Consider the following 144,179-nt stretch of genomic DNA (forward strand, 5'->3'; position numbering starts at 1 on the left):
CTTTTGCATTCCTTGCTCACCTGGCTTTTCTTGTCCCCTTAGATATCGGAGAGCGGTCTGGAAGTGCAGAGTTCGCAATGGAGTGAGGAAAGCTGCACTGGATGGTGAGTTCAGTGCGGCGCTACAAGGTGTGTGGCGGCGCGTGTGCGATGACTTCTTCTTCAAGATCGATGGCGCGATGGATCAAGAATTCAGGTAAGGTTTCAAGTTTAAATCTCTTCTCCTTCTTTCTTTTCGTTTCCAGGTGGTCCAGGACTGAAGCGGGCGAGGCTGAAGACTGGAAGCTGCTGAAGGCACGGTGAGCGTTACGCTGCTGAATGCAGAATAACGCGAAGCACGTGCGGCTGTCCGGGCGTGGTTTAAATAGCCTTGGAAGAAGTCCCAGGTAAGTATTCTTCCACAGCCCCCACCCGAGTAGAAAGCAGTCCCTTAGGTAAAATAGTCCCTCCAAAGCCCCATTTGGCGTGTGGCTTCGTGCAGCATGGTCTGCACCAGGTAAGTATGCAGCATGGTCTGCATTAGGTAGGTTTTCTGTAATGAGCCTGGCGCCCATGGCGCCAGGACTGACTTTATCCTTATGAGCCTGGCGCCATAGGCGCCAGGACTGCACCCAAACAGCCCCTAACTGGGGTCTTTGGGCATGCTCCAAATGGCATGATGCCTGCTTCCGGGGTTGCTGGGCCTGGTCTGGCTTCCCAGGGGCAGGCATCATGACAGCACTCCCCCTCAAGGCCCCTCCTAAAGTCGTTCTTCCCCTTGGTCTTGGTTTGTTAGGAAATTCTCGGTGAAACTTCTTCACTAATTGAGGTGCATGCACGTGGTCACTAGGTTCCCAAGACCTTTCCTGAGGACCGTAGCCTTTCCAGTCGATTAGATAAAAGATTTTTGATCTCACTCTTTTTGAGTCCAAGATGCTCTTAACCTCAAATTCGGGCTTTCCGTCTATGAGGATGGGATCGGGTGGTTTGGTTAGTCTTGTTCCTGGTTGTATTGGCTTCAAAAGGGACACGTGAAAAACGGGATGAATCCGCATATGAGCAGGTAGGTCCAACTTGACAGCCACCGGGTTAATGATGGCCTTGATGGAGTAAGGTCCTAAATACCTAGGGTTAAAGGTCCGTGTTCCCTTGAGTGGGATGTGCTTAGTGGTCAACCATACTTGGTCCCCTATCTGGTATTGCGGTGCTTCACTCCTGTGCAGATCCGCATCTTTCTTGTATTTTTCCTTAGCCTTTCGCAAATGTGCAGTTGCTTCTTTAAAGGCTTGTGTAATAACAGCGTGAAGATGGTCCACCGCAGGCATCTCCAAGTGTTGGGGCGAATCAAGGTCCGAGGCTCGAGGATGGTGTCCATAGATGGTAAAAAAAGGACTTTGTCCAGTTCCCGAGTGTACGGAATTATTGTACGCCTACTCGGCAATCCAAAGAATGTCTTTCCAAGTACCCTCAGACTGATGTAGCATACAACGCAAGTACTGCTCAAGAGTCTGGTTGATCCTCTCTGTTTGACCGTCGGTCTGAGGGTGGTGACTGGTGGAAAGCCTAACATCTATCTGCGCCAGTTGGCAACATTTTCTCCAAAAATGCAAAATGAATTGACTGCCCCGGTCCGAAATCAACACGGATGGAAAGCCGTGTAGGCGAACAATGTTTTCAAGGAACTCTTTGGCTAGGACTAAAGCTGAAGGTATCCCTTTTAAAGGAATAAAGTGGGCCATTTTGGAAAAAAGGTTCACAATAACTAAAATGGTGTTAAAGCCATTGCACGGGGGTAGATCTGTGATAAAGTCTAACGACAAGGTATGCCAAGGAGTTGGTGGGATGTCCAAAGGTTGTAATAGTCCAGCGGGTCTTTTCTTTTGACTTTTATTTTGAGCGCAAATGCCACAAGACATGACAAACAATTTAATGTCTTTGCGCAAGGTGGGCCACCAGAATTGTTTCTTAATTTTGGCTTCAGTTTTTGCAATACCAGGATGTCCTTCCAGTAAGGTATCATGATACCGGGAAATGACAAGTTCCTGTAGTTCCTTTTGTGGCAGAAATAGCCGGCCTTGGTAATAAGGTAAATCATCGGTGACAGAATACTCTGGACCTTTCTTGGCCCAGTCCTGTAAGGCAACTGAATCAAAGAGCTGGTGGATCTTTTCTTGAATGTCCTCCAGTGTATGTATGGACGTCAGGCCAAGGATTCTCTGTTCGGGAATTATGGGTACAGGTTCTAAGGCTATTTATGTTTCTCCCATTCCAATTCGGGACAAGGCGTCTGCTTTACCATTTTTACAACCTGGTTGTCAGGAATCGGCCCGGGAGCCGCAGGAGTCATAGGCGGGCTCTACCCCCGCAGTCTCGCAGTGAACGGGATCAAGATACATTGCTTCAGCGGTCGTTATCCATGAGGTTACCTCGCATTAAAGGTTTGATCCACGGCCACAAGAACCGATTACGATCTCGTCCTTCAGGGTTTTTGCGTTGGCGGTTACCGTGGAGATTAGGGCAGCCACGTCGACTCGCACCACGGCGGCCGCACGTACAGGTCATGTGATCACGATCTCATAAAACTCTAGCCTGCAGTTAACTCGTTGCTTCTGATTTTGAATTCGGAGTCTGCTACGTGCTTGTGAAAATTCTTGTCTTCCTGCCTTTGTACCTTTGTCTTCCTGTCTAGCCCTGTTACCTCTTGTTGGAACCTTTCCCCACGCCTTCTGCGTACCCGCTCCTGTCTTCTGTCTAAGCCCACCACGGAAATCCCCGTTTTGCCTCACTGCTATTTGTTACCGGACCGGACTTCGCCCAGGATTGCCTCTGTTTCATGATTTTCTCTTCGGAACTTTTGGTTATTTTCGACTTGGATTGTCTAACGGATTGCCTCTGCCTATCGATTTGATCAACCTGAACATTATCTCCCGCTGTGGATCCACCTGACCATTGCTCCTTAATTTCCAGACTGCCGGTACACCACTCCTCTCCATTCCCCGGTACGGACTAGAGACTGCCGTGGTACCATTAGGGGTGGAGGTAGGAGCGTCCTCGTTTCGTCTGGGATTGTACTGCCGACCCTTAGGCGTACGCGTGCCGGCGGGAATAGTTCCAAATCCCTGTACCTTGGCGGTCTTACTGGAGCATTGGTTGCCCATGGAATTCCTATCAACAACCCCATGGTAAGAGTGTCTGTCCTACTTTCATGTTTCTGTTCTTGGTGTCCCGGGTATAAGTATTAAGGATTGTTTTCTCTTATTTTTTGTGATAGCTATTTCTGTTCCTTCTGACATCTGCATAAAATGGCTGTCCTATAATCAACTGGTATACTGTCAGACATAAGGGAATCGACTGGTATACTGTCAGACGCGAGGGAATCTGCTGCCACGCGCCACCCGGGATCCATTCTTCCAAACAATAGATCCCTGGTGCTGGTATATTGTATATCCAGACACAGGGTTACATTGTAGGGTAGAATTCTTCGTCTACACTACGAGGGCAACGTAAGAAGGCGATCCTGACATAATCAGAAGCCTCACAAACACCCTCATGGACCCAAACGATGCTCTGACCCAGATCATGCAAATGGTTTCGATTTACGGGCGGATATGACTGCAGCTCATGCCGCTACCCAACAGCGCATCAATGAGATTCAGGCAGGAATGGTTACTACCGCCCCTCCTGTAGTCGACCCCACGGCCCCCTCAGGTTCAAGAATGGCTGGGTCTGGACAGGAATCAGGTCCTGTGATTATGACAGCTCAATTTCCTCTAGCTCAACCAGAAAGGTTCACTGGAGACCCTTGTACTTATCGTACCTTTCTGAATCAGTGTCGGCTGCATTTTTTATGTAGACCTACCTTGTTTCCTGATTCCAAAACCAAGGCGGCTTTTCTCTTGTCTCATCTTGGAGGGACTGCAGCGTCATGGGCTAACCCTTTACTCGAGCAGGGTAGTCCATTGTTGTTCGACTGTGATGCGTTGATTGCCGCAATGAGTCGGGTATTTGATACTCGATACAAGACCCAAGCAACGGATATTGAGCTGTTGAAGCTACACCAGGGCGAAACCCCGTTGTTGGCATACTTGGCCCGGTTTAATCAACTTGTGGCTGAAACGGGGTGGCCTGAGGATAAGAAGGCCTCTATGTTCTATCATGGATTATCCGACTCCTTAAAAGATACCTTGTCCACGGTACCTATTGTACCTACAAACTTTCCGGAACTCCTGGATATGGTTCTTCAGATTGACGCAAGGAGGGCCGAAAGGAAAGGAGAGAAAAGGACTTCTACACCCTTGGCTATGTTACCTCCAGTTCCGGTTCAGGGGGGACCGGAACCAATGCAGATTGGGGCTATCCGGGGTCCTTTAACTCCTGAAGAAAGAGAGGCCCGAAAGAAGAACAATCTTTGCTTCTATTGTGGTTCCTCTGAACATCTGTTAAAAAACTGCACTAAGAAGCCCAAGCGTCAGGGAAACGCCAAAGCCCGGCAGTAGAGGGAGTCACTCTGCCGAGCTCGCCGTTCCTTGACTCCATGACTAAGAGACCTTTCCTTGTTCCGATCCGTTGCGCTCTTGACTCGGACCAAGAATGGTTCATTAATGCGGTGTTGGATTCTGGAGCCACCAGTAATTATGTTGATGAGGCCTTTGCTACGAAACTAGGCATTCCAGTAGTTACCAAGTCCCAACCAGAAATGGTTAATACTGTGGATGGTTCGGTACTGCGTTCTGGCTTAGTTACGAAACAAACGGTGGATTTGGTGCTAACCACCTGCCAAGGTCATGAAGAGACTATTAGTTTCGATCTGATCGCTGCACCACAATATCGACTGATCTTGGGTCTACCTTGGCTGAGGCGTCACAATCCGGTGGTAGATTGGAACTCCGGGGAGTTGGAATTTGTGTCCGACTATTGTGAATCCTCATGTTTTTTATCAAATACCGAGTCTAAGAATCCATGCCGACCATTGATGCATGGCATTTCTACTATTGGAGCCATTGTTACTACAACATTACCCGAAGAATATGCTGCCTTTGGGGATGTATTTGATGCGAAAGGAGCAGAAAACCTCCCTCCTCATAGGCCATACGATTGTCCCATCGATCTGATTCCTGGGGCCAAAATACCTGTAGGTCGTATTTACTCATTGACGCAAAAGGAGGAAGGCATTCTAAAGGAATATATCGATAAATCCCTGAAAATTGGATTTATCCGTCACTCACGTTCACCGGCTGCTTCTCCAATGTTTTTTGTACCAAAAAAGGAAGGGGATCTTAGGCCCTGTATAGACTATCGTGCTCTTAACGCCATTACCATCAGAAATCAATATCCGATTCCCCTAATATCTGTCCTTCTTGATCAACTTGGCTCTTCTAAGATTTTCACCAAACTCGACCTACGAGGGGCTTACAATTTAGTCAGAATAAGGGAAGGAGACGAATGGAAAACGGCTTTTAAGACCAAGTATGGTCTTTTTGAATATTGTGTGATGCCCTTTGGGTTGTGTAATGCCCCGGCTACATTTCAACATTTTGTTAACGATATATTCAGAGATATGACTGATCGATTTCTTGTTCTGTATCTTGATGATATTCTCATATATTCAGACTCTTATGAAAACCATGTACAACATGTTAGTCAAGTCTTACAACGCTTAAGGGAGCATTCCCTATTTGCTAAACGAGAAAAATGCATATTCCATGTGAAATCTGTGGAATTCCTTGGGTATGATATAACAGACCAGGGAATACAGATGAGTAGAAACAAGGTAAAAGCAGTTCTGGATTGGCCGGTTCCAAAAGATCTAAAAACGTTACAATCGTTCTTGGGTTTTGCCAATTTTTACCGGCGCTTTGTCCGATCATTCTCCGAAATCGTCGTTCCATTGACGTCCTTGACTAGCAACAAGAAGGTTTTCGCTTGGAATCAAAACGCCCAAGGCGCGTTTGAATCCCTCAAGTTAGCTTTCACTACGGCCCCAGTGCTCCAGCATCCTAATCCACTTCAGCAGTTTGTGGTTGAGGCGGATGCTTCTGATATGGCAGTAGGAGCCGTTCTATCACAAGCGTGTCATGACTCTACGGCCTTACATCCTGTTGCTTACCACTCCAGGAAACTCTCTGTTCATGAACGGAATTATACTATCACTGAGCGAGAACTCTTGGCCGTAAAAGACGCGTTCACTGTCTGGAGGCATCATTTGCTTGGTACCCAGCTTCCTGTCCAGGTGTACACTGATCATCGCAATTTAGTTGCCATTCGCTCTGTGAAATGTACCACGGCCAGACTAGCCCGTTGGCATGAGTTCTTTTCTGCTTTTAATTTCACGATTACTTATCGCCCGGGTTCTTGTAACACCAAGGCAGACGCCCTATCACGTATTCCGGGAATCGATGTATCAAAACCGATTCCTACTCCAGTATTACTCCCTAGTCAGGTGGTTTGTGGTTGTACGGTTGATCCTACTTTAAGAGCTCTCCTGGAGAACTGGGTTAAGCAACATCCACTGGTCATTAGGGATGAGAATATCAGCGTCATGAATATGCTACCCTATCTACATGAAAAATTGTATCTTCCCACCGACGCAACTCGTTCCATGGCTTTGAATTGGTGCCATGATTCTAAATTTTCTGCTCATCCGGGAATTAGAAAAACCGTGGAATTACTAGAGAGATGGGCATGGTGGCCCACCATGAGGTCGGATACTGCCCAGTACATCAAGACCTGCGCTGTCTGTGCTCAGGGCAAATCATCTCACGTAAAACCCATGGGATTATTGCAGCCTTTGCCCGTTCCCAGGTTACCATGGACTATGATATCTATGGACTTCATTGTAGAGTTGCCTCCAATCAATGGCCAAAATACCATCTGGGTTGTTGTCGATTATTTGACGAAGTCTGCCTTGTTTATACCCTGTTCGGGTTTGCCTTCTGCCCCAGTTTTAGCTGACTTGTTTATTACCCATGTGTTTCGCCGTTTTGGTCTTCCTAGTATCATTGTCACGGATCGGGGGTCGCAATTTACTTCACGTTTCTGGAGGGCTATCACTACGTCTTTGGGCATAGAAGGCAGGTATTCCAGTGCATATCACCCTCAGACTGACGGGCAAACAGAGAGAGCCAATGCAACTTTGGAACAATACCTCCGTTGTCTTCTGCTCCATTATCAGGGTTCTTGGACATCTTGTTTGGCCATGGCCGAATTCGCATATAACAATTCTTTGCATACTACCACAGGGGTTACTCCGTTTTTTGCTCTTTATGGGCATCATCCACGTACCTTGCCATTGCCTTTATCTACCGGATCCAGTAACCCGGCTGCTAATTCCTGTGTCCGATCGCTTGCGGTTCTGCATACCCAAGTGAGACAACATCTGTTGGAGGCTCAAAGGCTTAGCAAACAACATGCGGATGTTCATCGATCGGCCTCTCCTGCTTACTCCCCAGGTATGCAGGTCTGGTTATCCACACGGAATTTGCGCTTACCTGGTCGTAGTTCTCTCATGCCTCGGTTCTCAGGCCCTTTCGTGGTATCTGGAGTAATAAACCCGGTGGCTGTCCGTTTACAGCTTCCCCCCACTTGGAAGATCCATCCTGTCTTCCACGTTTCGCTCCTGAAACCTGTTCAAGAGGGTTCAAGGTTAATAGCCCCGAAGCGTCCTCTGCCTGCTATTGGTTCAGACGAGTACGAGGTTCAGCAGATTATGGACTCCAAGGTTCGTCGAGGTGTCCGTCTCTTCCTTATCGATTGGAAGGGTTATGGTCCGGAAGATCGGACTTGGGAACCTTTGGAGAATATACACGCTCCGGACTGTTTGCAGGATTTTTGGGATTCCCGTAGAGGGAGGCGTTCTTTGAGGTGGGGTACTGTCAGGAATCGGCCCGGGAGCCGCAGGAGTCATAGGCGGGCTCTACCCCCGCAGTCTCGCAGTGAACGGGATCAAGATACATTGCTTCAGCGGTCGTTATCCATGAGGTTACCTCGCATTAAAGGTTTGATCCACGGCCACAAGAACCGATTACGATCTCGTCCTTCAGGGTTTTTGCGTTGGCGGTTACCGTGGAGATTAGGGCAGCCACGTCGACTCGCACCACGGCGGCCGCACGTACAGGTCATGTGATCACGATCTCATAAAACTCTAGCCTGCAGTTAACTCGTTGCTTCTGATTTTGAATTCGGAGTCTGCTACGTGCTTGTGAAAATTCTTGTCTTCCTGCCTTTGTACCTTTGTCTTCCTGTCTAGCCCTGTTACCTCTTGTTGGAACCTTTCCCCACGCCTTCTGCGTACCCGCTCCTGTCTTCTGTCTAAGCCCACCACGGAAATCCCCGTTTTGCCTCACTGCTATTTGTTACCGGACCGGACTTCGCCCAGGATTGCCTCTGTTTCATGATTTTCTCTTCGGAACTTTTGGTTATTTTCGACTTGGATTGTCTAACGGATTGCCTCTGCCTATCGATTTGATCAACCTGAACATTATCTCCCGCTGTGGATCCACCTGACCAGTGCTCCTTAATTTCCAGACTGCCGGTACACCACTCCTCTCCTTTCCCTGGTACGGACTAGAGACTGCCGTGGTACCATTAGGGGTGGAGGTAGGAGCGTCCTCGTTTCGTCGGGGATTGTACTGCCGACCCTTAGGCGTACGCGTGCCGGCGGGAATAGTTCAAAATCCCTGTACCTTGGCGGTCTTACTGGAGCATTCGTTGCCCATGGAATTCCTATCAACAACCCCATGGTAAGAGTGTCTGTCCTACTTTCATGTTTCTGTTCTTGGTGTCCCGGGTATAAGTATTAAGGATTGTTTTCTCTTATTTTTTGTGATAGCTATTTCTGTTCCTTCTGACATCTGCATAAAATGGATGTCCTATAATCAACTGGTATACTGTCAGACATAAGGGAATCGACTGGTATACTGTCAGACGCGAGGGAATCTGCTGCCACGCGCCACCCGGGATCCATTCTTCCAAACAATAGATCCCTGGTGCTGGTATATTGTATATCCAGACACAGGGTTACATTGTAGGGTAGAATTCTTCGTCTACACTACGAGGGCAACGTAAGAAGGCGATCCTGACACTGGTCGATAGGTTATTACAAAATCAAACTCAGCGAAGAACAATGCCCAACAGAGTTGGCGCGAAGATTGGGCCTTAGCTGTCTTTAGGTATTGCAAGTTTCGGTGATCGGTGATGACTGTAATGGTATGTCTGGCACCCAGCAGATAGTGCCGCCAAGCCTTGAAGGCGGACTTGATGGCTAACAGCTCCTTGTCGGTAATGGCATAGTTTAATTTGGGAGCCGAAAACTTTCTTGACCAAAATGCCACTGGGTGAAGCTGGCTAGTTTCGGGATCCTTTTGGGCGAGCACTGCTCCCATGGCTGAACTGGACGCATCCGTTTCCACTACGTATGGAAGCTCAGGGCGCGGGTGTCTTAATACAGGGGCAGATGTGAATTTTGCTTTTAACTCTTGGAAGGCGTTCTCGGCTTCTTCTGTCCACATAAAACGTTTATTCTTTCGCAATAGCGTTGTAATGGGATGTACAATGTGTGAGAAGTCCGGGATAAACCTGCGGTAGAAATTGGCAAAGCCAAGCATGCTTTGGACGCCTTTGACTGAGGTTGGCGAAGGCCAATTAAGAATTGCGTCCACCTTACGTGTATCCATCCTGATTCCTCTCGGGGTCAGAATAAATCCAAGGAATTCCACTTCCGTAGTGTGAAAGACGCACTTTTCCAGTTTAGCATATAATTTATGCTGGCGTAACTTCTCTAGGACTGCTCGGACGTGCTTTACATGATCAGATTCTGATAAGGAGTATACTAAGATATCGTCGATGTAAACGACCACACAAACATCGATAAGCTCTCGGAGGACAACATTCATGAAGAATTGGAAGGCTGCTGGTGCATTGCATAGCCCGAAAGGCATCACCTGGTACTCAAATAATCCGTACTTGGTGCGAAAAGCAGTCTTCCATTCATCGCCCTCTTTGACACGTACCAGATGATATGCCCCCCGAAGGTCTAGTTTAGTGTATATACAAGCGTCCTTCACCTGGTCTAGTAGTTCAGGGATTAAAGGCAATGGGTATCGATTCTTGATGGTTATCTGATTCAGAGCGCGGTAGTCTATACATGTTCTAAGGTCGCCTTCCTTTTCTGGTACGAAGAACAAAGCTGAAGATGCAGGGGACTTGGACGGGCGAATGAAACCATTAGCAAGGTACTGGTCAAGGTACTGGTGCAAGTGGAGATTTTCGGGTTCCGTAAGGGCATAGATTCTGCTGCAAGGTGGTTGTGCTCCCGGTACAAGATCTATTTGACAATCATACGATCTGTGAGGTGGTAAAGTGTTTGCCTGTTCCTTTTGGAAGACATCCTGAAAGTCTTGGTATTCAGCAGGTAATTGCATGGCAGCTGGGATTACTGGTGCCAGGACTGAGTTTAGCGTTTTCTTTGGGTAGCAGGTGTGAGCACATTCTGGGAAGGTTAGTCTCTTCTCTCGCCAATCAATACAGGGATTATGTTTTTCCAGCCAAGGTATTCCCAGTATCAGTTGGAACTGTGGAGCCTTGATCAAATCAAACACCATAACCTCTCGGTGCCCATCTTGACCCAGCAATGTCATCTCTGCAGTGGAATGAGTTACGGGCCCAGAGACAATTTCCGTTCCATCCACTGTGGTGACGACATCAGCAGTGGTCTTTCGGGTGACAGATAGATTCATCCTGGAAGCCAATTCACAGTCCAAATAGTTTCCTATGGCTCCACTATCAACGTATGCCTTAACCGCGTGCATGCGTGATGGCTGCTCTGGATCTACAAGGACCATGGGTATGGTGAAATGCGAGGTCAGAGTGTCCTTCTTTAAGCTCGGCAAGCGGACCTCTACACTTGCCGGGCTTGGTCGTTTCCCGAGTCAGGTTCCAAATGGTTTTTGTCTGCTGCTCCTATAGTTTTCTTGGGTGGTTTTACAGGGCAGTTCCGAAGAAAATGACCAGTAGTTCCGCAATAGAGACATAATTGCAGTTGCCGTCTTCTTTCTCTTTCCTTCTGCGTTAGGGGTCCTCCAACCCCCCGAGTTGCATAGGTTCTGGGGCATCTACTCCCTTGGAGCTTACGTGGGTTTTAATCAACACCCTATTCTCAAACTTGGTTCGGTCAGCTTTTCTGGTTTGAAGTCAGTGATCTAACTGGACCACTAAATCTATATATTCAGCACAGTCTTGAGGCGGGTTCACGATTTGGGCCAAAACATCTTTGAGTTCTCCTCGAAGCCCTCGATAGAATGATGTGATTCGCTTGGCTTCAGGCCATTCGGTTTCCACTACTAATCTGTTAAAGGTTGCAATGTAAGATAAAAGATCCTGATTACCTTGCCGTAAGGATAAAAGTTTGTTATCCAAAGCCTGTCCTTGGGAGTGTCGGGCGAATAGTCTTTCCATGCTTGTTCGAAAACCCTGGAAATCTCGAAGAATCGGGTCATCCTGATTGACTAGTGGAATGGACCAATCCGCCGCACTGCTGCTGAGATATGACAGCACAAAGGCCACCTTGGCCTGATCGTTCGGGAAGGCTCCAGGTCTACATAAAAAGTGCAAGCGGCATGGATTCATGAATATAGCAAACCTTTTTGGGTCTCCGGCAAAGCGGTCAGGCGGAGCCAAGGGAACGGCTCCAGGTAGATTTATCTGCACCGGGTTACTCAGTGGTACAGGAGCTGGATTTGCCCCGAGTCCTGGTAGAGGTGTTTGTCCAGCCTGGCTTTGCAATAATTGTCTGGCCAAATCATTGGTTCGTTCTTTTGATACTATCAGTTCTCTCCTGAGGGCATTAGTTTCTTGGCGGGCGGAATGCACTTCGGCCCTTAATTCCCCTAATAATTGGGCCAACTGATCCGTTTCCGAGATCTCCATGACGCCCAGGTGGGTATTTGTGGGTAGGCTTTGCGTTCTGTTACGCTCACCTGATTCCCACGGGGGCGTCGATCTGGACTGGCCTGGTGCCACGTAGAGCCGAGATGACTGACTGGACAGACCCACTTAACTTCGTTTGTTGGCTTGTATGAATATCTTTCTGCAAAGGAGAAAGGGGATTAACCTCCCGTAATTTGAGCGTTAACCCACCTTCCACTCCCTTTGTCTGCCCACTGACCACTCCTGATGTTCCCTCTTAATCTCACTTGATGGTTTGGAAAGATGAGCTCTCCATCCTGCATCGAGCGCAGGGGCGCGTAGACGACCAGTTACTTCACTGGCGTGGAGGAATTGGTGAGTTCCAGTATTGACTCTAGAATCCAATAGTTTGTAAGAGTTCAAATGTCTGATCTTCACTCTTTCCGATTCCTTGTAGGTTGCCGGTTTAACCACCACGAAGAGTCCAAATGGCAGTTGGTGAGAGTCAGGTAAGTCTATAGTGGTTTTCCCCTTAGGAGCCGGGGTACGGCGATGATGCAGAGTTAACTGCGCCGAGATGAGGTGAGTACCCCCCTGCGGTAAATCAGGTAAGTCTTTGGGGGGTAACTTGTAATGTCCAGTGGTTTCCCCTTAGGGGCCAGGGTGCGGCGGTGATGCAGAGTTAACTGCGCCGACCCGAGATGAGGTGAGTACCCCCCTGTGGTAATCCGGTAAGTCTTTGGGGGTAGCTTGTATTGCCCTTTTGCATTCCTTGCTCACCTGGCTTTTCTTGTCCCCTTAGATATCGGAGAGCGGTCTGGAAGTGCAGAGTTCGCGATCGAGTGAGGAAAGCTGCACTGGATGGTGAGTTCAGCGCGGCGCTGCGAGGTGCGTGGCGGCGCGCGTGCGATGACTTCTTCTTCAAGATCGACAGCGCGATGGATCAAGAATTCAGGTAAGGTTTCAAGTTTAAATCTCTTCTCCTTCTTTCTTTTCGTTTCCAGGTGGTCCAGGACTGAAGCGGGCGTGGCTGACGACTGGAAGCTGCTGAAAGCACGGTGAGCGTTACGCTGCTGAATGCAGAATAACGCGAAGCACGTGCAGCTGTCCGGGCATGGTTTAAATAGCCTTGGAAGAAGTCCCAGGTAAGTATTCTTCCACAGCCGCCACCCGAGTAGAAAGTAGTCCCTTAGGTAAAATAGTCCCTCCTAAGCCCCATTTGGCTTGTGGTTTCGTGCAGCATGGTGTGCACAAGGTAAGTATGCAGCATGATCTGCATTAGGTAGGTTTTCTGTAATGAGCCTGGCACCCATGGCGCCAGGACTGACTTTATCCTTATGAGCCTGGCGCCATAGGCACCAGGACTGCACCCAAACAGCCCCTAACTGGGGTTTTTGGGCATGCTCCAAATGGCATGATGCCTGCTTCCGGGGTTGCTGGGCCTGGTCTGGCTTCCCGGGGGCAGGCATCATGACAGCTGGACTGGGTCTTAGTGATTAGGCTCAACAGATAGCTTGGGGCGCTCTTGGTTAGACATTTGTGCGTCTGGGATAGGATTTTCAATGTAATGCGCTCCCATATCGGACGCCAGTGGATTTTGCGTTTGGCTGCTGAGATATGATCCCTTCTTGGAATGTTGAGGGCTGCTCTTATTGCATTATTTTCAATAGTTTGGAATTTTCTAATATTTTTGGTATTGGATACTGCAAATAGTGAATTACAATTGTCAATCCTGGATAGTATTAGCGCTTGGGCTAATGTGATGCAGTTATCCTTAGTCAGAAATTGCCTACTGGCATTAATCAGTTTGGCTGTGTAGGCTGCTGCCGATGCAATGGCATTGACCTGCCTGGTGATGGTGAGAGAGGAGTCTAGGTAAACTAGTATTTTAACCTCTTTGGAGGTGGGGATAGTGTTGCTGTCGATAATGAAGTCTTTGTATTCGTTAGAGAGGTTATTGATCTGAGGTTAGTTGCCAATGAACAGTATCTCAGTTTTGTCGTTGTTTAGGCACAATTCATTATGCGCCAACCAGGCCTCTATGATTAGGTAGATTTAATTTAGGTTGTTTGAGTCATGTGTATGATTGCCTGTGATAGACAGGAGTATCTGCATATCATCAACATAGGTATTGTAGGTGACTCTCATTTTGTCTAATAGGTCAAACAAAGGTTTGGTAAAGGCGTTGTAGCGGGTGGGAGGGACGCAGGACCCTTGGGGAACTCCGCTAGTGACTGGAGCCGGGTGAGCCGTAGCTGATGTGGAGAACACCCTCATGGTACGGTGGGACAGGAAAGATTGGACCCATTTTATGGCTTGGTCTGAGAAATGGGCGTCTGTGGCTAGGTGTCTGCACAGTATTGTATGGTTGACCAGGTCAAAGGCAGCAGACAGGTCTAGTAGTAGAAGTGCTGCCATGCTACCTTTGTCTTGTTTTTGTCCATTAGGATTTTTAAGTCCAGAAGTGCAGTTTCCGGTCCATTGCCAGGACAGAAGCGGGATTGTCTGAGGCCTAGGAGCTTGTGTGTTTCCAGCAATTGTTGTATTTGTAAGTGAAATGTACATACTGTATCCCTGGAGTGGAGCACACTATCCCCTGGTCAGTGAAAGATATGGTCATATTGAGCTTGCTCATCATATCCCTTCCCATTATGTTAACTTTTGTCTTGCCGGAGTTTAATAGTGACATGGAAAGGTCATGTTCTCCCATAGTGATAAGCAAGTTGTCAGTGAAAGGAACCAAATGTGTAGCCCCAGAAACACCCTAGGCATTCATAGCAATGCATGACATTGGCTGTTTCCCCTCACTAACACAGGACCTAGTCGCCCCCGTATCTACAAGGAAGAAAAATGTTTTGTTGTCCAACCCGTGGTTTCTCTTGGTGGTTCGGTGTAACAGATAGAATTGAACACATCAACTCAGTCTGTGGGCTGTCCTATTGTGAGTATAGGTTCACCCCAGTCCCAGTGAAAGGGTTCTCTCCCACTGCTGTCACACTCCCTATTCTGGGTTTACGTGTGTGTCGTCCTGCACTCACGTTCCATGTTACCATGGTGTTCTGTTGTACCAGTGCTTGCAGTTGCATCTGTGTTTGCTATGTTTGCGTAGGGACTTGTGCTTGTACCGGTGGTTGTTGTACTTGCATTGGTGCTTGTTGTGCAGGTTGTATTTGTGGCGCATTTGCCTGATACTGTGAGTGATCTTGGGCATAATATTCAGGTGGCTCTGCACTTTATGGTGGGGGATATGCTGTCCTTCCTCTTGGATTCTGCCAATTCTGTTGCATCCTTCTCCTGCTTCTGCATACTCGAGAGATGTGCCCTGTTTTTCCACATGTCCAACACTGTTGAGGTGGTCCTCCGAATCCAGGCTGTCCACCATTAAACTCTCCTTGTTGTGGAGCTTAAAATCCAACACCTCCGCCTCTGGGTGCACCCCCTCTCCCTCGTGGCCAATAATTGTATTCTCCCCTTCCTGTGACATTCACCCCAGCTATTGGTTGCACCTGCTGTGTGTCTTGTGTAACCACTCCCTCTCAACTCGTCAACACGGTTCTTTTCACTGAAAATTTTGACTAACTTTCTGAACTAACTTGGCTTCCTCCAACTCTCTTTCCTCAAGTTTCTTTCTGGCTTTCTCCTGCAAAATTCGACAATGGTGAACTATAGTTAACTGGATCTCCGGCTATGGTTTCACTTCCATTCCCACACATATTTTCTATTGTCTTTTCGCTGGCTCGGGTACTCCTGACACAACATGTGATCAAAAATAAATACTGTTTTATCTCACAGTTTGCTCGTCTCAAAGCTCCATCTCTCTTGAATATAAGCAACTGGGTCTTTGTCATCACACATTTTGCGTGTCATAATTGCACTCATGTCTGATGTATTGGGATATTGCACTCTGAGTGCTCCCTACACGTCTGCTCTACAGCTATTAAACAGTGCTCCGTCATGAGCTGTGCTCTGAGCTGCCAGCCCGGGATACCCTGCCTGTTTCCAAATGTTCCAAATGCTTTCAGCTCTCTCCCCAATAGTGGCAGCAAGCAGGATTTTTATGTAAACCACTGCTAATGTCATCCCTGCCGTCATTATCTCTAACTCATAGATCCATATACCCGCTCCCAATGTCAAAGTTGCCAATTTACACCTCAAATGATCTTTGTTGATTTGCGGCCATGTTATAGATTGTGGTCATCCTCATCCATCCACCTTTTGCAACTATGGTAACTGCGTACCCTCCATAGTTTGTTCACCCGCAGTCGGTCCCTGTTGCTTTGGTATGCACCTGTGGCATCAGCTTTCTTCCGTCCTGGTAATGTCCTTAACCTACTCACATATGGGTTAGTCTCGTCCAAACTACGCGATCACCCCTTTGGACATTTGGGGTATGGCATAGGTTCTGGCTTTTTCCTTTCTGGTTCTTCCAAATCAGACCAGGCTATCTCTTTCCCTGGGCATAAGCTTCTGGAGATGACATGTGCAGCCCCTTCCCCATCCTCATTTTGACTTTCCTGTTTTTTCTCATCTGAAAACCTTGTGTTCCCACTTCCACCACTTTCTTCGTCTTGTCTGTCCTCAAAATCTATTTTCCTCAAGGAGAGCGTCCTATCTAGTCTACTCATTCCTTCCTCCAGTTCACTCTCTTCCCCCTTTTCAGGGACGGTGCTATACCTTTCTTCACACTGTGAGTCTTGTCTATCTTGCTCCAATACAAATTACCAATCCTTCTTCGTATAGCCTCTGCCTCATCTTCATCTGGAAGGGTACAATTTTTAATGATATCCTCCATTTCCCTAGTATGTCTCTCTAAGCTCCTCTCTCTTTTCCTTTGCTCCCGGTCCGGTCCTGATCTCTCTTTTTCTCTTGGAGCATGCACCCTCAAAGGATCTCATTAATCCCCTTTTGCCATTTTTCTCTGCTCAATCTCAGCTCTCTTTCTATTTCTTTGTCTTTTTCTTCCTCAATTTTTCCTTTGTTTCCCGCTTTCTTCCTTCGTTTCCTCATTCTTTCCATTTCTCCCTTTTGCCACCTTATTCTTTCCCTTTCCTCTCTCTCGCTCCTTTTCTTGCTTTTGTTTTCTTATTCTGTCTCTTCCTTGTCTTTCTTTTGCGTCTTCTCCTTCTCTCTGCCTGCTTCACATTTCCTTTCATGTTCTTCCTTGTTCTTCCTCTTCCTCAATTATTCTGGCCCATTTGCTTTCTTCCTCCTCCTGCTTCCTTTTCTGTCATTCCTTTTCTTCCTGTTTTCTTTCATCTTCCTCTCCATTTACCTGGCTTTCGCTAACTTCCCTTTCTCTATCTTTAGCATCGTTCATATTTCTGCTGTCCGATCTAAGCAATATCTGTCCTGTCACCCACTTGTTTGGAGTGATCGCTGTCTCTTCCTTATTGCTCTACCTGCCTTGTTGTCTTTGGATCTCTCTGTTAGCGTCGCCTGCAGCGCTCATTATACTCACTGCGCATAGATGCTGACTTTTGTTAATTTAACTTGGCTCCATTTGTAGCATCTTCACTGCTGTAAGTGGGGGCGCATATACAGGATTAGTGTATTCTGCTTCTGCATTCAATTCTTTCAATGGGTAGAATCCCTGCCCTTCGTCTGGCGGATCGATGCTCTAGGGAGGAGGAGGAGGAGCCAAGGTCACTGTGCCCCCTTCATGCTGAGTAAGCATCCACTCCCTCGCAGGTGGACCTTCCACCTTGTCCTCAAACATCTTCCATACTTCTAAAAGTGCCAATCTTTTTTGTAATTCTCTCCCTTTGTGTACGGCATGTACATATGTCGTTATGTGTTGCAGCACTGATTTCAAAAGGACCCCTCATGGGGCCAGGTCATAAACATTTTGCCCGCTGTGCCAAGAATCCACTCAGAGTAGTACTTACATATTTTAGTTTTCTACCTCGGCAGTGACTTACATAAATGCATAAGGGGAGTGTCTCCTCCCATGATGGCACGTCACGCTCTTGACTGCCGATACTTATTTTAATAAACCTTCAAACTTGCTATCTAGTCACTCATCCTTCACAATCTCCTGTCAACAATACTTCCCTCTATTTTCAACACTTTCTACACCTCTTTCTAAGCCTCTCGGCTACAACAACCTTTTGGACAAGCACCACAAGACCGCCCACGCTCAGGACCACACCCTTTGGGTCCAAACTACAATTCCATGTGGTCTACAATGTAAACCAATATACACAAAGCCTTGTTTTTCACTGTCACGCCTCAGCACCGTTCCACACTAAGACCCCGTGCTTATACTTACCCCAGGTCCGACAGCGGAAAGGGACATTTGGCAAGACTATTGCGCTTCGCCGTTCCGTTCGGTATTCTGTGGCGCCATTCTTAATGAAGTGGAGAATGCCCTGGAGGCTTACGACTACCGCATCAGCCAGACGGTCTTCGAACTACGGCTCCCATGAAACCTAGGGAATCCGTAGTCCATGACATCACGATTGCCTCCCTCATTCTGCTCCACCTCCTCATTGATTTAAGCGGCTGTAACCCGGAGGACGCTGCTTCTGTTTGAAAGTTACAGCCGGCGTTGAAGTTCCGTCTTATCGCCTTGTTCCTGAAGCTTATTTGTATCGTTGTATGTTCCTTCATACCACGCTCCGTGTATCGAACCCTTTTCTGAAACCAAGGACTGCTTGCCTGCTGATTCTGTTCACTTATTGCTCGCCCGTGTACCGACTTGAGGATTGCTGTAAGGACTGCCTGCCTGCTGATTCTGTTCACTTATTGCTCGCCCGTGTACCGACTTGAGGATTGTTGTAAGGACTGCCTACCTGGTTCCACCCTTTAAGTGCACCTTGGGACGCCTTGCAGTTGTGCACCCACCCGGATCTAGTGCGTCCCTCGTTCCGCCCGGGAAAAGCTACCCAACTAACATTTCCCCGTTTATTATTTTACACTGTCGTTGTGTTCTGCATCCTGGAGTATAAGGGAACTTCGACTTCCTAGGGTAAGACCTTCAGTGCCCTTAATTTTGTTCTCCTTGTTATCTACACCTCTTAGGTTGTTTTCTAAATCCTTGTCTAGAACTCCAGGGGGGACCAGGGCGTTGTGGGTTCAGGACACAGGGACGGGGTTGTTCCGGTATTATTCTGTCTTATCTCCGCTTAGTGGTACTACTGTTATTTCAAGTGATTAATCGTGTGTTGTTTCTTGCAGCTGGGTCCGTGGCGGCGTGTTTCTCCCCGCTCTTTCGGGTGATCGGTCCCTCTGTCTGGTACAATAATCAGCAGTGGGTCATATCATCAGGAAGGTCGTTTTTTCCCTCATAGAGAGGAGGCTCGGGTGGAGGCTCCAACCCGAGCTCTTCAATCAAAGCACCGTCTCACCGGTTTGGCCTCCTGTCTTGTCCACTCCCGTTCGGTGAGTAACAGAAACAGAAGCCATGGAAGAGACGGACCCTTTGGTTGCTCTGGTCCGTTTGGTATCCGACTTACGGTCGGACATGACGGCAGCACATGATGCCTTGCACCACCGAATTGATGGTTTACAACACTTCCCCCCTCCACATACACTGGGGATAGACACGTCTGGTGCCACTGCTTCTGGTTCCGGTGTCTCTTCGGCTTCCACGACGGGATTCACGGCAGCCCCTGTTCTCATGGCTACACAGTTTCCATTGGCCCCGCCGGAACGCTTCACTGGCAATCCAAAGCATTATCGGACGTTCATTAATCAATGCAAACTGCACTTCCTTTGCCGCCCTGCAGCCTTTCCCAATCCGACCACGAAGGCGGCTTTTGTCCTCTCGCATCTAGGAGGGACGGCTGCAGCCTGGGCCAATCCGTTACTCGAGTCAAATAGCTTTGTCTTGTATGACTGTGATGCTCTCATCACTGCTATGAATAGGGTTTTCGATACCCGTTATAAATCCCAAGCTACAGACTTAGAGTTCCTGAACTTACGTCAGGGTACTTCTTCTCTGTTCACTTATCTTACCAGGTTCAATCAACTCGCAGCCGAGACTGACTGGCCCGAGGAGAAGAAGTCAGCAGTGTTCTATAAAGGGCTGTCTGAAGAGCTGAAGGACACCCTAGCCACAGTACCAGTAGTCCCTATCGTATTCGGTGAACTTCTGGACTTGGTACTACAGATTGACGCCAGAAAAACTGAACGGAAAGGAGAACGTAAGTCTACCACACCAATGCCCCCTCCCTTGGATTCTGTTAGTCTTCCTTCCTCTGTTCCGGAACCCATGCAGGTGGGGGCCGTCCGAGGTCCTTTAACACCTGCACAAAGGGAGCACCGGCGATCACATAATTTATGTATGTATTGTGGATCGGCCGAACACTTGCTAAGCGATTGTCCAAAAAGACCCAACAAAAAGGCGGGAAACGCCAGAACCCGGCGATAGATGGAGTCCCTACGCCGGGGGTACACTCTTTGGACTCTCACGAGGTCGCTTTTGCCCCAGTCAATCTGCCGGTAGTCTTTACCATGACTCCTGGCGCTTCATTCACATCCCTCGCCATTATTGATTCCGGGGCCACCGGTAATTATATGGACTACGATTATGCTGTAAAAAACAACGTACCAGTTCTGCCCAAAACTCAACCCGAAACAGTACATGCAGTTGACGGTACGTCCTTGATTTCCGGTCTGGTTACCCAGAACACGTCCCTGCTCCGGATGCAGACAGAAGAAGGACATGTGGAGACCTTATCGTTTGATTTGATCAAAGCTCCTCAGTTTCGGGTCATATTGGGAATCCCTTGGTTACGACACCATAACCCCGCTATCGACTGGGCAAACAGGGTGGTTCAGTTTCCTTCCTCCGTGTGCAATGAAAAATGTTTTCAGAACACCAGTGTGTATCCAGAATCATCCTCTCAGGCGTTGGTAGCGTCCATGTCAGTCATCGGGGCCGTTTCTACCTCTACGCACATTCCTTCGGAATACCTCTCCTTTCGGGATGTGTTTGATAAAGGGGGGCGGATCGTTTACCACCTCACAGACCGTATGACTGCCCTATTGATCTGGTTCCGGGATCTAAAATCCCGGTTGGGAGAGTATATTCTCTTACCATACCCGAGGACAAGGTACTAAAGGAATACATCGACAAATCTTTGGTTACAGGGTTTATTAGACCCTCTAAGTCTCCGGCAGCGTCTCCCCTCTTTTTTGTCCCTAAGAAAGAGGGAGACCTTCGTCCTTGTGTTGATTATAGAGCATTGAATGCTATTACAATAAAAAATCAGTACCCCCTTCCACTGATTTCGGTCCTTTTGGATCAACTTGGTTCTTCTGTTATCTTTACCAAATTGGATCTCCAGGGCGCCTATAATCTCGTCAGAATGCGTGAAGGGGACGAGTGGAAAACGGCGTTTAAAACCCGGTATGGACTGTTCGAGTATCTAGTGATGCCCTTCGGACTCTGTAATGCTCCGGCCACTTTTCAGGCCTTTATGAATGACATCTTTCATGACTGTCTGGACCAGTTTGTTGTTGTTTACCTGGACGACATCCTAATATACTCATCCTCTAGCGAGCAACACACTGAACATGTACGCCTTGTATTACAACGACTTAGGGAAAACAACCTTTTCGTCAAGGCGGAGAAGTGTGTATTCAGCTCTACTGAGGTCGAATTTCTCGGTTATGACCTAACCAATCAGGGCATCAGAATGAGTCGTTCCAAAGTTAAGGCGGTACTTGAATGGCCTGTCCCTGCCTCAACCAAAGCCTTGCAGTCCTTTCTAGGGTTTGCAAATTTCTACAGGCGTTTTATCCACTCGTTTTCGTCCATCTCAGCTCCTCTCACTGCTCTGACAAGCTCTAAGAAAACATTTTGATGGAACGAGGAAGCACAGAACGCCTTTGAGGCTTTGAAAGCTGCGTTCTCCACCGCTCCAGTGTTACAACATTCCAATCCTCACTTACCCTTTCTAGTGGAGGCGGATGCTTCTGGTTCCGCCATTGGGGCGATACTGTCTCAGCGTTGTCCTGACTTAGGGGAGGTCCATCCAGTCGCATATTATTCCAGAAAACTGACCCAATATGAACGCAACTACCCCATCACTGAAAGAGAACTCTTGGCCATTAAGGATGCCTTCTCGGAATGGAGGCACCATTTACTGGGTGCACGTCATTTGGTCACAGTCTTCTCTGACCATCGAAGTCTCCTGGCGTTTAAATCAATGAAATGCCTCACCGCTCGGCAGGCCCGCTGGCATCTCTTCTTTTCCCAGTTCAACTTCACCATCACCTTCCGACCGGCCCGGCTCAATACATGTGCCGACGCATTGTCGCGTCTGGATCACAACCCGGGCAGTTCTGCATCAGACCGTTCTCTATTGTTACCTTGTAGAGTGGTTTGTGGCTGCACACCCCAGCCTTCACTTCGTTCCCTGGTCTCGGAATGGGTTTCCTCACATGCAGAGGAATGCTTGGCCCTCAATCTCGATGTTGTACAGGGATTGCCATACATTCAGGGTCGCTTATACTTGCCACCTGGTGAAGCACGTCTCCGCGCCCTGGAATGGTCTCATGACTCATTGATAGCGGCCCACCCGGGTCAACAAAAAACTCTGGACTCTTTGCGTCGTTGGGCATGGTGGCCCTCTATGTCCAGGGATGTGGTTGACTATCTGGCCGCTTGTTCTCTGTGCGCCCAATGCAAAATCTCACGGTCCAAACCAGTGGGTTTATTGCAACCGCTTCCGGTGCCGCACAAGCCGTGGTATATGATCTCCATGGACTTCATAGTGGAATTACCTCCGGTGGACGGATTTGATACAGTCTGGGTCGTTATTGACTATTTCACCAAAATGGCACTCTTTATTCCTTGTAAGGGTCTGCCTTCAGCTCCAGCGTTGGCATCTTTGTTCCTCAAGAATATCTTCCGATTCTTTGGCCTACCATCCATCTTGGTGTCGGATCGCGGCCCACAGTTTACCTCGCGTTTTTGGAGAGCCTTAACTGCTTCTTTACACATTGACGATCGGTACAGCACTGCCTATCACCCCCAGACAGATGGGCAGACTGAGAGAGCCAACGCTACTTTAGAACAGTTCCTCCGTTGTCTGTGCCTACGCTTTCAGTCTTCCTGGTTATCAATGTTGTTGCCCGCTGAATTTGCCTATAATAACTCTTTGCACTCGGCTTCTGGGGTGTCACCTTTCTACGCCATGTATGGGCAGCATCCGCGATCTTTGCCTTTGGACCCTTCTGTTCCCTTGGACAATCCAGCAGCCCAGGCGTGCGTTCGGGATATCAAGTCCATCCACACGGCAGTTCGTTTGCATCTCCTTGCTGCCCAGAATAGGGCCAAGAAATATGCTGACCGGCATCGGAGTCCTGCCCCCACATACAAAGTGGGCATGAAGGTCTGGTTGTCGACACGCAACCTGAAAATCCCTGGTAAACGCATGCTTTTGCCCAAATATGTGGGTCCCTATTCTATCATTGATATGATTAGTCCTGTGGCAGTACGGCTTTCTCTACCCGCCTCATGGAAATTACATCCGGTTTTTCATGTATGCCTTCTGAAGCCCTGTCCTCCTGCTACTCGCTTGCCACTCCGTCCTTCTCCCGTCCGGGTACAGGGCGAGGTTGAATACGAAGTGGCGGATATCTTGGACTTTCGGCTACGCAGGGGTCGCCCGTTCTACCTAGTTGACTGGAAGGGCTACGGTCCTGAAGACAGGTCTTGGGAACCGCTGCATAATATACACTGTCCTAAGCTCCTGCGCTCCTTCCATGCGCGCAGGGGGTTGGTGCCGCCTTTGGGGGTGGATGCTGTCACGCCTCGGCACCGTTCCACACTAAGACCCCGTGCTTTATACTTACCCCAGGTCCGACAGCGGAAAGGGACATTTGGCAAGACTATTGCGCTTCGCCGTTCCGTTCGGTATTCTGTGGCGCCATTCTTAATGAAGTGGAGAATGCCCTGGAGGCTTACGACTACCGCATCAGCCAGACGGTCTTCGAACTACGGCTCCCATGAAACCTAGGGAATCCGTAGTCGATGACATCACGATTGCCTCCCTCATTCTGCTCCACCTCCTCATTGATTTAAGCGGCTGTAACCCGGAGGACGCTGCTTCTGTTTGAAAGTTACAGCCGGCGTTGAAGTTCCGTCTTATCGCCTTGTTCCTGAAGCTTATTTGTATCGTTGTATGTTCCTTCATACCACGCTCCGTGTATCGAACCCTTTTCTGAAACCAAGGACTGCTTGCCTGCTGATTCTGTTCACTTATTGCTCGCCCGTGTACCGACTTGAGGATTGCTGTAAGGACTGCCTGCCTGCTGATTCTGTTCACTTATTGCTCGCCCGTGTACCGACTTGAGGATTGTTGTAAGGACTGCCTACCTGGTTCCACCCTTTAAGTGCACCTTGGGACGCCTTGCAGTTGTGCACCCACCCGGATCTAGTGCGTCCCTCGTTCCGCCCGGGAAAAGCTACCCAACTAACATTTCCCCGTTTATTATTTTACACTGTCGTTGTGTTCTGCATCCTGGAGTATAAGGGAACTTCGACTTCCTAGGGTAAGACCTTCAGTGCCCTTAATTTTGTTCTCCCTGTTATCTACACCTCTTAGGTTGTTTTCTAAATCCTTGTCTAGAACTCCAGGGGGGACCAGGGCGTTGTGGGTTCAGGACACAGGGACGGGGTTGTTCCGGTATTATTCTGTCTTATCTCCGCTTAGTGGTACTACTGTTATTTCAAGTGATTAATCGTGTGTTGTTTCTTGCAGCTGGGTCCGTGGCGGCGTGTTTCTCCCCGCTCTTTCGGGTGATCGGTCCCTCTGTCTGGTACAATAATCAGCAGTGGGTCATATCATCAGGAAGGTCGATTTTTCCCTTATAGAGAGGAGGCTCGGGTGGAGGCTCCAACCCGAGCTCTTCAATCAAAGCACCGTCTCACCGGTTTGGCCTCCTGTCTTGTCCACTCCCGTTCGGTGAGTAACATTCACAACTTAAACCACTTCCCACCCTCCTGCTGGCGCGAGTACTCACTACACATATGGGTGCTTCCTCAAAATAACACAACAAGACAACAACCCCAAACCTACGACCGTCTTCCTGCGCTTTCTGACCAGGTATCCTTATCTCTCAATATTTACCCCGGAAGGGGACAGGAAGCACTTTTCCTTGACCTTGTCCCGGGAAATCTGTTTATTCTTCAATATCTTATTACCTCGCCATGAGGCTTAGTGCGTCACCTTCCATGACCTTGTTATAGGTATCTTCTCATAAATAAATCCTTAATCACTTCACAATTCCCCAATATATACAGACAAATCCCTCCCACTTTTGTTTGCCAATTCGATGCTCTATACTTAAATCCGTAGATCGCTCCGAGGCCTTCGGTATTGATCTTCCCTCAACCGGCCACTCGCCTTTTTGTTCTCAGCAGCGCCCTACGTGATTCATGGCAGGATTTTCTTGAAGGGGCCACCTGTCGACCATCTCAGTTTGGCTATGAACAGAACTGGACTGGGAACCAAATGTGGCCATGGAAAATGTTTTCAAAGTGGGCCCATATTTCACCAAAGGAGCCAGCACAGCGCGTGAGCCCAACCCTACTATGATGGGATTGGGAGTAGCCCCCAAGAAAATGTTGAATAGAATTAGTTAAAATTAGTGCATTTAAAGCATATTTTAAACCTATATGGATTAAAAAGTAATGTTTTAAGTAAGAGATATGACCCCAATATGGGGCACAAGGCTACAGACTTGGCCTCCAGGCCTGAGCAAAGGACTCATGATGGGACCTCCACAACCAGCTGCAATCCTAGAGACATAGGCTCCTGGAAGCTTCAAATGGACCCCTGACAACAGCCTCCTGCAGATCCCACACAAGAATCTACATAAAAACTACAAATCAAAGGAGGCAGGTGATTTGCAGTACTGGCCCTGGTCTGTGTAAGGTGCTCCTTATAACAATCCACTGCAAAGGCAGCCATCACCCCCTTAGAAAAAAGTAAACATTTATAGCTTTTGATCCTCCATTGCACCATGCCTCCTATAGAAAAGTGTTTTGAGACGATTCACCTTGGCAATGAAGCAGGGAGCTTTCAATGAGCTCCTCTGAAACTACTAGACTACTTCAACAGCAACCACTAGTGACTTTATTTGCATACTTCATACAAGATTATCCCAGAAAAATATATGGACACAAACTAAACACTGTCATAATGTCATCTTACATTTCCCATAGATACCAGTATCATTTCGATGTGTGAATAGGCAATTTTGTGTTTTTTGAAAGATTCACCCAGAAGTGCACGGATCCAAAAAAAGCACAGCAATGTTCAGGCCCCTGGCGGCCAAACACACCTGAAGCGTGAAGACAGAACACTGCCCGCACTGGGGAGGAAGTCTAGACCTTTAAACAAATGGCGTTCAGACGGCCAAGATCCAAGAGCCTCCATTTGTTTTTTATAAGCACTGGCTGGATGCGTGTGGGAAATCCAGTGTCCTAATAGTGTATGTGTTGTCTCAGTCTATATACCGTCACCCTGAACGTGTCGTAGACTGATGGACAATAAAGCAGAAGTGTAATTTGCCATCCAGGAGTCCCGCTTCCGTTATTTCACTGGCGACAAGGATAACGGTCAAAGGTAGAGGATCCTGTTGTGAGGGCTGCTGAAGGGGGTGCAGCAGACCAGAGACACGGCCGCAAGTTTTCTCCACACCCAGAAGGCAAAAGTAGTGCCAGCCAGCCAGAGACTTTTTGCTATCTGTCAGAAAATCCTATCTTGCTGACTGCGCATGCGTCCGTACTTACATGATAGGATTTTTTGACAGCAGGAATGTGGTGTGCCTGTCTTTCTGGGGTCCCCGGGGTATAATTTCTGTAACTTGATGTGAGCCAGGCTCACTGAAGTAACAGAACAAGGTGAAGCCGCATTACGAGCGACTCAAAAACAGATGCATAAAGCACGAACCCTGCAGACGAAATGCAGCAGACACTGTATTTATAAGCTCCCAGGATTCTAATAAGCACTAAATGTACAGAACATATGAAAGAATCCATCCCAAATATATGTTTACGTGTATGTGAACTAAGTGCATTATTAATGTGATAATAATGCAATTAGTTCACATACACGTACATGTTCGTGAAAAGTCTGGCTGAAAAAAAATGATATTACACCGGTGTTGTATGCTATCCTGCATCCCATGCTAGCTTGTGGGAGGCAGTGTTCGGCAATCTTCGGAGCCACGCTCGCTTGGATGCCCCGCCCACCCACAGATGGCTACAGCCACAACCAGTGTAAACATGAAAAATGAGAAAATACAGCCTGATAGCCCACCCTCCAACAGCTCCGTTCCTGGGATTGGCCGGTGATGTCTTTGTAGCTCCGCCCCTGCCCATTCCTGTCTTCTGTGGGGATGCAGAATATCATAAAAAAGGCAAGCACGCAACGAAATGTTAGCTGATAACAGTTCAAAGGATCAGAAACATGGGACGCATTTTGTTTCTTCACAGTGTCACAGCACCTCTGAGACACACATTCGGCGTAATAAATTATGTGCCTGGCCTCATTCACACCACCAGCGTAGGAGCAGGAGCTCCCAGGACCTGCCCGCCCCCCCCCTCCAGGAGCATCGGGCACCCGGCGAGCACTCTGCACTATTGCCCACATCCTTGCCAGTAACAAGGTAAGCGCTAAACTCGGAGCGCATTTCCCGCAATTTCTTTTTAAAAATGCATCCGCGATCTGTGCAAAACTGAAGAAAGGATAGGCTTCCTTGCAGCCCACATCCACAGATTGTGAATTTATTTATTGGATGCAGCACTGAAATCGCCATTGAAGCACACAAGGCCCTCACCCCTCCAAAATGGCCGCCTGCTTCTGTATTGCCTGCATCAACATCTACTGAGGCTCCAGCCTCCAACACTGATAGGCTGCCGTGCCTATCTACTCCCCCATTGGTCGCCGGCAGGCGAAGCCGGCCCACATTGTCCAAGGCCCACTGTAGCAAGGCCATCACCTGTTAGGTGCCTGTTTGTGTCTGCCGTCTGCCATAACCCCTGCCTGTCATACACCAGGTAACTTTTGAACCTAAATACACTAACACTGCGTCGCATCACCTACCTACAGGTCACTATTGTCTTCTACCACGCTTGCCAATGGTACAGCAGCAAACGGCATACAGAGTGCAAAAACTTTGCTCACCGCTGGATTGTTTATCAAAGCTGCCACTAGAATGCCTACCGACCAAACTGTACTCAGACTGATTAATGGTCACATCAGTGATTTGTACTTTTGAATTTGCCTGACTGCTTTCACTATTGTACCTGCATCTAGACTGCCGCCAACCACAGGTAGAGAATTCCAGACTTAGCCTGCCAATCCTGGAGCCCTCTGCTGTATCCACTCTAGTCACTACAAATTTTGTCTTTCTGATAGTCAATGCAACTCAGTGCGATATATCTCGCTGCTGCCGACGTGACTTTGAATCTAGGTGAACCTTTGCCCCCCTTAGTCAATGCAACCTAATGGGCTTCATTACAACCCTGGCATTGGACCATGGTGCTATTAGCACCATGGTCCATGCCGGATTCCGCCCTGGTGGATGGCGGATTTACCGCCCCATTCCAAGGTTGGCGGGGCGGTAAATCTCCATTCACCATGGTCCGTTGCCCATTCCCATTTTTGGCCCATAGGGCTCAATGGGAATGGGGAAGGCGCTAATTACGGCACCGTAAATTACGGTGCCGTAATTAGCACCAAGGTCCCTTAGCGGGTTGGACTTTAACGCCTGCAAAAAGCAGGCGTTAAAGTGTGAATCGGGCGTTAAGGGTTTAACGGCGCCAAAGCCTTTTACGGCGCCGTTAACCCCTTAACGCCAGGGTTGTAATGAGGCCCAATGTGTATTAGCTGCCTATTTTGACTTTTGAATCTAGGTGTACCTCTGCCCCCAAAGTGATTCATCTCACCCTTGTGACTCGAAAGTCCACTGCCCAGCTCCTAGGAACCTAACAACCTAGGAACCAGCTGACACTGCTCACACCTCCTCCCACCAAAATGTACCTACCGGGTATATATTCAGTACTGATAAGAGTCATCCTCGACCTTTTGCCCGCATCTAGTCATCTCAGCCCCCCCCCGGGCCCTACGAGCATGACTACCACCACTCCACTCACCATGTACCTCTCTACACCGTGCAACCTTCGCCACTAGAAATTCTAAACTACGCGCCAGACTCTCCAAAATATATGAGCCTAGAGCCAGGGATACTACCCTTACCAAACTATCAAACTGCTCCCAGCCTCACATCATGGCTTTCCCCTCCAACAAATGCACAAACCCACCCATGCCCAGCCAAACCAATACTATAACCAATCACAAGACTACTACGAGCAAACCTACCACTACACCCTTAAGAGGGGCCTTAATCAATGCGAGATCGGTAGTAGCCCACGCGTTAGACATAGCAGACCTCATCCTAACGGAAGAACTAGACTTCTTAGCCATCACTGAGACCTGGCTTCATGCAGCAGCTGGCCCAGCCCTTGCACTAGCCATCCCGGAGAATTTCTCCATCCTCCGAGCAGACAGACTGATTTCAGAGGCGGGGGCCTGGCTATAATCGCCAAAACCCACCTCAACCTTAAACCCGACACCACCGATCACTACTCATCTTGTGAATTGCTCACAGCCAAACTCCCCACTACTAACTCCCAAACCATCACCATCCACCTATTATACAGACCCCCGAGGCCCCTAGGCTCATTCGAGGAAGACCTTAACTCCATCCTCTCCTACAACCTAAAGAATACCTCCCAATGCCTCCTCATAGGAGACTTTAACCTTGGCTACAATGACTCTAAAGCACCCAAGCGTCCACCATCAACAACTCACTGTCAAAACTAGGCTTCACCCAAAGAGTGTCAACCCCCTCTCATAACAAAGGGAGAATTCTTGACTGGATAGCTGACCACAACTGCGCGATTTCCATCACTGCCATCACTCCGCAACCTTGGTCAGACCACCACCTCCTCTCCTTCACACTTGAAGCGCCCAGCCCTATCACTAACACCTCCCTAGCCACAGCCATCCCGACTAGAAGCAAGAAAAATATAACTGCGGAAAAACACATCCCTCTTATTCTACCCACACTGAACCAACTCCCTGCCAACTCCAACCCCCACCTCTTGGTTGAAAGCTACAACAATAGCATGCGCCTAGCCCTAGATGCCATCGCACCACTAAAGCTGAGAAAACCCAAGCCGATAAAACACTTGAACACCTGGTTCACGCCCCACCTAAAAGCCCTCAGATCAGAGAAACGCAAAAAGGAACACATTTGGAGACAAGCTCCCACAGACAGTAACAAGCTGATCCTCAACAAAATAGTTTCCACCTAGAAAAAATAAATCCTCGCCAAACAAGAATCTTACAACCTAAGGATACTGCATGCCAAATCCAGTTCTAAAGAATTGTTCACAATATTAAAAGAGCTAGAAACACCCATCCCGGCCCCAGACACCTGCAAAAAAGACAAACAATGGTGCACCAGCATCCAAAACGCCCTATCCAACAAAGTTGCAGGCCTCCAAATCAAAATTAACAACAAGAAAGAGACTTTAACCAACTCCAAACCCATCAACACCCCCCCACGCACCATCCCTCAAGACCTTCCCAAGATGCTATTAGCTGGATCACATCATTCCTGAGCAACAGATCCATGCGCGTCTTCTCTACCACGGCCTCCGCTGACCCCATTCCCATCTCATGTGGGGTCCCGCAGGGGTCCTGTGTCTCCCCCACACTGTACAACGTGTTCACTAAGCCCCTGTTTGATGATCTCGACGGTTTGGGTATCACCTACACTAACTATGCTGATGATACCCAAATCCTCATCCCGTTGACGGGAGATTACAACACGGATTTGGCCTTGGTGAACAAGGTGTACCTCATCATCCAGGCATGGATGGCATCCCACAGTCTATGCCTGAATGATGACAAGACCGAACCCATCATCCTGGGATCAGCCTCGAACCTAAACAAATTGGACACCAACTACTCCAGCTTCACCATAGACGGCAACCCTATTAAGGTAGCTAAGGAAGTGAAAACACTTGGCATCTACCTCGATTCCACCCTCTCCTTCCATAAACAGGTCAGCTCCATGGCATCCACCACAGCCTACACTTGCAAGCTTATACGCTCAGCCAAACCCTTCCTCTCCACCCAAAGCTGCATTACTCTAGCCAGAGCTCTCATACTATCAAAACTGGACTATTGTAACTCCCTCTATGTAGGCGCTAACAAACAGATTACCAATAAAATCCAGATCCTTCAGAACAATGCCCTCAGAGCAGTGCTTAGCTTCCCTAAAAGAGAACACATCTCGGATACCAGAAGAACACACAACTGGCTCACTACTTCGGACAAAATCCTGCTTAAGGTAGCCTCCCTTACCCACAAATGCCTTAACAACACAGCTCCCCGTTATCTAACAGACAGAATAACCAGATACACGCCCAATAGACACACTAGAAACAGCAATGCCAACCTGCTCGCTGTTCCCAGATTCAAGCGAGCGAAAATGGGTGGCAATAGCTTCCAGGTGAAAGCAGCCCAACACTGGAACACACTACCACCCTCCGTCAGAGCACCACAAACCTACCACCAATTTAGGGGTAACTATTTCCAATGGCTTAAGTACAAAGACCAATAACCGACAACCAGTAACTACTACAAAAATCTCTTAACCTGGAACTCTGTCGTAATTAGTCTCTATGCACCCACTCATTGTGCCCTTGGATGACAACATATATAATAATGTAATGTATATAATAATTTAAATAATGTACTGAAATGTAACTAAGTTGAGAACATACCTGTAATGCTTGCGCCCTCATACCTTCTGGTCCTGGTGCGCCATATAAATAAATAAACAAACAAACAAACAAACAAATAAACCCAACAACACGTTTATTTTTCTTTTGCCTTCGGCAGCCGAGGCTTGCTTATTCATAATGGTGACTTTCCAACTGAAAGACCACAAGTCACCTTGCAAATCTGTTACAGTTAAAGAGGCTGATTCATGGAATTATTTGCGCCGATAAACAGGGATTTGTGCCCCATTCTGCCCGCAAATCTCTGTTTAACAAATGGGGATTTGCGGGCACAATGGCGCACAAATCCCCGTTTTTCGGTGCAAATAATTCCGTGAATCTGCCCCAAAGTGTGCAACACAATAATTTTAAAATGTGTTCACACCCACAACGTCTAATAGCTTGATATCCTAAAACGTAAAGTGTGCTTTCATGTCCTCAGTTGAATATTCTTAAAACCATGTATAACACCATGCTGGAGTTTTGTGACACATCTCCAAACCAAAGTGAGTTTTTTAGCTTCTTTTATTGTGTGTCTTAAAGCGCTGAAAATAAAGTGAGTGCATAGATATTTTGCCTTTTGCATCTTATAGTTTTCCATTCAGGATGTGGAAAATAAAGGTACACCGATATTATTGTGGCCCAACATGCTGCTGCTATAAGTATTTAGATGTTGTCATGATGCTTTACTAAGAAATCTGTGGATTTTGTAAGTAAGCTCTATAGGACAGTATTATTGTAAGTCTTCACACCCAAAACTTAAATATTTGTTCCAAGTAAAGTGTGGAAGAAGATGGCCGTGCCCAAATTGCAGAGTGGGTTAAAATCCCTCCTTCGCTTTTTAGCGTAAGTGTGTGATCCTAAGCAAATAATGTAATCTCACAATGGACCTCATTACAAGTCCGGCAGTAACCCTGCTGGTGCTACCGGCGGATTCCAGCCGGACTTGCAATATTTAGTGGCACCTGGCTTGCCGGAAATACCGGGGGATTACAACCCCAGTGTTCCGGGAAGTCAGGCGCCGGTAAAAGGTAAATCCCCATTCCCTTTAAGTCCCATAGGACTCAATGGGAATGGGGATGACATAAGCACCAGCACCGGTAATGGAGCCCCATTGAGGAAAACAGAAATATTATCACCTACTTTCAACACTGTTTCCTCCACTTCACGTCCTTTCTTATGAAGAAGGATCATTCACAACTATTCAGCGGTCATTCAGTGTTTCAGCTCCCTGCTGGCTCGTGATAATTGGCGGATATTAACCTTATCTTTAACTCCATATTAATGTATGCCCTCCACCCCCATAGGAGCCTCAGACTGCTTTCTGCCCTAAGCAAGGGGAGCCCCCAACCGTCATGTTGAAATAGTCCCCCACACATCTTCACCCAGGCCTGCAGAGAATATTCCATTATGTGTCGAGAGGACATTTTATCAGACCTATGTGACACACTACATCCAAACAATTTTGCCCTTGCAAATCATGGCCCATACCGCACGTCAAAGCGTTGAAGACTATGGACATGTACCAGAGGTGCAGCATTCATACACTTACAAAAACAGTACAAACAATTTTGATAGTGGAGGTGCAAGATATCATGGCCTGAACGCACCTATGATAATTTGCATGTCCTGTCTCCAGGGGGTTAACTCACAATGACACAAGTGGTCATCCTGTTTTATGTTTAATCTGGTCCCAACCAATGTAGAGGCACTATCTAAACCCTCCCTGGACACCCCCATACCTTTTGATTGTGGGGGTGCAAGATATGGTCTGAACACACCTATGGTAATTCACATCCCCTGCCTTCCTGTGGATAATTTACACTGACAAAAGCGGTCATCCTGTTTTGTGTTTACTCTGGTCATATCCAATGTAGAAGCACCATTTAGCCTCTCCCGGGACACCCCCATACCTTTTGATTGTGGGAGGTGCAAGATATCATGGCCTGATTGCACCTATGGTAATTTGCATTCCCTATTTCTCTTGGGGTAATCCACCCTAAAGCAAGTGGTCATCCTGTTTTATATTTACTCAGGTCCCAACCAGTGTATCGGCACCATCTATCTCCTCCGTGGACACCCCCATAACTTTTCATTGTGGGGTGCATGATTACATGGCCAGAGCACACCTATGGTAATTCACATACCCTGTTTTTCTAGGGTTAACTCACAGGGACACAAGTGGTGATCCTGTTGTATGTTTACTTGGCCCCAAATGATGTAAGGGCACCATCTAGCCCCTCCCTAGATACCTCCAAACCTTTTGATTGTGGGGGTGCAAGATATCATGGCCTGTTCACACCCACGGTAACTCGCATCCCTTGTCTCCCTGGGGTTAACTCACAATGACACAAGTGGTCATCTTGTTTTATGCTTAATCTGGTCCCAACCAATGTGGAGGCTCCATCTAGCCCCTCGTGGGACACCCCCATACAGTTTGATTGTGGGGGTTGCAAGTTATCATGGCCTGATTACATCTATGGCAATTTGCATCCCCTGCCTCACTGGGGTTAACTCACACTAACACAAGGGGTCATCCTGTTCTTATATTTACTCCGGTCCCAACCAATGTATCAGCACCATCTATCTCCTCCCTGGACGCCCACATACCTTTTCATTGTGGGGGGGGTGATTTCATGGCCTGAGCACACCTATGGTAATTCACATACCCTGTTTTTCATAGGGTTATTCACAGTAACAAGTGGTTATCCTATTTTAGATTTACTCTGGTTCCCCTTAAGCGATGTATATGCATCCTCTAGCCCCTTCCTAGATGCCCCAAACCTTTTGATCAGTGAGGTGCACAGAAGGTTGAACCAAGTGCTGAATAATCTGTGGATGACTTGCGTACACTCTGTGTGGGTGTGGTAACCAGTGACTCCAGAGGGAGCTGTGATTGGGAGTGAATGTGAGATGAGTGGTAGTGTTGTGGTGTGCAGGATGTATAAGAGGGGTAGGTGAAGAGTGTAGATGTGGAAGGAGTAGAGGGGGTTGAAGTGGAAATGAGAGGTGAGTGGTAGAGTGAGGGAGTAGTGAGTGGTAGAGAGGGCAAATGATATGCAGGAGTTTTAGAGGGGCATATGAATTGGAAATGAGAGGCGAGTGGTAGAGTGAGGGAGTAGTGAGTGGTACAGAGGGCAAATGATATGCAGGAGTTGTAGAGGGGCATATAAAGTGGAAATGAGAAGTGAGTGGTAGAGTGAGGGAGTAGTGAGTGGTACCGAGGGCAAATGATATACAGGAGTTGTAGAGGGGCATATGAAGTGGTGGAGACTGTCATAGCTGAAGAAGGGGAGTGTGAGAGATCAAAGAGCGAGGAGTGTGAGAACACGGAATGGACAGAGGAGGAAAGAGGTGGAAGGAGATAGGGAAAAGGGAGAGAGTCAGAGGAGAGAATGGAAAGTGTGGGTAGTAAGAGAAGGTGGGAGGGTAGGGGGATAAGAATTGAGAGAGGTCGAAGACAAAAGTAGAGAGTAAGATCATGGAACGAAATGAAAGAGTGAGAGGGAGCGCGTATGGCTACCCAGTTTTATTTTTATGCAAAACACATCAACAGATTGCTTTTCTCCCGCAGATTCCTCATCAGATAGATATCCATTCCAGTGTCAGCTGCTCGCAATTTTTTTTTTACATGGGCCGTTACTGCACCTCGAATCGCCTGTCAATCCCTCTTGACTCCAGATGTAATGTTAGTCGCCCTCGATATACCGCGTCAAAATGCCCCTGTCCCTCACTCAGTTCCTCAGTTTCTTTTTTCCACAAGCTCAGCATGCTGCTCATCGGTACAACTCACTTTCTCTCAGAGAAATATTATTTTCAAACTACGAATTTTCATCTTATTCAATGCGGTTTCAAAATTATGTCACTCCCAAGGTGTCATGCTTCAAGCGGTGAAAGTACTGTTGTTCCAAGATGTCCATTACAGACCCACATAGTGTCTACATGTGGTGCCTCGGCATCGGTCACGTCAATGATGACTGCGGTTCTTGCATGAAGATGAACCCGAAATCACTGTGAAGAGGGCTACGAAACTCGCATTAGGTTCACCCCCGTCAAAGTCTCCCGCCTGCTGGACCGCCTGTTCGTCGAAGCTCAATACGGAGGGGCCCACTGCGGCAAAGGATATTAGGCACTATAAAGAGACCAAAAAGTGATCACATTTACGCATTCATTCCTTGTTCTCCTCTTCCTATAAAAAGAAATGGCGTCATCGACAAATGTAAGATTCTGGTTCCTCTGGCATATGCGTTAAGTCGGCTTCAGGGCCTACATCGACGACCGAGTGGGAGGTTTTTAAAGAGCAAATGCTTGCCATGTTTAAGAGCGCAGCTGCAGGTACAGGTGACTCCTCGAAGCAGCACACTCCATCTGGTGCATCTGGTGTGGATCAGTCGGCGTCAATGTCTGACTGATCGTGCATGCCTCAGTGGCGATCTGATTTTTTTTGGCACTATGGCTTTGATTTTCGGTGACAATGATGTACACGAGCCGTTTGACATTGATCTCGCAAATTCAGGCACTGGAGGCACATATCTTTCTCAGATGTGGCTGATTTGATAGCCGTGGCAGAGGGGCTTTGAGATGCAAGTAGCTTGGACACTTCCTCTGATGTGGCGACTCAGGAAGCCCACCCTTATGATCAGGCAAGTGCAAAGTATCGTTCCACAGTAGACAGGGGAGTGGATGCACCAGGTAGCAGTGTCCCATCCAGAACTCGGTCAGGATATGATCTGACTGACATTTTGGATGAGGGAGCTCCTACAGAAAAAGCCATGCCTTTCAATATGGCCATTGCTGACCCCATCACCACCTTGTGGCAGAGGACTTGTACCACAGCACCTATGAATTCTTTCTTCATGACGAAGCCCCACACACAACCATGATATTCCGCATTTCCTGCCTTTTAAGGGTTAACCCACAGACAGACAACAGGGTAGCCTGTTTTATATTGATTGGAATCTCAAGATATGTTTCTGAATCATGTAGCACTTCCATGAATTACCCCGACCCATACTTATTGTTGTGGTTCAAGATATTATAGGTTCCTAGTAAAGCCTTACTCTCATTACAGTGATTGGATCATATCATGCAAAGCAAAAGAAAGCAATGGAATAATGTATGCAGACCTCACCCCCTTACACATACAACACCTTTGATACCTCAGTCATACTCTGTCCATGGGTGCCACGATAAGAGTTAATAGTAGATAATGGGGCAATGGGCCAGTCATCTGTATTAAGTGGTATACAGACAAGGTGGTGGACCAACAGAACACCTGCCAAATAAGTCAGGTTTTAAGGGTATTTATTGTAGATGTCAGGCTGGATATGGGGCAAATGAGCATGGGTATTGAGATTGTTCTAATTCGATCAGATTTAGTCTTACAGCCTGGTATTGGAGGTAGAGCAGGAGCTCTGTGTGATTGTGCACAGAAGCACCCACCTCAGAAGAATATTGCCATATCGTGGTACCATTATTAGAGGAGTTGATCAACATGGGTACCCAATACCTGCCCCCACAGGAATAGGTGTGGAGTGGAAATGCAACAGGGTCTCGGGGACCCTCAAGGCCCCACTGTGCAACTCACAAGGGTATCGTTCAGTTTGTGCAAACTTTCAAAGGTCTCCAGATTGTGTCAGTGAGCTACGCCTCTTTTGGATCTTCAGACGATGTTTGAATGAAGCCACTTGTACCTTGGGCTCTTGCATGACAAACTTCCAAAAGGTGATCTCAGAATGTAGAGCCACTAAAAGGGTCTTGGATAACAAGCTGCCTGTGTAGATGAAAGAGATGGTGCAGCCAGGGCAATAATGCAGTGGAAAACGAGGGAAAATAAATGGCCTAAGAACACCCCAAAATAAATGTGATCACATCACTTATGGTTGAATTGCAATTTAGCAAGAAATGTCTGGTCTGTTCCAGCAGAGAGAAGTGACTGATTTTAAGAGCATCATGTATGACCTGAATGATGGCAGTTTCAGTGCCGAAACTCGATTGTTAATCACAAGAGGCTGTGTTAGTTAATCAAATCATGGAGTTGGTTGGCAACTGGCTACTGAAGGATTTCTCCAATTAATAGGAGGCTAAAAATCGGACAGTAGCTTCCAAGATTGTCAGGGTTCAAGGTACTTTTTTGTAGGAGGGAGGATGAGTCCTCTTTTAGGGTCCTTTGAAAGATGCCATGTGTGAGTGAGGTGTTTACTGTTTTAAGGAGGGAGGATAATGGCATTCCCCTTGATCTTTTAGGATGTGTGACGATCCTTCAGATGGCGTCACTTCTCCCCAGAGGGATGAGGCCAGGGAGGTGTGACCTCTAACCAGTAGTCACCCTGGGTGTGGTAACATGCGGGAGGATCCCATGGCAAGGGACTCCCTTCATGGGGATAAGGACGCGAGTCTGAGATACATCCCCTTTATCTCCCAACCCCCTGGGCTGATACCAATATCCCAGTTCACTGGATGTATGGTGAAGTCTGAAACAATATAACATTCCTGACAAATCTATTAAGATAAATACATAGATGAAGAAAAGTCGGAAAATGCAACAGTCAAGTGGGAAGAACACTCCACCAGCTGTAAGCAATTGGACCAATGTTACGCTGGGGCTGTCCCCGCTCCTTAAGCTAAACAGCAAAGAAGGACATTATTCTTGCCACCCGATGATGAGAGTGGAAGCAAGTGATCTTTGTTGCAGTGTGGCCCATCCGGCTGGACCCCAGCGACCGCGGTTTGCAAAGAGGAGGAGAAACTGGCGCGCAAGAGGGCCTCCGGTGAGCCTGTGAAGCTGAATGTGGGCTCTGAGGGACTATAAAGAGGCAGCAGAGGTGAGCAGCGGGATGCCTGAAATGTTTGTTGCAGGTCGGTGTGAGGCCAGCATTCTGAAAGTGGAGAGAAGCAACAGTGGTGGCATGACCTGTAATGGGTAGATCATTAGGTCCAACAATTGCGCTAAAACCTCAAGTCTAACGTGAAGCCGCGTAGATAACAACAGTGAGAAGGACTAAAATGGTGGCGTACCCTGTAGTGGGTGGATCCAATCGGCCCAACAACTGTGCCAAGACCTTCAAGCATAAGAGTTGGCTGCAGAGAGGAGTAAATCGTGGAAGTAAAGTGATAGAAGAAGTGAACCCGCGCCCCCTGGCAAAACCAGTGAAGAGGTTACCCAGGGAAACGTAACTGGAACCAAGATAAGTCCGGGAGGAGGCCGGGAAGAGTTGAGACTGTGAAGTATCTTGAAAAAGTAGTTGATTTTTGTCCGCAAATCCCTGGCCAGTTCCACAAACGTGTGGTCCTGGAAAGTCAAGAATACCTAAGGGGTCATCTTACTTGTCCCAGTGGGGTCCAATTTCAAGTATCAAAGAACGTAGAAGATATTGACATTTCCCAAAGCGAATTACAAGAGTTGATTAAAAAAAAGCAGAACATTGAGGAACTAGCTAGGAGAAGGGAGTCCTTCTCGTAGCCTTTCTGAGAACTTTTCGTGGAGCTCGTTTGGTTGCTGGAACTCTTTTTGCTGAACTTTCAAGAACTTTTGTTTGTAAAGACTTCACATCCAGGAGAAGGGAACCATTCTCCTGGGCTCAGAAATTGCTTGAACTTTAGTTATTATTTGGTGTAGCGACAGGGAAAGATAGAGGTTTTGACCAAGACAGAACTTTACCATTTGGACACTACGGACACCCTGACAGACCTCAGTTTAGTTTCTTTACGAAGGGAAACTGCCTATAGAATAGGGGATAGATAGGCTTTGTCTTTGGTTAATAAAAGTCTATAGCAATCACTATGGCACCACTTGATCTGTCTCATCATTCCTTGCCACCACAAATGACAGTGGGGATCATCTTTGTATGCTATGTGGTTAGTTTAAGTGGCATGAGGGTAACGGGAGTGAAGGTGGTCCTGAATTGTGTTACAAGCAGTGGGGTTGAGAGGCGTGGGGAACTATGAGTTTGGGGTATGGATCAATTGCCATATGTTATCTTGATGAAAAGGTTGTTCATGGTGTTACACTTTTCTTTAGAGTCAGGGATTAAAGGGTCGGGAAGTGGGTTGAGGAGTTTTTGACTGCTGTGAAGAGAGCTTTACACTTGTTGGTGGTGGACCTAATAGTTGATGAGTAATAAGCAGTTTGGGCTTTGACAAGAGACAGACAAGTACTGCATAAAGCCTTGAAGTTGAGGAGGGCTTTATTCCTCTATGCTTTACAGCAGTTTTTTTGAGTGACTGGATAGTACGGTTATTGTTGGTTATTTCTTCTGTGTACCAATGGATGGTGAGTTTATCCCTGATGTTAAGCAGTTTAAAGGGGTCATGAGCATCAACCAATTCCATTATAGTTGTTTGAGAGTTAATAAGGGACTGTCAGCTTTGGAGGGTGGTGGAGTTAGAGTTGCTAGTTTGTGTCTAGTGCTTCCAAGGGGAAGTCCTCAATGGAGAAACTCAAGGACATGGTTGTTTGACAACGACCCTTGTTGGACGGGACATTAGAAGTAAGGCAGATGAGGGTGTTGCAGCGTGGTCTGTCCAGTCATGTCGGATAGGGTTAAGACAGTGTATAGGAAGGATGCTGAGATGACAAGGTGGAGTATATATCCTATGATGTCTGTGGGGTTTAGCATTCATTGTTTATATCCAGGGGATCCATGAGGTGGAGCTTAGAGTCCCTAGTGATGTTAGTGAAGTCACCAAGGAAGATGTTTGCGATTGATGCTGAGGTGATGGCGTCAGAAGTGTTTTAGAGGAGGTGTGTGAAATGTAATTATATCTATATACGGTGCTAGAAGGTGGCAAGAGAGAAGCAATGGGGATTTCATGGCCGTTTAACTGAGCATGGTATAGGTTGAGTCTGATGTGTGGATAACTGGCACACCTCTCCTTACCTTCTCTGTGCGGCCAACATTTTGAATGCTGTTCCCAGGTGAGAGGAGAACATCAAAGACATTGGTAGAGGGAGTGCCAAGTTTCAGAGATAAATATTGCATTGACTTTGTTTGCGGTGATGAGGTTGGTGATGTCAACAGCATGGTGGATGGACTGGTTTGAATTAATCAGCATTATGTGGTGAGAGATCCAGAATAGTGCAGATGATATCCTAACGAGGGAAAGAGAACATGGCTGAGATTGAGATGATTTGCGGCTCAATGACGCGGCAAGAGTTTGTGAGTTCGTGTCCTCATGAGCTTGGGAATGGACTGTGGCTGTTGAAGACACATTGTAATGTCTGCCTGTTGGAAAAGCAGGGGTTTCTCCTGTCCATTCCCTACCCATTACAAACAGGTAATTTTCATGTCTTTGTCCTTAGCGAAGGATGCCAGCGATGAGGACACCCAGGCAAGGCTGGATGTATGCAAGGGCATGTGGCTTGTGATTGGCTGGTGGGCTGGAGGCGACTGGGCTGGCAATCTGACACTGAGCCCGGGGGAAGAGCACGCAAGGGAGAAGAAGGCCAGGCCCTTAAGTAGTATCTAACATGTTATGCACAAGGATATCATGTGTTAGCCGAGTCTGTGTGCTCTGTGCCCATCACATGTACAGATCCTTCCCACATTAGTGGATCTGTCTGAACTTTATCACAGGGTGGCCATGGAGCCATCGCAAGTCAGTGAGGCTCTCTTTTTTTTATAACTATTACATGTTATGCACAGAGGTTTCTAATGTCAGCGACTCTGTCTGCTATGTGCCTGTCAAGGAGAACTCAAAGAGTTGTCTTGTCAGCAAGCCTGCCTACTCTCTACCAATTATAGATGATACACTCCCACATTAGTGAATCCATCTGCACTTTATCTATCACTGGTTAAATACGGGGGCCCTGACAGGTCAGCAAGTCTGTGTCTTTTCTATCGCAGTATATGCACACAAATATCACAAGCAAGTCTCTTTGCTATGTACCTATCACAAGTGATGCATAGAGTCACCAGACATCAGCGAGTGTGTCTGCAATGTGTTTATCAAAGGTGGTACACAAAGCCATTATATGATAGTCTGTCGGCTATGTGCCTATCACAGTTAATGCAAAGAACAATCATATGTCAGTGAGTCTGCTATGTTCCTTTCACAGGTGGTCCATAGAGCCATTGCACACTAGAAAACCTTTCTACTATGTATTGTGACAAATCTCAGGGTGTCGTCACTGCTTCCACAGGGGGAGCACCTTCTCATGTGCCCAGGTGGGTGAGTCCACTACCCGATAGTCCCTGAGGGGTTGGTACTGAGCGAGAGGATTGCATGGGAAGGGAGACCAACTATGAGACCAGTGATGGCCCTGGGAGAATGCAGTATCCCTGCCAGTCACCTGACCCCAGAACTCTTGCCTACCATGACCCCACCTCTTCTTTAACTTCTCTCTCTACACCTTTATCTTTTTACACTATGTGATTTGGTAGACCAACCATAGTAGAGAGTACTGAGGCGAAGCAGATTCCTAGTGAGTCACAACATCATGGCCCACTCAGTACTGGGGGCGACGAGGAGGCACGGAGCAATATAGAGTGCCTATTGATACCAGAACATGCACTCTAGAGGTTCTTGACAACCGGTCAATTCGAGACAAGTTAAAAAGGAAGAGGGACTTGACAAAGTGTGAAGCCCGCCCTGGAGAAAGCATGAGTCGGAGAACACTCAGGGAAGAAGGAAGGCAGACCAGGGAGCCGTGGAACCTGCTGGTGTGCAGAGGCCGGGTGGTGTGCAGCATGGGAAGCACTCCTGGCAACCCTGAAGGTCAGCAACTGGGGACGGACAGTCCCGTGCCGACGCAAGCAAACCTGGTACGACAGAGCCAACAAATGCCAGAGAGGAGAGAGGAAGCAGGGGAAGCCCCACCACTGATGGCAGGCATGCAGGAAGCATCAAGAGCATCATGCACCAGCAACCAAGGTATGTGGAAGAGCGGGAGGTGCTGGGAGCCCTGTGAACATAACAAAGGCCAATTACACATAGAACAGAGTGTAGGACCCCTACAGTTCAGACGTAGATCAAGAAGGAAGAGTTTCTGTGCAGAGGGGACCTGGCCTTGCAGTTGTAGCTGGGGTGCTACCATTGGTGGCCGTACCTGACTGATTTGCATATGGCTGGACCCATTTTGCAATGGTGCAGACGGGCTAAAATTGGTGGAGAGAAAGGTTGCCCAGAGCAATGCCAGTGGTACAGATTAATTCAAAACCTTCTACCCATCAGTTTTGTGGTTATAGTTTGTCTCACTATGTGAGAGATAGTATGGCCAGACGTGGGTCCCTTACTCGCTGCGCCATAGGGAACCAGTCTGCACCTCACTGAGGAGGCCCAACAAGGCCAAAACATGTCTGGCATTGCTTGTGTTTCTGTGCAGAGGGGACATGGCCTAGCAGTATGGGCTGGGCTGCTACCATTGGTGGCAGTACCTGAATGATTTGCATATGGCTGGACCCCTTTTGCAATGGCGCTACGGGCAAAAAAACGATGGTGTGGAAGGTTGTCCAGAGCAATGCCAGTGGTACAGATTAATTCAAAACCTTCCACCCATCACTTTTGTGGTTAACAGAAGGAAGAGTACCTGATCTTACTTGTGCAAGTACTTGGTCAGAAAACAAACTAAGTCCGCCCCTCAAAGCATGAGACTATAAAGAGAACTGGGAGAGCAAAGCCTATAAGCATAGTACTTGGCATGCGAGCGAACCAAGTCTTTGTTTGTGTGGTGGCATATAGTAGTGGAGGAAACCAGATCTGCCAGTCAGGGTCGGGGACCCACCACAGCCTGGGAGTGCATCCAGGCTGTTCTTCTTGTCGCAGTACCTGGTGTGATGATACTAGGTCTGCCAATCAGGGTCAGGGACCCACCACAGCTTGGGGGAAGTGCATGATAAAGCACTGCTATGTTGGCGAACCCTTGCACAAGCCTTCGATAATAATTGCAGAACCTCAGGAAGCTTCTCATCTCCTGCAGATTCTGTGGGCGGGCCAGGTTTCGAGAGCTTCCAATTTAGCTGGATCCTTCGGCTGACACAACATGGCAAATATACATTACACTGGTTTGACAAAACTGGCACTTATCTAAGGACACCTTCAGCAATTACTGCTGGATTCGATCCAAAACCTTCAGTAGCCTTTGGTGATGTTCTTCTAAGGTCCGTCCAAAAACATCATCCAGGTAGACCAGAACCTTGAGTAGATTCATGTCACTCACAGTTCTTTCTATCAGGCGTTGAAACGTGGTAGGCACTCCCGATATCCCCTGTGTCATTCGAGTAAACTGGTAGAACCCCAAGGGGCAGATGAATGCAGTTGTTTCTTTGTCTTCGGGCAGCATAGGAATTTGATATTACCTACTCCGTAGATCTAGGACTAAGAACCATTTGCTCCCAACCAGACAGTGAAGAACCTTGTCCACTTGATATGTGGTGTATTGATCGGGGACTGTTCTGCTGTTTAGGTGCCGGTAATCAATTCGAAGTCACACATCATTGTTTTTCTTTCATGCCACCACTATGGGGGAAGCATAAGGTCTTCTGGATTCCTGGATGATACACATCAGCCGGTGCTAGTCTCTGTGACCTCTCTTGGAACGGGGTGACATCACTTAAACAGATGTGATGCTTCATCCCCTTGGCTTCACCTAAGTCCCAGTCACTGGTTAAAAAAAATCTGCCCACATGGACAGCTGGTCTTGTAGATGATCTTTCTCACGTTGGTTGATCCTGCTTCTCCATGCCTTTCTTGAGGTAGACCTGTTAACAAGCCGGGTGCATCTTCAAAGATTTTGCAAACTGTGGACCGGCCATTTCCATACACATCTTGACTAGCGTGCCGAACAGAGCTGAGGATGTGCCCATGACTAGGGGTACCTCCGGATTTGGGTTCCTTGTGGTGCACACTAATGCCAAGGTGGTTTTCACCCCGACCACTTCTCGATTTAAATGGATTTTCACACATGTATATCCCAGGTATTGACAGGCGGCATCTCCCACGCCCAACAGGTAACCCCTCCAATGGTTCTAATGGCAGATGCGACATATGTTAGTGATAGTAGGGCTCATATACGATGGTGACCTGGGAGCCACTGTCCAGTTATGCTGTGGTCCTCTGCCTCTCAAGATCAACTGGGATGGTCATGGTGGGCCTGATGAGACCTGCTGGATTGCCTCGATGGAGCAGAGCTTGAGTCCGTAGTCTATTGCAGCTTGCTGGCAGCACATCTGTGGTGTTAGTGACCTCATTAACTAGACGGAGATGGTCAACTGTGGGACCCTCCTGAGCCTTACTTGGATACGGGATAGTCTGTAGCCCTTGGATGTGATGTCCTTGTTGATTTGCTGGAGTTAGTTTCTGCGGAGCTCACTCCTGTAGTCTAGGTTCTACCTGCTCCTTCACTACAACCTCCTGTGCGTTTCCCGACAATGCCCGGGCCGGAGTGGATTTAAGAGCATTAAAGCGAGCAGCTACTCTGGCATAATCTAGGTCTCGGTCACACGGTCGAGTTGAGTGGCGCTCATCCCCACATGAAGGGCAAAATCTCCATGGTGGTAACGGTGCAGATGATTGGGGAAAATATTCGAGGCTCTTATGCTCATCGATAAACCCATTCTCGGGATGATGGGAAAACCACCTCTGCCTCGATTTTGATTTGCAATCGGGCTTTCCCGGGTCGTGAACTGAGTCTGTAGTTTCCTGACTAGCTGTTGCAGCTCTCCAATCTGCTTCTGCTCAGAAATGGTATTGTTGGGCGTTGGGATCCTGCCTTGTACTGGCTGGCTCTGTACATTGATATCACCTTTTTTTTCTTCCTGGGCCCTAATGGACTTTAGTAGTTCCTCATAGGATGGAGGTGTATCCAGTTTCTCCCACAGCCTCAGTTGCAGTATGGGTATAGTGGCTTCCTTGCCCCCTCCAAGTAGTTGCTTCAATCGACATCGGTTCTATGGTGGCCTAGGCATAAAATGTGCTCAATCCTCACCAGATGATCAGACAACTTCTCTCCCAGTTTCAGAGAGGTGGCATAAAACCTCATCATTATGTCCTCTCCTGGCTCAGTAGTGCCAAAAGCTCCCTCCAGGGCGCCCTTCACTTGCTGGGAAGTTGGATCAGGACTCAATGCTCAAAGGGACTGTACCATCTGCAGTGCAGGCCCTCTCAAGGCCTCTATTACTCGTCGTCTCTTCTCTTGGTCAGACACTTTCCAGTCGTGGAGCATAAACTGAGTGAGATCTGCCCATAGTTCATAGCCCTCCTCTCCTTTAGGTACAGGTTGCTTGCCTGAAAAAAGGTCGTAATCTAGTGTAAGTTCCATGTTCTGTAACCAAATGGGACAGGGATTGGCACACCATAGTTACTTTAACAGCCTCAGCCACTGCAGCAGCAATGACTATGGCATCTTTGGTGGGTGGAGCAGCATCTGGGCACAGAGGTATTCCGGGCCAAGTATCTAAGGTCCAGATGGGGCAGGTAATCACAGGCTACCCACCTCGGATCTTAGGGGGCAGGGTTTTACCTGTAAGAGAAATACCACCATACCATATAATATAACATTGTGTATCTTGACCAGGTATGCGCCCTACATTTTTCACTTTCCCAGTGATGGGTTCCAAGGGACTGGTCATGGCTAGTACCTCATCAGTCGTGATGTAAGAGGACCTCACCCACTACGAAGCAGGCCTCTGGACTGAGCCATTCGGCTTGTACTCAATGAAACATATATTCATGTGCCATTTTAGACTTTGCCTCATCACGAGTTGGGCTGCCGGCTGTAATACCGCCGACTGTAATAGCCCTACCACTGACTGGTCCGGTGGTATTACCACCAGTTCACGGGGTGGGCCTTAACGGTAAATCCCCATTCCTGATTGGGTCCATTGGATCCAATTGGGAATTTTCAGTGCTAATACTGCAGGCTGTAATACCGCCGAAAACAGGGATTTTCACCTCCAGAAACAAGCTGCAGGTAAAACAGCTGATTTAGCGCCGAACTCTTGATAGGGCCAGCCCTTAAATGCGGCGGTAATACCGTTACCACCGCATTTAAGTGCTACAGCGCAACTCGTGATGAGGCCCTAAGTGTAAATAAACCACCAGTGTATTGGGCCTGATCACGACTTGGCCCTACCGCCGAACTCCCCGGCGTTAATAGCGCCGGATTACGAGTTCGGCGGTAAAGTAATTCCCCATTCCCCATTGAGCCCATTCGGGAATGCCCCATTCCCCATTGGGCTCAATAGGGAATTTTCACGCTCTTACCGCTGGCGGATTTCCCGCCGGTGGTAATAGCGTGAATTTTCGGCGGATTTCCCCCCAGCTCAGAGCTGTCGCAAAATCCGCCGAAGCTCTGATTCGGCGGACCCTTAAATCCGGCGGTATTAGCGCTACTGCCGGATTTAAGGGTTACCGCCGAAGTCGTGATCAGGCCCATTATGCAGTGCCTAGTACCTAGCCGTTGAAATGTACCCCCACTTTCCTTGTACACGGTCAAAAAGTGCTTGTGGTAGGATTTTCTGACGGGTAGAAAAAAATGACATGACAGTGTGTCAGCTTTTCCTGCCCCGTCACTTTTTCCTACTCCTGGGTGGGTTGTTGCCCAATACCTGCTCTCGGTAGGATTTTATGATGGGTAGGAAAAAATGACAGGTCAGGCTGTCAGATTTTCCTACCCAGTCACTTTTTCCTACCCATTGGTGGATTGCCCAATGCCTGCCCTCGGTAGGATTTTCTGACGGGTAGGAAAAAAGGACAGGTCAGGCTGCAGATTTTCCTACCCCGTCACTTTTTCCTACCCCTGTGTGGGATGCCCAATGCCTGCTCTCAGTAGGATTTTGTGACGGGTAGGAAAAAATGACAGGTCAGGCTGTCAGATTTTCCTGCCCCGTCACTTTTTCCTACCGATAGGACTTTCTGACAGATAGCAAAAAGTGACATTACACCGGCAAGCTATCCAACTGGAGGTGAGGGCCGCACCAGGAGGATGGTGCGTTGATGCTCCCATTTCATTGGCGTGTGGGACTGATCAGTGGCCCAGGGCCATGGTGTTGGCTCCATAAGAGGAGTTTGGCTGCAGTCTGGGCCTGATGACTGGGGCCCGGGGCGAGGAGGAGTTTGGCTGCAGACTGGGCCTGATGGCCGGGAGCCCTGGGATCTCACCCCGTGGGTGTGTTGCCCCCTCAGCCTGGAGGATGGCTGGTGGTACATCGGCCATGGCGCCCTCGGTCTTGGAGCGGGATTGCCGAGGCAGAGTGCGGGTTGTCAGATGTGGTGCCAGCAGAGCGGGACGACCTACTGGCACCACTTTGTCTGCGGGAATGGTGACGTCACGGGAGCAGAGAACAGCGCGCCCAAGTCATGTGGATGGGCATTGGTGTGCTTGTGGCTGTTGTCCAGCACACAGCATTTTAGAGGTGATGCCTGCCCGCAAAGTCGTCAATGCAGGCGGGAGCCTCCCGCGTCGAGTTTGTCTGAGGGACAGGGAGAGGATTCTTATAGGAACATGGAGTGCTGCCATCTCTAGAGCCAATGGCAACGTGAAATCCAACCAGGTGGTCTTGATGGAACCAGTATGGTGCATGGCGATGTGAGTAGTGGGATAGGCCCAACAGGGCAGTGGCAAGCCCCGGAAGAGTGTGACATTTTATTTTTTATAGTTGGAGGATAAAAATGTACTTTTCAATAAAAATGTGTTACTACAGTTGCATCCGGGACTGGGCTTTCCCAGCGCAGCCCTTGCCGCCCCCACGGTGCAAAGGGGGGCGCCCCAGGAGCAACCGACCCACTGAGACAGCAGGTGAGAAGGAGGGCGTAGGAGGTGCTGGGGAGCTTTCACCCATGCGTGGAGCAGAGACTGTCCCACGGCCCTGAGCATTGTGAAGGAAATTTGGAGGTATTGTGGCCCACTCTCCCCCCCTGTTTGTACGACATCTTGGAACTCTGCAGTGCTCGCAGAGCATGCGGGAGGAGGCTGGGAAGTGTGCCAAGGACTGGGAGACCATGGGGGTCATTACGAGGTTGGAGGTAAGGGAAAGACGATGCCGGTAAAGGATTACCGGCATCGCTTACCGCTCCGGGCTATTACGACCCGCCAAACCCGCTATTAGCGGCACCGTAAACAACGGTGCGTCTAATAGCGGCATGGGCGCGGGCATGCAACCCTTCATGCTGGCAATACCGGCATGGCGTAAACAGGAGGAGATCACAAGTCAGGTGAACATGCTAATACTGACATCATGAAGGCGCAAAAACTGGATACCGGCATGGCAGCAATACCGGCATCGCGAACCACCCGTAAACGGCCATGTGCTGTGTTCTCAACTGACACAGGTGCACACAATCATCACAGGTGGAGGCAATGTAGACAGGGCCAGCACAAAAGGAGCACACCACACCCCTTCCCACACTCATTCCCACACCAAAATGATTCCAATACTAGTAGCAATACTGGGGCTGGAGGACATGCTTGCATTGGAACTCGAGCAACATCAACAACAACAGGCAGCACAGAGGAGACGCAGGAGGAGAAGGAGGGTGAGACAGGCACCGCATGCCCCACCAGTGCAAGCAGTTGTATCACACAGGCAGCCCCCAATCCCTTGAATCAGAGCCAGTCAATTCAGCCTAACCCCTGAGCAGATCCACACCTGTCTGGACCGGGACACCATCACCACCATTGTGGACAGGATACATAACGACATTGCCAGCCTCATAGACATCCGTACCGCCATCCCCCCTCTACTGAAGGTGGTGTCTGTGCTCCACTTCCTGGCCACAGGCACCTACCAGCACACAGTAGGACAGATGCATGGCATATCATAACCATATTCTCACGTGCACTGAACCAAGTGCTCGATGCCCTCCTGAAGCACACAGGCGACCACATATCCCTACCACCGACTGCCCAGGAGATCTCCAACACCAAAGTTGGCTTTCATTCACTGGCAGGCTTCCCAAGTTGCATCGGTGCCATCGACTGCACCCATGTTGAATTGGTGGTCCCACATGCCATGGAGGTAGTGTACCGCAGCCGCAGGTTATACCACTCCATCAACGTGCAAATGGTATGTGACTCAAACAAGATCTTCACACATTGTTGTGCCCGATCAACCCATGATTCAATGGTTCTGCGGAACTCCACGATACCACGCTACATTGAGCGACATGCAGGGCAACGTTCCTGGCTACTCGGTGAGTTGCATGGCAAGCACATGGCAGTGTGATGTGGGGAGATGATTGGGGTGGGAGATGCATACTTCACCTGGCTGAGATGGGGTGGGAGAGATGCATACTTCACCTGGCTGAGATGGGGAGGGGGAGAAATACATACTTCTCCTGGCTGAGATGGGGGGGGGGAGATGCATACTTCACCTGGCTGAGATTAGGTGAGAGGATGGACTATGCCCATACTCCAAAGCAGGCCAGACTGGACCTGACACCTGACACCTAAAGGCAAGACGTAAGCTGCACAACAATGACAACGAGGCAGTACTGCAACCATTCCATAGCCACATAATCAGACCGTAGCCCCTGCAACACAATGTAGCGACATGCAATTAGTACGGGCAATGCAAATGACCAAAGAACTGCATCAGAATGGATATGTGTCCATTAGTGCGTACAAAGGAGTCACATGAGGCCAAAATACAGAATCTCACTCGTACACTACCGCAGAGGTGCAGCATACCAGCATGGGTACATCAAGCGTGGAATGGCAGATCATCAAGCGTCTGGCTTCAACGGTGACAGGATCAAAGCATACGATTAACTATACATCACCTAGATCCTGGAAACAACTGTCATGGGCAACCACAGTGCATGAATACTCACAAGGAATAGGACACCCCTGCGTCCACTAGACGATGCTATGCACACCTGTCGATCATGTGATCATGTGACAAAGTAATTGCAGTTACTTTGAGTAGCTCAATTCATGCAGGTATATGTGGATGAGAACAGGAAATCAATGCATGCTTGTGTTTCATTGATACAGGTTTCATTTGATGAAATCACTTACACATAACCATTATTGCACCCATGCAGGTGATGCTGGCTATCCCTTGAAGAGGTGGCTTCTTAACCCTGTCTGGAACCCGCAGAACAGGCACGAAGAAGACTACAATCGTGCACATACCTGTACCTGTGTGGTGATCGAGCAGACATTTGGGATTTTGAAGGCACGGTTTCGCTGCCTCAGCAGGTCGGGTGGGGCACTCCTGCACGGGCATGAGAAGGTGGCCAAGCTCATCATCGCATGTGTCATGATTCACAATGTGTGCATTAGACGGAATGTGCCTCTGCCCCCTGACGTTGAACTGCAACCACCTGGCGAGGGGGATGAGGAGGGAGGAGACGGGGCTGCACATTAGGCAGGTAGCGATGCACAGGAGGGACGTGCTGTGCGCCAGAATTTGATTAATCAATGTTTCTAATACACATGGATGCAGAGGGTGCCATGGAGGTGGGACTCAGGGCACTGGTTATGTGGGGGACATGGACACTGTGCACTGTTCACCAATAAAGCACACGTACACAATAAGTAATGTCCAGTCATGTGAATTCTCTTAACACAACGGGTGTATTGAACATTAAGAATATTGAATGTGCACAAACCCTCCACCCCACACACCCTCTCCCAACAACTCCCCCACTCACCCTCTCCCCCTCCCCCTCAACTCCCCCACTCACCCTCTCCTCCCTCAACTCCCCCACACATGGTGTGCACTTCCATGCATCATTAGTCTGCAATAGGTCGGAATAGCAGGCTGCACCTACATCCCATGTCCACTGCCAGCATCGGGTGGACCCATGTCCGACCTGCGCAAGTTCCGCGCAGACCTACCCAGGGGGCTGGTCTGTGTGGACCCGGCATTCGAGGAGGTGCCTGGTTGGTCAATCACCTGTGCGGGACGCAGGGCCTCCAAGGCATCCGCCATGCGGGTGAGGACCTGCCTCACAGCCACCAATTCATTGCATATGCTTGTGGAACTTCATTAAATGGCAGCTCTGAGGGATGTTGCACATTCCCGGAACCCCTCCCTCGCCTGGGCACCTTCACTGATGTGCTGGCTCACCAGCGCTGTCAGCTCCTCCTGGCGCTGTTGGATGACTGTGATACCCTCTTGCCTGTCCCTGACACCGGCGGATGTCGAAGCAGCATGCGACAAGGGTGCTGGATCATGCATGCTCCCCGTGGGGCTGAAGCTCCCTGGCCATGACTCAACAGCAGACAGCTCATGGCTGCTGGCATTGTGTGTGCTGGGTGGGGAGAGGTGGGGTGACTGCAGCGGGCTTGTTGCGGCAGGTGTTCCGGGTGTTGGACTGTGTGCATCATCATCTGACACGGGTGCCGTGGCAGCTGCTTCTCCGACTGTACTGCTGGCAGTGGACACAGAGCCTTCAGCCACTGGCTGCTGTGTGGTGGTGGCCGGTATGGGTGCTGTGGTGGTGGCCTTTTTGCACATCGGTGCTGTAGCTTCCTGTGTTGGTTTGGGCGTGTGTGCAAGTCCAAGTTTCACTGTGCCCCTTGATATTGAGGGCCTGTTTGCTTCCTCCGTGCCCCTGGCCTTCTTCACTGGTGTTGTGGGCTGCTCTGTGGGGTCCTGAGCCTCACTGTCAGATTGTGTGCCTGTGGGGGACCAAGAGAGGGACAGCATCAGTGATCGGTCTACGTGCATCATGCATGTATTGGGGTTGCTGCAGTTCTATGGAAAGGCAGGTATTTGCCGTTGGAGTTGTGACATACAGGTTGCTTGCCATATGGGTGGGTCATGCAGGGATATGTCATGGTGACACATGTATGAGGTGCAGCATGCATGTGGATGTGATGAAGCTGTGCACTGCCTGTAGGCAGGGTTGCGCACATGTGTCTGGTGGCCCCAGCATTGCATCATTTCACTGTCAGTTTCGGGGGACATCTTCATGCTTTGCATTACAGTGGTTTCTTAGGACACTTACCTCCATCAGCAGATGATGGTGCTCTACGCTCCATATCCCCCACTCCCTCGATTGCCTCCATTCCAATTGTGCTCGCACATGTCTCCTCCCAGTGAGTCATCTGAATGGGTGAGGCACCTCTGCCACCTGTTGCCATGCCCTGGCTACAATTTGCTGAAAGGATGTTCCGGACGCGTAGGCGCAGGTCATCCAAGCGCTTCCGCACGTCCTTTACCGTGCGTGGGGTGGTGCCAACCGCACTCACTTTTGCGTGTCACCTCCGCCCAGATCTCTTTCTTACGCATCTGTGCAGGTCGATGCAAATCAGTAGCAAACACAACCTCACCATATTCGACCAGGGTGTCCGCAAGCATGTTCAGCTCTTCTTCAGACAGGTGCTCCTTGCGCAGGTGCACAGCTCCTTTTTTCAGGACCTTGGGCATTCTGATATGCTGTTGGGTGAATTTGGGGCAGCTGTAGTGGTGATGCAGGTCCTGGGTGCTGAGGATGGCAATGGATTGTGTTTTTAAAGATGGCCGCCGTGCTCTTTCCCGTTCCTGTGCGATGACGCTACTTCCGGTTCCACTTATTTACGGTCACCGCTATTAACGGTGACCGCTATTAGCGGACAGCGCTAATAGGGGTCACCGCTAATGCCGGATCCATGGATGGCAGCAGTGCTATCAGCGCTTCCCTTGATGCCGCTAAGGGACATTTTTGGGTCTTTAGCGGCATGGCGGTTAGGTCCTTAACGGCATGGCGCAAGGCTCGTGCCCGCGAACTTGTAATTCCCCACTATTAGTGGGCTCTTTACTACACGGAGACAGTAATTGCTCCATGCCGGTAAGGACCGTTACTCACCTCCAACCTCGTAATGACCCCCCATGTGTGTTACGGCCCGGGCCCAGGGCGGTAAAACCTCTATATAAAAACAGGAATTTGAGCATCAGGGAGGCGTTGGAATTCAGTCTCAGGCCCGGTGGCACACTAGCCCTGCTGGACAAGGAGTAACCCCCCCCTCACCACTACCTAAAAGGAGACATAGGGCTTCATTCCGAGTTTGGAGGTAACCACGCCGCTATTTGCGGCATGGCTGCCTCCAAACTCGTTCTGATACCGCCCTGGTGAATGGAGTAATTACTGGTCCATTCCAAGGTTGGCGGGACCGGTAATTCCCCATTCACCAGGGTCCTTCCCCATTCCCATTTGAGCCCCCATAGGGCTCAATGGGAATGGGGAAGGCGCTAATAACGGTACCGTAAATTATGGTACCGTTATTAGCTCTAAAGTCCCTTTGCGGGTCTCGAAGGACCCGCAAAGGGAACTCGTAGTAGGGCGGGAAGGGTTTAACGGCACCGGTCTCGCTACCGGTGACCGTTAACCCTTACCGCCACTTGTAATGAGGCCCATAGAGTCAAACAGACACAGTTGGACTGAAGAGTTGGGGTCTGGTGTGCCAGTGAAGCAGTGGAGTGTGGGGAGGTGGTGAGGAACCGTAGGTGTGAGTGTCCCTGTAGCTGGGAGCTGATCAATAGAAAGAGAAAGGAGCAGAGGGACAAGAACCCTTGCAACAACACCCCGGATAGTGGGGTCCTAGGCAAACACTGTCACTTGTGCCTGGAGGGGGCAGGGGACCCTAGTGAGATACGGGCTTGCATTGAATTGAAGGTGTGGCCACGTGGAGCACGATGGGGGTCACTTGGAGCCCCGAGTCCGGAGGTCTGTCTCCTGCGGCCACTCTGGAGGAGTACCAGGGACCACTCAGGTATAGGGGAACGGCACAGACTGGGAACCTGTCGCTCCAGCACTTTCGGAGAAGCCCGGTGGACAACCACGGGGGATCCATCTAACTCAGAATAAGATGGCTGCAGGAGGAAGTATACCTCCGCCCGGCCCTGACTAGAGACGATCTAAAGGACATACTCCAAGAGATCAAAGCAATCTGGACGGACATCAGGCCTCAATTTGTGACCTCAAGGGTCATGTGGACAAGTTGGAAGAAAAAATGGAGGAGATGGAGAATAATCACTTACAGGAAGACCTCCTGGACATGAAATACGAGGCACACCTAACGGACTTGGAGGTGAGTGAGGAAGAAACCCTCTTAAAGTTGGATAACTGGGAAAATAGAGAGCGTCGGAACAACCTACGCATCCTTGGCGTCAGAGAACAGAAGGGAGAGTCAACGGCGGAGGTGGGAAGGAAGGTGGAAGGACTGATCAATCAGCTTTTTGCCCTGGAAGGCGGGAAGGAGGTACAGCTGGGAAGGGCCCACAGTGGTGGGGGTGGAGGTGGCAAGGGCCCAAGGTCGAAAGTGGTCCGCTTCCGAAGGTACCAAGAGAAAATTGAGGTTTTGGAGAAGGCGAAGTGCCTGGGGAGCTTCCAATATGAGGGGGACACAACCAGGGTGTTCCAGGATCTGTCGGGACTCACCTTGAAACGTCGGAAAGACTGCTGCCCTCTCACACAGTGGCTGACTGAAAGGGGCTTTAGATACTGCTGGTCCTTCCCATTCATTTTGTCATTCGAGAAAGGGGAGGCAGACTATCAGGTGATCAGCGGTCAGGTGGCACAACAGGTTCTCCAAGTCCTCAAAGGAGAAGATTTGACAAAGGTCTGGAAGTGCTGTTGGTCCCATAGGCAGAGAAGCGTGGCCGGGGGGTACACAGAGCATAAAGAAGAAGGTGCCAGGTGGCAGAAAGTTTTAAAAGCTCAATACCCCTCAGCAGAAGAACTCCGGAGACTCTTGATGAGGGGAGGGGGACAGCATGGCTATGGCAGGCTAGAGGGCTAAGTTACATGAATGATGAGAGAATGGGGGAGGTGTGGAGGCATTTTGGATGACGGGTGCGGCAGGCAACCGCCCCTGGTGGCCCATCATAAGGTGGGCGTCTTGGTTGGGAGATCATTCTTAGGTCGGGGTGGGGTTTGGGGGGGAGGGAGGGGGGTTCAAGATGAGCATATGGTTGAAGATTTCTGCATTGCAACGTGTGGAGCGGTTGGGTCACAAGCGTATTTACCTAGATGGCGTGCGTTGAAGGAGGAGGCCGGGCCGAGTTTCTTAAGATGGGGACTCTCAATGTTAAAGGTCTGAACTCATCCACCAAGCGCTCCCTGCTTGGAAGGGAGATTAGGAATAGAGACATAGATGTGCTGTTGGTGCAAGAGACACTGTTGCTCCAAGAGGAAGAAAGACGCATTCCAGAGCCAAACATTGGAAAGGCCTTCTGGGCCTCCGGGCCTTCTAAGAAAGGGGGAGTAGGCATCATCTTCAATAAGAGAGAGTGTGGATAGTCAACCCACTGGTTTGGAGGAGGACGGGGGGGAGGGCGCTATTGATATTGGGGTCCCTGGAAGGCATGCAGCTAAGCATTGCCGCAGTGTATGGCACCAACATGGGGCAGATGCAGTTCCTACGGGAAGCCATGGGAGAGATACTTGTCCGGACAGAGCGTTTGTTGCTATTGGGGGGGGGACTTTAATATGTGGGCAGACCGGGCAATGGATCATAGTGGGGGGCCAAGACCCAGCGGGCGGTGGGGCGGGGCAACAGGATGGGGGATTCATGGTGTACATGTTAGATCAGGGGCTGATAGATGTATGGAGGGAGTGTCAGCACGTGAAAAGGGGCTACACCTTTTTCTCCCCGTTCATGGATCCCAAACAAGGATCGATTATTGGTTTTTGTACCAGCGGCACGTCAGCAGAGTCACCATAGTGATCACTTTCCCATTAGTTGGTCAGACCATGATATGGTGGAAGTGGGAATAGCATTGATGGGACTGAGGCCCCGGGACTCACTGTGGTGGTGTAATGACGTCCTGTTTAAGGACATGGTCTTTGCGAAAGAAATGCAAGAGGCGATTGGAGAGTTCTTTCAGTTAAATGAGTTGGGCATGACATGGGACGCGGCCAAGGCAACATGGCGGGGTCTCATTATTCGAGAAGGCGCTGCCAAAAAGGAGAATTAGGACCTTACAGGCCGAGAAACTCAGGGGTGAGATTCATAAACTGCAGACATCTGAGGGCAAGGGGTAAAGGGAAAAGGAGGAGGACCTGGGACTAGCAAGGGAAAAGTTTCAGGAGCTGAGGGACCTGGAGATAGGAAAGGTGATTGCCGGCATGCAGTTTTTGAAACAAAGATACTATGAAAAGGGGGACAAGGCCGACACCCTACTGGTGGCTAGGCTTTGGGGTCAACGGGCCGAGAGGTGGGTAGCCAGGGTCCAGGACTCAGATGGGCAGCTACGTTCCTTTGCCAGGGAGGTGGCGCAGGAATTCGCCACATTCTATGAATGACTTTATGGAATGGCGAGGGGGACGGATGAAGAGGAATTGGGTGCATATCTGGGCGAGGTATCTCTGCCGAATCTTCAAAGTAGTGAGAAAGTGGGGATGGAAAGGCACATCACCCAAGAGGAAATTTTAATGGCAATAGCTGGGCTTAAATTGGGGAAGGCCCCTGGAGAAGACGAGTATACAGTTGGGTTTTACAAGACCTTTGCAAGATCCCTCGCCCAACACTTGGCAAAACTATTTAATCACATCCTGGCAACGGGGAGGGCCAAACACCCCCATCTTTCGAGTACTGGCCATGCAAATGGAGGGCATCATGCCAAAACTAGCCCACCAAGACCAGGTGGGGTTCATCCAGGGTAGGCAGGGGGCAGACACTCTGCGCAAGACATTGCACTTGATGAAGGCCTCAGTGGGGAGGGAAGGGAACCCGGTACTGGTGGCTTTCAATGCTGAAAGGCTTTTGACCGGGTGGCCTGGTGAGCACCAGGCCACCCGGTCGAAAGTCTTTCAGCATTAGACGGGGTGCTACAGAAATGAGGGATACGGGCACTTTATGTAGTCCCGGTGGCACGGATGACCGTGAATGGGCGGCTATCGAGGCCTTTTGAATTGCAGAGGGCGACGAGACAGGGCTGTCTGCTCTCGCCTCTCCTAAGTCCACTAGCGATGGAGGTGCTGGCCGACCGATTAAGGGGGCCCCACAGGTGGAGGAGATTGTGGTGGGTGATAGGGAGTTTAAATTAGGACTCTATACGGATAATGTGCTGTTGCACCTGGTGAATCCCACCAGCTCTGTCCCCACTGCCATGGCAATAATTGAGCAATAATTGAGGAGTATGGGCAGTTCACTGGCTTTAAGGCCAACAAAGAAAAGTCCGTGATTTTCCCCTTCACCGCAGAGACCCTTAGGAATGTTGAGGTGCTCAGGCCCCTGGGGCTGCAGGTACAGCTCGACAGCATCGGATACATGGTTATCACCACTGTCAAACCAGGGGAGAACTTGGGTGGAGATAACATCCCCCCTCTTCGACAAATTATTTACTGAGATGGAGACATGGGGCAAGGGCCATTTGTCATGGATGCGGAGGCTTAATGCCATAACAATGTATCTTCTCTGCAGACTATTATATTTGGTTCAGATGTTGCCGGTCCGGCCTACCTGAGAAAAGCTAAATCACGCATCCTAAGGTTCCTTTGGCAGAGTCAGAAGCCCAGGGTGGGATATGAGATGTTAATTTTACCAAAGGATTGTGGTAGAGTGTGACTCCCAGACCTGATGTTATACTACAGGGCGGCACAATTTAGGGCAACGGTCCCACATTTGAGGGAGGATTCCAAGAGACAGTGGGTTTATTTGGAGAACCAACATTTGCTCCCAGCAACGGTGGGAGAATGGCTTTGGGTCCCTAAGGGGAGACTTCCGAGGAGAATTCGAGAACACCCATTTCTAGGGGTCCATTGGGAGGTGTTGTGCATGGGAGGTAGAGTGGGCGGGATCACCAAATGGCACTCTCTGCATGGTTTGAGGGAGGACTCACTTGGGTGGGTCAACTGTGGAAGGGAGGGACATTCATCAGTATTCAAGAGTTGGAAGAGACCCTGGGCATAGGTAAATGACCAGTGCTCCTCTCCCTTAGATTGAAGGGTATTTTCACAGCCGAAAAGTGGAGGGAGTTGGTTCAGAGGGACACCGGTGGAAAGGGTCTTGGACGGGCACACTGAAATGAAGGGTCTCATCTCACGTCTCTATAGGGCTCTGTTGGAATCAAAGGGGGATGCAGTTCAGGGACTTCACCAGAGGTGGGAAAGGGGCCTGGGTAGGGAATTGGACGAAAACCTCTGGCAACAGATATATCAGAGAGCTTTTAAGACATCGATATCTTGCCAATATAAGCTCCATGGCGTGAAACTATTACAGCGTTGGCATTACGATCCGACACGTCTTTCCAAGATGTTTTACACGGTGAACCCCCAATGTTGGCATGGCTGTGCTACCGTGGCAGATTATTGGCACATGTGGTGGGGCTGTCCCAGAGTGCAGGTGTACTGGACGGATGTCCTGGATTGGATTAAGGATGTGGTGGGGGGGGTGTGTACTTGACCCCCATGTTGGCTCTTTTCAGTCTCGAGAGGCGGGAGGACCGATAGTATGTTCTTTCTCCACTGGTGCACTTTCTCCTGCTGGTGGCTCGAGCGTGCCGTGCCAGGCACTGGAAGAGGGCAATACTCCCTACCCGTAAAGAGTGGGCCAGCACAGTGAGGGATATATATTTAATGGAAAAGATCAATGCGGCAATCCATGGGTGGGCGCTACTATAGAAACGGAGTGGCAACAGTTTTGCAACACAGTTGGGTGAAGGTGAAATACATATCATGAACCCGCCCGGCCTGGGCAGACCTTAAATAATAGACATACAACTCGAAGGACACCGAGCTGGGACTTGTGCTCTCGAAACCACTCGGACACTGAGTTAATTAATTGTGTTTTTGAAACATGGATGCAATGAGAACAGTTACGTAAGGGGGAGCGAGCAAGGGTGAGGGAGGTTTAAGGGTAACTCACTACATCAAAATTGCTGTTGGAGGGCTTGTCCCCAGGTTCAACTGTGATATTTACTGCTTGAAAGAGGCTGTGCAAATATCTTGCCCGGAACATCTAAAAGGGCAATGGGTCGATAGTTTTCAGGGTTTTCCCGATTGCCCCTATGTAAATGGGAATTATCACAGATTTTTTCCAAGGCAGAGGGATTTGCCCGGAATGTAGAACCTGCGTGAATAATACAGTTAGCATAGCTGCCCATGCCTCAGGATGCTCTTTTAACATGCAATTGGTAAGACCATCCGGTCTGGTGCTCTCGATTTGCTCAACCGTTTAATCTGAATCAGGATATCTACTTTGTCAAAGAGGATAGTGTGTGAGGTGTCCCATGTGTAATCGTTATTGACTTTAGATGTGGCTTTCGTTGCGTACAGATTCTTATAGTACGTTTTTTCAGATACTGCATTAATTTGATAGGGCTGCAGAGATTCATGAAAAGCTGAATTCAACATGCTCCATATTTGAGCGCTGTTTTTGCTCATAAGAGAGGCCAGCATCAGCTCTCCATCTTGCTGAATTATGTAAGCTTGATAAGTCTTCAGTCAGTTTCTGTATCACATTCTAAGTTTGCGAGACACAATGAGCTGGTTGGGTCGATTAGTGCTGGCCATTATCCTGAGTGCTCTTCTTAATTCCGATTTCTTTTGTTTAGCTATTGGGTCAAATGCATGCTTGTGATTGTAATATGGTCTTCGGCCACTGGGCATGTAATGTTTGAACACATGAATTGCTGATATGTACCAGTGGTTTGCTTAGAGACGTGGCTAGATTACATACCATTCTCTCAGACCATCTAAAGCAATTTTTCCCCCTGTTAGTGTTAATTTGCCCGGATACGAGGAGGATATGGATTTTGGATCAAGTCATATCCATGTGAAGTGTAATAGACAATGATCACTATGGACCTGAGGTAATACAGAAAAGCTTTGTACATTCATGAAGGTGTTTTGGTGAATGAAAACATAGTCCACGGTAGATGCCAAGTTGTTTCTGTGCCATGTCAACTTCGCGGGGATATCATCCTTTGTGGCGCCATTTAGCATATGGAACTGGTTCTCAGACATAAGAGCAAACCATTGTTTTTCGAGAGGAGTCGAAGGTTTTGTGAGGGTAGGGAGGCAAGAAATGTTCAAGTCCCCCCCATGATGGTTGAGAGAACAGTACTGTCGTCTAGTATTAAATCTAGCATGAGTGTAGCAGCCGCAATAAAGGACTTGTCAGAAATGCCGGCATGGTTCCAGTATATATGTAGAATAGCAAGGGTGCCAGCAGAAGCAGTGACCCTAACGAGCTAAACAAATCTGTTTGGCGCACCCCTTGGTTCTAGTCTGATCTCAAGATTTGTTTTTATGGCAACTTAAAGACCCGTCGAGGGACGACCATGTCGGGCCTTGACTGCTGGTTACAAAATCACAAAATGGGGTTCGCAAAGTGGAGGTTCAGTGAGCCACGTCTCTTGGAGCAACACAATATCCATACGCTCCAAGTGATTATTTTCGAGAATTAGGAGATGCGTATGACCCCTTGCGTTCCACGAATCCCAATTAAGGGTGATGGCTGGGATGGGGATTGATTGCTAATTGTGATTTATGTGTACAGGCCCACTTAGAGCTCTCAACAGATGTTCTTGGCCTAAAAGTCTGTTTTTCTGAACATTGACCGGTCTAATTAGGTTATGATCACGTCTATTACTGGTGATTGTGGAAGAAGAATTATCCTTGTGCTCTGCAATGTGTTGTTGGTTTATCGCTATCGTTTCATTTATATTTTTTTGGAAGATAGTTCCTTGTTGATTTAAAACAAAGTCCATTGCTAGCAAATCCGCTCTCGTCTTCCACAGCGCATTTAGTGGGATAGGCCCCACAGGGCAGTGGCAAGCCCCGAGGAGTGTGACATTTCATCTTGTTTGAAACAATTGAATTTCATTTTCGGGAGCCTCGTAAATTGAATTTCATTTTCGGGAGCCGTAAACCCAGAAAATGTTGACTGTGGTTAGGTGACACCATGTGTTTAGCGGGAGGTGTGCGTTGGGCCTGTTTATATTAGTCTAACTGTAGTATGCCTCTGTGTTGTGGCCTAAGTATAGAGGGATAGGTTGTTTTCCAGGCTGGTACTGGTGTCATGTTAAGGCCGTTGTTTGTACTCCTGTTCTTCGTGTTCGTGTTGACGCCTTATCCCTCTAGGACCCCTGTGGGCTTTTCACAATTTATGCCGGCCTTTCTTTTGAACCCTGGGGTTGGGGTGTTTATATTTTCAGGAGCGCAGTTGCATTCGTCTCTGCGCGGGATGGTGTTGTCACAGAATACGAAATGGCAACAGGGACATTGGAGGGTAGGGTGATAAGAAATCTTTATCGCGGTTTATCGCGGTATCGGCGTCACATTTTTATTACAGGTAAATAGTTCCTGCGTTTTTGTGCATCATTTTTATGAGGGTGGAGGTTGCATATTTGGGCACTTGCGTAATTGCATACAAACATGTAGCATGAGTTGCTTTTATACAGTTATGCACGTTTTGGTTCTAACTCGCATTTGTTATATGTGCGGGTGTGTGGTGGTGAGGTGAGTGATGATTTTGGGTAACCGCATACTGATATGCAGTATTAGTTTGTGCTTATATAGTTATATAAGTTATGATTCCAACTCGCATTTGTTATATGTGCGGGTGTGTGGTGGTGAGGTGAGTGATGATTTTGGGTAACCGCATACTGATATGCAGTATTAGTTTGTGCTTATATAGTTATATAAGTTCTGATTCCAACTCGCATTTGTTATATGTGCGGGTGTGTGGTGGTGAGGTGAGTGGTGATTTTGGGTAACCGCATACTGATATGCAGTATTAGTTTGTGCTTATATAGTTATATAAGTTCTGATTCCAACTCGCATTTGTTATATGTGCGGGTGTGTGGTGGTGAGTGGTGATTTTGGGTAACCGCATACTGATATGCAGTATTAGTTTGTGCTTATATAGTTATAGAAGTTCTGATTCCAACTCGCATTTGTTATATGTGCGGGTGTGTGGTGGTGAGGTGAGTGGTGATTTTGGGTAACCGCATACTGATATGCAGTATTAGTTTGTGCTTATATAGTTATATAAGTTATGATTCCAACTCGCATTTGTTATATGTGCGGGTGTGTGGTGGTGAGTGGTGATTTTGGGTCACGGCATACTGATATGCAGTATTAGTTTGTGCTTATATAGTTATAGAAGTTCTGATTCCAACTCGCATTTGTTATATGTGCGGGTGTGTGGTGGTGAGGTGAGTGGTGATTTTGGGTAACCGCATACAGATATGCAGTATTAGTTTGTGCTTATATAGTTATATAAATTCTGATTCCAACTCGCATTTGTTATATGTGCGGGTGTGTGGTGGTGAGGTGAGTGATGATTTTGGGTAACCGCATACTGATATGCAGTATTAGTTTGTGCTTATATAGTTATATAAGTTCTGATTCCAACTCGCATTTGTTATATGTGCGGGTGTGTGGTGGTGAGGTGAGTGGTGATTTTGGGTCACTGCATACTGATATGCAGTATTAGTTTGTGCTTATATAGTTATATAAGTTCTGATTCCAACTCGCATTTGTTATATGTGCGGGTGTGTGGTGGTGAGGTGAGTGGTGATTTTGGGTCACGGCATACTGATATGCAGTATTAGTTTGTGCTTATATAGTTATATAAGTTCTGATTCCAACTCGCATTTGTTATATTTTCGGGTGTGTGGTGGTGAGGTGAGTGGTGATTTTGGGTAACCGCATACAGATATGCAGTATTAGTTTGTGCTTATATAGTTATATAAGTTCTGATTCCAACTCGCATTTGTTATATGTGCGGGTGTGTGGTGGTGAGGTGAGTGGTGATTTTGGGTAACCGCATACAGATATGCAGTATTAGTTTGTGCTTATATAGTTATATAAATTCTGATTCCAACTCGCATTTGTTATATGTGCGGGTGTGTGGTGGTGAGGTGAGTGGTGATTTTGGGTCACCGCATACTGATATGCAGTATTAGTTTGTGCTTATATAGTTATATAAGTTCTGATTCCAACTCGCATTTGTTATATGTGCGGGTGTGTGGTGGTGAGTGGTGATTTTGGGTAACCGCATACTGATATGCAGTATTAGTTTGTGCTTATATAGTTATATAAGTTATGATTCCAACTCGCATTTGTTATATGTGCGGGTGTGTGGTGGTGAGGTGAGTGATGATTTTGGGTAACCGCATACAGATATGCAGTATTAGTTTGTGCTTATATAGTTATATAAGTTCTGATTCCAACTCGCATTTGTTATATGTGCGGGTGTGTGGTGGTGAGGTGAGTGGTGATTTTGGGTAACCGCATACTGATATGCAGTATTAGTTTGTGCTTATATAGTTATATAAGTTCTGATTCCAACTCGCATTTGTTATATGTGCGGGTGTGTGGTGGTGAGGTGAGTGGTGATTTTGGGTCACGGCATACTGATATGCAGTATTAGTTTGTGCTTATATAGTTATATAAGTTCTGATTCCAACTCGCATTTGTTATATGTGCGGGTGTGTGGTGGTGAGGTGAGTGGTGATTTTGGGTAACCGCATACAGATATGCAGTATTAGTTTGTGCTTATATAGTTATATAAGTTCTGATTCCAACTCGCATTTGTTATATGTGCGGGTGTGTGGTGGTGAGTGGTGATTTTGGGTCACGGCATACTGATATGCAGTATTAGTTTGTGCTTATATAGTTATATAAGTTCTGATTCCAACTCGCATTTGTTATATGTGCGGGTGTGTGGTGGTGAGGTGAGTGGTGATTTTGGGTAACCGCATACAGATATGCAGTATTAGTTTGTGCTTATATAGTTATATAAGTTCTGATTCCAACTCGCATTTGTTATATGTGCGGGTGTGTGGTGGTGAGTGGTGATTTTGGGTCACGGCATACTGATATGCAGTATTAGTTTGTGCTTATATAGTTATATAAGTTCTGATTCCAACTCGCATTTGTTATATGTGCGGGTGTGTGGTGGTGAGGTGAGTGGTGATTTTGGGTAACCGCATACAGATATGCAGTATTAGTTTGTGATTATATAGTTATATAAATTCTGATTCCAATTCGCATTTGTTATGTGTGTGAAGGTGTGGTGGCGAGGTGTTGGACTTTTCTCATGGAGAAGGGGGACACGGTGTGTGTGTGTTGGCTGCTTGGCCGGGTTTTCCATTTGGAGGTTTGCTAATTGACAAAAGCGAAGGGTGCTACTGTTTGGGTATTCTGGCCTTGGTTACATGGTACAAGTAGGTGCAGTGTCAATCAGTGATGTGGTGTTACGGAGGTTTCTGACCATTTTGGTCAATGTTTTGGCAGAAGGATGTGCCGTGTATTTGGGAGTTGCGGTGTTAGGATTGTGTGTACTAGACTGCGAAGCCAAGATTACATAGGCCAAAGAGGTGCAGCATTGTAGGACTTTTCCCATGGTTCAGGGAGGTCCTATGTGTTTTGGCCGTACGGCCGGATTTAACATGTGCAGTGTTTTTAACATGCGTTTTATTTTCAGGCGCATGGACATGCTAAGTGACATTTAGTGGTAGCAAGGTTAGTAAGGTTGTTTCATCTTGGGCGCCGGTAGATTCTGTAATAGGAGCGTCCACTTGTGGAATGATGTTGTTCCCTATGTTGTTGCGCTTTTATGGGTGCAAAATGCCAATTAATTTTGTTAAGTCCAGTGCTGAGGCTTAGTGTGTGGCTTGGTGTGTTTATCTTTTGCAGGAGTCTTTTTTTTAGATGGATGTCTGACGGTTTAGGGTTTGTACATGTAGTTGCTCGCAGTTGAGCTGGCTAGTTCTCAGGCTTTTTAGATGGATGTCTGACGGTTTAGGGTTTGTGCATGTAGTTGCTCGCAGTTGAGCTGGCTAGTTCTCAGGCTTTTTAGATGGATGTCTGACGGTTTAGGGTTTGTGCATGTAGTTGCTCGCAGTTGAGCTGGCTAGTTCTCAGGCTTTTTAGATGGATGTCTGACGGTTTAGGGTTTGTGCATGTAGTTGCTCGCATGGCTAGTTCTCAGGCGTGGCAGGAGTGGAGCGTAAGCATGGTTTTGCCCTTGTTTACAGCATGGTTCTGGTGTGTGCTAACTTGTTTCTGCACACCACTTTCTGGAGTGTGGTTCTAGAATTTTGTGTAGTCCGGGTTTCGGTATGCCAGGAGGATTGTTACCTTTGTTTTCTCCCAATGGCTCTAGCACTTTTCCTATGTTGTTGGCCACTTTGTGGGGGAAGTCTGGGTGTGTGGTGTCTATGAGATGACGTGTAAGCTGTGCAGGTCATGGTTTTCATTGCCTCTCATTTTTGTTGTGCAGTCTGTTAACAGAGGGAGAAGTGTAGTGATGTGTGCGTGTGTCTGGGCAGTGTGATGTCAGAGGTCCTGTGCTCTGTGGAACACGTGCGCCTCTAGGTTCTAAAAGGTACAGTTGTGACAGTTGAGAGAGGGAAGCTGGCTGGATGGGTGTGGGGAATTCAGTGTCCTACTTGTGTACGTGTTGTGTCCGTCATGTGTAGCGCGAGAAAGGCAGCAGCAGCAGCAAACATTAACTAGTACTTCACACAGGTGAGCGGAGTGGAGCCACTCCGGCTCTGAATGTAGATTTTAGCCCAACACATATATTTAGCAAGCAAAACACTTTATCATGACAAGCTGGGGGGCCGATATTGCATTTTCTGGCGATGTATGAATAATGCTCTGTCATGCGCCTCAGGTGGTAAGATTTGCGTCAGCAAAGAGTGACATGAAGAGGGGGCTGAAGAGGAATGGCCTTAAGGTAAAGGGGCAGGAAAAATAGGGACACATTAGGACCCGATCACAACATCCGTTGGCCCAAGGAAATATTCAAATAAAAAATAACAGTTAACATAATGCTGAATTTCTGTGCATCTGCGCTTTCCTGATGTAGAGGCGCACGTTGCTATCCTCTCGGGGGTTTCTGGTTTTTATAAGCGTGCAGTTTATCCAGAGACGCTTTGGAGACATATAGGGCCTCATTACGAGGTTTAGGTAGCCTTGCCGGTTTTACCAGCAAGGCTACCTCCAAACTCGGATCCGGGTCCGGCACCCGCGAATGGACAATTACTGGGCTATTCCGGCCCAGCCGGACCCTGTAATTGCCTTTCGCGGGTGCCGGGCCCGGTACATCCCCATTCCCATTTGAGCCCAATGGGAATGGGGAGGGTGCTAGCACCGGTACCGTTAATGACGGTACCGGTGCTACCATCATGTTCTGCTCGCGGGTCCCGGTACGGCCACCAGGTCAGACGTGGTGGCTGCAAGGGCACCCGCAAGCAGAACTCCTAGTATCGCGGTACTGTAGCAACGGTGCTGGTCGCGATACAGGCGCTGTTGTTGCCTTACCGCCATACTTGTAATGAGGACCCTGGAATGTGATTTGTAATGACATCTGTAAATGGATAATAGTGTTATTCACATTTTCCATGATATGCTATGCCTGTTTGTTTCTTTGTAAGCTCCCTGAAGCTAACTTATTTCAGGCGGCGCATGACCAAATTGCGTTAAATAAATGTACTAAATGGTGAAACATCAGGGTTATGCGCATTCGTAGGCAATAGAGTTCCGTGGAGGCTTTGCACGTTATTTGGCCTAGATCCAAACCCCCTGAGTGCCACCATGACGCATTAATACATCAAGACTAAGTGGTGTAAAGTGCCCTAATTATATAATAATAGCTCACAAATTCCCATGGGTTTAAGAGAGGTTTCTAATGAAACGCTTGGCACATGACTGCACATGCGCCACAGCACAGAAGTGGTTTAGCATGGCACAGAGTAAAAAGTAGCCATAAAAGAGTAGTTGAGCAGGCATCTTACCTTAGACAGACCCCCTAAAGTATACTCTACGGGGGTCATTTTATGCTACATGCTAATTGCATGCAGGTGACCCCCAATGCTTACGCTTACGTGATGCTCGCCCCCCTGTATGCAATTTTCATCACTCTCAAATGAGAGTGGAAAATTAAGAGTAAAGCAAGGCAAAATGGCCGTTATTCTCTACGTTTACTCTCTGCTTTGAGATGTGGGGTGTAATCAAAGGCCCCAAACCAACAGTACTGAAGGGCCCACTGGAAAAGTGACCTGCCAGCCTTCCTAAAAATAAATAACGAAGCCTTCACACCGAAAACCGGCCCATTAAGGCAGACTGTGGGGCTTCTGCAAGTAACACAAGGAGATGCCATGTGAAAAAAGGCCTACCTGGCAGTACAAAAGGAAAAGCAGAATTTCAATTCAATGTGGCAAAAGAAATTCAAAGGTCACTTTCACATGAAAAACAGGATTTTCAAACATTGACACCTAAACAGCTTTGCATGTGGGATTACAGTTTAAAGCAAGACATGAGAAAAATGGTCCCCAGCCAACATAAAGATGTCAGGGAAGAAACTTGGTGTGTGTTGACAAGATGTTATGTATATTGTGCTTCACATGCACAATACCGGCAACAAGTGAAAAGAAAAACGTAGTTTACATGGGTCGCATGAACATTTCCTATAGGGCTGAGGGAGACACTTTTGCCTGTTGGTGGGCAAACTTGCAGCCCAGCTGTTACCAACTGCAATAAAGTGTGGCCTGCTAAGGGGCGTTGAAAACCAACTTTACCCAGGGAAACATCCTTGAGAGTGGGTCCTGAAATGCAGCTGGCTTTCCTGAACTTTAAACAGAGGTTTTAAATGTAAGTATAATTGCACCATTTGAAACCAAAAGGTGTGGGAGTCTGCTTGCCTTAAATGCTTTCCCTTTATTGTGGGCAAGGGGAGGGGGCAAAACTGTGTACATCCTTAGCTAAAAATGTATATTTAATTAATTCCCCATTTGGCAGGACACCACGGGATGAGTTTTATTAAAATTTGAAATTAACAAAGCTCATTCCCAGTGTGCGCTGAAAACTATATCCTGTAATTTAATAAGGCAATCTTTCGGTTCAGCTTCTCTAGCACAGACCTTTAATGGGAGTTGGGTCTTAAATCCCCAAATTACTCAATATCATCCCAATCTTTCTGTCCAGCTTCCCCAGGACAAGCCTTTAAGTGGAGGGGTGGGGGGGGGGGGTCCCTGAAATCCAAAATTCCACAAATTCCCAAAACATTCCAATTTTTGCAGTCAGACTTCCCCAACATAGACCAAAGTAACGACAGGGGTCTGAAAAACAAACTGCTAAATCACCCTCTGTTTATTTTAAAGCAAAAGTGGTGGTGAGATTATCATTGCCATATTCATTTGTATCAATCTGTAAACCAAACTGCTAGCCTTTTAAGCGTGCAGGAAAATCGAAATTGTGCAGCACTATATATGTAAGTTGCTTTTGTTCATTGACCAGTGATGATTATTTCTGAGGTGAAATCTGTATAAAGTAAGGTATTGTGATGTGTGTTTTTCCCAACCAACTTGTGTGATTTATTTGTGTAACAAGATGTTTCCTTGTGAGCCACAAAGAAGGTGGTGTCTGTTGTTTTAGTGTGATCTCCATTTTCAATTATTCAAATAAATACAAATATATTTCCTGTACAACGGCCTGGTTCTTGGCTCATTGTTAGTGCAGGGGGATGGATCTACCTGCACTAGATTAATCTGATTAGATTAATCAGACATAGGGCTGAATAAAGAACTGACATTAAACCGTTTGTTGTGTGACACCTGGCTTTGGGATGGAAGGAACTCTCTGTGTTGAGGGTGACCTTTCAACAAACTGTTACAAATTGGGTGCTCGCGGCTGGGAATTGGCTGCCTATTTCTGACTCATGACAAGTGCTTTGCCACAGACTATTCAGTTTGATGTAATTGCATTAGGGTGGAGGGAAAGTCATCTTTGCCTTGTAAAAGTGCCACACAGACTTGACCCCTGAGTTCCAGGGAGGTTTATAGGTGAAAAATTGAGATTGAGTACAAAGTGATTTTGATTTGGCATTCTGAGTGGACATTAAGAGGGAACAGGCTGATTTTTGCCCCTGCGCAAAGGAAATTCTCCAACAATTGCAAAAAGGCAATTTTTTAAATTGAATACAATTGAATTAGATGATGCCTGGAGACATTTCCTTACTTAGCTGTTCATTCGTGGTGAGTGGACAGAGGCAGGTGAAAGGAGCTGGCAAGCTAAAATGATGCAAGATGTTACATCAGAAGGAATTGACATCTGGTGTGAAGGTGGGATATGGCACAACTCATTAGAGGCATTTTATATGACCTGAAATGCTCAAGAACAACTGAGTCAAATGGCTCAGCTTGCTCATTGCTTATCTATACTTTCACTTGCAGTTAGTGGAAGAGCGAGGTCTGTGTGCGGAGTCAGACTGCGATTCAAAATGAGGCATAGAAAGAACTTAAACAGTTAGAAGATCACTCACAGCACAGCCAGATTTTCGAGTTAAAACAAGAACGCCTCATGGAACAACTGAAAGATGAGTTAAAAACCCAGCATCCAGAGAGTGCAGAGCATGAAACACAGTTTTCTGCACTGCACGATGCACATAAAGAGTGTGCGGAAAATGTTAGCACACTGCAACATAAGGTCAATGATCAGAATAGCTATAATAGAGGGCTGTCAGATGACCGTATGGCGTTTCAATTACAAATGAAGCAGTTGAAAAATTAAAACAGTAAACTAATTATAAAAGGGGTTGATTCCCAAAATGACTTTGATCAGATATAGCAGAAAGTACCTACTTTAAAACAGCAGAAAAAAGACCTCTTGAACCAGGATATTAGTGCCCTTGCATAGGAGGCGCATCAGTTGAACATGAATACAGAAAAGAGTCAGTCAGGTTCTCAGGAACTGACTGGAAATAGGCAAGAAAATACAGCACTCATGGAGCGTGTGAGGCAAGTGGAAGCTGACCTGTTACAGGCAACACAGTGTACAAACTCGCAAGAGAAAGAGATTGGTATTTTGAAATTAAACAGTTTTGGATATGAGTGCACAATGTGGGCCGCACAAAACAAAAATGAGTCTTGTCAGAATGAAATCAGGGAACTGAAAGATCGATTAATGGCCCAGAGTAAAGTGCTCGAGGCTAATCAGGCCCTGGTCTCAGAGTTAAAAAGTCAGCAGTCTGAACACCATCAGCAAATAAGGACAGAGAGAAGCAGATTTGGGAGTTTGACAAACAAGATTGAAAATTATAAATAGGCATTGAGGCACCTTGACCAATCAGGGTATGGGAAAGTGCCCTCCCCATCAGGAACCTGATGCCAGTTTACCAAAACTGCCTATGGACTGACTGCGACTGACCTCATGCTTTCCACCTACAAAGCCCAAGGAAACATGAGGCACCTAGACGTACACAGGCCTTGCCAAACTACTCCAGAAGGCCAGTCCTTATCTGAGATTGAGGAGTACTCACCTCTACTACACAGAAAGGAAAGTGGCCAGAATAGTGTGTGCAGGAAAGCCAAGAATATTCCTGTGAGTACTTCAAACCATGAAAACTCCCTTGATGAGAGAATGAGGGAGTTGGACTTAAAAGGAAATATAATTGCAGAGAGACCGCCTAGCTGATTTCGCTGGAGGAGAACATAGATACCTCCTTACATTTAGGGGATGGGGTGCATTTCCCAGACCATCTGGAAGGGGGTAGACTACACAGTTGAGTCAGTCTGAGGAAGAGACTGAGTATTATCCTGAGCAGAAAGGTGACTACAGGGGAAATGACCCTGATAATTCATGACAGCACAGGAAAGAGGACTCCAGACCCTGTGCTTCTGGGAGGTAGGACCAGAATCAATATAAATGGTCCACCTATAAGGCAGCCATTTTGAAACATTTTTCCATATATAGGAACCCACAAGAGGCCTGTAAGGCTGCATTTCATTTGCAATGTGGGGAGTTTATGCAGGCGTTAAAGTGGGCATTTGCTCAGACTTCCTGGCGGTTGAACACAAACAGTAGGTAGTTCATAAGTACATATTTCCATACGCTCACCAAATACATAATGACTCAGTTGTTGCATGATTTTCACGAGCAGAGGACCATGGATTGGGGGAATGAACAGGCACAAGGATCTATGAGGTCTACAAGCCCAGTGAGAGTAGACATCCCCCAAAACCCCCAAACCATCTAACACCCCTGCTGCTGCAAATGTGGCAGAGGTAAACACAACCCCTCCATTGGATCTGGAGACAGGGGCCTAAAATACCCCTTCTGTCAACAAGCAGAATGAAAGGCAGAGGAGACCCTCGGACTCAGCCCATTCGTAGAGTAGTCAAGCAGGATCTCATGACAATGACCCCTCTGTCCCTGCCACCTATGTAAGCCCTAGGTACAATGGTACCAAACCAATCCTTGGGTATGTCTATACTTGCCTGGCCCAAGGGAGTGTAGAGAGTTATCAGGTAAATACTGCCCTGGGAAACCTCCCTCCAAACTTCACTCAGCAGAGAAGTATCACTCCACCTACCAGTCTGAACTTTTTCCCCAGATATCCTACGAGCCAGAACTTCCAAAACAATCCTCCTCTCCCGCCCCGATCCAGGACAATAGATCTGTGAACCTGGGAGAAGGGAGAATCAGGATGGAAAATTATGGAGGGAATTTCCAGTACCCGAGCTACTCTGGGAGAAGCAACAGTTACCCTTTTTGGGAGCAGCAGAGGTATGACTCAAGACCTCCCTACCACACAGAAAAGGTCTTGCAGCTGAAGCGACAGGTCCAGCAACTGACCCGTGACCTGGGGTGCATGTTGAGGGATCAGTCCAACTCTCAACTTAACACGGCTTCTCAGAATGCCCCAACACCAATGGCAAATGCCCTGGGGGCAGGTGGGGATGACAAGAGGAACCATCCAAAAAACCACAGGTTCCTGAGGAAGGGGCATGGGTGGAGGGGAGATGCCAAGCCTTAGAGGAAGCTTCCTTTCTCACCCAGACAGCACTCCTAGAAACCTCTGAGCCTGTAAGTTACTCTTCTACCCCTGAAATGTTAGAACCCAAAGAGCAAAGGGTAAGTATGAGAGGCCAAAGAAGAACCCACTTTTTTGAGGAACGCCGGATCATCCCCTTTGAAAGAGAAGAATCCCAGGAGGATTCTGGTAAGGAAATCTTCTCTTTCAGGAACGGGGGAATCCCTCCCAAGGAAAAATGGGTCCCAAAATACCATGAATTGGACTGGGTAAATATGAAGACCGACCCAAAACAAAAAACTATTCAGACCCCAAAATGTGAGCCAGATAGAATAGGAACAGAGGCGTCCTTCCTCCAAACAGGCTCTGAGAACTGCCTCCAGGAAAAGGGTGACAGCGAAGAATCGGAGGAGAAAGAGGATTCCCCAAATCCACCCATTGTTAGTTGTAAAATCTTCTTTACAAATTCCCAATCTCCGACACTGAAAATTGCCCAATATCACACAGTATTGGAGTTCAATATTAATAACATGACCACCGGGCTGGCAAATAACTCAAAATGTCTTTGCAAACTGTTGGATAAAGAAAGCAGATTTTACGCACTGGCAAGGGTGCAGGGTCAGTGTGAATTATCAGCTCTGGTGGATACTGGATCCCAAGCCACTCTCCTGTCATAAAAGGCATTTGACCTTCTAAACTCAGGATAGGGAGAGTGTGAGGAATTTGACCATCCGCATGGTGGGTGTTCGCTCGCCTGGGCTTTTTTGAAATTTTAAATGAAATTAAATGATGGTAGATCAACCTCTGAAAAATATGTGTGGTTAATCTGCACACGTTTTCCTATGCTCACCGCACAACATACACACAGACCTGTGTACTCTGGGTGGACACACCCTACAGGTGCAGTCCTCCTTGTTATATTTAGTTTAGATTTGACAGGTGGAATACACATTGCATCTCAGAAGGGGGAGGGCCAACACCTTCCTCCTGCCATGGCTAGCCTAATTAACTATCAAAGGCTCTATGGATCCGCCCTGTCCATTTGTTTACCCGCTGCAGATGGGCATGCAATTAACATAATACCATAGTAATAGAGTATACTTCAAACAGGCCCGCATGGGGCCTGGCTGCAGATGCTAAAACAAAGGGGACAGGAGACCCCAACACCCCTTTTTTATGCACTGTGTCAACCTGAAGCCAGTTCCCGCCTCTCATTATCAAGGGCAGTGACCTGTCATGTTTGGGACTGTGTTTACAGGAGGCAACACCCACAGTGGGGCCCCATTCAGAAGGTACGAATATGTGGATTGATGGAGACAGAAAGTCTGTTCTAACCGCAACTTCAAGGGAGACCTGCCACTTTAATTAGGAATGTCAGAGAACTCCATTAACTAGAGATACACTTTCATACACAACAAACAAGAATATGGGTGGGACTTAATATTGCATTATTTCATCCCTTTACATTTTCTGTTGCAAAGCCCTCTGGTTTTGACCTCATGCATACAGGAGATTGTTGGTAGGGACCCAGGATTGGTTCATTAAGGTAGACTTAGCCTATACCAATCACTGTGACCCATTTGGCTTCCAAAGAGGGCTGAGTAGGGGGGGGGCGTGCCCTGGCATGCGATGCAGTATCATTGCGGCCTGAGAGATCCTGTTTAACGGGGCAGACATTGCCTGCGATGTCATGATAGCGGACCACGACTCACCATAAAACTGACAGCGGGGTTGTGCAAAGCCCTCCTTGGCCCAGGGCCGAAGTTATGGTGAGTGGCCCGCTGCGGTAGGGCACAAACTGTATGTCGGCACTGCTGGGGCCTTCTGCCCAGGCGGAGCTTGGCCAGACATGTCCGGGGTCCTTGGTGGTTACAGCTGCTTGCCGCTCAGTGGGTCCGAAAGCACAGACGACGCAGGCAGCCTTGAAGCCATCCATAGCTGCTGATCGGTAGTCTGGGAGCAGTGCAGCCAGGAGTCCCGCAGCTGGCTGGAGGCTCCTACATCGAATGCTTGGGCAGAGTCCTGCAGGGACAATGGCAGGCAGAGCCCGGCTGCTGCAGAGTATGCTGAGGCAGGGAAGCGCAGAGGTGGAGTCCCCTTGCAGGTGCTGGCCAGACATCCATCTCACCATGGGACGCTGGTGGGGTCGCCTGGGGCCCCGTGATCAGCCGAGGCCCAGGTCCCAAGTTGGCCGCGAGCCAGTGGGGCTCCTCCGGTGTATAGCAAGTGTCTTTGTGAGCTTCCTGGGCTCCTATCTCCCCCTGGTGGCCACCGCAGGCCAGGTCGGGCCTGAAGGCAAGTGTGGGTCTCTGGGTGTTCCAACATTAGGACTGTGCTGCCAGGAGATCTGCCTGGAGGTGGAACCCTGCTGTTATCATGTTGAGGTGTGCCTGGACTGGGAGGCCCATGTGGAGGCCCTGATAAGTATGCCCTGATGTAGTCCTCGGCTGACCTGCCGCAGTGGAGGAGTGGCCTGCTGCATGCCACCTGACCACCTGATTGAGCATGGTTGGTGCGTGGAGCCGCTGGGAGTTAGGAGGTGATCACTGTAGCTTTGGGCTGCACCTTGGGACCCACATCAACCGCAATGGCTTCCTGGCGCACACACACATCGGCCTAAGGGCCGCCCCAACACACCAGGGGCACACCTGCAGGCTTGGGCTCACAGCACCGCCATCCCAGCAGCTGTGGTCCACCCGGGTGGGCCTTCCCCCATACCATGAGAGTGTTGGGAGTCCAGTCCTGGAGATCAGCCTTGTCTAGGAGAATCCCCTGTGGGCATGCTCGGCTACCGCTGTGGGCCCAACTGTTCACCTCGGATCCCTGCACCACCATCCTGCCTTTTTGTGCTGGTGAATATCTGGCTGGATTTGTGAGCTACCTCATAGAGCCCTTGCACTCCAATATTGACACTGTACACTCACACAGTGCGACCCTACAGCTTCTGGTTACCTACAGCCCGGAGACACCGCTGGCGCCATGGCAAAGTTAGGGTAAGCCCAGAGATCCTCTGACATTGCATCACTGCTACAGATCCAGGACCGGGGCAGGAAAGAAAGTACAACAATGGCCCAGGTTCACGGGCGAGGGGCAGGTATGACCCACAATCCACAGCTGGCTACGAAGGACGTCCTCCTGCGGTGTATGACCGAGATTTGGAGGAACATCCACGGAGGCCTGGTGGAGATAGCAGAGAAGGTTTCAGCTATTGAGAAGCGCCTGACGAAATGATCCTATGTGAGCAGTCTTATGAAACCAGCGAATGGTCTCAATGCATGGAAGCTTTAGAAGACAAAGTGGCTCTTCCGAGGAACAAGTATGAGGACTCTGAGAACCGCTCTCAGCGACTCGACCCTTTCGAGCACCAAGAACCTCTACAAACACAAGGTACATTGTGGTTCTGTACCCCAGGTCCCTCTGCGAAAGGCCCCTTGTGACCTTTTACGACCTCTTGCTCCCTTTGTGTTGAAAGGAAGTAACCTTGAACTATTGGGATTAACTACTGTACCAACTACCCTCCTGTCAGTATCCAGAGTGCATCCCTTTTCCTTCTTGAAACTGTCTGTCCTCTGTATTCTTTTACAGGGTGGGTAGTATTTTGTAGTGTGCTAGAATTGTCTGTTGAATAATAATAAAGTAGAAATTTGTGTACAACCTTGACTGGACTGTCCCTTTTATCATTGGGTAATAAAATACTGTTATTTTCACTGTGTTGCACTAACTAGCGATCCACAACCTTGCAGAGATAAGCTTCCTGTTCTGTCCACGTTACCAAAATCGGACAAGAAATTTTATAATTTGCTTATGTTTCCAATCTGTTCGGATCCCTTCTGATGTACTAGAGGTGTGGGGCTGATTGATGGGTTAGAAACCGATATTTATCCCTGGACCACTGGTGTCCCGGAAGTTGTTTCGTCACAGGGAGGGCCACCGGATTCCCCTCACAACACTTCCCGGACAACTCCAAAATGTTGACAGGAATGGCATTTGCGTATAAGGGACAGCGGATCTGGAAATAAATATTGGGCAACATCTATTTAAACATCCGCTGATAGTCGTGACTCCAGAGGGCACACCTTGTTTACTGGGGAACGAGTTCCTGAGGAGGTTATCACCTCTGATCGACTGTGTAAACAAAGTCCTTTGGACCCAGACTAACCGGCCTATAAAATAAAAAATTAGTACCAATTATGTAAGCATGATTGGTACCTGTCATTTAATTGATCGACTTTCCGAGAAAGTAGAATTCTATTTCAAGAATAACTAAGTCCCAGACATCAATGTGATCTCTGTGGGAGAACCAACTGGTGATGGGAACCCTTCTCCATTCTTGAAAATCAATCTTCCTCCCAGTTTTAAGTGGCAATCCACACTGGAAGGGAACACCGTAAAATGTTACAACAGTCCAAAATCCGAAGAAACCTTGAGTCCTGTGAAACTTGACAAGGAAGAACCCGCTCAAAGTCTGACAGACATTCAGAAAAAGGGCAAACAGTTGTTTTTCCCCATTCAGTTAAAAGAGGGGGAGGAGCCAGTGCACGCCAGAGATTTCGTGAATAATGGAAGGAGTTTCAACAGCAAAGTATTATTCAGGAAACTCCCAAAAGATCAGACCATTCCACGTTTAAATTGATTGACAAATGGGAAGTAGGTCTGGAAACTTCAAACTCCAAAGATCCCCTGCCTAGGTGTATGCTAAAAGTGTTCATTGGCAGCAAAGGCATAGAGCATAATTGTTGGGTCATGAGAGATGACCCTTCCTCCTTTTATGTAGGAAGTGATATTCTCAACTGATTCGCAATCAATTTGGACCTAATTAATAATAAAGGCTGGTGCCGACTGGGCGTTAACCCCATGGGCTTTGGCAACACAGAAAAAGCATTCCGGTCAGCTCAATTGCTGCCTTATGTGGTTGAAGTTCAAGTGCGAGAAGAGATTAACTTCTCCAGAAAGGTGAAAAAAATGTACTAATCCCCTCAAAATTACACAAGGACAGAACCTCAAACACCAGGACGCCTATAAAAAATGTAAATTCCCATCTCCAACAACAAGGTTTGTATTTAAATATGACACCTCTAGTAGACGTAGAACATGACACCATTTGAGTATTGGTGGATAACAGCAATCCTCGAAGTATCACTTTGGCCGCAGACACCTTTATTGGAGTGGCGGTTGATGCCCAAAATTATTCTATTGATTTAGGAAATAAAATCATGGGACCAATCCCAAAGAACTGTTTCGACATCAGCAACGATATTCCTCCTGGAAATATTTTTACTAGGCATGGGGGGGGGTTAATGTTGTACTCTTCCTGCCCCTATTAGGTAGAAGATGTGACCTGTGACATCAGGAGGGAGAAGGTAGTGTTCAGAGTCAAAGACCACTACCTTGAATCCCTGAAACCTGCTGTCTGGGTCAACACCATCAAAAGAGATCTCTCCACCCAACCAGAGGGTACCAGTGAAATTCCCAAGTCAGAGGGCTTTCGAGGTTTCAAGTAGATGGTTGAGGAAAGGATCAATCTTGCTGAGGCCTGTGAGACCGAGGAACAAAGACAAAAGCTGAAACAGGTCTTCCTGGAATTTCAAGATATCTTTTCAGTGAACTCATACGACTGTGGACGTACATCCATTCATTCAACCACCATACCCACCGATGCCGAGATGGCTCCTGTATTTGTGAAACAATACTGGTTACCTCTCGCATCCATGGAATCACTCACAGAGATTCTTAAAATCTTAGAATCCCGTGCAATAACTTGTCCAATCCACAGTACCTTCAACAAAACGGTACAGGGGATACTCAAACTAAACGGCCAATGGAGGCTATGTTCAGACCTGAGGAAGTTGAACAAACAGGTCCACATGTCAAGATGACAACTTCCCTACATCAATCAGGGGCTGGCACAGATCCAAGGGTCAAAGGTGTAACTGCCATTGACCTGACCAACGGCTACTGGACAGTACCCATGAGTAAGAAAGATCAGTACAAGCTTGCCTTTACCTTCGGGGCACCAGTACACGTGGACCCGAACCCCCTTTGGATAAATCAACTCTGGCAATAAGTTCAACATCTTTCTACATAAGGCCATGCCTGACTTGGGGAAAAAGGGGAAACCTGGCCCATGTAGATGATGTTCTGGTTCTGATCAAGAGCTCAACTGTGGAGGAACATATAGCAGAAATCTGCTGTGTTCTAACACAGTTGCAGAAAGTCAGAGCAAAACTGCCCTTTAAGAAGGCCCAGTGGTGTAAGACCTGAGTGAAAATATTAGGGCATGAGATTACCACTGAGGGTCTTAATCCCCAGGCGAAGAGGGTGGAGGCCTTGATGAAATTAAAAGAACCTGCCACTCTTTGCGAGAATTAAGAACCCTTCTTAGACTCACTAATTATAGTCAGAAGTTCATGGAAGACTAGCAGAGGTCACTCAAGCCCCTGGTCCATTTATTAAAGGCCAGAGTCAAATGGGAGTGGGGTCCGGAACAAGCCGAGGCAGTTAAACAACTGAAAAGAAGCCTTTCCCAGGCTTCTTGATTTGCTTACCCCATAACAAGGAGTTGTTCTTGGAGACAGGGGTTCTCAGATACTTGCCTAACAGCAGTGTTGTTTAAAAAGCATGACAAGGTCTACAAAGTCATCTCGTATACAATAAAGACTTTGGGCCTCATTACGGGTTTGGCGGTAGCCATGGCGCTATTGGCGCCATGGCGCCTCCAGAACCATAGGGCTCAATGGGAATGGGAGCGGGAGCTAACAATGGGCCGATTACGACCGGCACGCTGTTTGGTTCCTGGTCCCCTCGCGGGACCCCGTAATGACGCCTGGTTTTGCCAGGCGACATTACCGGGTCCCGCGAGGGGACCTCGTAATCTTGTGGAATGGGTTTAACGGGTCCGTCTCCATTAGCGGAGCCCGTTAACCCATTCTGCAAAGGTTGTAATGAGGCCCTTTGTCCTCTGTGGAGGAAAAATTCAATGACTGTGATAAGGCACTCCAGGTAACGGATTGAATGTTGATGAACCCATTCATCCAGGGTGAGCACATCATTGTTGAGACTCCTCACCAACCCTTGCAATAGCTCCAAAGTGACAGAATCCATGCAGGGAATGTCAGCAATTCCAGAATTACTTCCTTGATTCTGTCCATGCAAGGCTTTCCTGTGGAGGTCAGATATAGCCAAAGGAGTCCACTAGTGCAACAGTTTGCGGACTTCCATGATTGTGTTCAAGAAAACTGTCTCAAGCACTAAAGTCTAAACACCAACAACAACATTGAGGCGTTCTTAACTTCCCCACACAAGGTCTACGAAGAAGGCACATGTCAGGGGATATCCACAGTTTATGTGGATAGGTGCACCTACCATGTTGATAACAGCTGGGAAAAAGAACTAGTGGCTGGCATTGGAAATGCCTGGGTGAATGATGGGCCGGAACCCTCTGCCCGTCACATAATAGGACCCTGAAGTAGTCAGGTAGCAGATTTGATGGTCGTTCATCAAGTCATCCTCAATGCAGTGTACTACCAGCGCAATGAACTGGTCATAATCACTGACTCTGATTATGTCACGAATAGGTTAGTGGAGTACCTGATTAACTGGAAGAATCGATGCATGCTTTGTGTCAACAATAAACCCTTAAAGCATGCCAAACTGATCCAGTCAATTGATGATCTGGTGATCTCCAATATGATGAACATCTATTGGAAGAAAATAAGGGTTCATTCCAAAATTGAGGTGCCAGATAAGACTGGGAATGACCAGACTGACCAGCTGGCTAAAACCAGAGCTCTGCAGGAGGATTTTGTAGAAACAGAATCCCTGCTGGGGGAAATCTAAGTTGCCACTGTCAACAGGTCACCAATGGGTGTCAATAGTGAGCTCTCAAATGCCCTGTGGCGTAAAGATACCCCAGATGCAGATTTGATCTCTGCACAGAAAGAGGACCCAATCATTGGAAAATTCTATCAACATATTGAAGATTTTGTGAGTATTCCTCTAACAGAGTTGGATTATACCGGTAAAGAGGATCTCCAGGTGTTGATGAAGTTTTCCATGATATTCCAGATCCAAGATCATTTGTTGGTAAGCATAGCCCTATCTGGCTGTGACCAGTGGGTGGTATCTACCTCATTGCGGAGCCTGATGTTGACCCACGCCCATTATGCTGCCACTGACGGTCTTAGGGGGTTTCACGCGACATTAGAAATCTTGTGCATGGTTGCCTACTGGCCGGTGTAAGGAACTCATGCTGGCAACAGTAAAGACAGACACACGTGATCACAGTTCAAAGGTGTTTATTAAACTGTTTAAATGGGTTGGAAAAACACCTAATCTAAACCTAAATCTAAGATGGGAGCAAGCTACGACCATCAAATAATAATAAGGCAGTCCTAGTGGCGTCTTGTCTAACAAAAGGGCCTATACTAAAAAAACGATTGCCAATCCTTACAGCTAATTTCACAAAGAGTGTGGGATAATGTTCACAAGAAAAGAAAGAAGTGTTCACAAATGATAAGTCAGGATGTTTTAGCTGTTGGTCTTCCTTCCCCACATTTTTAGCACGGGACAAGGTATGACCTTTGAGCATAGCACACTGTTACGCTCACCTGGTATCCACAGGGACGCCACCCAGCTGGGTTACTTGCTGGTATGCTTCTCAGCTTTGCCCTGATGTGGTCTGCGGGGAACGTTCTGCCTGAAAATACAGGAGGACTGTGTTCAAGGCTGACCGACTGAGGTAATTATCCTCTCTCCACCCCCGTATGCTTTCAGTCCCTCTGGCGCCCTCTCCTCACCTTGTGGTAGAATTAGGCGTGCTCTCCGTCCTGCCTTCTTTGCAGGGGCGCGTTGTCTTTTATGGGCGAATGCGGTCCAGTTACTTCACTGACGCCGGCCCGTTTGATATTGTTCAGGTAGGTCTTATTGCTGTTCTTTAGTTTTGTTGCTATCCTGCATGCCTTTCTTTGTTTAAAATGTCTCTTTTTTCTCCCTTAGGTATGCAGAGCTTCAGCGTGGAGAACTGGCTTGGTTGAGCCCCGCTGGTAAATGATGGCGCATCAAGAGCACTATGATGCGGTAAGTAAGCGCTATGCGCAGCGCTGCGAAGTCTTACCTTTGCTAACCTGTGTTTTCCTTCCTTGTAGGTCGCGGTGTTCTTCAGCGCAAGTGGAATGTCCGGAGTGGTGCCAGCCGAGAGGCGACCAGCCAGGTAAGCCTTTTGAGCAGTTCGTAATTTGTAAATGTCTCTACAGCTTTCTTTAATGTTGCCTCTATCTTCCTCTTTCAGGTCAATCTGTCCGGGAGGCGTGCAGATTCGAGGAAGCTGTTCTCAGTAGCTGCGAGTGTTTAAAGATGAAGACTGCAGGTAAGATGCTGCTGCTAATGATGTTCCTTTTGTCTCCTTGTAGGTTCTGCTTCTCCGAGGTTCGAGGGAATAGCTGGACACGGTGAGCGTCACGTTGCAAGCTGCAAAGTACCACAAAGCATGTTCTGCAGTCAGGGTGTTGTTTATATAGCTCAGGTAAAGTAGTACCAGGGAAAGTAGTTCCAGGCCTGCCACACCCAAAACACTAGACCGCATAGCTTGGTTCTTAAGAACCAAGCTATGTGGATGCCTCCATGTTGGCAGACAATACAATAAAGTAGCTCCCAAGCACATTGTTGTTCATGGTGTATGAGCTTGGTGCCATAGGTGCCAGGACTGGCCCCAGGAGGGCTTTTGAAGAGGATGCCAGGCTCTAGAGGCCTGAGTCCTGACTCCACCTGGCCAATGGGTTTGCCAGAGGGGGTTTTGGGTGAGGGTCTGACACACATTCCTGGGCCTCGCCAACACGAGGTTACAGTTCCTTTCAATGATGCCAGGAACTTCTGGGGCCAAGTCTCTTTCCGGCAAAGTGCCTTGCCTTAGAAGGCGTGCTGAACCATAAACACTAAACAAAACAAAAGTTCCTTTGGTAATCTTTCACATTGGGCGATTGCTCTTCGCCTTTTGGATCTCCCTCAGCTGGACTCAGATCCTAATCTTTCACGTTGGGTGATTGCTCTTTGCCTCTTGGATCCCCCTCAGCCGGGCTCCAATCCTTCTTGCAATCGGGTTCACTATGCCCTTTCACTCAAAAACGTATCATTCAACAGTTTCAGTGTCTTTTTAACCATCTATCCATTGTGGACATCCCTCAGCCAGGTTCACAAGTGTCATCAAAATGTTCATGGGCATATCACTGTTTTACCCTCAACTCGCAGGCATCCCCCTGTCAGGTTCACATTTGCCAGTTTCCCAGTTCAATCAGTTTTCTCCAATGTGTCAAAGACTTTTAAGTGCATGAAGGGTTTTGCTTGCCCCTCGTAGGACCACTTTGACACTTCACACTAGCTTCTCCTAAGGGCTCTTGGTTTTCGTAGTTTCAACAAAACAACACAACCCAGAAAAGGCTTCAGTCAGAGTCTTTCGAATGAGCGTTCCCGCGACGCCTGACCACTCTGCTTCTGAACCTTTTACTAGGGTTCCTTAAAGGTCAACTACACAAGTTTTTTGTTCAACAAGTTTGCTGCCTACAACCTTGGGCCTAGCACAGTTTGGTTTTACTATCTGTCTTCTCCGACTCACTGGCTGTGCTGAACTTTTGGAGTTTTTTGTATCGGGAGTCAAGGACGGGACCACAACAGCAAGCGCTTCTCCCCGCTTGGCCTATTAGTGCGGCAGGGCCTCTGTGCTGCTGACACCTGTCACACCACACGCAGGCTGGACTTCCCGGTCTTATGCTTTCCCTTTCAGAGGCTTCATGGATCTGAATTGCAAAGAGCAAGGGCAATTCCCTCTTCATCGTCCCTCCAGGTCTCTTCGCCTTTCTCCTCCGCTTGAACTGCCGGTCCGGAATAGCTGCTTCCTCGCGCGTTACAGCCTTGCTTAAAGTGTGCTTTCATGCTCTGCCTTTTATCCCTGTGTGGAAGGGAAAGGGCTGTCTGGTGTGCATAGTTATTGCTAATTGCCTGACTCCGCCTGACCCTTGTGTTGGGACATGTCGTGTAAATGGCCCTAGTGTTGGTCTGTTGTCTGTCTTGGTGTAGGAAAGTGTTTGTGTTGGAAAAGGGGTGGGGGGTAGAACTTCTCAGTATCATACGAGGTAGAATGGGGAAAAGGTGTTATAAGAAAGGGGGTACTGCGTCTCACCCATCAGTGTCACACAGTGATTCCGTTATCCAGATGGCCAGGACATGGTCATCGCTTTTGGATCCAGTTCCTGCTTGTAGACCAGTGCAGGAGGATCAGCTAGATGAGGGGTCCTCGGGGAGTGGAAGTGTGACACCGGAGGGTGATACACGGTATCCCCACCCTAATAACACCTTTTTCCTAGGAATTCAACCCACCCCCCCTTTCTGACACAAACACTTTCTCACAGATAGTTCACCATGAGAGACAATAGACTAATCCTAGAGCCGCATACCTGACATGCCCCAACACCATGGACAGGCAGGGTCAGCCAATTATGGATTGTTACACACACCTGACTTTCATCACACTTCCCCACACAGATCACGAAAAAGGCAGAGCACGAAAGCACACTCTGAGCGAGGCAAACCACACGAGGAAACAGCAGTTCCAAGATGTCAGTTTAATACAAGGAGAAAGATGGCGAGACCAGAGAGAGAGTCTCAAGGAGGGAAGTACCTGTGACCTCTAAAGACCGTTACGTTTATGAGCCTTGGAAAGCAAGAAACCGAAGACCAGGAACTAAGGCTGATCATACCTGTACAGTGTGAAGCAGGTACCCGTGCTCTCCCACGTCCATATCCAAGGTAGGGAGGAGCGATCGCCACCGTGCAACTGACCTTGGCTCCTACAACAGAGCGGTGTCAGAAAAGACAGCACAGCCAGTGAGTCAGAGAGACTGATACCAAACCAGCTTGTGTTTTGAACCAAGTTTGCAAGCGGTGACATTGTACAAAGTGTTACGCTCACCTGGTCTCTGCGGAGGCGTTGGGGTACAGTTGCAGCCCTCCCAGGAATAAGATCTCTCCCTTCAGGTCTCTCCCCCTGCGGATAAGCTGTGGGCAGCGACAATTGGTGGCACTGCTCCTGCGTGGATATGAGAAAACGTGAGTGCGCTGATAGGTGACTGTTGTACCTCTCAAACCCTTCTACCCAAGGTGTGATTTCTGTGGGCACGTACCGGCCCATAAGGCTCACCTTGTAATTATGGATGATGAGCTCTCCGTCCTGCTACTTCTGGCAGGGGCGCTTGTTGATGGGATCTAGTTCCTTGACTGATCCCTGGTAAGTAATAGTCCAGTCCAGCTGCGACTATGCTTCTCCTGGTTGGTGGTAAGTGTCTTTCCCCTTTCCCCTTACTTTTTTCTCTCAATGTCTCTTGCCTTTTCCCCTTTCTGTTTTCTGTTTTGATATTATTGCTCTCGATGCTGTTGTTAATTCCCGAATAACATGTTCTCTTCTGTTTTCTTCCCAATAGCTGGAAATGCGGCCCATAGCAGCTGTGGAGGCACGGAACGCGGCCGGGAGGAAGATGACTGAAACCGCAATGTCCCACAACAGGTGAGTGATGGTTTAAGGGAAAGCGCAAGGTTCGGTGGTAGCGCGACCTTAAACGTAATGGGCCTCATTCCGAGGTTGGAGGTAAGGGTTAACGGTCACGGTTAATGGCAACGGTGACCGTTAACACTTACCACCATATTCCGAGTTCCCCTTTGCGGGTTGGCATTTAACGCCTGCTTTTAGCAGGCGTTAAAAATCCAACCCGCAAAGGGACCTTGGAGTAAATTACGGCACCGTAATTTACGGTGCCGTAATTTACTCCTTCCCCATTCCCATTGAGCCCTATGGGGGCAGGAATGGGGATGGGGAACCGGTATGGTGAATGGGGAGTTACCGGTTCCTCCAACCTTGGAATGGACCGGTAATTTCTCCATTCACCATGCCGGATTTCCATGGAGTAAATAGCTCCATGGTTGCTTACCATGGTGCTATTTACTCCATGGATAGCGCCAGCCTCGGAATGAGGCCCAATGTCTGTTTAGTGTCCAACCTTGCCTTTCATTTTTATTTGCAGGTGCTGCAGTCGCGGGTGAAGCGCGTCGTGCTGCAGTGTCCAGATGAAGATTTCAGCGTCCCGGAAGATTTGGAGGTGAGCGCGGTGCCAAGATGAAGATGTCTGCGCTCCGAAAAGATTTGGAGGTGCTTGCCGCTCAGTGGGTCCGAAAGCACAGACGACGCAGGCAGCCTTGAAGCCATCCATAGCTGCTGATCGGTAGTCTGGGAGCAGTGCAGCCAGGAGTCCCGCAGCTGGCTGGAGGCTCCTACATCGAATGCTTGGGCAGAGTCCTGCAGGGACAATGGCAGGCAGAGCCCGGCTGCTGCAGAGTATGCTGAGGCAGGGAAGCGCAGAGGTGGAGTCCCCTTGCAGGTGCTGGCCAGACATCCATCTCACCATGGGACGCTGGTGGGGTCGCCTGGGGCCCCGTGATCAGCCGAGGCCCAGGTCCCAAGTTGGCCGCGAGCCAGTGGGGCTCCTCCGGTGTATAGCAAGTGTCTTTGTGAGCTTCCTGGGCTCCTATCTCCCCCTGGTGGCCACCGCAGGCCAGGTCGGGCCTGAAGGCAAGTGTGGGTCTCTGGGTGTTCCAACATTAGGACTGTGCTGCCAGGAGATCTGCCTGGAGGTGGAACCCTGCTGTTATCATGTTGAGGTGTGCCTGGACTGGGAGGCCCATGTGGAGGCCCTGATAAGTATGCCCTGATGTAGTCCTCGGCTGACCTGCCGCAGTGGAGGAGTGGCCTGCTGCATGCCACCTGACCACCTGATTGAGCATGGTTGGTGCGTGGAGCCGCTGGGAGTTAGGAGGTGATCACTGTAGCTTTGGGCTGCACCTTGGGACCCACATCAACCGCAATGGCTTCCTGGCGCACACACACATCGGCCTAAGGGCCGCCCCAACACACCTGGGGCACACCTGCAGGCTTGGGCTCACAGCACCGCCATCCCAGCAGCTGTGGTCCACCCGGGTGGGCCTTCCCCCATACCATGAGAGTGTTGGGAGTCCAGTCCTGGAGATCAGCCTTGTCTAGGAGAATCCCCTGTGGGCATGCTCGGCTACCGCTGTGGGCCCAACTGTTCACCTCGGATCCCTGCACCACCATCCTGCCTTTTTGTGCTGGTGAATATCTGGCTGGATTTGTGAGCTACCTCATAGAGCCCTTGCACTCCAATATTGACACTGTACACTCACACAGTGCGACCCTACAGCTTCTGGTTACCTACAGCCCGGAGACACCGCTGGCGCCATGGCAAAGTTAGGGTAAGCCCAGAGATCCTCTGACATTGCATCACTGCTACAGATCCAGGACCGGGGCAGGAAAGAAAGTACAACAATGGCCCAGGTTCACGGGCGAGGGGCAGGTATGACCCACAATCCACAGCTGGCTACGAAGGACGTCCTCCTGCGGTGTATGACCGAGATTTGGAGGAACATCCACGGAGGCCTGGTGGAGATAGCAGAGAAGGTTTCAGCTATTGAGAAGCGCCTGACGAAATGATCCTATGTGAGCAGTCTTATGAAACCAGCGAATGGTCTCAATGCATGGAAGCTTTAGAAGACAAAGTGGCTCTTCCGAGGAACAAGTATGAGGACTCTGAGAACCGCTCTCAGCGACTCGACCCTTTCGAGCACCAAGAACCTCTACAAACACAAGGTACATTGTGGTTCTGTACCCCAGGTCCCTCTGCGAAAGGCCCCTTGTGACCTTTTACGACCTCTTGCTCCCTTTGTGTTGAAAGGAAGTATCCTTGAACTATTGGGATTAACTACTGTACCAACTACCCTCCTGTCAGTATCCAGAGTGCATCCCTTTTCCTTCTTGAAACTGTCTGTCCTCTGTATTCTTTTACAGGGTGGGTAGTATTTTGTAGTGTGCTAGAATTGTCTGTTGAATAATAATAAAGTAGAAATTTGTGTACAACCTTGACTGGACTGTCCCTTTTATCATTGGGTAATAAAATACTGTTATTTTCACTGTGTTGCACTAACTAGCGATCCACAACCTTGCAGAGATAAGCTTCCCGTTCTGTCCACGTTACCAAAATCGGACAAGAAATTTTATAATTTGCTTATGTTTCCAATCTGTTCGGATCCCTTCTGATGTACTAGAGGTGTGGGGCTGATTGATGGGTTAGAAACCGATATTTATCCCTGGACCACTGGTGTCCCGGAAGTTGTTTCGTCACAGGGAGGGCCACCGGATTCCCCTCACAACACTTCCCGGACAACTCCAAAATGTTGACAGGAATGGCATTTGCGTATAAGGGACAGCGGATCTGGAAATAAATATTGGGCAACATCTATTTAAACATCCGCTGATAGTCGTGACTCCAGAGGGCACACCTTGTTTACTGGGGAACGAGTTCCTGAGGAGGTTATCACCTCTGATCGACTGTGTAAACAAAGTCCTTTGGACCCAGACTAACCGGCCTATAAAATAAAAAATTAGTACCAATTATGTAAGCATGATTGGTACCTGTCATTTAATTGATCGACTTTCCGAGAAAGTAGAATTCTATTTCAAGAATAACTAAGTCCCAGACATCAATGTGATCTCTGTGGGAGAACCAACTGGTGATGGGAACCCTTCTCCATTCTTGAAAATCAATCTTCCTCCCAGTTTTAAGTGGCAATCCACACTGGAAGGGAACACCGTAAAATGTTACAACAGTCCAAAATCCGAAGAAACCTTGAGTCCTGTGAAACTTGACAAGGAAGAACCCGCTCAAAGTCTGACAGACATTCAGAAAAAGGGCAAACAGTTGTTTTTCCCCATTCAGTTAAAAGAGGGGGAGGAGCCAGTGCACGCCAGAGATTTCGTGAATAATGGAAGGAGTTTCAACAGCAAAGTATTATTCAGGAAACTCCCAAAAGATCAGACCATTCCACGTTTAAATTGATTGACAAATGGGAAGTAGGTCTGGAAACTTCAAACTCCAAAGATCCCCTGCCTAGGTGTATGCTAAAAGTGTTCATTGGCAGCAAAGGCATAGAGCATAATTGTTGGGTCATGAGAGATGACCCTTCCTCCTTTTATGTAGGAAGTGATATTCTCAACTGATTCGCAATCAATTTGGACCTAATTAATAATAAAGGCTGGTGCCGACTGGGCGTTAACCCCATGGGCTTTGGCAACACAGAAAAAGCATTCCGGTCAGCTCAATTGCTGCCTTATGTGGTTGAAGTTCAAGTGCGAGAAGAGATTAACTTCTCCAGAAAGGTGAAAAAAATGTACTAATCCCCTCAAAATTACACAAGGACAGAACCTCAAACACCAGGACGCCTATAAAAAATGTAAATTCCCATCTCCAACAACAAGGTTTGTATTTAAATATGACACCTCTAGTAGACGTAGAACATGACACCATTTGAGTATTGGTGGATAACAGCAATCCTCGAAGTATCACTTTGGCCGCAGACACCTTTATTGGAGTGGCGGTTGATGCCCAAAATTATTCTATTGATTTAGGAAATAAAATCATGGGACCAATCCCAAAGAACTGTTTCGACATCAGCAACGATATTCCTCCTGGAAATATTTTTACTAGGCATGGGGGGGGGTTAATGTTGTACTCTTCCTGCCCCTATTAGGTAGAAGATGTGACCTGTGACATCAGGAGGGAGAAGGTAGTGTTCAGAGTCAAAGACCACTACCTTGAATCCCTGAAACCTGCTGTCTGGGTCAACACCATCAAAAGAGATCTCTCCACCCAACCAGAGGGTACCAGTGAAATTCCCAAGTCAGAGGGCTTTCGAGGTTTCAAGTAGATGGTTGAGGAAAGGATCAATCTTGCTGAGGCCTGTGAGACCGAGGAACAAAGACAAAAGCTGAAACAGGTCTTCCTGGAATTTCAAGATATCTTTTCAGTGAACTCATACGACTGTGGACGTACATCCATTCATTCAACCACCATACCCACCGATGCCGAGATGGCTCCTGTATTTGTGAAACAATACTGGTTACCTCTCGCATCCATGGAATCACTCACAGAGATTCTTAAAATCTTAGAATCCCGTGCAATAACTTGTCCAATCCACAGTACCTTCAACAAAACGGTACAGGGGATACTCAAACTAAACGGCCAATGGAGGCTATGTTCAGACCTGAGGAAGTTGAACAAACAGGTCCACATGTCAAGATGACAACTTCCCTACATCAATCAGGGGCTGGCACAGATCCAAGGGTCAAAGGTGTAACTGCCATTGACCTGACCAACGGCTACTGGACAGTACCCATGAGTAAGAAAGATCAGTACAAGCTTGCCTTTACCTTCGGGGCACCAGTACACGTGGACCCGAACCCCCTTTGGATAAATCAACTCTGGCAATAAGTTCAACATCTTTCTACATAAGGCCATGCCTGACTTGGGGAAAAAGGGGAAACCTGGCCCATGTAGATGATGTTCTGGTTCTGATCAAGAGCTCAACTGTGGAGGAACATATAGCAGAAATCTGCTGTGTTCTAACACAGTTGCAGAAAGTCAGAGCAAAACTGCCCTTTAAGAAGGCCCAGTGGTGTAAGACCTGAGTGAAAATATTAGGGCATGAGATTACCACTGAGGGTCTTAATCCCCAGGCGAAGAGGGTGGAGGCCTTGATGGAATTAAAAGAACCTGCCACTCTTTGCGAGAATTAAGAACCCTTCTTAGACTCACTAATTATAGTCAGAAGTTCATGGAAGACTAGCAGAGGTCACTCAAGCCCCTGGTCCATTTATTAAAGGCCAGAGTCAAATGGGAGTGGGGTCCGGAACAAGCCGAGGCAGTTAAACAACTGAAAAGAAGCCTTTCCCAGGCTTCTTGATTTGCTTACCCCATAACAAGGAGTTGTTCTTGGAGACAGGGGTTCTCAGATACTTGCCTAACAGCAGTGTTGTTTAAAAAGCATGACAAGGTCTACAAAGTCATCTCGTATACAATAAAGACTTTGGGCCTCATTACGGGTTTGGCGGTAGCCATGGCGCTATTGGCGCCATGGCGCCTCCAGAACCATAGGGCTCAATGGGAATGGGAGCGGGAGCTAACAATGGGCCGATTACGACCGGCACGCTGTTTGGTTCCTGGTCCCCTCGCGGGACCCCGTAATGACGCCTGGTTTTGCCAGGCGACATTACCGGGTCCCGCGAGGGGACCTCGTAATCTTGTGGAATGGGTTTAACGGGTCCGTCTCCATTAGCGGAGCCCGTTAACCCATTCTGCAAAGGTTGTAATGAGGCCCTTTGTCCTCTGTGGAGGAAAAATTCAATGACTGTGATAAGGCACTCCAGGTAACGGATTGAATGTTGATGAACCCATTCATCCAGGGTGAGCACATCATTGTTGAGACTCCTCACCAACCCTTGCAATAGCTCCAAAGTGACAGAATCCATGCAGGGAATGTCAGCAATTCCAGAATTACTTCCTTGATTCTGTCCATGCAAGGCTTTCCTGTGGAGGTCAGATATAGCCAAAGGAGTCCACTAGTGCAACAGTTTGCGGACTTCCATGATTGTGTTCAAGAAAACTGTCTCAAGCACTAAAGTCTAAACACCAACAACAACATTGAGGCGTTCTTAACTTCCCCACACAAGGTCTACGAAGAAGGCACATGTCAGGGGATATCCACAGTTTATGTGGATAGGTGCACCTACCATGTTGATAACAGCTGGGAAAAAGAACTAGTGGCTGGCATTGGAAATGCCTGGGTGAATGATGGGCCGGAACCCTCTGCCCGTCACATAATAGGACCCTGAAGTAGTCAGGTAGCAGATTTGATGGTCGTTCATCAAGTCATCCTCAATGCAGTGTACTACCAGCGCAATGAACTGGTCATAATCACTGACTCTGATTATGTCAAGAATAGGTTAGTGGAGTACCTGATTAACTGGAAGAATCGATGCATGCTTTGTGTCAACAATAAACCCTTAAAGCATGCCAAACTGATCCAGTCAATTGATGATCTGGTGATCTCCAATATGATGAACATCTATTGGAAGAAAATAAGGGTTCATTCCAAAATTGAGGTGCCAGATAAGACTGGGAATGACCAGACTGACCAGCTGGCTAAAACCAGAGCTCTGCAGGAGGATTTTGTAGAAACAGAATCCCTGCTGGGGGAAATCTAAGTTGCCACTGTCAACAGGTCACCAATGGGTGTCAATAGTGAGCTCTCAAATGCCCTGTGGCGTAAAGATACCCCAGATGCAGATTTGATCTCTGCACAGAAAGAGGACCCAATCATTGGAAAATTCTATCAACATATTGAAGATTTTGTGAGTATTCCTCTAACAGAGTTGGATTATACCGGTAAAGAGGATCTCCAGGTGTTGATGAAGTTTTCCATGATATTCCAGATCCAAGATCATTTGTTGGTAAGCATAGCCCTATCTGGCTGTGACCAGTGGGTGGTATCTACCTCATTGCGGAGCCTGATGTTGACCCACGCCCATTATGCTGCCACTGACGGTCTTAGGGGGTTTCACGCGACATTAGAAATCTTGTGCATGGTTGCCTACTGGCCGGTGTAAGGAACTCATGCTGGCAACAGTAAAGACAGACACACGTGATCACAGTTCAAAGGTGTTTATTAAACTGTTTAAATGGGTTGGAAAAACACCTAATCTAAACCTAAATCTAAGATGGGAGCAAGCTACGACCATCAAATAATAATAAGGCAGTCCTAGTGGCGTCTTGTCTAACAAAAGGGCCTATACTAAAAAAACGATTGCCAATCCTTACAGCTAATTTCACAAAGAGTGTGGGATAATGTTCACAAGAAAAGAAAGAAGTGTTCACAAATGATAAGTCAGGATGTTTTAGCTGTTGGTCTTCCTTCCCCACATTTTTAGCACGGGACAAGGCATGACCTTTGAGCATAGCACACTGTTACGCTCACCTGGTATCCACAGGGACGCCACCCAGCTGGGTTACTTGCTGGTATGCTTCTCAGCTTTGCCCTGATGTGGTCTGCGGGGAACGTTCTGCCTGAAAATACAGGAGGACTGTGTTCAAGGCTGACCGACTGAGGTAATTATCCTCTCTCCACCCCCGTATGCTTTCAGTCCCTCTGGTGCCCTCTCCTCACCTTGTGGTAGAATTAGGCGTGCTCTCCGTCCTGCCTTCTTTGCAGGGGCGCGTTGTCTTTTATGGGCGAATGCGGTCCAGTTACTTCACTGACGCCGGCCCGTTTGATATTGTTCAGGTAGGTCTTATTGCTGTTCTTTAGTTTTGTTGCTATCCTGCATGCCTTTCTTTGTTTAAAATGTCTCTTTTTTCTCCCTTAGGTATGCAGAGCTTCAGCGTGGAGAACTGGCTTGGTTGAGCCCCGCTGGTAAATGATGGCGCATCAAGAGCACTATGATGCGGTAAGTAAGCGCTATGCGCAGCGCTGCGAAGTCTTACCTTTGCTAACCTGTGTTTTCCTTCCTTGTAGGTCGCGGTGTTCTTCAGCGCAAGTGGAATGTCCGGAGTGGTGCCAGCCGAGAGGCGACCAGCCAGGTAAGCCTTTTGAGCAGTTCGTAATTTGTAAATGTCTCTACAGCTTTCTTTAATGTTGCCTCTATCTTCCTCTTTCAGGTCAATCTGTCCGGGAGGCGTGCAGATTCGAGGAAGCTGTTCTCAGTAGCTGCGAGTGTTTAAAGATGAAGACTGCAGGTAAGATGCTGCTGCTAATGATGTTCCTTTTGTCTCCTTGTAGGTTCTGCTTCTCCGAGGTTCGAGGGAATAGCTGGACACGGTGAGCGTCACGTTGCAAGCTGCAAAGTACCACAAAGCATGTTCTGCAGTCAGGGTGTTGTTTATATAGCTCAGGTAAAGTAGTACCAGGGAAAGTAGTTCCAGGCCTGCCACACCCAAAACACTAGACCGCATAGCTTGGTTCTTAAGAACCAAGCTATGTGGATGCCTCCATGTTGGCAGACAATACAATAAAGTAGCTCCCAAGCACATTGTTGTTCATGGTGTATGAGCTTGGTGCCATAGGTGCCAGGACTGGCCCCAGGAGGGCTTTTGAAGAGGATGCCAGGCTCTAGAGGCCTGAGTCCTGACTCCACCTGGCCAATGGGTTTGCCAGAGGGGGTTTTGGGTGAGGGTCTGACACACATTCCTGGGCCTCGCCAACACGAGGTTACAGTTCCTTTCAATGATGCCAGGAACTTCTGGGGCCAAGTCTCTTTCCGGCAAAGTGCCTTGCCTTAGAAGGCGTGCTGAACCATAAACACTAAACAAAACAAAAGTTCCTTTGGTAATCTTTCACATTGGGCGATTGCTCTTCGCCTTTTGGATCTCCCTCAGCTGGACTCAGATCCTAATCTTTCACGTTGGGTGATTGCTCTTTGCCTCTTGGATCCCCCTCAGCCGGGCTCCAATCCTTCTTGCAATCGGGTTCACTATGCCCTTTCACTCAAAAACGTATCATTCAACAGTTTCAGTGTCTTTTTAACCATCTATCCATTGTGGACATCCCTCAGCCAGGTTCACAAGTGTCATCAAAATGTTCATGGGCATATCACTGTTTTACCCTCAACTCGCAGGCATCCCCCTGTCAGGTTCACATTTGCCAGTTTCCCAGTTCAATCAGTTTTCTCCAATGTGTCAAAGACTTTTAAGTGCATGAAGGGTTTTGCTTGCCCCTCGTAGGACCACTTTGACACTTCACACTAGCTTCTCCTAAGGGCTCTTGGTTTTCGTAGTTTCAACAAAACAACACAACCCAGAAAAGGCTTCAGTCAGAGTCTTTCGAATGAGCGTTCCCGCGACGCCTGACCACTCTGCTTCTGAACCTTTTACTAGGGTTCCTTAAAGGTCAACTACACAAGTTTTTTGTTCAACAAGTTTGCTGCCTACAACCTTGGGCCTAGCACAGTTTGGTTTTACTATCTGTCTTCTCCGACTCACTGGCTGTGCTGAACTTTTGGAGTTTTTTGTATCGGGAGTCAAGGACGGGACCACAACAGCAAGCGCTTCTCCCCGCTTGGCCTATTAGTGCGGCAGGGCCTCTGTGCTGCTGACACCTGTCACACCACACGCAGGCTGGACTTCCCGGTCTTATGCTTTCCCTTTCAGAGGCTTCATGGATCTGAATTGCAAAGAGCAAGGGCAATTCCCTCTTCATCGTCCCTCCAGGTCTCTTCGCCTTTCTCCTCCGCTTGAACTGCCGGTCCGGAATAGCTGCTTCCTCGCGCGTTACAGCCTTGCTTAAAGTGTGCTTTCATGCTCTGCCTTTTATCCCTGTGTGGAAGGGAAAGGGCTGTCTGGTGTGCATAGTTATTGCTAATTGCCTGACTCCGCCTGACCCTTGTGTTGGGACATGTCGTGTAAATGGCCCTAGTGTTGGTCTGTTGTCTGTCTTGGTGTAGGAAAGTGTTTGTGTTGGAAAAGGGGTGGGGGGTAGAACTTCTCAGTATCATACGAGGTAGAATGGGGAAAAGGTGTTATAAGAAAGGGGGTACTGCGTCTCACCCATCAGTGTCACACAGTGATTCCGTTATCCAGATGGCCAGGACATGGTCATCGCTTTTGGATCCAGTTCCTGCTTGTGGACCAGTGCAGGAGGATCAGCTAGATGAGGGGTCCTCGGGGAGTGGAAGTGTGACACCGGAGGGTGATACACGGTATCCCCACCCTAATAACACCTTTTTCCTAGGAATTCAACCCACCCCCCCTTTCTGACACAAACACTTTCTCACAGATAGTTCACCATGAGAGACAATAGACTAATCCTAGAGCCGCATACCTGACATGCCCCAACACCATGGACAGGCAGGGTCAGCCAATTATGGATTGTTACACACACCTGACTTTCATCACACTTCCCCACACAGATCACGAAAAAGGCAGAGCACGAAAGCACACTCTGAGCGAGGCAAACCACACGAGGAAACAGCAGTTCCAAGATGTCAGTTTAATACAAGGAGAAAGATGGCGAGACCAGAGAGAGAGTCTCAAGGAGGGAAGTACCTGTGACCTCTAAAGACCGTTACGTTTATGAGCCTTGGAAAGCAAGAAACCGAAGACCAGGAACTAAGGCTGATCATACCTGTACAGTGTGAAGCAGGTACCCGTGCTCTCCCACGTCCATATCCAAGGTAGGGAGGAGCGATCGCCACCGTGCAACTGACCTTGGCTCCTACAACAGAGCGGTGTCAGAAAAGACAGCACAGCCAGTGAGTCAGAGAGACTGATACCAAACCAGCTTGTGTTTTGAACCAAGTTTGCAAGCGGTGACATTGTACAAAGTGTTACGCTCACCTGGTCTCTGCGGAGGCGTTGGGGTACAGTTGCAGCCCTCCCAGGAATAAGATCTCTCCCTTCAGGTCTCTCCCCCTGCGGATAAGCTGTGGGCAGCGACAATTGGTGGCACTGCTCCTGCGTGGATATGAGAAAACGTGAGTGCGCTGATAGGTGACTGTTGTACCTCTCAAACCCTTCTACCCAAGGTGTGATTTCTGTGGGCACGTACCGGCCCATAAGGCTCACCTTGTAATTATGGATGATGATCTCTCCGTCCTGCTACTTCTGGCAGGGGCGCTTGTTGATGGGATCTAGTTCCTTGACTGATCCCTGGTAAGTAATAGTCCAGTCCAGCTGCGACTATGCTTCTCCTGGTTGGTGGTAAGTGTCTTTCCCCTTTCCCCTTACTTTTTTCTCTCAATGTCTCTTGCCTTTTCCCCTTTCTGTTTTCTGTTTTGATATTATTGCTCTCGATGCTGTTGTTAATTCCCGAATAACATGTTCTCTTCTGTTTTCTTCCCAATAGCTGGAAATGCGGCCCATAGCAGCTGTGGAGGCACGGAACGCGGCCGGGAGGAAGATGACTGAAACCGCAATGTCCCACAACAGGTGAGTGATGGTTTAAGGGAAAGCGCAAGGTTCGGTGGTAGCGCGACCTTAAACGTAATGGGCCTCATTCCGAGGTTGGAGGTAAGGGTTAACGGTCACCGTTAATGGCAACGGTGACCGTTAACACTTACCACCATATTCCGAGTTCCCCTTTGCGGGTTGGCATTTAACGCCTGCTTTTAGCAGGCGTTAAAAATCCAACCCGCAAAGGGACCTTGGAGTAAATTACGGCACCGTAATTTACGGTGCCGTAATTTACTCCTTCCCCATTCCCATTGAGCCCTATGGGGGCAGGAATGGGGATGGGGAACCGGTATGGTGAATGGGGAGTTACCGGTTCCTCCAACCTTGGAATGGACCGGTAATTTCTCCATTCACCATGCCGGATTTCCATGGAGTAAATAGCTCCATGGTTGCTTACCATGGTGCTATTTACTCCATGGATAGCGCCAGCCTCGGAATGAGGCCCAATGTCTGTTTAGTGTCCAACCTTGCCTTTCATTTTTATTTGCAGGTGCTGCAGTCGCGGGTGAAGCGCGTCGTGCTGCAGTGTCCAGATGAAGATTTCAGCGTCCCGGAAGATTTGGAGGTGAGCGCGGTGCCAAGATGAAGATGTCTGCGCTCCGAAAAGATTTGGAGGTGAGCCGCGGTGCCAAGATGAAGATGTCTGCACTCTGGAAGATATGGAGGTGAGCCGCAGTGCCAAGATGACACGCACAGGTGAGAGCAGGATCCCCCAGGTGGTAAGTATGGAGGCAGGAGACAAGATTTCCAAAGGTAAGGTGAATCCCAGGCGGCGGTGAGCGTTACGCTGCATGGAAGTGCAGAATAACGCGAAGCATCTGCTTCAGGGATCAGAGCAGCTTTTATAGGATTTCCTGCCTGCACTCGAAATTAAAGTGCCATTTCCATAATACAAGTATTTCTTACCCAAATGAATGTCTTGTTTATTGTTCTTTATGAGCCTTGCGCCAAAGGCCAGGACTGTGCCCATCCTGGCCCCCTGTGTGTGTGACCCTGTAAGGTCTGTGTCCTTGGCCCGATGACCATGACAGCAAGAGAACAGTGTGTGAGGTGTTCGCAAAGAGCAACGTGGATATAATTGGAAACCAAAAGGAGTAGTTGAACTTTATAATTGAACTTTGTGAGGCCAAGAAAAGATGCCATATACAGAGTGGTCCAGTGCCATGTGGGTGCTCATTCGAAAGTCTCTGTTAGGTATCCAATTGATGCAGAGTGTGAGAAAAGGGATTATTGAGATCGAAGTGGTCATGTAACGGGTCAAGCTAAACCCTGTGCACATTTAAAAGTCTTTGATAGTTTAAAGTACATCACAATTGGTCCGAGCCCGGCTGAGGGAGACTAATTGAGTGAAAGAAAGGGATCTGAGCTCGGTTGAGGGAGATCCGGGGTGAATCGTGAGTCAACCGAGAAAGAATTATCCAAACATGGTTTGAAAGGGATCTGAGCTTGGCTGAGGGGGATCAAAGGGGAACACCCAAATTGAATACTGAAAAAAGGAAAATAATGTTTTTGTGTTGTTTTTGTATATCAGACCCTCTGAGTCAAGAGACTTGCAGAAGTAAAACGCTTTGGACACAGAAGGTCTTGAAGTGAACTGTGTAAATGGAACTGTATCCTCATGCTGCAGAAGGCAGAGTGTGTGCTTTGCTCGAGTGAACCGCCTTGTACCATGCTGAAAAGGTGGGGAAGGGAGGCCAATGGCCCAAACATTGTGACTTATCATTTTGTGAAGACTTCTTTCTTTTTCATGAACACTACCCCACATTATTTGTAAATTAGTAGTAAGGATTTGCAATCATTTTTTTTAGTATAGGCCCTTTTTAATTTGGCAAGACTCCGCTAGGACTGCATTATTTCTATTTGATGGTCGTAGATTGCTCCCATCTGTAGATTTAGGTATAGATAGGCGTTTATCTCACCTTTGTGAAAGTTCAATAAACATCCTTGAACTGTGGTCACTTGTTTCTGTCTTACTGTTGATACCACACCTTATTTATTTATTTTTGCAATTGTTACAGCGCACAAAACCCTCAGGTATCTTGGTGCTAGTTACATTAGGATACAAGGTTTCTTGTTACATTATAAGAAAAAATTTACAGTGGAGTAATTTGTTACATTGGAAAGCCGAAAGCAAATAGAGGGGAGGGGTTCTAGGTCAAAGTTTCGCATGCATAGGATCAAATGACTAAAGGGTTGAATCAAAAGGACGGAAAACCAAAGGGTTGAATTTTATTTTATTTTTTTTTTTTTAATTTGTTTTTGAGGGGTCCCCCCCAACCCCTTTTTTGGGGGTAAAAACACTGTTTTTTTCCAAAACGGAAACCCCAAAAAAATATATTTAAAAAAAATAATTCGACCCTTTTGTTTTAGGTCAAATTGAGTCGACCCTTTGGCATTCGATCCTTTTGTATTCGGTACTTTAACTGGACACCGAGGGGAGGGCTGGGAATGCAGTGAGGGGATGCAATAGTCTTAGGAGGAATATAGTCAGTTGAACGGCCAAGTCTTTAGGTTTCTGCAGAAGGTCCAGTAAGCCTGTTCTATTCTGAGAGCTACTGGCAGATTGTTCCAAAGTTTGGCCTTCCTTACAACTCACACACAGAGCTCCCCTACAAAAGGGGGAATGACACTGCCTTGGTTAGATTTGAAAGTCAATTTCCTCTAGAGGAAACAAGTACATGTTAACTGTGACAAAGTAGGTAGAGTGTCTTCCAGCTCTGAATTGTAAGGCGGAGACAGCTGCTGCACTAATGATCAAGCACATGTTCTCTAGTTTCGGCCTCCCGCAAAGGATTCAGTCAGGCTGAGGAAGCCATTTTCCCAATGAGGTGATGGCAAAGATGTGGGGGATTCTAGGGGTAAAAAGAAAACTCCACGTTGCCTACCGCCCATCCTCCAGCAGGGGTTAGAGAGATACAACAAGACAATTATGAGTATTTAAAGAAGTTTGTGGCAGACTCTGGACCCAGTTGGGACATCCAATTACCGCTTGTCCTGATGGCTATTAGGTCTACACAATCTTCTACAACAAAGATGTCTCATTTGAGCTAATGACTGGAAAAAAATGGTGTTACCTCAGCATCTGTTCTACAGAATTTATGAGCAGATAAATGTGTCCAATACTCATGAGTACATTGAAAATGTAAGGAAGCACCTCCAGTACGCTTCTGCTTATGCTCAGTGCAATTTCGAAAAGTCGGCTGAAGGAATGAAGACCTATTATGATCTAGACCACCAAGAAAGAGCATGAAGTAGGGGACAAAGTTTATGTGTAAAACATTCAATGGAATCAGACCAAGGAGTGGAGGTTTCTATTGCCTTGGCGTGGTGCCTTTGAAATTGTAGATACAATATCACCTATAAGATCTGCATCCCAAAAGGAGAACAGACAGAAGAAAAAATGTGTTCACATCAATCATTTGAAAAGCTGTCATCCCATATCAGCTTTGTGACTGATTGAGGAGCCAAATGAAAGTCGAGCAGAGGAACCATCCGAGGAGTGAAAACCCTGGATGGAGGATTATAACAGGTGAGTAGTTTAATTAATATTCTTTGGAAATGTTAAAAAATGTGTTGAATTTTATGTTCTCAAATGTTGTGTCTAGTTTTATGTAATGTTTTCCTCTTTCAAATGGAAGTTTTGAAATGTTATGTCTAAATTCTATGTAATATGTTTCTCTCTGATGCAATGTCCATCTTCCGGGGAAATATGATTTGTAAAAAGTACTGGACCTCTCTTTTTTTCTACTGCTAGATAATTACCTTCATTCACCTGCAGCCTGAAGGCAGGTGAGGAGTCCAAGGAGGTCACCAGTGACCCTCGGGAGATGGAAGAAAGGGGTTGCCGTGCTAAACCCCCAACCATAGATGGAAGGGGAGCCCGGAGTGCCCACTTCCTAATGAAGGAAATTGAGCTGGACGGGTTCCAACCGAAAGAAAAATATGAGAAAAAGAAACGGTTGGATTTAGGATGAAAACCCCACTCTGCCCTGCCCTTTCCCTGAAGGATTCATGGATGAACATGGGGTTTCGGGTAGGCAAGGTATAATAAAAGGCCCCAAACCAACAGAACTTACTGGAAAAAAGACCTGCCAGCCTTCATAAAAAGAATAGCAAAGCCTTCAAACTGAAAACGGGCCTATTAAGGCAGAATGTTGTGTTTCTGCAATTAACACAAGGAGGTGTCATGTTAAAAAAAGGGTCTACCTGGCATTACAAAAGGAAAAGCAACATTTTAGTTCACTGTGGCAGAAGATATTCAAAGGTCCGTTTCACATGAAAAACAGGATTTTCAAACATTGACACCAAAACGGCTCTGCATGTGTGTTTACAGTTTAAAACAATACATGAGAAAAAGGTTCCCCTTCCAACATAAAGATGTCAGGGAAGAGACTTGGTGTGTGTTGACAAGATGTAATGTATATTATGCTTCATATGCAAAATACTGGTAACAAGTGAAAAGAAAAATGTTGTTTCCATGGGCCACACGAAACTCTGCTGTAGGCATGAGGCAGGCTCTTTTGCTTGTTGGTAGGCAAACTTCACAAAAGTCTCCCCCATTGAAAGCCTGACTTGCATCCCAGCTGTTTACAACTCCAATAAAGTGTGGCCTGCTAAGGGGTGGTGAAAACAAACTTTACCAAGACTTGATGTCTCTGAAAGCTCCTTTCTGTGCAAGGCATATGGCCTAGCCAGTGCTTGACAGGAATATAGTGGTGGGGGTAGTGGGGAGAAAACAGGGGCTGCAATCAACACTGAACTCTGAAAAAAATACAGGAAAATAGAAGCTTTGCCGATCGAAATGGTGGTCCACTTCAGATAAGAGGATAGGATGCCAGATGTCTGCAGTGGGGGCTTTCAGTGTTGGGCGGTGCATCCCAAGTATTTACGACTTGCAGCCTACACTTAAAACAATAAAGGGCCTAATAGAAAAAAGCCTCTGCTCACAGGCTGGCCAAGAGCGGCAAATGGCCTAGAGACAGGAAAGGCCCAATTTGCATAACAAAGATTTCCAATTAATTTAAAAGGACCATTATAAGTTATGTATTTTTCTCAGCAACCATAAGTCGTACTGCCTTCATTTCTGTGTTATTTTTCAAGATATTTTCCAGGTGATTTTGTTGAAATAAAATGTATCCCCCTGCGACATAGGGAATTGCAATGACCAACTAAAAGGTGTTCTTGGCTGTGCGGAACATGTCCCGAATTTGAGAATTTGTGTGCTGGTGGAGGACAAAATTAGGAAAGTGGGGAGTAAATTACATGTTCCTAACTATTATGCTTTTTGTACAAGTGGCAGAAAATTGCCACACGCCCGTGCAACATAGTGCGGACACGGCTGTCATTTTATAAAATTTCCCATGATTAGCTGAAGCGGAATATATATATATATATATATATATATATATATATATATATATTGTAGCAGTTACTATATATTATGAATTTTATGACACATAACTAGATTTTTGCCAAAACTTGACATGAGAATAAAATGAGATTTCAAATAGGAGTTGCCAAATGTCTGACTCCTAAACCAATCCTTAGAGAGGGATTGGATTTGGGAGGAGAGAGAAGGGTAACTGTCCAATCCTGGTTGCAGGAATTCTTGCACGGCACTGCCCAAAATCGAAATCTTGATGGTATTATCAATTGTATATAAAGTGGATGCACTATGAGAGAAGGGAGGGAGCTGCTGAAAATGACCACCTGACAGCTGCAAGGGAACACCAAAGGAGATTGCATCTGGTTGGAGCTGTCTATTGCTGGGGAACCCTAAAAATATCTGACTCGGCCCTGTGGTGAAGAGCTGGGGACCATCCTTGAGAGTGGAGTGCCCAGACCCCTGCCCTGTCCTCCAAGAGGGTCCTGAAATGCAGCTGGCTTTCCTGAACTTTAAACAGAGGTTTTAAATGTAAGTAGAATTGCGCCATCTGAACCCAAAAGGTGGGGCAGTCTGCTTGCCTTAAATACTTTCTCTTTATTGTAGGCAGGGGACAATACTGTGTAGATCCCTAGCCTATGTAACTGAAAATATTAATTTAATTAATTCCCCATTTGGCGGAATACCACAGGATGATTTTTGTTAAAATTCAAAATTAATAAAGCTCATTCCTAGTGTGCGCTGAAAACTATAGCCTGTAATTTATTTGGGCAATATTTCTGTTCAGCTTCTCCAATACAGGCCTTTAAGTGGAGGGGGCTCTGAAATCTAAAATTCTGAAATCACCCCCATTTATTTATGTCCAGTTTCCCCAACACAGGTCTTGAAGTGGAGGGGGGCTCTGAAATTCCCAAATTCCCAAATCGTTTCTATTTTTCTGTCTGACTTCCCCAACACAGACCAAAGTAAGGGGGGGGGTCTGAAAAACAAACCGCTAAATCACCCTGTGTTTATTTTAAAGCGAAGGTGGGGGCGAAATTATAATTGCCATATTCATTTGTATCGATCTGTAAACCAAACTGCTAGCCTTTTAAGCATGCAAGACAAACGAAATTGCAGAGCACTACATATGTAAATTGTTTTTGATCATCATTGACCAGTGTTGATTATTTCTGAAGTGAAATCTGTATAAAGTAAGCTGTTGTGATTTGTGTTTTTCCCAACCAACTTGTGTGATTTAGTTGTTTATCAAGATGTTTAATTGTGAGCCACAAAGAAGGCTGCGTGTGTCCTTTTAGTGTGATATCCATTTTCAATTATTTAAATAAATGCAAATATATTTCCTGTACACCGGCCTCGTTCTTGGCTCATTGGTAGTGAAGGGGGAGGGATCTCAGGAGTCTCAGGACGAAGGTCAGGTGGCCCAGCCGGCCATTCTGCAACCGCTTCCACCGGGGAATCAGGGGCCTGTACCACAGGTACCACCCCCCATCATGGCTCAAGCTCGAGCCCAGGCGGCCCTGCAACCGATACCAGAATTCGATCCTACGGGCCCTCCATCCAGTTTGGAGCCCCGGTGGAGGAGGTGGGTGGCCCGCCTGGAAATGTACTTCAGGGCTGCCCGAGTGGATGATGATGACAGCCTGGTAGCCACCATGCTGTATTCGGCGGGAGCCGCGGTTCAGGAGATCTTCGAGTCGCTGACTCCGGTGGACCAGACCTATGGTGCGGCGAAAGCGGCTCTCCTTGCGCACTTCCTTCCACTTGCCAACGTGGACTTCGAAAGATTCGTGATGCTGTCGGCCAAGCAGAAGGATGATGAGACTTTAGACACGTTTTACGGCCGCCTACGCCGCCTCTCCCAAGGGTGCGCGTGGGGAGACGCGGAGGACATGATACGGACAATGCTGATCCAAGCATGCTCTTCCGGCAAACTGAGGAGACAGGTCCTCAGGGAGCTGGGGATTACTCTGCAACGCATACTAGAACTGGGTCGGTGTCACGAAGTGGCTGAGGCACGGGCGAGCAAGATGGAAGCAGGCTCACGCTCGATCAAGGACGAAGAGGTGTGTGCTGTGTGGCGGGGCGGCAGAGGAACGAGAAGGCCTGGCGGAGCCCCCCGAGACAGGGCAGGAAGGTCGGGGGAGTCATGCCAGAAATGTGGCTATGACCTCCCCCACTCCACAGAGTGCCCAGCCGCAGGAAGAACATGTGGCCGATGTGGCCTGCCGGATCACTTCTCGAGAGTGTGCAAGTCGGCGCTACCGGTCATGGTACCCAGAGGTCCTACCCGAATCTGGACTCCGCGTCAAACCCGGCCATCCAACGTGGCCCAGGTGGATCAAGCGGAAGAGGAGGCTCAGGCCGAGGAGGCTGAAGCAGAGGAGGAGGAAAACATCTTCTTTGTCTCAAGCATGGGGGTCCTGAAAGGCAAAAGCAGGAGGCAGCCGAGATGCGTAGTGGAGGTGAACTGCTCACCTGTCCCCGTGCTGGTGGACACAGGAGCATCGGTCAATGTCATGGCTAGGGGACATTATGACACTCTTGACCCATTGCCGAACCTGGCTGCGCCAAGAGCTCGCATCTTCGCTTTCGGTGGACTCGAGCCCATACCGCTGGATGGAGCGTTCGTGGCGAAGGTGGAGCATGAAGGATCGAAGATCAGGGCCCGATTCTACGTCACCCCCATAAGCAACAACACCCTGCTAAGCTGCGCTGCTGCGGAGGCACTCGGGATAGTGAGTTTTGCGTACTCAGTATACCTGGAAGATATCAACGATCTACTGGACAAGTACACAGCCCTGTTCAATGGCATTGGTAGAATGACCGGTGATCCAGTCCGGCTACACATTGACGACTCAGTACAACCTATCGCCCTGAAACACCGGAGAGTTCCGTTTCATCTGAGAGAGCAAGTCGATAAAGAACTGGACAACCTGGTGGCTTTGGACATCATCGAGAAGGTGGAAGGCCCAACACCATGGGTGTCCCCCATTGTCGTGGCCAGGAAACCAAAACAGCCGGACTCCGTTCGCATCTGCGTGGATATGAGGCTGCCCAACAAGGCCATAAAAAGGGAGCGACACCTGACCCCGACCATCGATGATATAATTGCTGAGGTACAGGGGGCCAGATTCTTCTCCAAACTCGACCTCAGAGCAGGGTACCATCAAGTTGTCCTCCATCCGGACTCCCGGTACATAACGACATTCACCACCCACCGGGGACTCTACAGATACAAGAGGTTGAGTTTTGGGGTTTCGTCAGCTGCCGAAGTGTTTCACAACATTATCCGGGGTGCGCTTGCTGATCTTGAAGGGGTACTCAACATCAGTGATGACATTTTGGTGTTTGCCAACACGGAGGTGATCCACCTGAAGCGCCTGGCCAAAACCTTCGAGAGACTACAGTCGTTGGGCCTCACCCTTCATAGGGACAAATGCGAGTTCCTGCGCCCATCAATAGAATTCTTTGGATTCGTGTTCAAGGAGGGTGGGGTATCGCCCGATCCACGGAAGGTTCAAGACATTAAGAGTGCACATCTCCCGGAATCCGTGTCGGAAGTGAGAAGTTTTCTGGGCATGGTGACCTACTGTGGTTGGTTTATCCAAAACCTAGCCTCGAGGTCTGAGCCGCTCAGAGCTCTTACCAAGAAAGATACTGCCTGGCACTGGGGTCCACTGGAACAGTCGGCGTTTGAGGACATCAAAGGCGCCCTAACAACTGAGGACACCATGGCGTTCTTCGACCCGGCGCTACCCTCGGAGATCGTGGTCGACGCCAGCCCGTTTGGCCTGGGGGCGGTCCTGACCCAGGTGGACCGTGATGGTAACCTCCGGCCCGTTGCATACGCCAGTAAGGCGCTCTCGGAAACGGAGCAGCGGTACTCCCAGATCGAGAGGGAGGCCCTGGCGGTTTTGTGGGGATGCCGACATTTCCGCCTCTATGTGCTGGGGCGTCCAGTGACTGTGGTGACTGATCATAAACCCCTGCTCCCGATTCTGGCGGGCTCGTCATCTAAGCCCCCGGCCAGAATTGAAAGATGGATGCTCTCATTGCTGGAATACGGGGTCACGCTGGTATACCGGCCAGGGGCCAACAATGCAGCGGACTTCCTTTCCCGGCATCCCGGAGTGCGTGGGGGAGGGGCAGGAGACACCTGTGCAGAAGAAGCGGACAACCATGTCCGGATGGTGGTGGAGGGAGCAACACCAAATGCACTGCCCCTGTCGGAGCTGGAGGCCGTGGCGGCCGAGGATGGGTGCTTCCAGATACTGAAGCAGTCGATGCAGAGCGGGTCCTGGAAGCTCGTCTTGGAAGCTCTCGCTGGGCGGACCCATGAGGCGAAGACCGCCCTTGAACAGCTATGGAAGGTGAAAGATGAGCTGTCCTTCTCTGAGTCGGGGCTCCTGCTCCGGGGGGATCGCATAGTGGTCCCCCACTCCAAAGTGGGCGAGGTGATCGCTCTGGCCCATCACGGACATCAGGGTGCTGCCAAGACGAAGGCGAGGCTGCGGATGAAGGTCTGGTTCCCGGAGCTAGAGAAAAGGGTCGATGACTTTGTGGCAGCCTGTGTATGGTGCCAGGCAGCCTCCCCGGTGCAGAGGGAACCGGCCATTGAAGCAACGCCTCGGGAGACCAGGCCCTGGGAGGTCGTACATGCCGATTTTGGGTCCACGTCCGTGGGCACCCATTTTCTGGCCATAGTCGATGAGTACTCCCGGTACCCCGAGGTGGAGTTCGTGGAATCGGTGGCATTCGAGCATGTGGTGGTCGGCGTGGAAAAGATCTTTGCAACCCATGGGTTTCCTTTGACGCTGTGCTCGGACAATGGGTCGCCATTTCAAAGCGAACGCTTCGCAGAGTTCCTGGCCAGCTGTGGTGTTCAACATCGAAAGATATCCCCGTTGTGGCCGAGGGCCAACGGTGATGCAGAAAGGTTGATGCGAACACTAAACAAGACATTTCGGATTGCGCAAGGACAAGGCCAGCCCCTCCAACGGGCATTGTACCAATTCCTAAGAATGTATCGCACCACCCCACATGCCTCCACTGGTGTCGCCCCGGCGGAAGTACTGTTCCGGCGATGCCCCCGGGGTCTACTGCCGGAGGTACAGGAGAGAGAGCCTGGGGTTATCAACGACCAGCAGGTGGAGGCCGACCGACTGACCAGGATCAGCCAAGAGAACGTGCGCCGGGGCCTGCGGCCCCAGCGGTTGGAACCCGGGGATGAGGTGCTCATCCGGAACCGGCACCCTCACGGGAAGTTGTCACTGCCTTATGAACCGGCACCCCTGGATGTGGTCGCTGTGAAGGGGTCAATGGTGACGGCCTCCGATGGGCGGACGGCTGTCACCCGCAATGTCAGCTTCTTCAAGAAGTTGGGGGACTCGAGAACTGAACCCCCTCTGGACCCTGGTGTCGCCGAGATCCCTGAGGAAGATGGCCCTCCTCTCGGTGCCCCGGTCTCTCCGTGTCGGGAGGCTACTGTTGACAGACGGCCGGTGCCGGAGGTGGCGGGAGGTACCCCCAGAGGACTGGGCGAGGGAAACCCGCTTACCTCAGTGAGTATGTGTTGGGACAGACGGAGAGTCGTCCGGGGTGAGGGTGGCTGACATTAAAGAGGCCCGGGTCCAGGATGGGCAAGTTGTTTGCTGTGTGATATGTTGTGTTTAATTAATAAAGTAATTGTGTGTCCTCCTGGAAAAGGAGGAGTGTGGCGTTGCCCCGTAAGGGCTGCGCACGCGGCGGCGTGACGTTGCACGTCGCCGCGTGTGGCTTAAATAAACGGGGCGTTCCCGGAATCGCAGAGCGACCGGGGAGCCCGAACCTAACGGACGTGTACGTCTGATCTCTGTTGGGTTGGGGGCTCACGGGCACGCCTGGGGGGCCAAGGACAGACCCCCAACACGCACTGTGGGCTTCCGTGCATGCAATTTTCATCACTTTCAAAGTGGAGAGAAAAGCCTAAGAATTAAACAAGGCAACATTGCACTTACTCTTCATTTTTAATCTCAGCTTTGGGTGCTATAAACACACCCTGCAAATCCGCTTTGCAGACGACGTTGTATAATGCATAGCAATGAAATCCACAAGCTCATTAGCAGGTGCTAATGTGAGGACTATTCCATTGGAGTTCATTCGTTTTCACATAAAACGGAGGAGAAAAGCATGGTAGGAGATGGCTCCTCCCTTAAATGCCCCTCCTTCACCTTGCGTCAGCAGGAAAATGAGCTGGAGCGCAAACCGAAAGCATAAACGCTTTTCTTTTACGCCCCAACCTATTAGAAAATGACCCCCTAAAAGGATTGTGTAAAATCAAGGTGTATGCCGTTTACGGCTTGTTGTTTATTTATTTGCATTTTTCAATCGCTCCCACAGCCCGCGGGCATCGAGGTGCTGTTACAGGAATGGCTGCGTAATTGCTTATTTATTTTTTGCCGTACTTAAATACCCAGAGGTTTCTAAGCGCGGACCCGGGGATCGAAACCTGTGTCTTGCTTACAAGGTGAACACGTTGCTATGCTGGAGCCTGATAGAGGGTTGATTTTAAACCAATGTGGAGGTGGGGTATGGTCACATAATGGAATATACGGTCATAGCAGGCCTTTATGCCAGCATGAGATTTTTTGTGTGTGTGTTGAACATGTTTGTCTTCAGTTACTTTAATATGATATATGTTTTTTTTACATAAAACTTTGTTTTTATTGGCATATGTGGATACAAAACTTCAATGGCCATTGTGTGTATATCATTTACAGTACTGCATTCAGTCCCCCTCCACCCCCCTGTTCTGGGCAGATACATTTTGTTTTCTTTTCTTTATTTAAACACAGTTATCCAAATGTCTACATAACGCAAAAACTGAGAACCACATGGCAGCATTGGAGAGAGTGTCATCAGGGGAAAGTTCTCTGACACCTCATGCAAAGGCAAAACCTCCAGTGCATAAATCGGTGGTAGCGAAATCGACATCGGCGTTGAAGTCGAAACTCGACTCGACACAGTCGGCGACTAGAGCGTCGAAACCGCCGCTGAAAGTGGCGTTGACACCCTTGACTGTATCAAAGCCTTCTTTGACAGTATCGAAGCCGCCTTCCAAAACGTCGAAGCCAGTGTCATCTTTATCGACGCCTTCAACGCCTTTATCGAGGCATTATTTAATCTCGATACCCAAGTCGACGCCATTGCCCATGCCTAAATCGATACCACCCCCTTTACTTGAAAAACTTTACCATCCTCAACCCAGAAAACATGTTCAGATCCATGTCATCCATCTTTGAAGAACAATCCTCTAAAGAGGATGTTACTTCAGCTGGAGTTAGGTTTGGAGTCAGAGAGGTCCCTGAAGAGTTAGTGGACCTGAGTACCAAGATAACAGATCTCTATGACTGTCTCCAAAATGCCAGTGGCGTAGACACTTCCCCTGAAGTGGAATTTGAGAGACCAGACCCTACAGATCATGCAGATCCTAGTTATAGGAATCTCATGGGAAGGGTTATTCATTTCATGGGTTGGAAATTTCGACCAGGATGATATGACGGACATCCTGAGTGAGGGTCCTCAAAAAGACCCTGTCCTCCCTTTCCATACGGCACTACAAAAAAGGGTGATGGTAAATTGGAATTACCCTGATTCGGTTTCAGCAATAAACAAAAAATGTGTAGCAAAATACAGGCCATCTTCATCAGATCCGGAATACCTATGTAAACATCCCTCACCTGAAAGTGTAGTGGTACAAGCTGCAACCTCCACTAGGCAAACAGCTTACCCCTCCATACCACGAGACAGGGATGATAAAAAAGTTGATGCTTGGACCCGGAAAGTTTTTCTTCGGGCAGCATGTCCCTTAAATCAACTAATGTAATTTGCACTTTGGCAAGATTTACATACACCCTGTTGGAATGTCCCAGAGGGGGAGGAACGGCATGGTTTCCTGGCGATAGTGAAAGATGGAAAAGAGGCTATGGAGGAATGCCTCCAGTCAGGACTGGACACGGCTGATAGTGTAAGCAGGTCCATGGCATCTAGCACCGTCCTACGCAGATTTGCATGGCTGAGGAAATCTGGCTTTGCACCTGATGTGCAGTCTAGATTACTCAATATGACCTTTGATGGCTTGAGGCTGTTTGGCAGCAAGGCGGACGAGAGCTTGGAGAAGCTGCAGACCTCAAAAGCGGCAGCAAAATCACTCAGCGCCGCTATAAAACAGCCTCAACAACACTCCTATGCAGGCTCATCTTCCTGGAGGAGTCGACCCTTTCGTTTCTACTCCTCTTTTGGAAGAGGGAGGGGGCAGGCCAGTCAAAGAGGCTAACAGAGAAAACCCCTTCGTGGTGGAAAGGGGAGAGGTGCTAGATCAGCCTCAGCAGCGGCTACTACCTCCTCAGCCACTGCTGCAGCAACTGTAAAGCCACTTTGAGGTCTTCACCCACAAGAACCCGGTGGGAGGCAGGATCACTCGGTATCTGAACGAATGGCAGGGCATTACGTCAGATGCCTGGGCGCTAGAAAAATGGACCCATTGTTACTGACTTCCTTTTCATCAAAGACCTCAAGATCATCCACCGGGAGCCAAATCTGTAAAAATTCCAGACCCGCTCCTTGTGCAGGAGATTTCAGCCCTGCTACAGACAGGTGCAATAGAACATGTACCTGTAGCGGAAAGGAACAAGGGTTGGTACTCCCTTATTTTCTCATCCCCAAAAAGGATGGAGGATTGAGACCCATCTTGGACTTGAGAAATTTGAACAAATTCCTCAGGAAGGACAAGTTCAAGATGGTGACCCTTTCTCAGATCCTTCAGGCTCTTCAGCTTCAGGACTGGTTGGTTTCATTGGACTTTCAGGGTGCTTACATTCATGTACCAATCCATCTCAAGCACAGAAAGTACCTGAGTTTCACAGTTGGCGGGTCTCATTTTCAGTTGCGGGTTCTACCATGTGGGCTGACCTCCGCCTGAGGGTTTTCACCAAGCTGATGGCGGTAGTGGTCAGGAGAAGGGGGATTCATGTCTATCCTTATCTGGATGATTGGCTAATCAGGGCAAGTTCACCCGAATGAGCCCAGGAACATCTGGCCATGACCTGCCAATTCTTACACAGACTGGGCTTCTCCCTCAATTACAAGAAGTCACAAATGATTCCAAGCCAAAGACTCAAATTCATCGGAGCAGTCCTGTATCCTTCCTCAGGGAAAGCCTTGCCTCTCGAGGAGAGAGCTCAACACATTCTGTAGATGGTAACAAAGTTTCAAAATGCCCAACATCTACCGGCATTCGATTTTCTAAGGTTGTTAGGTCTCATGGCATCCTGCATTTTTCTGGTGCCAGAGGTCAGAATGCTGTGAGCAGGCAGTCCACAGTGAGTTGTCTGGAGCAGTAGATAATTTGCACTCAAGGTTGGTACGTAAATTGTTGGTAGTTCATGGCGGACTGGTGTTTGAGGAGTGTGGAGGATTGAGATTGTGCATTTGTGGTGAGCTAGGGTACTATTTAGGGACATTTAGTTTGGACACATGCCTTCTGGTGGTGCACATTATATTGTGTAACCTGTGTTGTTTCTGTGGGCATGTTGTGTTTAGAGAGGTGTTGTTGGTTAGGGTGGGGTATAGAATGACTTGCAGGTGCTTACTGTTACCATATCTTGCTAAATAGACCACCTAATAACTTGGGGCACCCTTTTTCACTTTGACAACATCACAGTTGGGCACATTTATTTGCTTACATTAATGCCTTGTTATGCCATATGTAATTTTAGGCTAACTCTTGCTACATCAGGGCATAAGCCAGTAAGCCATGGCAAAAACATGTAGTACTCGCAGTTTCTCTTCAGTTTCCCATGACCTTCTTTATGACTACCCACTGACACCTCAGACACTCTAGGTGTAGCACTGCATGCATGCCAACATGCACCACTCCAGCAACTAGTCCAGTCCCAGTTTTAACTTTGTATTCTTTATTATTTATTTATTTGCATTTGGTTAAGTACAGACCTTTGCAAAAATCTAAAACTAAAAACATGGTTACAACTTTGTTACCATAAAATTCAATTCAAATCAATTCATATCAGTTCATGCTAAATTATTAAAACACACAGGGCCTCATTACGACCCGGGCGCCAAGTGGTTAACGCCGCCGTAAAATGCTGCGGCGCCGTTAACCACTTAGCGCCTTACTAAGAGGTCCCTTTGCGGGACCCGACCTGAACGTCTGGTCTGGACCAGCCGTTAAATTAGGGACCCGCAAAGGGACCTCACAGGCAATTACGGTACCGCAATTTGCGGTACCGTAATTGCCGCCTTCCCCATTCCCATTGAGCCCTATGGGGCAAAAATGGGAATGGGGAAGGGCCATGGTGAAATGGGGAAATACCACCCCGCCAACCTTGGAATGGGGCGATATTTCCCCATTTCACCATGGCGAACTCGTTACAACACCGGCACCAACCATGGTGCTAATAGCGCCATGGTTTAGCGCCGGTGTTGTAATGAGGGCCACAGATCATCAAATATTACATTACATATCAGAACATTTTAAGAATAAATAAAAAAAAGCCTTCATTCCGTTTCACTGAATGCAAGATCCAAAAATCCAATGATGTCTCACAGCTATTTAGAATCATGGCCCAAAACCACTCAGTGTTTATCAGGTCTACATCTGGAACAAAGTACTGAAAAATCTTAAGACGGGTTTCAACCAAAGCCAAGCATTCTAGCAGAAGATGGCGACTTGTTTCAATATGTACAGAGCAATGCCTTCATACCCTCAAAGACCGCTCAATACCTTGTCTTGAACCCATGACTTCCCTAGTAGGAATTACGTCCAATTTAAACCATACATTTTGCTGCAATGCTTCCTTGATGGGTGTTGTTTCAAGTAAAAGGGCATATCATTGAGTGCTCTTATTTCATATTTAAAGTTGCAAAATAAATGATACCCCAATGCATTCTTAATCCAATCAAGTTCAAAAACAGTTTTCTTTTTATCAACATACACCGCTACCAGTTTATCAAGGTTCAGATCATAATCGGCCAATAGTATTGTACATATTCGGAACCATTCTGTCAGAACTCTAGAAGAGTTACAAAATTACACTGTGCACAACTGTGCTAATCAATCATTCGGAGGTGGAAGTGAAAAAGATCTTAACATTTGCAACCGCTTCTAATCAACCTGTGCTTGTAATGAAACCGAACCTACCTCGTGTCTGATAACAGACATCGGCATCCCCTTTGGAAGTGGGAGTAGCCTTTTCCACACCAATGACTCCACTCTGCTCCAGATATTTGGCAGTAAACCTGATTCCACTCCATAAAACAGGCGTGGAACCATTTTTTGATGGTAATATTTAATCACTGGAAAAGCTGAGAACCTGCCAAACCTCCTATCGAACACTAACGTTTCGGAGGTGTTCAATCTAGTTTTTTTAATCATCCGATCGCAATCGTTTTGGTTCGATCTCTTAGAACTAATGTCAATCCCTAGATATTTAAAAGTTTGGACAACTTCCAATCGTTCCTTTGCTAAAGACCACTTAAATTTAGGCTTGTTCTTTTTGCCATAATTATGCACTAGAATTTTTGATTTTGTAACATTCAGTTGCAAGTCCAGTGCTGCAAAGTATTTGCTGGTCACTGTTAATGCCCTTTGAAAGCCGATAGGTGTCAGGGCAAATATAACGATACCGTCGGCATACGCCAGGTAATTTATTGGAAGGTTCCCTAGTCTTAAATGTTTTTCCCAAATCACAGGAATATAAGATGTAAAGGAATGGGGCCAGAACACAGCCCTCGGGCAGCCCACTGCGACAATACACCCACTTTGTATAATGTCCTTTTTAGTCCAAATCCACTCTTACCTTGGTGTCAGTGTGTAACGCTATCAGAATGTCTACCAAGGCCACCAGGCATTCCTTCTCCCTAAGTTTTTCCCACAGGCATCGCCCATTTACTCTGTCAAATGCCTTTGAAATTTCCAAAAAAGCGCAATAAAGCACCTTTTTTTCTTGTTTGACCTGCGTTTGCAGGAGATTGATTACAAAACAGTTGTGTATGGTGTTCAAACCCGGTCGAAAACAGATTGAAATGTATCAATAATGTTATTCCTATTTTCCCACACCTGCAGTTGGTCCAAAATAATGGGCCAAAAAAATCTTACTGGAAGCGTTAAGAAGGGAGATGGGGCGATACTTAGAAGGAATGGCCCTATCTCCCTTCTTGTAAATGACAACAATGTTAGCTTTTTTCCAGGAAGATGGGAGAGTTTTGGTCCTTATAATTTTACAATATAGAACGGATAAGAGGGCTGCCCAAAGATTAGGGTTCGACTTAAGTGTGCCATTTGCCTAATTGTCCAGACCGGACCATTTGATGCTTTACTTTCCTTAATGGCTGCCCTTATCTCCCACACATCAATTTTAACCTGTTTCGACCAGCTGCTATTAAGCGCAGGCATACCCTCCACCCCCTCATTTGCGTGAAACTGAGTCAAGAGATGTCTCCCACACACTAGACAGGATAGGCTGACTTCGCAAAAAGCGTTGATGCAGTGGTTTTTTAATCAATCACTAGAAGGAAGCCGAGTTTTTACGAAAAATAAAGTTGAGCATTGCTTCTGCATCATTGTTATAAAGCAAAAACCTACGACCCTTTACCCAGTTTTTATGCTTAAGTTTCAATGGGCCTCACCCCGAGTATGGAGGTAGCCAGGCCGCTTTTAGCGGCATGGCTACCCCCATACCGGGTACCGGGTCCGGGTTCCTTGAATGGGGAAATACCGGGCCATTCCGACCTTGGAGTGCCCGGTATTTCCCCATTCAAGGAACCCGGACCCAGTACATCCCCATCCCCATTTCAGCCCCCATAGGGCTCAATGGGAATGGGGAGGATGTTAACAATGGGCCCGTTAATGACGGTTCACCAGGCGTCCTTAGCGGGTCCATGAAGCAGACCTTGTAATGAGGCGGTAGGGGGTTAACGGCACCGGCACCTTTACCGGCACCGTTAACCCCCTACCGCCTGGGTTGTAATGAGGCCCAATGTCTTTACTTTTTCCTCTATATCGGAGGAAAGTTTTGTTAACTGTCTATGCGCTTTTTTAAATGCCCTTTTTTTTCTCATCCAGCGGGATATCATACTTATGCGTATAGCCTTGGTTCTTTTTACCATTCTTACTACTCCCCCCGTTTGAGTTGTATAGGTTGTTCAAGGCCCTTTGAATTGCCCTGTCGTAAGGGGCTGGGTTAGGGAAATCATCTTCTTCATTTGAACCCATGCAAAAAATACAATTATTAAAACTAAGAGATAATGCTGGTTTCCAAACGAATGCATGATTCCCTAAGTTTGCCTCTACCACCACTCAACAATTTGTACTTTGTGTATCATTTATACTTTGTTTCATAGTCAAAATAAGCATGTGATGATCGCTAGATTTTAATGGTTTTACTTTTAAATGATCACATTTCCAAAGTAGAGATTTGGATAAAAATACGTAATCTAGAGTGGATCTAGAGAGGCCGTTTACCCAAGTGAATTCGGGGGGTGGGGGGGAGTTGTCTTCCCTTAGGTTTCCATTGGCTAGGATTAGGTCACAGTTTTTCAATTCAGCTCTTATTTGCCTCCCTCTTTTCATAGCCATTGAGGAAGCCCCAAGCCTGTTCTTTTCATAGTACCATTTGGGATCCAAATAGTCGCAATTAAAGTTGCCCAATATAATCATCTCAGTGCCCTCTTTTTCTAAGACGTTTGCCACAAGAGCAGAGAGCGCTTTCAAAAATGTTTCGATCTCCACAGATGATCTCCATGAAGGAAACACATTACAGACATAGCAGCAAAAATTAGACACTATTCTGCAATCGCCCTCCTCCCTCACTACTTGGATATCCCTCATGTGTGTTTCAATGTTGGACATCTTTAGGCCAGTACCGTTTTTCACAGCACACAGGTGACCCCCTCAATGGACGGCCCCGTGCTCCCTGAATAGAATCCACTGTTAAAACCACATAACCATCTATTATTGGGTACGCCGTTAACCATGACTCCTGCGAGCATAACGGAGAACATTGAGGCATTGAAGAAAAGTCTGTCTCTAAAAATGTATGTCCTCTGCTATTGCACGAGGCCAAGCGAAAGTGCGCCAATCATTGGCTAACATTCTCTTTATTACCATCTCAATGCAAAGCAGACAAAACCGTGGACTAGTCATACACAGCCGATGGTCTTGTTGCGTTTTTCTCAATTATTCTTTGCTTACCTAGGACTTGCATGTTTATAACTACTGAAAGTGGGTTTGAAGAAACCAGGTCTTGAATAGGCAAGGAAGCTCGGGAGAGCTGAGCTGAAGAACTCTGTTTTAGCAAAGACTTTGGCTCTATTAAAGTCTGCGGGACGTCATACCCCAAAGTTAAGAAAGACTCCAGCTCTGACAGAGACCAGATCATTTGTGAAGAGAAGTAGAGTTTTGCCAAATTCAGTTTGCCGTTCACTGGAAATTGGTCCAGCGCTATGTCACCAGAGGAGATCAGTCTCAAGTGTCATATTTCTAAAAACAATGCCAAAATATGGGGCCGATTTAATGGAAGTGAGTCCCTATTTGGAAATACCTCGATCAAGATCAGTGTATACTCCTCTGGAAAAATTTCCCTGCATCTTGCTCTTTGATTTTTGCTTTCAAAATAGTTTGGCTCTGGCTCATAGCACAGCTGCGGGCATGCATTCACTTTGTATTCTTGTACTTTTAGTCCTGGATTTAAAATATGCAAAGTTAAAACCCAGACTGAACTGGAACGAGGCATGTTAGCAAGTATGGCAGCACACACTATTACATGGGATAATGGTATAACGTAGATGGATTTGGACAATCAACTAGCAACTGACAAAGCCAATAAGACACCACATGCTAAGTACCAGAGAAGCGATGGATCAGAGGAGAAATTCACAGGGGAGCCAATAATCATAGGTCTGATGGACCAGAGGAACCAAGAACCAGAGAACAGCGACCCACCAAGGACCAGAAGGTTCACTGACCAGAGGAGAATGACTCACTAGGGCGGCAAAGACCAGAGGCGCGATAGACACGATTAACGACTCACAAGGGCATAGCTGCCCACTGGGCCCACTTCATGCATGAGGGTATGAGTCAGTCCTTGATTTTCACTTGCATGCTGGTCCTTGTAGGCTATACCAATGACGGGAAGGACATAAATGTCAGTCCAGCATTCAACGGGAGATGTCCAGACTGTCCCAATTTGTCTCACATGACGTGGGGATACCTGGGAACTATGCAAGGGAGCCAAGGACCAGAAGGGTGATGACTCAAGAAGCTGAGGACCATAGGAGAGCGACTCACCAACGAGCCAAGGACCAGTTGGGCGACGGACCTAACAAGCCAATGATATACTTTTAAGTAACATGTATAAAAGAAAAGTAAACAAGTGATACTAAATGGCAGAAAAATGCAAATATAAAATAATTGTTGTAACACCCTATTGCTGTGTTCTCTCTATGTTTGTTTATGCTTTTATGTTAAGTTTCATACTTGTGAGACCTTTCTACAGCATTTTAGGTGTGCGCTTGTTTTTTCTGCTTATTTGGATGGGAGTCAGCTTGTTTTGGGCTTGTTTTGGAGGGCATTCCGCTTATTTTTTCCTTCCGACCTGGCAACACTGCTACTCATTCTGCGCATGAATGTTACAAGCAGGTTCCAGCGTAAGATGCGAAAAACAGAAGTTATGTTCCTCTTTCTCATTAAGACGTGGGACAGACCCTAAGGATCAGGCGAGAGCTGCGCTCCAGACTTGTACACGATACACGTGTCATCTGAAACTCTAGTTTTTAGCTGGCTCTCTCCATGCTGAGCTCCGGATGCATGTAAACGTGTTGGGCTGTGTGAAAAATAAGTTTGAAAGGTGTCTTTTTGTAAGGAAGGACACGGCTCTGCCAGAGTCGGATTGGCTCATCTGCCACTCGCCCCGTGGCCGGGTCGAAATCATGTGTAGTCCCTGGGGGCCGGTTTCTGCCCACGTCTGGGCCGATTTAAATAAAAAAAAAAAAACCTTTGAAAAAAATGTTTTCTTGCTTTGATGATTGCTTTGCATGCATAATGTGTGCATCATACATTATGATGCATGCATCATTCACATGCTGCTGCAGCATGAAGCCAAATTTGCACCAGACCTGCAGATGAACTTAACTGGTCTGCTGTTAAATCTCAGTTACCAGTTTAATGGTATCCACTACAGAATAATTGCTCATTTTACTATAGTGGATAAGATAGCTCAGTGGGTTGAGCGCTCGCTGCTGCGATGTGTGTGTGATCTGCAGGTTCTAATCCCAGCAACACCATCTCAGCTTTTCATCCTTCTGAGGTCGATAAATGAGTACCAACACAGGTTGAGTGATATTGTGTGCATATTTGTTCTATAAAAAAGAGCTTAAGCGTAAGTGCTACACAATAACATATTATCTTTTGGCCTTGGATGTCTGCTTGCATTCACAGTAATTTGGCAATATGCATCTATGCACACAGATATTAACAATACATATTGTGATCCGTTCTTGTATTAAATGTATGTCACATTAGTGGAATCATAACCATATTTTTTGTAGTGTACTTAGGACCTATGCTGTTTGATGCCACTTCCTGTTTTGTCAAGGGGTGAAAGGTCGTGTTTTATCACTTCTGGGGATGTCACTTTCGGGTGGGGTCAAATGACATCACTTCTGGTGATGTCATCAGAGGTCAAGGGTCGTGCAGCGAGGGGTGGGTCACTTTTTTGAGGCAAGGGGTGGGCCACTTTTTCTTGGGTGTCCGGGCCTATTTCTTGTCCCAATCCGACACCTGGGCTCTGCTGTTATTCATATATAATGGTGCAGTGAAAAACAAAGCTGCATTAACTGTGTAACTTAATACATTGTTAAACCTTAAGGTAAAAAGTGCAATCAACAAGCATGTCTTGGGAGGATAGCTCAGGGGCAAAGCGCTCGTATTGGAAGCAAGGGTCCATGGGTCAGCGCTTAGAAACCAAGGGTATTAAGCGCGTTAAAAATAACCAATTACAATTTATTAGCAGTGCCTCAGGATAGTGTCTCAGGCTCTCGGTTGTACCGTTTGTTTAAAAGCATTCATATTCCCAGGTGAATCGTGTTGATAATACATTCCTGAGGCGCAGCCACAGGGATGGTGGCACTTAGCATTATGTTGGCTGACTGTCTATTGCTGCGCTCCTTAAATGAACTCGTAGCTTTGTCACCAGGAAGCAGCCACATGTCAATTATCAGATCTGCAACGTTTGCCTACACAAGGCTCCTTTTTCCACGCGGTTGCGCAACCTAATACAATGGCTGCATGTGTTCTGAGTGGAAGTTCTAAAATCATAACAGCAAACAAACAAGGGCCTGCGTCACAGGGGTCATTCTGCCAGACAATAACACATGATGTCCGGCCTAGGAAATAGTTGCAGGCAGCTAAACGCCATTACATCATTGTTCATCATTTGCTGTTGTTTATCTGCTAAATTGTGGCTGCGTATTACTGTTTTGTGGCATTTCGTGTTTTTAAGTGTGCACTCTTGCAGTGAGGTACTCGTGTGGCCATCACTTTGTATCCACCTTGCACGCGGGTAGCGTAGCTCGGCTTTTGTGGCGGTTCTTGTGGATGACTGAAGTGCAGACATGAACGGTAGTTCGGTTACTTGTCGAATAGCGGAAACTTCCCGAGCTATTGCAAAGGTACTGATATCGCACATTTGTAAAAGCAGTCCTTTGATTAGAGTTGATGCTGTACTATTTTAATGACACTAACGACTTGACCTAGGACACCCCCTTGGGTCTGATTTAAGGAATTTTTAGCGCGGTGCAAAGAATACTTATTCAGTGCAAAGTGATTTACAGAACAGTGCAAAGTGTATTTTTTCAGCAGTTCCAAGGGATCTACGTTTAAATACCAAACACCGAAAAGCTTGAGTTTCAAAATTGCGAAGCCGACTTGGTTACATTTCGAAATTGAAGCTTTTCGGATTCTGTTCTTTTGTCCCCTGCTTTGTATTTAATGTATTTGGGGGCCACCCCTGCAAACCCCGAAGCTCATAATGCCGGACTAGGTGAGTGGGGGACACCCCGGCACCCACTCACTTAGTTCGCTATTTTGGGATTCTTCATTGTCTATCATGCTGAATGTGCAGAAAAAGCGCATTCTGTCACAAGTCTCTCCCCTTCTCACCTGTCTTTCCTGTTTGCTTGCGACCTTCTTTGGTGATTTCTTTCACACGGTCTGGGATTTATATAAACCTGTGTGCTGGTCTTCGGATTCCAGCGTGTGGATGATGTTTCGACTCCAGGATACGTTCAGATGTCCAGGACGGAACCAAGAAGGAACAATGTCTGCGCTCAGAGGCATGGAACGCCGTGACTCGAGCGCAGGCGAAAATCCAGGAAAGTTCGGAGGTAAGTTTGAGGGAAGGAAAGGAGGAGGATTCAAGGAACCGGGACACAGGATTCAGAAAAAAGCCCCGAGCGAACTCCGGCAACACACGTCCAACTACAGCGAGTGGTAGCGTTGAGACGCGCAGAGCCGCGGGGGCGTGTCTGTTTAGTAGTACGCAGAGCATGGAGTGCAAAGACTGGCAAGCGGCGTTCCGTAACAGGCGGCCATGTTGGGAGGATTACTGCATTCAGTCCTCTATGGGTCAGGGACCACGAAGTCCAGAATGGATGCAGGCGACGGTTCATGACTGTATGCCTCCTCTGAAGCCCAGCTCCTCTGGGTTTGCCTGGATGGATAAGATGGTACCTTTGAATCAGCCTGGGGGCATTCATATTTGACATGGGTTCCCAGGTGCACTCACTGGGAGGATACCCTTTCCATTCAACCAAATATTGTAGTTGACCACGTCGGTACCTAGAGTCACAAATTCTGGAGACCTTGTAATCGAGTTGGTCATTGACAATCACTGGGGTAGATCTTGGAGCTGTTCGAGAGGGCTGAACATAAGGTTTTAACAGAGAAGTGTGGAAGACTGGATGGATCCTTTTCCATGATTCTGGTAGTCGGAGTCGAAAGGTCACTGGATTGACTATTTCTTTTACAGAAAAGGGTCTGTAATACCTGGGAGCCAATTTATTTGGTCGTAGATGAGGTTGGAGGAGTTTAGAGGATAACCACACCTTATTGCCTATTGAATAGGAAGGCCCAGGTATTCTTTTGGAGTCAGCATAATGTTTAACGGTTCTTCGGGCCTTTTCCAGGTGTTCCTTAGCTTCTTTGTGCACATGGATTAGTGTTTCAATCCAGGAATCAACCGCAGGAACTGGGGTAGGGTGTGGAAGAATGGACGGCAGGACTGAAGGATGAAATCCTTGACTACAGAAGAAAGGACTGATTTTGATAGCTGAATGATCCGAGTTGCTGTATGCAAATTCAGCCACAGGTATTAAGAGTGACCAATCATCCTGAACCTTGGTGGCGAAGCAACGAAGATATTGTTCCAGGGTTTGGTTTACTCGTTCAGTAGCTCTATTGGTCTGTGGGTGATAACCCGAAGACAAGGCACGTTGGATTCCCAGTATACGACATAACTGTTTCCAGAACTAGGATATGTACTGGGGTCCACGGTCAGAAATGATTTTGGAAGGTAGCCCATGAAGCCAGAATATGTGTTCTAGGAAAATCCCAGCAAGTTTGGATGAGGATGGTAGCTTGTTTAAAGGCGTAAAATGAGCCATATGTGTGAACAGATCAATGGTAACCATTATGGTTGAGTAGCCTCTGGAAGACGGTAGTTCCACGATAAAATCTGTGGCAATGATTTCCCAGGGTCTTGTTGGTATTGCTGGTTGGAGCAGGAGACCTGCTGGTCTTTTATTGTCATGTTTGTTCTGATTGCAGACTGCACAAGTCTGGACATGGATCTTGATATCATCCTTAATCCTTGGCCACCAAAACTGTCTTTGTATTAGATGGAGGGTGTTGGTGATGCCACGGTGTCCTGAATGGAAGGTATCATGACATAGGCTTGTGATCTTTTGTCTCAGTCCAGGAGTAGGGATAACCAACCGATTATCCTTGCATAGATATCCGTCTTTTGTTTTGAGTTTCCATCGGTTGTTTCTCTTAAACTCCTAAGGTTCCGAGGACTGAGTTTGGATTCGAATATCCTCCAGGAGAGTAATTGCTTGAGCAACAAATATTGTGTTGGGAAACATTTTAGGAAAGGTCTGATCCTCAAGGGGTTCATAATTAGGACGTCTGGATAAGGCATCGGCTATAATGTTATGTGTTCCAGGGAAATGATGGATTTGGAATTGGTATTGGGCAAAAAAGAAGGCCCAACGGGCTTGGCGACTGTTTCTACATTCTAGGGATTGTAGGACTTGAAGATTCCGATGGTCTGTGCGGACTAGCACCGGGTGTTTGGCTCCCAGAAGGAGATGACGCCAATCAGTGAAGGCCTGACGGATGGCTAACAATTCCTTCTCCAGGACGGAAAAATGAGTTTCACTGGGAGTCAAGGTGTGGGAGAGATAGGCGATGAGGTGTTCTAACTTGTCACCAAATTCCTGTTTCAGGACTGCCCCAATGGCATAGTTGGAGGCATCAGTTTCAATAATGAAGGGTTGGTCTGTGTCGGGTTGAGCTAGGATGGGAGCTTGTGTGAACTCCGACTTCAACCGTTGAAACGCCGAATCTTGGGCTGAGGTCCACTGAAAAGGGGTGTCTTTCTTTAATAATGTCACAATAGGATGCACAATCTCAGAAAATGCTGGTATGAATTTCCTGTAGAAGTTAGCAAGCCCCAGGAAGGATTGAATTTGCTTTACAGTAGTTGGAACAGGCCAAGATAGAATGGAATCAACCTTCGAAGAGTCCATTCCAATCCCCTTTGGGCTAAGAATGAATCCGAGATAGTGAACAGTAGATACATGGAAAAGGAACTTCTCGGGTTTGGCCAGGAGCTTATGTTCACGTAAACGGTGTAAGACTGCCCTTACATGCTCTTCATGTTTCATATGGTCCTTGGAGTAGATCAGTATGTCGTTTAGATATATACGATGACGAAGAGGAACAGCATGTCAGAAAATACCCGATCCATAAAACGTTGGAAGACTGCTGGGGCATTAGCAAGTCCAAAGGGCATAACCAGGTATTCAAAATGGCCGAAGGGTGTTCTAAAGGCTGTTTTCCATTCGTCACCTTCTTTTATATGAATAAGATGGTAGGCGCCCCTGAGATCTAGTTTTGTGAAGATGACTGCACCTCTGACTGCTTCTAGGATGTCCGATATAAGAGGCAATGGGTAACGGCCCTTGAGAGTGCATTGGTTAAGGCCACGATAATCTAGACATGGCCTAAGATCCTTGGAATCCTTCTTGAGAACAAAAAATAGAGAAGCGCCCGCCGGGGACTTGGATGGCGGAATAGTTCAATTTTCCAAATTGGTATCCAGATATTCCCGGAGGGCCCTTTTTCAAGTTCTGACAAAATAAACATTCTTCCGAAAGGAATTACTTCTGAAGGTTCTGTATCGATGGCACAATCCTCCGGTCTATGGGGTGGTAGAGCTTGAACAATGGCTGTCGAGAATACATCTGTGTAAGCCTGGTAGGCCCTGGGAATCTGGATGACGTTAGAGATGGTGACTGATATTTGCTGAGTTTCTTGGAAGTCTTCAGAGGACTTTGGTAAGGTGTTTAGGGACAAACAGTGGGACATACAATGTTCCGAACCAAGAAACAAAGAGCCTGCTGCCCAATTGATGTAGGGGTTGTGCTTCTGTAACCAGGGCATGCCTAGAACCATTGGATAGTGGGCACATCTTATAATGTCAAATTTAATTCTCTCTTGGTGGTGGTTTATAGAAAGAAGAAGCTCCTTGGTTTGAAGGGTTATGGGTCCTGAAGATAGGGGTCTCCCATCGATAGCTTCAACAGCTTGTATAGTCTCTTGTGTTTCGCATGGAATGTGTTGAGTAGTGACCCAATAATGATCTATGAATATGCCCATAGCTCCGCAATCCACTAATGCCAGGATGGGGTAAGATTCTTTCTTGGCAGGCGATAGGAATGCCTGTAGAATCACAAGGTTATTTTGTCCAGGATTCAAGGAAGGAATTGATGTGGAGCAGACACCACTCTCCCGAAATTGTGCCCCATCTAGGATCGGGAGCTGGCGTTTCCTGAACGCCGTGGAGGAGCGATAGGGCACTCTCTCACAAGATGTTTATCGGAGGTGCAATACATGCACAGACCAGTATGAATATGGCGCATCCTTTCTTGTGCTGTAATGGGTCCACAGAAGGCCCCCAGTTGCATGGGTTCTGGATCTGAGGTCGGAGAAGCTGCGGGCTCTGGTCTGGAAGGATGGTCTATGGCAGCCTTTTGGAATGATGACTCAGACTTCTTTTTCTCTGCCTTTCTTTCCTGGATTCGAAAATCAATTTGCAGGGAAAGGTCCATGAGGGCCTGGAAGGAATTTGGGCGAGCTACCCTGGCTAACTCGTCCTTTATATCCTCATTCAGGCCTCTTCGAAAGAGGGTGAAGCTGGCCTCTTGGGACCAATCAGCTTCCTTCATAAGTTGTTTAAAACGGATCACATAGGTAAGCATATCCTGAGATCCTTGTTGAAATTCAAGTAGACGTTCTTGAGCGCTGTAAACCTGCTCAGGACGATCAAACATGGCTTTTAGGGCTTCCACGAACCCTTCATAATCATCCAGGAGGGCGTCGCCCAAATTGACTAGGGGGGATGTCCAGGTCAAAGCGTTACCAGTGAGGTGTGATATCATAAACCCCACCTTTGCTCTAGGGTTGGAAAAGTAGTAGGGCTTGAAGGTGAAATGTACTAAAGATGAATCAAGGAAGGCACAAAGGGTCTTTGGAGAACCATCATGTTTGTCCACTACTCCTCCCAATAACACACTTTCCTTAGTAGCAGAATCACGAGACAAGACTAGCGGCTTTAAAGCAGCATTCTCTGCCTTAAGGTTTTGAACTTCTGTGGTAAGTTCCTGCATGCCTCGCATGAGGTCTTGAACTGCGGCTTCCATCTCTGTATCCGTATCGTTGTTTCTGCGTCTCAATCTGTCACAAGTCTCTCCCCTTCTCACCTGTCTTTCCTGTTTGCTTGCGACCTTCTTTGGTGATTTCTTTGGCACGGTCTGGGATTCATATAAACCCGTGTTCTGGTCTTTGGATTCCAGCGTGAGGATGATGTTTCAACTCCAGGATACGTTCAGATGTCCAGGACGGAACCAGGAAGGAACAATGTCCGTGCTCAGAGGCACGGAACAGCGTGACTCGAGCACAGGCGAAAATCCAGGAAAGTTCGGAGGTAAGTGAGGTAAGTTTGCGGAAAGGAAGGAAAGGAGGAGGATTCAAGGAACCGGGAAACAGGATTCAGGAAAAAGCCCCGAGCGAATTCCCGCAACACACGTCCAACTACAGCGAGCGGTAGTGTTGAGATGCGCAGAGCTGCGGGGGCGTGTCTGTTTAGTAGTACGCAGAGCGTGGAGCGCAAAGACTGGCAAGCTGCATTCCGTATCAGGCGGCCATGTTAGGAGGATTACTGCATTCAGTCCTCTATGGGTCAGGGACAACAAAGTCCAGAATGGACGCAGGCGACGGTTCATGACACATTCAGCATTTTATTTTTGTTATTTTGGTGCAATACCGTGCAAAGCCACTTTGCACAAATACATAGTCACGTTGCCCCGTGCAAAAAATTCCATCAACCAGGCCCTTTGAGTCTGCTCTCTTGTGATGATGCAGAGAGTCTGTTTCTCAGGATAAGGTGCAGTATGCCTGAAAATTAAAGATTGTCTGTTACTACAACCCTCAATCATGTGCATTAAGCAGAAAGCAGTACTGCAATAACTACTAGGCATTCGCTCATTCGTGCCACTTTATTAGCACCCTCAGCGGGTGCATCAGCCAATCAGGTGGCTCTGAACCTTGGGCTGAATCTAAGGATGCAAGTCTGGGTTCTAAGCTCGGCCTACCCACCCACGACCCAGCCGCAGGCCACCTGCCAACCCTCCTCTCATGTCCCCCAATGCCTGCTGCCCCAACTTTTGCACTTAACAGCCCGCATACCCACTTTCCTTAACTTTACTCAGCAGCTCCCCTCAGCAACCAGGCTCACACAGCTCCAGCTTCCTTATGCAGCCATGGAAATGGAAGACGGGCTCAGGGCAAAGCTCTGCCTTCCATTTCCATCACATCTACACACTGCCCCACCGTTCTTCATCCACGATGAAGGATACACTGTGGCTCTCTTCTTTTTTAATTGCCATTAGTACCCTGCAGGGTTTATAGCAATAATCATCCGTTCAGCGAGCTTCACCGGCCCGGGAATGGACTGGCCCCAGCGTTAAGGGACTTGCCTTGCTCGGCCAATAATCTGAACCCCGGGCTGTTACCGGCCGGTCAAGTCCAGCAAATGGGTTTTTATTTCTATAATGACTACTATTGGAGCAAAAACTACTGTTTTGGGCTGCAATAAATGATATGCTGTTAACCATCTTTTTTACTGTGCTTGTCAACTGAGAGTTGCTGAAATATCGAGGTATACAGCTCATCAGGAAAAGGGTTCACTCAGATTGCTCGTCAAAGTGACTGTGTAAGACATGAGGACAGGTCTTATTACTTTCAAGAGCACTAAGGTTTGTCAGTGAATGGTTTCACCATGTGCTTTAGTTGTGCTCACGTGCATCGGAGAAGTGTGGAGCCTTGATGGCCTGTTAGGTGCTATCGCAACCTGCTCGATGCCCGAGGGGACAATCTGGGATTTCCCAGGCAGCTGTCAGATGTGACAGTTCCCAGAGTGGACCGTGCAAGGTGACTGCGGAGGACACAAAAGGGTAGAGGCATATTTATTTATTTATTTATCCATATTTGTAGAGTGCGCAACATCCCGAAGGCATCGTACATCATACATCATACAGAGTGCAGAATGTCACCTCGGGTGCCATACCTGCATGGGGTCCAATGCGATAAGGGTAAAATGATGAGATTTACTATTTCACTGTTCGGGAATGTATTGATATTGATATTTTATTTGTATCGCGCTCGTTCACAGGTTGTATATGAATTGTTCGTTTTACAACTGTTCGAATTACAATAGACCTTTTCACAATTGACCGAATTGTGAAGGTCAATTGTAACATATATGTGGGGGAAACCCCCCACAACCCCCCACCCAACGCCAAACCCTCCAAAACCCATATATATATATATATATATATATATATATATATATTTAAATTCGGTCAATTGTTCATTCGAACAATTGTAAACGAACAATTTGGGTAATACCCGTACACAAATGTTTCAGTTTTCCGATTACACTGATATTTAGGAAGTATGTCATTTTTAAAAGTTGTAATTAGTCTGCAAATCACACATACCAACAAGGTGTCCATTGTTTGACCTATGATGAGGCATTTCTTTAGTCGAAGAACTGTAGCTGGGATTTATTTATTTATTTATTGCATTTGTTACACGGCCAAACCCATGGGTATCACGGCGTTGTTTACGAGAATACAGTGGTGCTTATCTGGTTACAAAGGAAGAGGGAAGTGCAGAATAGAAACATAGAGGAAACCTGCTTCACGGGAGAGATGTATGCATATGTGGTGGCAAACACACACACTCACTACACGTGTACACACAAACACACACAAACAAATGGAAAGCCTGAAACTGCAGTTATGCGAATTACTGGAATCCCACTGATATCTGAAAGCCCACTTTGACCCCCCCCCCGTACCAAGGATAGGATAGATTAGTTTGGCAGAGCATTAATCAGTGGGTTCACAAAACATGTATGACTGGGTTCAGATCAAGAGTATAAAGGATTGACCGTGGTCATGTTCAAGTTCGCACTTTTCACTGTGCTATGACAAGTGTCCCCTACCGCTGCACGTTAACTCCAGTGTGCACCATTGCACGGCACGAAATGCACATTAGCACCAAGGTGTCATTTGCACTACACTCCCTAATTAACCAGCACTAACCGGGGCGTAACAAAACCTACATCTCGGGGTGGGGGGTGCTAACTGGTGATGGGAGGGGCCACTTCAGAAACTGGGCGGGGCAAACTTGGAGGCTCCACCCCTCTGTTCTACCCCGAGGGTTGTCTGGCATGGAGCTCAAGCATCAAATGGTAGCGGCCCAGTATTACACATAAACATACACACAATTACACATTCACTCACTCATTTGAACATCCCATTCACGTACACTCGCTCATTTGCATGCACACACAGCCCCCCATACATCATGTACTCATTCACACACTCAGTCACACACAGATTACATAAACAATGCTTGCACACATACATACATAATGAGATAACATGCAACACCCTTTAACACTGCTAGCTTCAGAAAAGGCTTCCCTCGCATCTCTGCCTAACAAAAAGCAAGTGCGCACATCAGCCCTTTGCCCTCGGATGTGAAAGAACACATAACGTTGTTATAGGTTTGCTGGCACCCGTGATGTAAGGGCTGATGTGTGCATTTGATTTTTGCTGGACTGAGAGGTGAGGGAAGCCTTTCTTGAAACTCACAGCTTTAAAGTTTTGCTGCGTTTGTGCAAATACCTTTTTCTGCCCGAACACAGTAACACCTTAAAGCCGGAAAATTCAGGAAAGGCTTCTTTCCCTTCTCTGACTATTATTTATTCAGATTTGTAGAGCGCACGTCAGCATCATGGTGCTTGTTACAGACAATATCTTAGTTACATAGGATACAATATTTACATACAAATGCAATATTTACAGTATACATGTACAAATTAGCAATGCGGTATATTTACATGGGTTCACATGGGACTAGTCATTGTTATTGGTTATTTATAATAAGCACGGAATGGGGATCAAACCTGTGTTGTTCCTCGTCGTCTTGCTTCCAAGGCGATTGAGTTGCCCCTAAGCTATTCTCCCGAGACTAACTAAAAGCTATATGCGGAAGCCCTGTCCCCGGATTAGCTCAATGGCGTTGCGCGCCTGCTATCTATTAACCTCCTCTGCTGTATAGCGGCAGTGGCATCGCTAGGGGGGATGCGGGGGCTGGGCCCCTTCTCTGAAATCCTGGTCCCCCTTTGTAGCCACCCTACCTCAGGCTGGCTACTTTCTCTGTTCTGTCTACAGTGCTGTGTCTGCCTGCACATCACACACACAAACACTCAGGGCCACAATCAAGGCTGCTGCACAACAATGAAGAGCTGTTAAGTTGCCCCTGCAGCCAAGAGCAGCCCCTCCAATCAGCATGTAGCACACAAAACCGCGAATGATGGGTCATTAGTGACTTAATGGTTTTATGCCTACATTCTGATGGGAGGGGAGGTGCAGAGGGTTGGGGTAGTTGGTGTGCACAAACGATTCTCTGCAGGAGTGCTTCTGACGTCACACATTGCCCTTTTATAGGTGGCCCCCTTACTTGTGTCTGTGGTCCCCTCTGTGCCCCTCTTAAATTTGATTCCTGGCGACGCCACTGTATAGAGGAGACATTATTTTAATTGCTTACATAGGACTCCCATGGGCAGGTGCCAAAACACTGAATTGCATTCTGTTGGCAGAATTTGCTTTGCAAATGGTTACGAGTGCTGGCGAAACGCGCATTCCCAAAGTATCAACTATTTGCACACATTTGCCGAGTGCAGTAGGCCCTGGTGCAGTCAGCTGCAATGCTTTAGAAAAATGCAATCAATCACCAAATGATTAGACACATGTGCATTTGAATAAGCAACTTATTTCCATTTGCACTAGAGAGTAATATCCCTCTGTGTTATTTTGGTTTCAGTGTGTAAGCACAACAAGTCACCTTGGAGCATCTTCCGTGGGGGTTCCTTGGGGGGGTCTCTGTCATGCTTGTGAGTGCTCGTCTCCCTCTTATTATTAGTCTGGGCATTCGGAGGTGTTTTCGTGCGACTGCCCCACACCAGCAGTCTGCGTTTTTGGTTCGGCCATGGGCCTTACGGCCCTATAGGCCAGTCCGAGCCTGAGTGGAGAGCAGGTACGGCGGACGTGCCTCCTACAAGGAAGGAGGAGCGGCCACGGCCACCGGGCATATATTTAGCAGGGTGCCGGTGGTCATGGTCTGCACTCTGTAAATGTTCCTGAAGGTGCGTGAGTGCTGAAGGCCCGGGAGACACTGCAAAGAAGAGAGGAGTTTGTTTCTGCAGCATCAGATCGCATAGGCAGCCAGGAAAACCAAGTGTTACCCCTGTCTCTCCCTTCCTGCCTGCTTGCATTGCACACTTCACCAACCCATGTTGGGGTGACCTGGGGCCTGGGGATTTAATGGCCCAGCCCCACACCTGTCTCTTGGGGCCCTGTCCTGATTTCCTAGCATTTCTTCTCCTTTCTAGCCCCTGCTGCACCATTCCCCCTCCACTTCTGGTTCACTGAGGCTGGGTCGGTTATCTCATTCCCCTGGGGCCCTCTCCCCCTTTCTAGGCCTTTGTGTACCACTCTGAACCCTCCCCTAAACCGCTGTTCCCGACATTGGGGATTACTTTGGCTGGGCCCACAACTTCTGTCCCCTGGGGCCCTTTCCAGATTTTTCTGTCCAAGCTGCACCCCTTCACTATCCGTTTCGGGGCCTTGGGGATAGGGTTTCCTTTCCTAGCCTTTGTGCTCCACTCTGTAAACCATCCTCCCCTACCCCTCCACCACTTAGGGGGAGCCACCTTACCTTGACAAGATAATTTTGCAAGCCACTTTGGGACCGATGGCAATGACACATCAGAAGCAGTTTGTGGCGCGCACAGTTAGCATCATTCAAACATACCTCCTATGGTATCATTTGTGGCAAAAGGCATTTAGCTTATACACAGCACAGTGAAATAACACATTAGGACTCTTAGGAATCTGAGGCACTGACTGTTAGATTTTTCTTTGTGGCTTGGCTGGGTTTTTGAAGACCCTGTACGACAAAAGACATGAAGACTCCCTAATTTCTTTTTTTTTTTACTCTTTATTTAAGTCAACAAGTAATTACAATGCAGAAAAAACAAACATTAGTTAAACAATCAGAGCATAACAAAGTACCAAGTGTAGTAACTATATTAAATCAAATACAGTGAAAAAAGAGCAAAAAACAAAAAACATATTGTTTCTAATCACTAAATCACTACTAATAAATTAACCTAAACACCACTTTTTCACTTTACCAACAAAAACACAAAATCAAAGACACCACAAACATCAACCCTCCCCTCCCACCACCCAATAATAGAATCAAAAGATAAAGAAAAAATATTCTGACTGAGCATCAGTTATAAAACTCATTGAATTTACTTCATTGTTCTCTTCTTTGTGTAATCTACCCAATTTCAATTTCTCAAAACGTGAAAGAACATGCACCTGAACTAACCAATCTTCCACACATGGCTTTTTCCTAGTCTTCCAGACACGTAATATTAGTCTGACAGCAACCAAGAAGACTGTATTAATCCAACACAACATCAGATATTCAAGATGTCTCACACAACTCACAGATTTCATTATCACCGCTAATGGATTTCTAGGAAAAGTGATCTCACATGCCATATCAACTCTATCTAAAACCTCCTTCCAAAACCCAAATACTTTTCACAATCCCATAAATGTGTAACAAAGTAACTTTCTCTTTCAAACAACCCCAGCACCGATCAGTATCACCCAGTCCCAATGTATACATCCTATCCGGGGTCCAAAAAGGATGCCCTAAAGTCCTCTGGTGAATAAAGCGCAAATTCAAATCTGCTTTTGCCCTAATTGAAACTTTCCACATACTCACCCACTCCTTCAGAGGTATAATCTCTCCAAGTTCATCAGACCATGCACATCTCAGTTGATCCCATAGTACTAAAGAACGATTTTCAGTCGGTAAGAGTTTTAAAAAACTAGACACCCTATGTGGAACATAAGAGAGAAAATTACACCTCTCAGGTCTCTTCAACACAGAAAGATCAATCATCTGACTCCTCTCCAATATTAAAGCATTCAACAAATTAGACTCTCTAATTTCTATGTTATGGCTTGACGTGAAAAACATCTAAGAAAATAACATTACAAAAAGTGACATTGATCTTCAGTACTCTATGGCATCATTGGTATTAACATTAAGATGTTTTAACGTGTATGCCAAGGGGAGTTTATCGTACACTATATAAATACACACTATATTTTTAATATTTAACAAGGTAGCTCAGTTGGTTGAGGGCTCACTTCTGTGATGTGTGTGTGATCTGCAGGTCAAATACTCTAATACTTGCAAGGCCAACACATACTTTCATCCTTCAGAGGTAGATAAATCAGAGCCAATTTTGGTTGGGTGATAATTGTATGTGAATATGTTTTATGTATAGTGGTTTGGCGAAAGCGCTATTTCAATAACAAATAATCATCATTAAGTAGAGTTTAGTGACTCTTGAGAATAGATTTTATTTCATAGGAAAAGTTGCAAACTGAATTGCTTTTATGGGCTCCCAATGTTAGTAGATCAGGCACAATGAGATTGCATGATTTGCCCAGGATTACATACTTTGTTTAAGTAGCGAAACCAGGATTGGTTCCCACCCGGCGATGTAAGAACTTGACCACATATCTTCCCAGGTAAACTTCATATCAGTATTTGCTAAAGTCTAGTAATCAAAAGGTTAAATAATTATTTGTGTAGCAATGCCTTGAAAAGGACACAAATCACATAATAAATTGACCTGAAAAGGTATATACATTATGGAAATGGGTCAAGCAAAAAGAATGTGACATGTTTAGTTTTCCCATCCTGGATACAAGGTTTTCATGTGTAAACCAAGAGAAGTTTATGTTGTGCACTATATGAATACATACTATAATATTAATTGTAACAAGGTAGCTCAGTGGATTGAGGGCTCACTTCTGCAATGTGTGTGTGATCTGTAGGCCAAAGACTCTAATACTGGAAAGGTCAACTCTGTCTTTCATCCTACTAAGGTCAATAAATCAGTACCAACTTTTGTCGGGTCATAATTGTATGTGAATATGTTCTATGTGGAGTGGTTTGGCAAAAGCACTATTTAAATAACCAATAATTATAATTAACTAGAGTTTAGTGACTCTTGAGATTAGATTCTATTTCATAGTAAAAGTTGTAAAATGAATTGCTTTTATGGGCTCCCAATGTTGGTAGCTCAGGTATGATGAGATTGCATGAGTTGGCAGGGATTACACACTTTGTTTAAGTAGCGAAACCAGTATTTTGCCCTATGTGGAGATATAAGAACTTCACCACATATCTTCCCAGGTATAATTCCTATCAGTATTTGCTCAGGTTTGGGGGTCAAAGGGTTAAATAACTATTTTCTAGCAATGCCTTGAAAAGTACACAAATCACATAATACGACAACCTGACAGTATATACATTGTTATAGAAACAGGTCTACCAAAAGAATGTGATGATACATTTATTTTGCCAATCCTGGATGCCAGGTCTTCCTGTGTAAACCAAAAGAATTTTGTGGTGTGGAACATATAAATGGACACTTTATTATTAATATTTAACAACTCTATAGTTTGGGTGCACTCCTTTAATGACAACTGTGATGTTTAATGATATTTGACTTGTGTGAGGTAGGATCACCAGGGCCATGCATAAAATGGATCTGCGTGCTGTAGGAATTATCCTGTGATGTCACATCCTGTGACGTCTTCCCATGTTTATTAGGCCCGCATTCTTCTTCATTTTTCTTTTAAAGACTTGCCCTGCAATGCACCCATGTGTGTCAGTCATCAAACATTAGCCTCATAATAAATGTTCTGGTCCGGTAACAATGGTACCGGTAAGCTTGCCGGTACTGTTGTTACCATACTGGCAAACTACAAGCTCTGCTCGTGGGTGCCTTCCCGCCTGCCAGGTCTGACCTGGCAGGCGTACCGGCACCCGCGAGCAGAGCATGTCAGATGCACCGGCACCATTCACGAATGGTGCCAGTGCACATGTCCTCCCCATTCCCATTGAACCCTATCGGGCTCAATGGGAATGGGGAGCATTTGTTTATGGCGCCCGAGAATGGGCAATTACTGGGTCAGGCAGGGCCGTAATGACCCGGTAATTGCCCATTCGTGGGCGCCAGAAAAAAAATTATACCAGCGGCACAGCTACCGACGGTCTCATAATGAGGCCCATTGGATCCAACCAACCTTCTTAGAGCAATTTTTATAGGAAATTGTGCTGTCTTGATAAGCTGCAAGTAATTCTCTGGTGCCTTTACCCTTCAAACATGTTAATTTCCAATATTAGCTTCAGGCTTGATCATCCAATATTACCATGGAGAGCAAAGCCTGCTGAGGGGGCCCAGCTGTTTCCAGTTAGTCAGACCCCTAAACAGAGGTAAATGTAATAAAGACAACTTTAAAAAAATTACTTTTGTCTCGAAGATTCACCATTATGCACTTGTGACCACAATTAACTCCGCCCACCCTAAGCTCCGCCTCCATGACCTGCCCACCTCGGGCCCTTTGTCAGGTGCTGCCCACTGGACCCTTTGCCTTAAATCTGCCACCGAGAAGCAGCTAAGAACCCTCACTCCGCACAGAGCACAGGGGTGTGCTGCAGTGTGTTTTGTTGGTCCCAGGAGTTACCAGGAGTTACTTCTTGGAACAGAACAGTCTGTCTTCACTTTCCATTGTGACCAGCAGGAGGAGCACCTAGGAACACTCAAACTGCATGCAGCACAGCGGTGTGCTGCAGTGTGCTTTGTTGGTCCTAGGAGTTACCAGGAGTTACTTGCCGGAACGGAATAGTCTGTCTTCTATTTCCCTTGGGTCCTGCAGGAGGAGCAGCTAAGAACCCTTACAATGCACGGAGCACAGCGGTGTGCTGCACTGTGTTTTGTGTTTGGTGTGCGGGGACGGGGCAGCAGTGGTAAATTTGTGCGAGTAAGGTAGGAGGTGCAGGACTTCAGCCTGAACCGTGTACCGACATATATTATTGGACAACATTGTTTCTTGTCCTCTTGGCTTCTGGTTCCTCCGTTGCATGGTTTGTTCTTTCTACCAGTCCAGCTACTTTTTCCTGTGGCACAACGCTGCCTTGTTTTAAAAAACATTTTATAACTCACCACAAACCTCTGAGGGGTGATATTCTTTCGGATTGGCGGCATTTGTGGTGGCTCCAGTCAAGCTGCATCGCCGCTGAAAGTTGTTCTCCAAGGAGAGCTGATCTTGCATCTTGCATTACGCTGCTCATCCGTAGCCTCAACTGTCCGGAGACTTGAGTGGGCGATTAGGTGGCTGCGGGTCTAGAACCTTTGAGCCACGCCCATTTAGGCAATTGGGGTTTCTTTGAATTTTCATGGATTTGTAGCTGCGTTCCCGTCTTTCTTCACGTCACTACTGCAATTTTCAATCAGTTCTGATTTTTGGATTCTATCCACTACTCTGTCTGGGGCAAGGTGACTGTAGGTTAATACCTTTGAGCCGCCCCAGCTGTGTAAATCCCTCGAATCCCTAGTGTATTAGTGGGAGGTCTGGTGACTCCCATGTTGATATTCTTTTTTCTTTCTCAAAATAACTAACGGTGGGCATACTGCGTAATTAAATGAATTACCAACAAAGTAAACTGGGGTAACTTCGTACCTGTGGCAGCATCCGACCCCGGGCAAGGTCATAATGAGGCATCAGTTGATATACCCTCTGACACAATTGTGGTGCAGGAGCCAAGTGTGGCAACTGAAAGGGGAGGGGGTTCAAGGAATGTTCGGGTGCAATACAGCTCACTGGAATGGGTAGTGATTACCCTGGTGATCATGACAGGTGGGAAAAGGATACGAGTGGGAGTAGGCTCGTGACTAATAACACAAGTATCCTCCATCCACTGAAAATCTGAGACACTGAGCACAGTCAAGCCTTCACTGGTAGAGACATTAGCGCCAAAAGACCTGTTACCTGCGGTTTCAGTTTTGGGTCTTAATTCCCAAATTCTGAAAAGAGCATCTGATGTGATCCTACTCAGTAGTAGCATGATGGAGTCACCACCTTTAGCCCGATTAATGGTAAAAGTGTTGGGGAATAAGAACAAAACTGAAAACAAACAAATGAAGTCAAAGAACTGTAAAGTATCTCGAAGACAGCAAAACAAGTAGTCAAGAAAATGCCAACGGAAACCACGGTTACAGGTTGAAGAAGCATTTGATAAACGATTATAAAATCGTCCAATACACGTCCCCACTTGAGGGGGGGGGGGGAGGACTCTTTAGACTTGAGTAATATCTCGATTTGCCCAAGTCTGGGGCTGCTGGGTCACTGGAGTATGGCAAAGCAGACTCTAGTGTGGTTAACAGAGATATGGGTTGAGTGCAAGTAGACACAGGGAAAAGCTGTAAGCTTAATGCAACCTCCCTAAACCTACCGCCTAAGAGCGTGCAATGTCCCTCATCTGAGATATCTAAAAAGGGGGTTGACCCGCAGAAGATTTTCCCAAGTTCTTGGACAATGGAGGAAAAGAGAATGGCCTCTAACCAGTGGAATCATCGACGGGTTTAAACCCATTAAGAAATAATTTGCAAAATGTACCACTTAAGAGTGTGTGCTGCCCCACGGCTGAGATATCTAAAAAGAGGGACGACCCCCAGAAGACTTTTCCTATATTTAAGACAGTAGAGGAAAAGAGAATGGCATCTAAGCAGTATAATCACCCGGGGATGAAAGTCCATCAAAAAGTGCTTGGAACACTTATGACTTTAAATTGGTTGTGGTCAAGGGCGTATTCCAAGGATGCAAAAGGAAATATAAAAGTTGGAGGGAAGGAGAGAGTGAAGGAATTTGAGGGGTCCTGTAGTTTATACTTGGGTAGTCTTTTTAGCAAACGGAAATAATCCACTTAATCGTGGGCTTCTTTTAGCACTCTTCTAGTAAATCCGCAGTCTACGACTGATGAACTCTAGTGACATCCAGCTGGTCGATTTTGTATACGATTTGTATGTCGATCTGGCTAAAATCTGTGCCCGGAGCCGGATAATTAAGAATGTGATTTTGCCCAAAGGCGAAGCTTTGTTGCCACTGGGCTATGAAGTGTTTGAGAGACTGGAACCTATACAAAATAACATCCCTAGTAGGCTTCCAAGAGGAAAGTCCTCAGAGGTGATACCAGAAAACCATCTTACGATTAGGGTTTTCTAATGAGGTGGCTTTGTCACTGAAACTCTGAAACACGTGTGTATGGAGTGTAAAGCTCTTGAAAATGTTAGATGTGAGAAGCTGAATAGATGTTTACACAACTGTGACGTGACTGGGACAAATCAGTTGTGGATTTGTATTTTGAACCCCAATAAAGTCTCACGGTCAATTGCTATTTTGAATTTTGTAGTCAAGGTTTTGGGTGATTTTATTACTGACTCTTAAATCGTCTTATTTTTTGAAGTATGAATTTAAAATTGCTTGTATGGATTGACTTGGTGTTTCATTCCCTTTTTGCTGTTTTAGTATTAGCGTTGATGATTTTTTTGTATATGAATTATGTGTATTAATGTGATAAACATTTGCGTGAAAGGTTTTTATTGTAACCAACATGCACAATAAAAATAAATAATAATAATAATAATAATAATATAGGGTTCATGTACTAGGCTGGTGAGAGGGATAGATTGACTAGCAAGCATAAGTGGTGCACAATAGAAATAATACTTTAGTTGTTTGCTTTTTAGAAACTTGAATTTAAGAAGATTTTTATAAAATCCTACTAAGAAGGAAGTGAATTTATATTGCAAAACAGCAATGGCTGGGGTAACGATACCACTATATCTATTTAAACAAACAAATTTTGAGTATTTAATAATTTGCAATTCTGATTGCATTGATGAATTAGTTGTGAATATTGTTCTATATTTGTGGTTTACACATATGAGTGGAATAAACTGAATAGATATTATGGGGTTAGCCAAACTATACAAGGATGGATCGTAATATTAGTATTCCGATTGCTGGTTGGATGATCTCCTTCATATATGTACCAGATTCCCTTTAAGTGTGGTTAGTGTAATAATGAATTAATCAAGTATAGCTTCAAAAAGTTGATTTATAAGCAACTAGCAAAAAGTGTCCCTACTCTGCATGGGTTCTGTAGACAGACATGCTAACACTCTCGTCAATAGTTGAAAATCAATGATCCTGTAAGACGTTGTTCCAAGTCGCTTATCGCTCGATGTGCTGCATTCTGCAGTAAATTGCACTGAGAATGGGCGTGTGTGGCTGGCTGACATTCCCCGGGGCATATATGAACGGGGGCGAGAGTTGGCATGCTGCAGCATACTGAGACCTTCACTGCGCTCTCCTCACCTGTCGCCTCACCATGGCGCGGTGCAGTGTGTTGCGATGCATTGCGGCGCAAATATCCCGCAAACGTTGCATCCTAGTGCCTTGAAACGTGGTTCTCGAGGTCCCATTGGGAACTGTGAGTTTTGTTCCACGCGGCAAGCTGCTTAAAATGAACTTTGCCCGGTCCTTCTACGATCACATTGATGTTTTGCCGATTTCAGGCAACCGTCTCATGTGTAATGGGGCTGAAACAGGGAAAGGGGTGGGGTGTACAAATGTCTTGTAGTCAGTAATGTCCGGAGGGTCCTAACAGGTAACTTTGCAAAATGTGGTGCAGATTGGTGGAATGGTGTGGAATTGAAAAAGGAACAACCTAACAAATCTTCTGCTCTATATATAGATGTGTGTCTTTGCATATGCTCCTTGCACTGAATTCCTGTTAAAACACATTGGCAAACCTAACAGTTTTTGTCTCTTATATAGGCATTAAATTGGTATTTGCCATGCACTGCCATAATCTGCCCAGATACCAGAGGCTTTGTTAGAGGGCGGGGGGCTGAGGGGGCTACAGCCCTGTGTCTTTTAGTTGTAGCCCCAGATAGAAGTGCAGCATGTACAACCAAAAGGCTGGCTAGCCCCGAGTCCCAACAGCCTATCCCCAGATGTTTTATAGACCTAGCAACACCCCTGCCCAGATACGAACACCACGTGTCAGCTGTTGCCATTTTATGTCCAGGAAGTGCCATTATGGAAGCACCTGGTAAATGCCTATCCTATGCATACACAAAAGCCAAAACCATTAGCTTTGCCAGTGCTTGATATGTGAAGTGGACGTGAAAGCTACGCTTGGCAAATGCAGCGCTATTTACCAAGGGCTTGTATGTGCTTTGCCACATAGCTGTGCAAACACAGCCGAGGAAAGGCGTGAAGCAATGGCACCCGTTCTGATACAAACAGAGGCAGTAAAACAATGGCATGAAAAGCACGTTCCTTCAGAAGAAGGCGCAGCACCAGCGACGCATGTTTACATTCTTATGTGGGAGGCAGAGAAGGCTTTATGCGCACAGGCCAGGCACCCAGCTGGGGTGGCAATGGGTAATAGGTCCTTTGACCGTCAACTACTGCAGCCCAAAGGCAGTAGCAAGGGTCCAGTTTAAATCATAGTGCCTGAAAACCCTGGCTCCAGTTTGCCTTAAGTGAGTGCAGGAGTGGGCGTCGCCTATAATACCTGCTTATGGGAGTTCACGAGTAACAGACTCGCCCTTAGCACTTAAGGGGTTAATTAAGGGCAAGGCAAACTCCCTGGTGTAGAGATCAGCGCCTAAACTGGAATTAAAGGGGGGGAGGGGGAAGGGTTGCCAAACCCTCGCTGAGCAAGCCCTCCCACTGATGAAAACAGGGACTGTGAAAACGACCTTTTGTCGTTCTTTTTTTAAAAAAAGTTATAATTGTTCTTCTATAACGCGCTTAATACCAGCGAGTGGTTTCTAAGGGCTGGATCGGGATTCGAACCTGTGTTGTGCTGCGTTGTCTTGCCCAACACGTTGCCCGTGTAATGAGAAGTATTACGATCAGAGGGTAGGGAGCCCTTTGGGATAAAGTGTGTTTTACACACTACTTCAATCAATAATTCATGACGCCAGAGGAGACTTTATAGAGGCAACCCTGCACTAAACGCAGTTACCTCACTGCCCTGTTGTTATTAATGCAGACAGTTTTGCCCCTAGCCTTCTACTAGCCAGGATGAACTGGATGCGCCACCTAAACAGGTTGGAAATTGATGGATTGCCTCCCAGGTCATATTTACCTTTTTTCTAAACATAAAGAATCTAAAGACATGTTTTTTTTTTTGGTAGGAAAAACATCTATATAATGGGAACTGAGAGATTCAACAATGTGCCATCGAGTTTAAGAGTTCACCTGCTACAGGTCATCTGGCGTAGTTGCTCTTACTGAATTGCAAATGGACATTCTGAATGTTTTGTTTTTGGTGTCCTGCGATGTACAGCGCCCTCTTGACCCTGGGCTAGGTTTGCACTTTAGTAGATATGCGAATCAAAATAAAATAAGACACACGGCCCTGCAGAGGTATGGACAAGATGGTACAATGTTTTTCCCATTGCTGTTTAATTTCAGAGCCGGGAAGACTCTTGCAAAAGCCACTCTAGGGAGGTGATTGGGGGGACCCACGCATAAGGTGCTCCTTACTTGTACCGTCATTCCAAACCGCCTGTGTGTTAGTGCCACAAAGATGCAGCTGTTCGGCAGAGGCCAACAGAGTGGCAACGTGTAGCTGTGTGTTTTCTAAGGAAGCTCATGTTCTGCTGGAGTCTGGGCTAAGTTCCTCCGCCTGTCACTGAGAGGAACCCAAGGTGATGACCCTATGGGTGGTTAGGGCGGAATCTGGCCCGTCTTCAGTGTCTTTGGACACATTCAAAAGATCCTCATAAGGCATGTTATTGAGAACACAGAGCAAACCACGCCTCTCCCCACACCGCCATGCGACCGACTCCAACAGGCCATATTGAAAACCTCTCGACCACAGACCTCTCCAGCATAATAGCAGTGCCTGCTTTCAAAATTAACATTGTCCTATCCACTGCACTGAAATCCCTCTCTGAAGCGACTCTCAAACCGCTTCTCAATGTATTCACTGTCTCCCTCAACCAATATAACTTCCCTGAAGCACTCGAACCCAGTCAGCTCCCCCCCTTACTGAAAATGCCCACCGCAAATGACCTACCCAACTAACAATCCATCACTGACCTTCCATCCTGGAAAAGCTAAAGCTGTTGGTATCAGACTCCAGGTCTAAACTAACAGCCACTATCTCCTGCAAGATCACTTCAGGCAGTGTTGCAACACAGAGGCAGCAATGGCTGTGGCCATGGACGATGCCATGTGCATCCCAGAAAATGGCGACCTTTGCCCCCTTGTTCTTCATGATGGATCAGCCTGCGACACCATTGATCTCTAGGCACTGCTGCAATGCTTTAGGTGCATGGGATTCAAGGACACCATCATCGAATGCGTCTCCTCCCATCTCTACCCACCATTGTGTGGTGTTCTTGTACTGCCCCAGATCCGACCGCATTCCTGTAACATGCAGAGTCTCTCACGGTTCTATCATTTCCTCAACAATCTTCAGCCTCTACACGAGGACCCTGAGGGATATCATGCCAACCTCCGACTCAGGATCAATCAATATGCAGAAGACACACAACTTTACCTCAAAGCTTCCTTGATCAAAGGCATTCATCGACTAAAAGACTATCCAAGCCTTGGTGTCAAATGTCTACAGTAAACTCAACCCAGCCAAGCCATAATTCCTACTCATCACCAGCATTCCAAAACAAGGCTCCCAGATAAAATGAACTAGTTGGTGTGACATACTGCGCTACGCTACATTTCTTGAATTTATCATTGACTGCAACCTCTTCTTCAACCCCCACATAACTGAAGTAACCCTGGGTACTAGCTCTCACTTCTATACATGTTAAAACCATATTAACCCAACAGACTGAAGAAACAGTGTCAAAGCTTTAATCCTCTTCCTTATCGATTGCCTTACAGGCCAGCATCTCTGACATCGCCATGGCCCCGCTTTAGTGTCTGCTACATGCAGTGGTTGTCGAATGAAAGAGCGGAAGAAAGGCAACCACTTTCTCCTCTTCCTTCTAGACCTTCATGGGCTGCCCATGTAGTCACGCATCATCCTCAGAACCTTCTACTTCCCATATAAACAAGTACATCCATGTCACCATTCTACCTGGTGGAGAAACCTCGCCTCACAGATGGGAGAGGCAGCACCTGGAGACAGGCATGAAAACCCAAAGAGCAAATCAGAGAAAGCCAGAAGACCAGCTTTCTCCTGCAACTCCCGCAAGAGCAAATCAGAGAAAGCCAGAAGACCAGCTTTCTCTGTCTACTCCCGCAGGATGTGGCCAGTATTCCCCTGTACCTCAGATTACCCCCACTGCTCCAGCAATTTTGAAAAGAAGGAAAGACCCAACTCTTCAATGAACACTTCAGCCTCACTTAAAAGGCACCCCTCCACCCCACTCCCATGCCTCCTCCACCATCACCCTCTGCCACCCCTTATGGATAGCATCTTGCTCCCTGACCCTAGATTTGCACCCATTCCTCAACTACCTTTCGTCACCCCCTCACAAAACATGAACTGCCACACCCACGTTTGTAAAGCACCTGGGAAATACAAATACAAACATTGGGTGTGAGGGGAATGCTAAGCAGAGCCAAGGAGCACACCTTGTGGCTGTTTGCGTTTCATTGGATACCTTGGGCGAACCGATATCCCTGTTTACCAGTGCTCTTCCTCTGGCACCAGATAGATTCAAAAACAAGAATGGTTCATCATTATGCAATTATGTTTCTAAATGTACGTTGTGTGCTTTACAGCCCAAGCATGCCGACTCTTGCAGAGTGATGTTTTCAGCTGAATGACGATGGATAATTTCTATTTGTTGTTTGCCAGAAAGCATAACTCGCATAAACCCTGCGCAAGAACAGTAAGGACTGATTTTGAAAGGGTTTCGTTAATCGCCGCCAGCTGGCAGCTCTGCATTCCTTTCATGGTTGAGGCACGTTGGCAAATGACAGTACCTCAAGAGGAACAGGCCCTCGCGGCGAAGACTTATGGCGCAGCAAATTGTGTGGAACCATGCAACAGAGGAAGTTCGAAATTTGTAAACGTCGGCATTGTGATGCTTATATTTCAAATGTAAATACTTCAGTGACTAATATGAGAAACTCTGTAATGCGCAGCATACCAAACCAGCGTAGACAGGGTAGGGTCTGAACGGGCAAGGCCCACCCAAGATATTAATGTCTGCTGCAGTGGGCCCAACTATATCAGCTTCAGGCCCACTTGTTAGACAATGCTGGCTACGCCTAGCTTTTTTTAAATGTTTTTAACAATCCTAATATATTCGCGTTTTGACAGGTTAACATCCTGATAAGAGGGACAAAGGAGTAGGAAATTAATGTACGCAGTCTAGTGCTCTTATCGTTCTACTGCAGGCGACTGCAACCTTTGGGTCTCTGGATGTGCTTATTCCCCAGCCAAACCAAAACATAGGGCGTGGAAGGAGGTGATTCCAGAACCCTTCTCTACTCCATAATCTCGGACAGGTAGCTTGGGAGTTTCCAGTAAGTTTGGCTGCCGGTGAGTAGGTATGAATTGAAGCAACACACATCAGTTGTAGTGCTTTTTCCAGTCACTCTTTGAAATCGGTATCTAGTGCTAATTGCTCCAGTCGATTGTGAATGACTGGCGATTCCCTGAGTTGCTTTTTTTTTAACAGAAGTTTATTTTGGAACATTTAATCGTCTGTACCACAAAAAAGCAGTCTATTAAAATCATATATGTTTGGTTCTTAGAGTAGCTATGGGCAACGCTGCCGGGTAGCCCCAAGCAAGACCAGGTAACTGCTACCCAATGGCAGCAGGCCCAGGAGAGGGGCAGCAGCCATTCCCCAAGGCACAGCTCCCCACTCCCCCCAGCACACAGGGAGACACGCAGTCGCAGGGCTACAAAGCGCAGGAAGGGTGAGGTGTGAAGGAACACCTCACCCTTCCACAATAACAAATGGGCGCTAAGCACCCAGTAGGAAGAAAGGGTAGGCAGGGGCACAACAAAGGGAAGCCCCCCCCCAGGGTCCCAGACAGTCAGCTCCATGCCGGCCTGGGGGCTGGTTTAACAGCCGCCACAGATGCACAACAAGGACCCAGGGGCTACTCCTGGATCCTATATAATGAGCTGTTTTCAGCTGAGAAGAACACAAACTGTTTGTGGACCCTGCACGGGGACCCAAACATTAGGGAGTTCGCTGTGTACGGAGCGTCTTCCTTTTTTCTTTCATGAAGTTTGCGGTGTACTCAGCGTCTTTGTGTGCTCTACCTGACCTTTCCATGAACATTGCCCTGTTCTTTATCCGGTGACAGCGGGGGCTCGCAGCGCTGAGAATCATCAGGCAAGGAGGAAGAAAGGTTCCAGAAATCCTGGGCAGTGGCGCCACTTGAGGCCAGCGAGGAAAGAACGGCAGCACGAAGGAAGGGTCGAGCGGTCAGGAGTTTTCCGGGAGGAAGAATCAACAAATGAAGGAACCCGGCTCAGGCAGCGGGCGAGACTTTGTACCAAGTAAGTCAGCCCCTGGCTCCTGCGTCACTTTTCCCCAGCAACGTGTCTCTTTCCACAAGACACGTACATTTACTAAAGCGAGAAGCGGCAAAGCGGCTGTCACTTACACTAATTGGAAGCAAGCCGGCACAGAGCAACCGA

At 47.4% G+C, this 144,179-nt stretch overlaps 1 long non-coding RNA gene across 1 annotated transcript; it reads left to right on the top strand.

Annotated features, from left to right (window-relative positions):
* Positions 1 to 27,089: 27,089 nt before the first annotated feature.
* Positions 27,090 to 102,953, top strand: LOC138515871 (uncharacterized). Its single transcript, XR_011282176.1, has 2 exons — positions 27,090 to 27,506; positions 99,977 to 102,953. It is a non-coding gene; the product is annotated as an uncharacterized lncRNA (long non-coding RNA).
* The last annotated feature ends 41,226 nt before the right edge of the window (positions 102,954 to 144,179 follow it).

This window comes from Ambystoma mexicanum, chromosome 6q (assembly GCF_040938575.1).
Source record: "Ambystoma mexicanum isolate Mex_15411 chromosome 6q, UKY_AmexF1_1, whole genome shotgun sequence".
In the NCBI taxonomy this organism is placed as follows: domain Eukaryota; kingdom Metazoa; phylum Chordata; class Amphibia; order Caudata; family Ambystomatidae; genus Ambystoma; species Ambystoma mexicanum.